At 41.4% G+C, this 144,179-nt stretch overlaps 1 protein-coding gene across 1 annotated transcript in view; it reads left to right on the top strand.

Annotated features, from left to right (window-relative positions):
• The first annotated feature begins 142,930 nt into the window (after positions 1-142,930).
• LOC144717873 (protein THEMIS-like) overlaps positions 142,931-144,179 on the top strand; it is a 25,262-nt gene continuing 24,013 nt past the window's right edge. Inside the window, exon 1 of the mRNA XM_078593618.1 lies at positions 142,931-143,094. Within this exon, the coding sequence (XP_078449744.1) occupies positions 142,983-143,094 (112 nt within the window). The 5' untranslated portion in view covers positions 142,931-142,982. The remainder of the gene's footprint in view (positions 143,095-144,179) is intronic.

Below are 144,179 nucleotides of genomic sequence, written 5' to 3' on the forward strand. Positions count from 1 at the left end.
TTGATTGTTGCATCCCGGGATCACGGGAGATGGTAGTGGCTTGGGGAGGTCTTCATCGAGCAAATAAAAACAACTAAATTATTTTATTTTTCGATTTAAAGCTTTCGTGACTGCAGGGATTCATCTTCTTGGTTCTTTCGGTAAAGTCACGTAGATGGGAAGTAATAAAATAATAAAAACAAAACATAATAAAATAATTCTCACGACGTTTCGGCCACAACGCAAGCAGCCGTCTTCTTCACCTGAGGACGGCTGCTTGCGTTGTGGCCGAAACGTCGTGAGAATTATTTTATTATGTTTTGTTTTTATTATTTTATTATTTCCCTTCTACGTGACTTTACCGAAAGAACCAAGAAGATAAATTATTTTAATTTTGCCAGATAAGGCCCACTGAGCTATATAGCTATTTTTCAGCAGCAAGTTGGCCACAAATGATAGCTCAAATGATCCAGCAGCCGATTGACCATGGCCAATAATCATGATTAACATTCATAAATAAAATGTTACCAATGAGGTTGAAACTATTACTTAAATATATTTAAATAAAATTAGAATGTCGTGACTATTATTGGCAACAACACATCGGAAGGGTTGGTGATGTACGGCCAAGAATAGTGAGTGCCAGCCAATGAACTAAAGCCATATGAGAGGCAGTCTGCCGCATAGATTGGAGGGATCAAATTAGTTTGTGTGCAGGTGCCGGGTGGATTATGACGCTGCAGCATGGTGAGAGATGGGTGGGGGCGTTGGGAGATCTTCATCCAGCAGTGGATGGACCATGACTGACTGATGATGAATATAATACAAACAGTCTGGAGCAAACATCAAAGCAGCATGACATGTAGGGGGTTTTTCTTTTGTTTGTGCATAGCATTAGCTCAGAGAGGCAAAGGTTCTGATCCCTGTCGGTTTTTTTGACTCAAGAATCACGCACAAAAATAGAAGCATGCGAATCAGGCAATAAGGAATTCCTTTTGTGCAAATAAAAAAAAACCCAGCAGGGCGGAAGGCAAAGCAACCGCCTCCATCGATTTCCAATCACAGTCTGTCAGTTCAAAGAGACCTTGTACGCAATGTCTCCGCTCGTGGTGGGGCTGTATGAAGTTGTGTTCCCTGCAGCACTGTTGCAAGGGCCATGCACTCGATGCTTCCGTCCATTTTTTTTTGTCAACCTGGTAATTTTCCCCAGACCTCCTTTGATCCGCACCTGTGGCAGACAAAGTCATCGGGCAGCGTTAGTGCCTTGAATTTGGAGCTGCACTTTAGAAGCTGTTTTGGGGGGAGCTATGCAAGTTGTGTTTAGATTAGCACGGTTGGCTACGTACGGTACAAAAAAAAATCAAAATTTGTAACCAAATTGTAATTGCAAAAATGTGATTGTCCGTTCAGATGGAATTATTTTTTCTCTCACAATATATTGATATTTGGCAGACTTGCAACTCGTAAGAATATGCTGTATCCTCATGCGTAGTTTGAGCGAATATTAAGAGGAGTCAGAGTTAAGACTCCACTTCAGAAGGGATTGAAACAAAATCAACTCTAAGTTTTCCAATTGCAGGAAAAAACGTGCAGCTGGTTAATAGATTAATTGAAATGCGGAAGCGATGTATGATGCATCAGTGGTCAGCTGTTGCCAGACTTTTTTTCTCCTGGGAAGCTGCATTGCATGCATGTCACGCATGCTGGCAAAGCCTAGACACGAGTTTTCTAGCCACGTCTTCCATAAGCCGGGGACAGACTCGGTTACAATAAAATCGAAGAGAGGTCCAAGTTGCACACCGTGTTCAGGATGTAATAATACTGGTAGGAACCTCCTGGTTACACCAGCCCACAGGGGATTATTGTGTCCGTCCGTCCGTCGTGCATCCAAAAATGGGAGGGGTGGGGCTGGGTGGAGAAGGGAGGGTGGGGAGGGGCTGGGTGGGGAGGGTGGGGCTGGATGGAGAGGGGCTGGTCACCCCGTGGTGCCCTTGTAAAACTCAACGTTTAACCTACTCACGCCGGCTTGTGCCCGCCCTCACAGTCGGGCATATTTGCGGAAAACACCATGCCGCCGTTGACCCTGGCCATTGACCGAGCAACCCAACGTTCCTACCAGCTCCCTCCGCAGGAATGTGTTACTGCATCAAGTCAATGAGTGATGATCATCATGAGCCATGTCAAATCCACTGCTGGAAGAAGGCCTCTGCCGAGTGATGAAATTATCCGCCAAGCACCTGGGCCCGAGTTTAGTTTTTTGTTCCATCCTTTCAGACGCGTTTCATCCCTCGCCTGCCCCTAAGCAACCGTCGTGCCTATGGATCATCGTTCCTCCGAGTGAGACATGCCCTGACAAAGCCCACTCACTTAAGACTTTTAATGATGTCATTAGCCTGTGATATGTTCTATAATACACGTGTTCATCTTCCTGTTTCTCAAAGTAACCTCATGCTTGCACTTCCCCAAGTATGTTTCTCTTTGCACACACCCGTTAGAGGTTTTTGTTAGAAAAATTTGTTTTTAACCATGTTTCTGAACAATGTCATCGAAATTAGGCAGCATTGAACATGCATTAAACCGTATAATGGGTTCACATAACCCCGACAGCCACTAGAAGCTGCTATATAATTCACCAAAATATAAAACAAAAAATAGTTACGCTGAAAACTGAAACGCAACCGTGAAATATGACAGTTCATACAATTACAAGGGACAGGGGCGATGGTGGGGGACGATTGGTGACAACCCCGACTGGATAATGAGAGAGTTTCTACCACTGCATAAGGATGTGCTCTATCGGGTTCGACCCCACGCTGGGCGGTGTGATGTCTGACGTTTCCAACAACGCAAGACATCCCAACGCGTGGGAGTGAAGCGTTGGACATCGTCCGAGAGCAATAGGAGAGTTTATCAAATTTGGTGATCGGCGGCGTTTGCACTTTGTCTCGCTGAACCATACAATAGCTCAAATCATTTGACCAACAGTCAGCATTGACAGTGCAATGGCAGATGCGCCATCTGAAACTGTTTTCTTGGTGGATGAAGGGAAGATGCAGCCAACGTGCCTCAGTGGACACATTCATTGGGGTAGCATTGGCAGAAGTGTACAGCGAATAGGATCAATGATTCATTTGCACTCAGTGTACGGCAGTACAACTGGGGATGATACCACGATTGGAAGATCGCAAGTGTGGTGGGGTAAAGCGTGGGCATTCCCACCTCTTCCAAGACGTCTCGCCAGCATAACAGAGGAGGCTTTCATACCTTCCCTCCAGAAGTGCTCTCAAGAAACCCCGACGGGTGGAGACCCATTCCGACAGCACAAGGCGTGAGTGAGCAATTTTCCATGGCTGCACCTTTGGCTTTAGAATCCGGCTCTATAAGTGGGCATCAAAATAGTTAAGTCCTGCGTCAGGGAATGTGGAAGAGGAGAAAAAGAAGTACGTTTTTTTTTATTGACAGCAATTTGCAATAAAACTTCTGTTCAGTTAAGAATGAGCTGTTTCAAGGCATATGATACAAATGAAATTACGCGCTACGTTAGAAACACACCGTAGCAAGCATCGCTCGTGACAGTTGGTGTTTACATGGCGCTGTAACTTTTATGTCTCGTCATGCTCCTGGGGAGCAGAGATCACTCAGGGATAGCAATGCCTATCAAAGACTCTGGGGTTTACTTGTGAGTCCAATCTAAGCATTTGCCGTATTGAATTGCGCTGTGTGTGTGTGTGTGGAAAGTCATGTTTTGGGAGCATGTCGAAATACTGGTCCACTTGTCACCTAAAAATAATAATGCATAAGTATGCGTTGGGACCTTACAGTATTAGGTTACAAAATGTATATTTTCAAAAGTATATTTTTTCTTCACTTTATTCCGTGAATGTTCTACTGAATGTGGGGTGGGGTGGTGGCACTATGGTGTTACGTGGTGACACCGCACAATGAACCCAGCGATGTTTATAAAAAAATATATATGTGTTGGCCAAAAGCCTCACCAAGCCTCACTGACCAGCGTAGGAAAGTATGTTTAAACAACATCCATGAATGAAAGGCATGGGGAGGCCTTCATCCAAGAGTAATGTGGCTTTGATATTTACAGTGTACATATATATTGTCTATATGTAAAGAGCAATAAGTATAGGTGCGGCACTGTAACAGCTTACTCATGCGACTGTTAGCGGAATAGCTTCGACTAGAGTTAGTTTTCCAGAGCCCCTGCAGAGGTTTTTTGGCGTAATCTTCCACACTGGTCAGATATCTTGAAATCGGTAGGATTACCCATAATTTACCCCACCAGACGCCATTCGACTCTCACGTACCAATTTATACTGATGGGTGGACAGGGGCGAGTGGAGGGATTGAAGAAACATTCCTATTGTGTCAATTGCTGTGACGGAAGATTGAACCAGACTCTGTGACCATTCGGATTTGGTTGCAATATCAGGATTGATCTATATTGTCGTTTGTAGTATCATCATTATTATTGTTTACCTTATCACAAATCGCAAATCAGTTTAAGCGCGGTCAAAAGACTCCCATAAATTGCATTTGCCGCCTTGGAAAGGATGTCATGCCGTGTAGGTGGCTGAATCGGAATTTCAAACAGCCCGATAATTGGAGGAGATGCTGTTGAATGTGTCACGTAGTTTCAAAAGCTCTGCACCCATTATTGTTCTTAGCATCAGTGAACATCACTACAAAATGTGGAGACATCAATTGATGTGAACACCACTGAGCTCATAATGGAAAAAAAGGCTCATTCGCTCATTACCCATTTGTCGCAAACTTTAGGGAGAATGTTTGTGTGTTGTGTGTGTGTGTGTCTTTTGTAATGCACGCATGCATAGGCACACACGAGTAAATTCAAACAATAATAACATTCACTTTATAAAGTACTTTTGAAAACATACTCGCCCTGTGATTGTTTGCCAGATGGCTCAGCAGTTCGTATGCTGGTTGGGGTTAGAACGTCATAATCCATCCAGGGTGGATAAAATAGTAAAAAAAAATGTAGAGGAAGTCAACGGTAATTGTTTTATAGAGAAACTCGCCCTCTGCCATAGAAATGTGGAATTTTCACCACTGGCTTTGGGCTCTAAACAGGTAATGAGCACCACATTGATGCTCAATTGAGCAATAAATAACTTTTTTCTGGCAATTATTATAATATATATGTGATTGTTTAGAGTCTAACTGCGTTACCAATTATTTTTTCCCAACTGCATTGAGAAGCCTTACTTAGAATTTTAATACTGTATGTAATATCTTGCGCCTAGCATGATCCTATTAAAATAAGCGTTTTAACATTCTCACATACATTGCATGAAATAAAAAAAAACTGATTTCTTTTCCTATTACCAACCTAATAATGTGTGGAGATTGGCAGTAATTATTTTATATGCTTGTAATAGGGTGTAAAGTATGCATACGTGCAGGTATACATGTGTGCCATATTAAGCAAATCACTGTAATTGTTCTCCTTCAATGAGCAAAGATGGTAATTGTTGATGAATAAAATATAAGCAACAAATAATGACACACGTTGAGGTGGTCAATGTTTGCACTTCATTGGTGACTTGTAAATTTTACAATTTATGAGCAATAATTCCCTGGGCAGCGGATGATGCAGTAATTGGAGCTAATGGTCATTTTGTGCATGTTTTAGTAAACCCTAAGGACTTTGGGCTTTTTGTCGGAAGAGTAAAAAACACTCTCAGGCACATTAGCCATGCAGAAAATGTCCCGAGAAACTTTCACTATTTTCAATTTTTTTTGCATTACTTTGTTATGTGCAACGATCTGCTGGTCTGGTGGGCACAGCATTAGATAATTTACTTGACATGAGTAAAGGAAAATGGTTTGCTCTGCTATGTACTCATTACTTCCATATGCAAATAAACGATTTATAATGTGACAATGAATGGGAAAACGATATAAACAGAAAGTGGAAAATCATCAGCATGATTTTTTTGAACAAACACGCCATGCATAATTTAAAGCCACTTTCTTTTGAGGTCTCCATTCAGCAATGTAAAAAAGGTGTCCCTTTAATGTTGAACCACCATCAGATACTGTGCATGTGTTTTTATTATCTGACAAAGGCACCAGTGTTTCAAACAGTGAGTTGAGACATTAGCCGCATTCACAGATCATGCTATGCAGTACTCTTTGGTTCTTTCGGTAAAGTGACGTAGAAAGATAATAAATTAAATAATAATATAATACGACGTTTCGATTGCAAACCTCAAGCAACCATCATCAGGTACGAATGAATGAGAAAACAAACATAGTAAATTTAGAAATATAATGCAATACAGCACAGAGAGTCGGTTAACACACAGTTAACGCATAGCCTAGTTGATCACGTTCTCGCAAAGATTGCTAAATTAGAATTTAAGTGTGAGTTGTGAGGAGATCCTCCTCGTAGAGGTGGGTCAAACTAGATGCGAAGCTTTCGTGACTGCAGGAATTACTTCCTAATTCTACTAAATTTGTTTTCTTAAACTTCCCATTTCTCTCCATACATTTTTCCGTGCTTGTCTGTTTCACACTTAACTTCTAATTTAGCAATCTATGGAAGAACATAATCAATCAGGCTATGCGTTAACTGTGTGCTACCCGACTCTCTGTGTTGTGTTGCATTGCATTACACTTCCTAATTTTACTAAATTTGTCCTCTCAAACTTCCTATTTCTCTCTCTAAATTTTTCCGTGCTTGTTTGTTTATAAGTCCATTGTCTCTCCTCCGGCCGCTATGGGCAAGAATTCCACACAACTCTCTCATTGTTCTCTACCCCAATCCCCCCACCCTCTCTCTCGGCCCCACCCCCATCTCTCTATGTAAGGCCTCGACACAGAGGCGTTGTCTTTCTGTTTGTCTAAGTGTGTCTCTCTCTCTGTGTCTCTGTGTGTGTCTCTCTCTGCTTGTGTGTCTGTCTGTGTATCTCCGTGTCTGTGTTTTGTCTCTCTCTCAAATTTAGCAATCTTTGGAAGAACGTAATCAACCAGGTAGGGTGTTGACTGTTGTGTTAGCCGACTCTCTGTGTTGGATTGCATTATATTTTCTAAGCTTACTATGTTTGTTTTCTCATTCATTCTTACCTGTTGATGGTTGCTTGTGTTGAAATCGAAACGCCGTATTATATTATTATTTAATTTATTGTGACTTTTCCGAAATAACCAAAGAGTAATTCCTGCATTCACGAAAGCTTCGAATCTAATGCTATGCAGGTTTAGTATTGCATTTCTATTTATAACCTTGCTAAGGAGGAGATGTTTTCAAGTACAATTCCGCAATTTTTGAGAAGTGTGAAAGGCCAAAAGTCTGTATAACAGGTCCAGTGATCACAGCACATCTCATGGCATCAGGAATTCAAATTACAATCCACTTGTCTTTCCAATGTTCAATAGATTTTTTTTCAAATTGGGTTTGGAGCTTAGGTGACTTTATAGGTCGGTGTTCTTAACAGACGTGGAAATCAGGAATGCTAAACACAACCCCTTTCGATTTAAAGCTTTCGTGACTGCAGGGATTCATATTCTTGGTTCTTTCGGTAAATTTGATTGCTTTATTTTTATTATTTCCCTTCTACGTGACTTTACCGACAGAACCAAGAATATACAACCCCTTTCCTTCATGCAAGAAATTCCCTCAAAATTACGACCAGTAACTAGAATAGAGGACATTCGGTAAAATTGAGGGAGTGAGAGATAACATCAATTCGAGTTGACAGTTAGCAGAGCCAATGACGTGTGAACACATTTTCAAGTAAATTAATGTAGAAAATTGACACTGAGGCGCCCAAATGGAGATCTTGGAAAATAAATGGCCTAAATTCTCACAAACATCAACATTCTGTCCCCAGAAAATATACTGTGATGCAAGCTTTACTTCAACATTGCAAAAGCCAATTACTATACAGGAAATAACATAATAACAAGTTAAAAAAAATGCTTCAGGAGGTTGGAAACCTTCGACACATTTTAAGCAACAGACCGTCTCTCGTGCTGCAAAATTATGAAATGGATGCCGCCACTAAAAAATAATTACTTTATTAAGATGTTAAGGGATAGTGCACCAAAATTAATGGGGAAGGTAAATAATTATCAGAGAACAATATGAAACCAGACAAAGCGTGACAAACCAAAGGAGAGTGATGAAAACAATTAAAATGCCAAACCAATGACTTAAAACTTTCGTGACTGGAGGAATTCATATTATTGGTTCTTTCGGTAAAGTCACGTACATAGAAAACAAAAATAAATAATAATAATAATAGCCTCTACCGTCAGCAGTGTCCATGTGTGTAGCGATGTGCAATGCCCCCCTCCCCCCCCATATCTAACCCCCCCTTCTCTCCCCCTATCTCTACCCACCCCCTCCGTCTCTCTCCCCCTATCTCTACCCCCTTCCTCTCCCCGTTGTCTACTCCTACATTAGCGCTGGCTGACTTACGCTGCACATCTCTCCTCCTCCCAACTCCCCCATTGTCTGCTCCTACATTAGCGCTGGCTGACCGGTTGCCCCGCGCGTGGTGCTTGTGCTGCACGAACCCTCCTCCTCCCATCTCGTGCCACGCCCACTCACTTTGGAAACCCTTATAAGCAGTTGCATTTGGAGGCTTGCCCCCCCCCCCTCTTTTCTCTCCGCCTGATTAAGACCGCTTGTGTTGCGGTCGAAACGTCGTGGGTTTTTTTGCGTTTATTATTTTAAATTTGTAATTTATTTTATTTATTATTATATTTTTTGTATCTACGTGACTTTACCGAAAGAACCAAGAATATGCCAAAGCAATGAGATAAAAGACGGAGGTCTATAAAGCCGTTGGGAAATATTACAATAGAAATCACAGAAAATAGCCCAAAGGTGATTGAAGATGTCATAATAAGCTGCAAAAAGAAAGTTGATGATTGGTAAAGCACAAATGGTAACGCTTAAAAAACAAAGCAAAACTATAACCAAAGATAATAGACAGAGGGTCATAAGTATAGGAGAGGAATTGTGAGCATGTCAGTTACATAACAAATATATTCAAAAGTAAACAAATCTTTTTGTTTTTTACAGATGAACAGGAGGTTCTATGTGTCACACTCGAAGAAGTAATCACAATCCTTCACAGCAAAGACAAGGGAAAGCTCCCAGACTAGCAGCTACAACTTGTAGACATTTTTTAAGTAGTGCGATTCAAGCTCGGATTTCAATTGTCAGACCTATTAACTAAATAATTACACAATAATAGATGTATGCCTCAATCATCCTTTACTGCAAAACAGGGAGACAACATTGATCTGAACAATCACAGACTCATTGGCCTGATTTATTTAGCTATTTATTTATTCATCGGAGAGGAGAGTTTTTGGGACATCTGTCAATGGCCCAAAACTACGGAGATTTTTTAAAATTAAAACTATGATCACAGTCAAACCGTCATTCCATGGGAGGTCGCTCCTTCTTCGCTTGTGCTCCTAATGTCTGGAATTATTTTCCTTGTGAACTGCATGCAGTTGAGACTCGGCTGTCCTTGTTAAAGTAAAGACTTTAAGCCACATTTGTTTCCATGTGCGTAGAGCTAAAAACGTTAGGATAAAACAGTTTCTCCGTCTGCAAACGCAGTTGCATTTATACGATATATGCATGTAAATAGTATTGAATTGTTTCTTTGTATTATCATTTTAATGTGAGCAATTCAAACAATAATGTCTATTAATTGCAACAATGTTAGATTGTTTTCATTTCATTCTACATTTTTCCCCCATCTATATCAATTTAATTAAAAATGTATGTATGTTCTTGAACTTACTTCGCACTGTGCATAGCCAACCGTGCTATTTGGAGGTGAGGCGGGTGGGACAAACTAAACGCACGCAAAAATACAAATAGTTTGCGGTATACCTTGGAGTGCATCCTGGCAGCGAGGTTGGGGTTTGTGTGTGGTGTGTCTTGTGCCTGTGTGTAAGAAGGCGAACGTCGGTTGCTGCTGTTGTAGTTAGGGGACGGATGAGGACAGAGTCGAACCTCACAAAAATAATATTCAGGGCCAACCTTGGCTCCTCCCACCCTCAACCAGTATATATACAAGGACTGTTTTCTTGGAATTTCTCTTACTTGATACAGCTATCGTGCTGTGACGGTTCCACCTAAAGACGGAAGCTTGTGTTGCCTCCGAAACGTCGTGATTTTTATTTTATTTTTATTTTACTTTTATTCATTTTAATTTTTTACCTACGTGACTTTACCGAAAAAACCTAAGAATATGAATCCTTGCAGTCACGAAAGCTTCAAATCTAGAATTAGAGGACAGAGTTCTCTGTGGTACGGTGTCCAAAGGTTAGAATTTACCTATTTCCGGCTCTGGTCTCTTGTCACACAAATGTCATCAGGATCATAAGGAACATTTTAAAAAATTCAAATTTTTATGATTAACTGTATACATAAATCATTTTCTGGCGGGAAAATAACAAACCGCTGAATGTCAAGTTACCTTTTCTGGTATTCGAAGACTGAAGAGGCATTTGATTCAGTGGCAGCTGATGCCATAATCCAAGCTATCATACACCGAGGCCTTCACAGGATATATAGAGGAATTATGAAAACCATGTGTAAATATGGAACAGATACCATGAGATTGTATGAAGAAAGTAACAACGTGCAAACCTGAAGTGGAGTCGGGAAAATAAATATTCCTTCCCAAGGCTATTCACAGCTGCATTTGAAGATATTTTCTGAAACTTGGTTTGGAGAAATAAAGGCAAAAACATCAATGGAGAAAGTATTAACCGTGTCATGTTTGCTGACTAAATAGCCTTTTAAATCACTAATTTTGTAACGTAGAGGAAATTATTACAGAAATTAACAAAGAATGTTGCAAAGTTGGGCTCCAGGTTAATATTGGCAAAATGAAAATCACGTACAACCGGTTGTTAGGGGTAGAAAATTTGAAAACAAGCATTGAAGAAAGATCTTGATCTGACAGGTCTTGAGCCGCTTCCAGTACTCAACGTAAACCAGGCAAGCGAGATCACAATGAAGCACTTCTGGATACTGCAGTTGAAAATGAAAAGCAATATACCGTATCGATATTCGTTCAAAATACATGTATTGGTGCACATCAACCTATATGACATATAGATCAGAAAAATGGACACCGACAAAAAAAATAGAGCAAAAGCTTAGAAGCAAATAAAGATGCGTGGGGAGATGCATGCTTGGAATTACAATGAAAGACAGAAATAAGAGCCTATGTATCAGGGGACAAATGCAAATGAGAGACATCATATTGGCTCTGAGGGAAAGTAAGTGGGTTCTGGCAGGACATATCACGAGAAGAAATGACAACTGATGGATGAGACTGGTGACAGAATGGCAGCCAAAGGAGGGTCAACACCTGACAACCAATATGTAGATGGAGTGATGAGATCATCAGCTCATGTGGAATAGTGACCAGACAGCAGAGGTCGCAATCGGGTACCCGATACCTGTACCCTACCCGATACCTGGCTACCCGTACCCGGCTGGGTACGGGTACCCGTTTGCGACCCTGGTGCGGCTGGGTACGGGTAGGCCGTGAGTCACTGGTGAGTAACCGTTTGTCACTCATTTCCCAACGTCTTGTCTCTTCTCACAATTCAAGTTCTTAGAATCAACCCACCCGCGCCTGCAACATGGCTTCATCCCAGAGGTCGCAATCGGGTACCCGATACCCGTACCCTATCCGATACCCGGCTACCCGTACCCGGCCGGGTATCTGGTAGGGTACGGGTATGGTATGGTTACACGTACCCGGCCGGGTACGGGTACCCGTTTGCGACCCTGGTGCGGCCGGGTACGGGTAAGGAATCAAAACCCGTTTGCGACCTCTGCCAGACAGGGAGGTGTTCATGCAGCAGCGGATTGACCATGGCTAATGACGGTGATATATAATTAAAATCGAGAAGTTGTTTTATAGTGGGACAGCACAGTATTCATAAGTTAGACTGTAAACAAACATTTGATAAAAAGAGAAATTGCATATGGAGTTTAATATACATTCAACAAATAACATGGAACAACAAGCTGACGCGTAAATACAGGAATCACTCAGTGTCCATAATAGAGGTTTTTTGGGTTAGATCGCGTAAATATAAATGTGTCGTTAAACCCGCCACCACCCGACACAGCCAATTAGTAAGGGTTGTCACGTAAACAGAACATGCCAATTCGTAGTACAGTACACCGGTGTGTTAGAGAGTAAACGCACAACATTTACAATTGCGAGTACGACGTTTCGCCAGTAATTACAACGAGCATCATCAGGCGACAGCCAGATTTGTGGAGAAATCCTCCTGTTTCGTTCCTTAAATAGAGGGGTCGATGTGATGTCATCACTTAGGTGTGAAGGCCAGGGGTGGTGGGGGCGGGGGTTAATGAATGAATATACATTACTACGGATATCCACCACCGGTAGAGTTATTCATAGTGTAATCAACTTACACTATGCATGCACATTATGCGTGCACATTGTGCTTGTACATCCTGCCGTTGTTTGTGGGCACTCAAATCGCAGTACCTGTTTTTGTCTGCTCATAGTTAATCACCATCGATGTATGGTCAATTGTATCGGCATGCAGTTAATCCCCCCCCCCCCCCACTTCGCACGTGAAGGGCTCACAAGTGACGTCATCACATCTATCCCTCTATTTAAAGAACGAAACAGGAGGATTTCTCCACGAATATGGCTGTTGCCTGATGAAGCCAGTTGTAATTACTGGCGAAACTTCGCACTCAGATTGTAAATGTTGTGGATTTGCTCTCCAACACACCGGCGTGCTGTACTAGTATACTACACTATACACTACACTACACACTAGTGCTGTACTAGTGACGAATTGGCCACGTTCTGTTCACGTGACAACCCTTTCTAGTTGGGTGTGTCGGGTGGTGACGGGTTTAACGACACATTTATATTTACACAATCTAATGCAAAAAAACCCTCTATTATGGTTAGTATTGGTCACGAAAGCCTACGTGTTAAAATCACTCATCGCTTTAGTGTTTCAAATCATTCCCACACACTGTCTACCGCAGCAATATCCTGATATTATGAGGAAAAGCTCATAAGTATTTCCAGTTTCAGATACAACTTTTCAACCTCGTATATCTCATGTTACTGGGACATGAACTTTCTGAACTCCCTCCCCTGCTATCCGCCCAGCAGTATAAATAGGCACATCACAGTCAGTCGCATGTGGTGGGGTAAAATGTGGGTACTCACACCTCGTCCTTGAAATCCAGCGATCATCGAAGAAACTCTCGAGAGCTCCCTCGAGTCGAGACTCTTCTGCCGGCAGCAGTATGAGCAGGAAATGTCAGGGATGCACCTTTGCATTGCCGCGTGTCATTGCACACCATCTTTCAGAGCCTTTAGCCATGCGCTTTTGGCTGAGCTGCGAAAGTGTATATTCCTATGAACTATCATTCAAACATCTTGCCATCACGTCTCGAAGTTGAAAGCACCTAATCAAATGTCAGTGTTGGAATTTGAGCAATAGTTTTGTCTTATAATAGACTAATGTTGACATGCAACCAGACAGATGCTATAAAAAAATCGTGGCACGTGAAGATCCTTCAACGGGCAAAAGCCATCCCTGTTTTGAAATCAATCTCAAGACCTCAAGAGCTGCAGAATGCACAGACTTTGATACGGGGTCTAAGCTGACTGAGCCAGCCACCCGGCCACCTTGAAGAAATGCCTTTCCAAAGCAGTTTGCTGCTAAAATAGGAATGTACACACAGTTGCCATGAAATTGATTTTGACAGATTCCTTCGAACATATATTCCAGAACTTTAAAGTTCAAAACAACTAATTTTTCTTCACTTTTACCCGCTGAAATTCACACTCGTATGACGACAAACGCCAGTGAATGTAACACATCTCTTCAATAATGAGAAGTACAATTGGTATAAAGCGAGATACTGGCAACATAAGCAAAATGAATAGTCAAATGGAAAAACGTATCAGCCAATTCAATAAACACAATTTTCACCAATATCCTTGCAATGTCATGATTGGGTTGAATGTAAGGCAGAAGTCTATTATATCATAATGTACAAATCAGTAACCGCAGTTTAATCTGTTTCCAATTATCATGTGCTTGAATAGAAAACATATTTCCTTAGCAGAACCATTAACATGCATTTCTTTGGGCTGCTTTCTGGCAAATTAAGCTCAAGTCATTAATTACAATAGTATACACCTACTCGTGAAGCATGCACGAATGCTGATAAAATAATTACGACATTCCATAGGAACACATGACTTACAATTAACTGAATTGAGGTTTTAGTTTTAAAATGGGCAGTTTTGAAGAACAAAATGAAGCCTTGGCAAAGTTATTAATTGGCACTGTAATGTGAGTCTGTGACACAAATTACTTTTGTTGTAATTAGTTATTTCATGCAGTCAGGCAGAAAATACGCACACAATGAAACCATTTATTTCCCTTGTTGTTGCATGATGCTTTAGATATAGGCTGTTATCATTATTATTCTGGGCATGTTTTAATGAAATCATTAATATATAAATAACATTCTAAACACAGCCATGCTTTACTCTGCAATTATTTTTCAATTACCAAGTTTTACCATAACACGCTTTAATTTCATACACATTTGTTTTTTTCTCCCATTGTCATGGCTTCTCCGAAAATTTGCCACGCTCTGTCTTTGTTTCTTTTAGTGTCGTTTCATAGGTCGAGGAGGAGTGAATTTCTTGAGCATAAAAGCAATGCCTTTTTTTTGCCACCCCCCCCCCCTCTGCCCAAGAGTGATTGTTATCAACGATCACACAGTGAGCCGCCGATGCGGACAGCATCTTGACGGAGCGATCCAAACGCAGTTGTGACGCTTCCCCGCGCAAAGAGACCGTCATTTGTTTTGTTGCTTCCAACCTACGGGGCACTCGCATTAGACATAAAGGATGGCACCATTGTCTGTCCAAGGCTCCCCCCCCCACCACCACCACCACCAGACCGTTAACGAAGGTCCCAAAACCCCTGTGCGACCTAACACCGCTTGCTGCCACACAGTCACACTTACCGCCGGTACTGCTCGTCCCTTAAGTGAGCCCATCGCTCTTGAACAATATGTGCGATACATCAACATTAAATGAGCACAATCGCCACCTTGACGCAAGAGAGAAACATTTTAAAATCCTTACTTTGAACGTCGTCAAAGCTTTATTACCTCAAACGATGCGGCCCTCCCCTTGTGGTGCCTGCTTAGAGTAAAGATCGTTCTCACTGACGATGCAGTTGTTGATAATGTCGAGAGTACGATTCCTATTGTACGTTTTTACGCATTTCCAATGACGCGGAGAAATGTCAATACACAGCATTGATTGTAAACCCAGGGAAAACATGGTAATGCCGCATTAACTGGTGGCATTGTAATTTAATTTATCGTTTACTTATTTTCTTAACAAAGGGCACTTCGGAAATGACCAATAAATAAACAAAGTGCTGCAGAGAACCCTGATGGATTCATACTGCATTGTTTGCATGACTAATGTGCATACAAATACCATACACAGCCTCTGAGGTTTTTTTTTTTTAGTGGGGGTACTGGCCTTTTCATAATTCATTTAGAGTATAAATTAGTTGCTCAGATGCATATGAGACTTTAGCGCACTTTGAATTGACAAAATGTATAATTTGAGTTATAGTTTCAATTTTCGAATTCAAAACTTCGTAGCCGCATTTGGAAACACTGCATTTTTTCAGTGAAATGTGAAACTACTCAAATTTCACACACAAGTTGACATTAGCTATATTTCTCCCAAAAAACTTCCGAGAAAATCTTATGCAATTTTCCTTCGATTTGACTCCAGAATTGATGGTTGAATCTATAAGTAAATTTACGATACCACCGCTATTTAATTGTTGCAGGTTTTAGAAAAACCACATATCATTTATGCACTGTATTTCATTTACATGTCATATTTTGTGTTAGTTTTACTCCGAAATCTGCTTTTAATGCGGATTTACACACATAGCATTTACATCGTAATGCACATTTAGGATCTTAAAAAATTAACTCGTGGATATCTACAATCGACTGCCATTTGCTAAAATCCATTCTAAAGCCAAGATTAATTGAGACTCACAAAAAGCAAATATCTCTTAGTCACAGTCAAACGTATATTGAAAATGAATTTATTTTAAGAAAATTCACAAACGCGTGCATGGCCATTTGTGAAATATATGTTTTATGTTGTCCTCCCCACTCCGCCCGCAATCTAACTCCTTGTGTTATCTATCAGATGTGCTGATGTGAATGAATGCTTTAATATCCTTGCCGAGCAGCTCAGTCCTGCAAGAGATTGTGCTGGGCCCTTTCTTAGAAGCTAATTAAAAGGTCACAGTTGAACGAGAATCATTGGCTTTAAAGTGGCACATTCACGTTTGTACTCTCCAGAGGATAAGCCGACGAAAAAGAAACACCAAGTCTGCTGCCAACTGCCATGAGCACAGAGTGATTAAATATTTGCTGGCTGTTTCATCCAATTTGTTCCAATATATTGGTGGTTGTTTGCCATAGGAATAAACCCAGAGTGTGCGATGACTCGGGAAGCGGCCAGTGAGATGCATGCGCGGGGTGATAAGATGCAGCCTCACGGCTGATAAAATAAGTGCCAATACCTCTGCACATGGCAGCTTTAAAAGAGCACAATCATAAGTCGAATAAACCCAATGGATAGAGTCAGTGAGAATAAATTGCTTGAGCATACGAGTGCCAGATAATGCACCGTAGCAGCTCTCAAGAATACAATAAACTTTATGGAGGAATCCATGATACAGGATTTTTTGGGTTAGATCGCGTAAATATATAAATGTGTTGTTAAACCCGCTACCACCCGACACAACCAATTAGTAAGGTTTGTCACGTAAACAGAACATGCCAATGCGTTACTAGTACAGCACACCGGTGTGTTGAAGAGCAAAGCCACACATTTACATATTTACACGATCTAACCCAACAAAACCTGTATTATGAATGATATTGGTCGTGAAAGCCTACGGGTTAAACTTTATGCAGGAATATTAAATAATTTAGCGGTGCTAGTAGCACACGGCATTGTTCATGCAAACATAACTTGGGTTTCCCACAATATATATTTTATTTAGCAGTCTATTTCTCACGAAGGTGGGGGTAAAAGCCACCACTCTACAACAGACAGTATAAAGTTCACCAGTTGATGAATTTACAGCAATAATGTTGACTCCTCGTAGACAATGTAGGTCATTGTGTCTATGTTATTGGCCTCTGCACAAGTCGTGTTACACTATTACCTTCGTTGTCTTATCAATAACTGCTGCACTACATGAATGCATACAATTTACAATATATATACTAATAACATTAACTGAATACATGGGTGAAATAGTCCCTTAATATGAAATAACATTTCCTGAAAAAGACACCATCTTTCACGATGGCTCTCACAGTTTTACAACCAGTCTAATAATTTTAGTACCTATTTTTTAATAAAAAGAGTGACATGTTATTTACATGAAAAATGGACAACCTATGAAGTGTACCGAAAAATATAGTCCTACAGCCCCTCACTTGTCTTAGCCAAGCCTTTGTCATTCTGGTAAGGTCATTCTATCAAAGAGCGTAAGAGTGCATAAATATTCTGCATGAGTTATTATTTTGCTATTAAACGGTCCACAGAAGAGTGTTTCAAAATTGCTAATTCTCCCAAAGATGCATTGCAAATGTCTACATGAGAACATGTGTTCACAAACAGCACAGAATGAATACATTTTCCATCCCCTGGCCGAGATAACTAAAGCTCTTCCAATGTCAGAAATTCAACTGAAACCAACCATTCACAAGTCACAGTATGAAATCATTGTGTCCCAGTTTTACCCAAGGCAATCAGTGACATGACATAATCTTTTTTTAATTGATTGAGTGCACATGGCAAAGGTCACACACCTAAATCTGCACCAGCAATACATTTCAATTATCTATGCGCAATGGATATACATTTATTAATATTATTACACGTGAACCCTATGGCGTTTAAGTGTCTGGTTGGGTGAATAAACGAGATCAAAAGAAGATGCATTTTTATGTAATCGTGCCTCCAATGTTTATACGCTATATATAATTATACATAAATTGGAGGCACCGCTGCTAAAATAGATTTAGAAATAGAATGGAGTAAAGAAAGGTGCACATTCCAGTGCAGTTTTATATATTATTAATTTAAGAAGAGGAGGTGAGATCTAAGTCACCTTAGTAAAGCAATCTGCTGTGCGCAAGGATTGATTCTCAAGTGTCAAAGGGAAAAGCACATTACTCGGCAGATCAGATGTCAGTCTGAAGGTGAGATAACATCCGCACCAATTACATGCTTCTGATTTAGCACGATATCTTGAAAAATGTTTTTTTTTTACGTTTTGCCGTCTTTTACGGTTTGACCTTTCGTTTGGGAAACACGTGCTCACGCACACGCCCACATACGCACATGCTCTCACGCAACAAAACACGATGTGTTTTTAGTACACGTGTTTTCTTCATTATAGGCTTGTTAGAAATTGTATACATAGTGTCAATAATATGGATGCAATGGTGCATCGATTCATAGATTGATGTTAATTATTGAGCTCACAACATATGCATACAATTATACGTGCAAGAATCAATGTAGTTCATGTATAAATACTATAGTTAATGGTTTAGATATCACCTAGCCTGGTATGCAGGAGGTCGTGAATTCGTTCCCAACCCTGCTGATGCCTGGATATATTCGTAGCTTGCATGTTTTGCTCGGAACCTTCAGTTTAGCCCTATGTATATAGAAAAAACGCATTTAGATTATGTGGAAATTACTCTAAATTTCCTAATTGTAAGCCACTTCGATGAGCTATATCATGTGTGACTAGGTCGCCTATGAAAAAGAGCTAATAGCTCAGTGAGCTTTACCGGGTAAATAAATTGTCGCATTTCTGCAGACATTAGAGACACTACCACCTAGCACTATGGACGGAATTTTTTTTTTATTCTTCATTATGCAAGTTCAAGTATAATTGTTTATCCAGTTGAGAGGTCAATATGCCACCAAAATGACCCACATAGTCACTTGGGTTGCCAAAATAACAAAAGGCAATCAAATAAAAAGGGGAGAAATAAAGCAAAAATAATCATCACAAAAAAACAATGGAGCATAAAAAACATGAAAATGCTGCACAAAACCTAAACCGACATCAAGGAAAATAGATGTCTGGTAATGAAATTCGGCATTGACAAAATATTTTTAAACCGTTCATTGTGCAATTAAGTTCGAAAGATTATATCAATTTAGGGTGATTATTTTACTAATATGTAAACAAATTAGGCTCCCCTGTGTCATATGACCTACAAGGAACTTTCAAAGCGGCGTTAATTCAACTTTAAAACCTAATTTGACTTAAAATTTGGCTTTGACAGAGAAAAAAAAAACCTGGGTCAAAGCAGACTAACCGTACGGGGGGGGGGGGTGGGGGTAATTTTGGTCATGTGCCTCGGGTTTTCAATAAAAAAAAACAGCTGCCGCATCTATTTTTATGCCTGCTCGTATCATCCCTGCTGTCACGTGACCAATAGCTCAGCGTGACCCGAGTGCCGGCTCGCCATGAACCCTTGAGACCCAAACACCGCGAGCCTATTATAATAATATAAAATATAAAATACTGAACAAAAAGATTTTTTTTTTAAACAAGGTTAGAACCACTCAATACAACCCACACAAATCAGCTTGATGAAGTATGGTTAAAAAAACCCTTAGCCACCCATATGTCATAGGGAGGTTCCTCATCCCGCAGTGGGTTATGCACGTACAGGTATCTGATACCCAGGCTACACTTTATACCAAAGGTTGTGAATTGATGTTACATTTATATAAGCAAACACATGAAACATACAAACACACAAAGCCATTAAACTGTGTACTTTTTTGGTCACTTCGGTATATATAAAAAATTGTACATTTCAAAGTGAAAAAAAAAGCCAAAATGTTCCAATTATTTTCTTTTACGCCACGTGACAATTCGTGGCACCTGGCGGTGTCGTGGTTCCAGGAGGAGGAGATGGGGGGGGGTGTCACATCGCTTCGCTTTCCCCGCTGTACACACAGCGGTGTGGAGTCGATGTCAGCCATCACAGCCGAGATAATCGTTAGATAACCGCGAGATAATCCACCTCCCAGAGGAGGGTTTGCGTGTCGCACTAAGTGGAGCGGGACACGTATTCACAAGGGAGTTTGGGGGGGGTAGGGGGATGCTGCAGCAAGCTGTCTTGCTACCCTATTAATACAACTTAACTTTCTAAACACTTCGGTTTGAGGTTTCCACAGCCTTGATTAAAACGTATACGGCTGTTACCGTGTGTGCAACCTTATTCTGCTGTGACTGTGTGTGTGACTTTATGTGACTGCGTGTGTGACTTTACGTGACTGGCGTGTGTGACTGGATTCGGCTATGACTGTGTGTGCATTGAAGTCGTCCACCTTCCGTTGAGCATCACTACACAGTGGGCCACCTGTTCGCAAGGGAAGCCAGTTTTCTTAGAGACAATGGAATGAAATGACCCACTGCCGTCGTGCAACGGGAATTGTGATATCCACCAGCAGACAGGATGACAGGCACAATGCCAGCCTGTGACGGCCGGCTCACTCTCTCTTCCTCTCTCTTTAAGTGTTGCAACAGAACTTCTCACCAGCAGTTGGTGAGTGAAAGAGCCGACGAAAGTTACATCTCTTGAACATTGCAGTCAGAAACGAACACAGTTCCTCTACCAGAGCCAGCCACGAGGCATATTATAACAGCCTATTTGCATTTCAATGCAAATTTAAATGCAAACGCATGTCTGAACGAGAACTTCTGCATCGACATTATATTTCTACCTGCCGCTATTCCCCGAGTGATACATGACATCGCTCTGCAGCTCACCATAGCCAAACCTAGAGAATGTTGCCATTAACTGTGGCGTTGTCATACAGCAAATGCATGTCAATATATTGATATTTTCACTTTAATGACGTTATCATCTATGACGTAAAAAGGTACGCCGATTAAATGCTAGCCTGATTCATATATAGTTTAAGCTTGATATTAAACTATTAAACTAAACTATTCAACTTTGTTTTATTTTACCAGGTAAGGCCCACTGAGATAGATATCACGTGGAAATGTATAGCAGCCAAATACTCCAAACACATGTTGATTCTAAATGTGGAAGGAAAAACCGAAGGACCCAGAGAAAAATCCACGCGACCACGAGAAAAGTGAAGATGCACATTCCAAATATGCAGAAGTCAGGGTCGAGATAGAACCCACGACCTCCTGTATACCAGGCGAGGTAGTTAACATCTCCTAGCCACCTTGATGATGATAATGATGAGAGAGAGAGAGACGCATACTCCAAATATACAGCAGGTATCATTATAAGGGTCGGGATCGAACCCACGACCTCCTGTATACCGGGCGAAGTAGTTAACATCTCCTAGCCACCTTGATGATGATAATGATGAGAGAGAGAGACACGCATACTCCAAATATACAGCAGGCATCATTATGAGGGTCGGGATCGAACCCACAACCTCCTGTATACCGGGCGAGGTAGTTAACGTCTCACCATCGTGGCGCCCTCATATAAATACATGCTGTGGGGATGTGGCCAGGGTGTGTCATATACAAAATTGTGATAATATCAAAGGTTGACCATTGCCTTTCCCCTCACCTTATACACGTATTTAACTTAACTTATTCAAGGTATGCGTGTTTTTTATAGGTGTAACCCACTGCGATTGTGGATATTTTTTGACCATCATTCCATCATTTTGTTGTGGCCGATTCCACATGACAGACATATTCCTTGACAACTCAGCGCAAAAAAAAGAGCAAAACGGCCCTAAGTGGGCGGGCTCTTTGTAAACTTGCTGCTAACATTCTGGAATGGCGTCAATCGCGATGTGGAGTGCAGGACACGTTGACTCATTCCACATAAAATTCACGTGAGCGTTTCGCACCTCCATACTGTCACATTCCCCCCTCCCTCACCACTTTGGTAGGGAAACTCCACAGCGATAGTTGTTGTTCATCTAGATACTGGAGTGACAATAGATGCAAGGCAAACATTTTAAAATTAAACATTATGAACTGATACATACACGCAACATTAGCAAAATTTAGATGTGAGATTTATATATATAATTTCCTAAATTACGTGCATTTTTGTTCAGGAATTTGAGTGGCCTGAACGCCACCTCTAAATGTCGAGACCTCATCTTCCCTTTTTGCTGTTTAATCTCCCAGCAAGATAACAGGTTAGATCACTTGTGCCAACGGCTCAGGAAATAATTAATTACGTTCACTCATCAAAGTGACAGTGATCACTCCCTGAACGAATGCGTAATCACTGCTAATTTTGACTATCCTAATAGGCGACCACAATGGTGCTAATCCATCTGAGTTTCTAAATTGGCCCTCTGAGCATAAGGTGCTGTTTTATGCCGCAACAGCTGTGCCGATGGAAAGATGTGAGATGGCTCCGCTCAGGGTGTGTGTGTGTATTTGCTTAACATCGTGACACCTGTTTTCCTCGCTGCTCGTTCGCGAATTAATTTGGGAACCTCAATGACGCCAAACGTTTCCGTGACTGCACGGCACCGATTAATATGTCCTATGCATTAAATTAATTCCTAACGCTTAATTCTGTCCTACATTGCTAATAATGAAATGAAGTAGCCAAGCTTGATATAAAAAAATTTGCAGCAAATAGAGATTAACTGTAAATGTTTAATTTGCTGTTGTAACAAGCTCATGCATCCGTCTCTTGGTCCAAGACATTTTTAGCAAGATCTGCCAACCAACAATAAAGTTAATTTACCATCTGGAGCATACCATTGCACACTATTGTTATGTAGACCAGGTTTAGTCACAAACCGTACCTCTCCATAACAAAGGCTCACCCTCTTAAGCCTCACCTTACCATATGAATAAAACGTGTGCCGTACTTGGCCCTTCCCCCCTCTCCAACCATTATATATACGGAGTGGTAGCTCTTGCAATCTCTCATTTACTTGATACAGCTGTCGTGGCTGTGACGGTTCCACCTGAAGACGGAAGCTTGTGTTGCCTCCGAAACGTCGTGATTTTTATTTTATTTTACTTTTATTCATTTTAATGTTTTACCTACGTGACTTTACCGAAAAAACCTAAGAATATGAATCCTTGCAGTCACGAAAACTTCAAATCTAGAATTCATACCATTACAGTTTCTTTCTTTTTTTTGACTTCTAACAATGTGACACAGGTTAAAAGGAATGCAAATAGCTCCTGTGTTTATTTCTTAGGTAAAAATCTAACCCATCTTGGAGGACTTACATAAAGCCTGCACAGAGCAATCCGCACAAACACAAGAAACGTATTGCGTAATTGCAAAATATTTTACATCACAGGCAATGACTAAGTTGGCCTACACAGCACAGACAGTTAATTTCCCCAACTGTCTCAGTGGCACAGAATCGTCTATTTAAAAGGGAATAGAACATTAATTGGATTTCTGTCACCTAATACGGCATTGTAGCTGCAGGCCACCTTTTGTGTTTTCTCTACGCAATTCCATTAAATCTTGGTGTACCTTCGCGAGTCTAATTGGCTGCATTTAGCCGCGATCACGTTATTGTAGGGGGGGGGGGGAGTTGGCATCGGGCATGGGGGCAGAAAGACAGTGGGCGGTACGGGTTGGGGTTTGTGCAGCGAGAGGAAATTCAAGAAAAGAGGGCGACGTGGTTTGAGTAATTCCACAGTGACACGCGGAGCAAGGTTACCTTTTCATGTCACCTCTCAATCTTAGGCAGACACGGCGAGAGAAGCTAATTCAAATTTCAACCCCATGCTTTGTGTACTTTTCTTCCCGCGGTAGGATTAGCTTCAGCAAAGTGCGACAAGGCAAATTAAAGCTGCAAATTCTCTATGCACGTTTTTTGTTTGTTAAGATTTGATTTAATTGATTTTATAACATGGCTTCTTCACGAATTGTTTGGCTTCATAGACACTTAAAAATAAAAGCGAATACAAAAAATCATAATAAAAATGTAAATGCCATCGCTGATATTTATATTATTATTATCAATGTATTATTATTATTCATTATTTAAAAGATGGAAAGACATTCCAGGGTGATACCTTTCTCATAAAACAGAAATACATTTACCATTACTTTAAATACACTATTACTTCAAATAAGTTACACACAATGTTATTTTACTATGGGAAGCGGCAGATAGTTTGGCCATAACACGAGTGCAGAGGCTACAAGCACTGTTATAAGAAATGCAATATTAGGTCTAACATCATCAACAAAATGCATCTGATTTGGTAACCACACAGTGGTAATAGATTAGCACTCAACAATTCACACCACCACCACCACTGCGCCATCATCACCTCCATCATCTGACTCAAAGCAACATCTCAAAGCAACATTTATGGTGAGGAGCAATTTTTTTTACAATTATGGTTAGAGCTATTGTTGAATTTGAAAAAAAAACACTTCCATTTTCAGAATATTTGGGATGTGGGATATGAAAATCTGGCCGAGTAGAGAAATGCAATCCAATATTGTTAAACAATTGTATTTTTTGTGATGCTGCTTTAGCAGTGGTACACAAGTAAAAATAACAAAAGCTCAAAACATTTATCAATAAGACTGCTATTCAAGTAACAAAAATAAAAAACAGGCGACATTTCGGGTAGTAGCCCTCCTTCATAGCACCGTTGTATATTTTTCTCTTTATTGACAAATGTATTGCGTTTTTGTCAAATTAGTTCGAGCAAGACAGATACATGTGGACGATGGCAAACATTGATAATTCTGCATACTTAAATATGAAACTAAATTATGTTCTGAAGATTAATTCAGCAGCTATGGCACCAGCTGGGAAGGTGAAGGAGTAGACGCGGGTGCTTGGTATAATGGTGTCTTCTGGATTCAATCATCGCTACATTAAACACACGGACGGTGTCTGGCAAATTAAATCACTTCGAGCTGCAGACGGAACTTGGAGAAATAAACTGTAAGACAGACTCAGTGAAGAGGAGGGGACAATAATATAATTCCATACATTTCATTTTCGGCCACCTTGACTATCGCAGCGAACAGTCCAAAGACGATGCATGTATCAGGGCATTTCTAGCTCAGGGTGAGCAGCTACAGTATATAATGGGAACCTTTTTTGACAGTATCATAGTATGAAAAATAAGAATAGGTTTTACCCTTTCTGGCAATAAAACAGGTGTTAAGATGTTCAAAACCAAATTGACACCTTTTGCAAGGAATCAACCTACTCTTATCTTTCATACTATGATACTCATAATAAAGGTTTTTGGGTTAGATCGCGTTATTTATAAATGTGTCGCAACCCTTCACCACCCGACACGGCCAATCAGCAAAAAAATGTGTCACGTTGACAAAAGACAAAAAGTTCACTACTTTATCCCACCGGTGCGTTGAAGAGTGAATCCACAACATTTCCAATTTTTTGAGCAGTACGACGTTTCGCTGGTAATTACATCCAGCGTCATCGGGCGATTTGCCAGAAGAGTGAAACCCTCCACCTGCTCCCGGTCTTAAATAGAGCAGCAGGGTGACGTCATCATTTAACCCAATCAGATGTAGAGATCAGAGACGGAGAGGGGGGAGGTATTGTAAGTATATAATAGATTAGTAATCAGTTAATTGTTATGATTAGTAATCAGTTGTAGATTAGTAATTAGTTGTAATTTGTATTATCCGCACCAGAGTGGGTATAGATTGGGTTCAGATATTAAATAATACACATTTATAAATAACGCGATGTAACCCAAAAACCTTTATTATGAATAATAAAAAAATTCCATGATATACTAATACTATTACAATAACATTTTCGCTAAAAACTTGAATACAATTTAAAGGTGTGTATTCTATGCATGGTTTTTTTTTCATGTAGCTCAACTTCAGATTATTTTCTCTTTAATTTCACCAAAAAAAATATCGTACAAAAGCTGCTGCAGCAGCCAAGAATAACCTTAGTGTCTTTTTAATGTGCACCAAACATTGAATGACACAGCCGCAATCGACAGGCTTGCTTTTAGGTTAATAAATGGTCGTTCCATCTGACCAGCGACAGTGAATAACGTTGCCAAAACCAATCACAGCATGCGTGAATGTCAATGTCCATACAGTTAACAAACAACAAAAAACACAATTAACCTATTTTGGGGGGGGGATTGGGAGTTGTTGGGGGTGGCAATACGTTTAATGGGCCCGATTCACTGAGCTTTTTTTGGCCATCATTCTGTCACCTTATGGCAGAATAATGACACATTCCTCATTTAACATGGGGAGAGACAGAGAGATACAGAAAAAAATCGGCAAGATTTCAATTCAGGTGTGGTCGATTCTGTATAAAAAATGTAACATTCTGGAACTGATACAATTTGAGGATTGGACAAAATGTGTGTGTGGGGGGGGGGGCTGAGGAGGGGACGGGGAGATTGAGGGTGGGGGGCTAGGTGACCAGCACATGTCGGGTCCCTGTCAATCATCATTTGGAGGCGTGGCTCATGCGCGGAGCACTGAGATGTTTTGGCAGCACACCCACAAATGTTCCAAAACATATTTAACGCTGCTAGCTTCCAGCTTCCATAATCCAACTTGTCTTCAGTACATTTCATGGAAGATGTATCTAGAGGGGAGCATTTGGGTGTTCTGACCTATCCACAAAGTGACAGTCATGAACACAATATGATGGTGAGATGATGATGATGACGATGGTGATATGATGATGATGACGATGATGGTGATATGTGAAAATGATCGTAATTATTTGTTTTCTTCTGCTGATGTAGACGTTGCTGACAATTATTGTGATGTTGCGTTTACCATGATCACTGCAGCTGATATTGCTTATCTTGATGATGATTCAGAAGAGGTTATATCCTAAGACTCATTTTGTATGCGGGAGGCAACGTAACTGTTCAGAAAATCTATGTTTAGAGGGGATAACAGATATATTCAGGAATCCATACAGGCTAGGTAAAAGCCAATAAGTTCTGAGTCTTTCTTCACCTCCACGCGATCCACAAACCTATGGATTGCAGGTGCTGTGAGCACGCCAGGCACTTATTGAAGGTGCTGAACTGGTTCTGAAACCACTGACCACACGCAGAAATGGCACTCCACATTCACACGCAAACAGATTTACACGTGCACACTTACAGACCGTTCGACCAAGTGCTGTTGGCGAGCACCTATGAAGGCCCATAAGGCACACGAGGGAGTTGGTGGCCAGGACCACGCCCGGCCGCCTTTGTCTCCCCAGCAACGATGTTTATACATCACACCAGGTACTCATTTGAGGCTGAGTAGACCTAGGGGTTCGTAGCGCAGCGTCGCGCTATCCGCTGCACTACTGCTCAGATGTGCTTGCACACCGACTCCTACTCGCACACCTTTACAGCCACATTCTCACACACACACACACAACGAACCCCGTGTAGCCTCATCGGCTATTGATGTGAGTCATGGGGGGTGGATGCGAGTGGGTGGCAGTGGGGAAGCACTTTGCAGGATCGTTATATTTTGTATGCGTTTGACCACACGTGAATTGTCAAGTGAAATGTTTCAGCTTTTTAGCGGAATCAGCTGCCATTCATTCGGAATGAACATTGCCGAGTATGCCACTTAAAGGGACTGCAATACATGGCACATTGCATTAATTAATAATAACAATCCACAGCCCTTTGTCAATCAAATGCTAGTTGACGGGGGGGGGGGGGGGGGGGTTACCATAGTTCACCATACTGAGCAGTGTGGGTTGCTTCAAGGGTGCCCAGAACTGGTTGATACGTCGCTCGCCACCAATGCTAGTTCTGTCCGTGAATCAAACTTAGATCACCAGGTTCATAGAACGTTGCACTAACCACTGTGCCACTGCGCCACTGCTGCAGCCCATTACATGAATTATACATTCGTAATTACGTCAAGGAAACGTCAATGCTTTTCTGTGTAAATGCTTGTTGATGTCACATTGCAAATGATTGGATGAATAAACATATCATTATCATTCTTTCATAATCAGAGGTGGTTTCTCAAGTCATGAGAGAGCATCTTATTTAAACGTCAAAACATGTTTAATAGTCAGTGACCTTGATGTTGGAATAAAAGTGCTCCTTCAGGCATCCTTCTAGTCTACGGCCCTTGAGACAAATGAAAGTTCCCTCACAGTATTCTACAATACACCTGCTAGGGTCGTAAACGACCACGCAAAGCTCTCACGCAATCATGTTGTGCTCGCTGAACAAGAGTAAATAGGACACTGCAAATATGTCGTATTATTATTATTATTGCACTTGTTTACCGAGGAAAGCCTGAGCCTCATAACTCGTTTCATTAAGAGCCCTGCAAGGTTTTCACAGTAGTGTGCGAACGGTTGCTATCTAGAATTCCGATTGGCTAATCATTGTGGGTGATTTTAAAAATTTGCCAAATTTGGATCATGACGCCAGCACACAATTGCCGACTTTGCGAATTGCCTCATGGAATATTTAGCGTGCATTGCAAAGCAGACGGCACGTAGTGTTTGTATGGTTAGTACACCCACAGTATTAATCAGGGCGGCCTCTGAATTCGAACTGTGAACCTCTGTAACTAATGGTGAAAGCACTGCCGCTTGGCCGTTTTAAATATGACGCTGAATAAAAAATATTGAAGCCAACTTTCCTGAGGCTCAAATAAACACTGTCCTTTCACGACATTTGCATACAAGTGCAACTGATGGTCTGACAATATCACATTATGGAAGTCGGGGCTCCTGCAGCCCTCAAATGATCCATGAAGGGGCAACATCTTTCAAATAAAAAAAAATGTTCTCATGCCCAGCTAACACTTTTCTTTGAATATATTGACAACATTCGTTAGACCATGAGAGCTGCCAATCATCATAAGAAAAAAAAAACCCCAGCATGTGCATACTTGCACATGCAAGATGAATTTCATGAACGGCCCTGCCTTGCGCACGCCACAATTCGGCTCCCTGGTGGGTAACGCCATTAGCCAACGCTGAAATAGCTCAGAAGCCACGGTGCACTTTTGTGCTGTTTGTAACATTAGTAAACTGGTCCATTAGGGATGCCAGCTCCTGCTAATTGATTCCATTAATCTCCCGGAGCCCGATGCACACCACTGTGATTTCATCAGATTGGGAGCACTTGGGTCGGGAGGAGAAAGACGTGGGGTGGTGATGGACGTGAGGGGAGGGTCGGGGTGGGATGGAGGCGCAAGGGATGAGTTCAGGGTTAGGGTTGGTGAGAGAGACAGTGGCAATGGGACGGTGGAAGTGAGTGGTGACAGAGAAAAAGAGAAGTGAGAATAATATAAATAACCCCGAGCAATGTGCATAAACACAATTGTATGTGCTCATTGGAGCATCAGCCATTTATGGGTTGGTTTTCATCATTTCTGTTGTTTACTTTTGCCCCCCAGGAGGAAACTCAATATCAGAATAACCTGAGATAATGTATTTGAGACTGTTTTATATATATATTGCTATAATTTAGGGTTTCGTATAAAAAACAATAACATTAAAACAAATTTTCACTGTGTTTTTTTAAACTTTGGAAAACACACACTTACGAGCATGGCTGCATGCATGGCTCTTTACACATGTACTCAAAGGACAAAGATCCCCCATATAGCCTTAAACATTATTGGGACAAGTGCTGTTAGCGAGAACCTATTAAGGCTGGACCATCACACGAGGGGCTGGCCGTCTTTGTCTCTCAAGTGTGAATGTTTACACACCGCATCAAGTACTCATTTAAGGCTGAGCTAAACTCGTGGAGGTCCAGAACAAGTTCAAAGTTGTCCCGCTGATGTGATCCATGAGCAGAAATCGAACTCAAGTTTCTGGGTTGCAATGCAGCTTGTTAATCACGACACTCGCCCTCCCCATTGCATGCACGTGTTCACAACTACCCTAAAATATGTACACTTCCTTATTGATGTGTCCCAGATTCAAGTCGAGTTAAAAAGTCAAAAGTGTCTGCCTGCTGCAAAAGAATAACCGATCAGGTGGTCGATCATCTCCAAAACATGCACAAAATGTTTCGTTATTCTAATTTGCATCGCTTAATTCAAGGGGCTCACATTGCAGCTTGAAACGTCCAAGTTAATTAAGATGTTGCATCGTGTTAACCCACAATTGTAGACGCCGCCTAGAGTTCAGTGGAACATCGAGGCTCATTTGACCCTTTGTAACATGTGTCAGAAATGTATGAGCAAACAATGTTACCTACAAAAAAGAGGTGATTTCCAGCGCTTGGCCAAGTAATTGTCACGATAGTCCCTCTGTGCCCTATTCAATCTGTGTCACCACAACCCATGCGTCTTGCCCACGGTCGGAGGAGATTTGGGCTCCCGGGGCAAATTGGGGGCAGCTACAGGCTCGCGTAAAATGCTCCCATTGGCATATTTCCTCACAAAGCCCTTCTTGACATTCAAGGATACGGAGCTGGTTTGAGAGATAGTACGCATTGGGTTAAATGATAAATGATACTTTCAACATACTGCATAACTCCCAACCGTGCAACAACAAAAACACACAAATGCTCAAGGTGTCTATTTGTGAAATGCCCATAGTGGTCGCATCTCATGACACAATGCTAACGCTTTGGAATGTAAACGGTGACCCCCAAAGTAGGATAAGAAACGGCAACGTAATTGTCAAATGGTGAGCCCACATGAATACAAGCATGGGCTATCTGACTTTTATTCACAAACAAATCTGTGCTGGACATGTTCATTGGCTCTCAAGCATGTGATTTCACGGTTTGAAATGAGTGGTTTACCAATGCAGCCAAGAGATAAAAATGCAAAACACCAAAACGTCGCAAATAAAATAAAACGTAAAGACACTTGCTCTAGTCATAACGATAATAATTTAACAAAAAGCATGCCATAATTAGCTGCAGTCCACTGCTGGATGAAGGCCTCCCAATACTGCACTGGTCATCAGAGGGTTGTTTAATGACACTTTACTGCACTAGTTGGTGCAGCCTGAAGAAGAATAGGGACCACGACCGATCTATTTCCCAATGACGTTGGCCATAGCCAGGAATCGAACTCCCTTTGCCAGATGCATCGAACGGTGCACTCGAAACGCTGCCTCTAGTTTTATAAAGTCGAAGTTGACAATCCTCATGTCGTTACCCTAAACACCTTTTAAAATATATATATCACACCAAAACGCGTGTTATGACATCCCCTAGCAGAAAAAAGCAATTCCCTTGTGAGATGTCTTGAAAATTAACTCTATCTGATGCCACTGTGATGCGAGGCAGAACAGCCTTATCTTCCCCTCGTAGTTTGCTGCAAATAGTTATTGATCTGCCTTAAAAGCATGTTCGGAGGATATTGTGGCACGACACCATCGTTGTATTTCAAACCTCTGTTTGGCACCATTTTCGCAGATGGGGATTCCACCTCCGAGGTCCAAAAACTGGGACACATCATGAGAAGAAGAATATTCCCCCAATGTCGAAAAAGGGGACAACTACATTTAAATGCATTCTCTAGGGCAGGGGTCGGCAACCTACGGCTCCGGAGCCGCATGCGGCTCTTTACGGGGTGCTTCTTGACGATATGTACGTATGTACAGTATGTACATAGATGCATTGCGGCTCTTGAAATACTGAATTTTGTACCGAATTGGAAAGAAATGGCTCTTCTTGTTATTTTGGTTGCCGACCCCTGCTCTAGGGCAATGTATAATTACACAGCCGACATTTGAAAAAATACTTTTAATGTCTCGGGAAGAAATAGTTTTTCCTATGACAGCAGCTACCTTAATTAGAAGATGATCCTGAGAAAACCCAGACAGTTGGAAATCCTATTCACAGGGACATATTTTGTGGGTGACTTTCCCTAAGAGTTTTCTGCACCTCATTGAGCAAATGAATGCAGCAACACTTACTGACCCAATCTCGTGGTAACTCTCTCTGCTCCATCAACAGAGTAATGTTCCTTCTGCAAATACAACTTAATCAACATGCCTACATCTGCGTGTGTGTTTTACTTAAGCTCGTCTGCCTTCGTTCAACCGAAGTAACATCCAATGGCCTATTTTCCAGTTTACACACAACCCCATCTTAAAGCCGCTGCAACCTTCATCGCTGGTTGCAGAAATTAAGCACGTTATTTTATCCCCCATAACATACGCAAAAATCCAACCTCCGTCCTGTGGGAGGTTGATCGTTCTCGTTTGTTGGCCCTGCTGTTTGGAATCTTCTAACCTCCAATTGTATACAGTGGTGAGTACTGTTTCCTCTGTAAGTCTGGATGTAAGATATCCCTTCTCCCCCCCCCCATCCCCCCACTGTTGAGGAGAGTAATTTGTGCACAAAGATATTTTGAATGGTTCCAACAACTGATCCACAGTAACACCGTCTAGTCCTCGAGTTATTCTCCGTCGCACCTCCGATTATCACGGTTGGCTACGTACGGTGAGAAAGAAGTTCAACATACATTCGTCGAAGGCAAAGTGTATTTTTTCAAGTGTGATGTCTGCACATTCCTCCTCGATCCGAAAAAAACCCGTTTATTCACAGGATATGATTTCTTAATGTTATTACGATCTTCATAAAATCTGGCACTAATCTTCAGATTGTATGTTCGTTGCATGTTATCAACATGCTTACTGAGGAAGAGGAGCATCATATGAAGAGAGAGAAAGGCTAAATAAAGTTTTCACACACAGAAGTCTGTAAAACGGTCTGGGCAATAATGAGAAAATATGTCAGAGAATTGAACACAGACATAATTTAAGGTTGATTTTAAGCTTTCGTGACTGCAGGAATCCATACTCTTTGGTTCTTTCAGTAAAGTCACGTAGTTATAAAAATAAAATAAATCATGACGTTTCGATCGCAACACAAGCGGTCGTCCTCAGGCGATTCCACTGCTGGATGATATTTTTTCCGCCTAATGACGACTGCTTGTGTTGCGATCGAAACGTCGTGATTTGTCTTATATTATACCCACGTGACTTTACCGAAAGAACCAAAGAGTACAATTGAAGGTGTCATAGCTAGGAATGAGAGCATGGAAGCAGTAAAAGGTTTACGAATGGAAATTGGTAAGGGGGAAAAGATACAAACCACTCCATATCACGAGAATGATGATTATGATGGCAATAATCTACAGCTCTTGGTCAATCAACTGCTGGATGAAGGACTCCCCATGTTACGTCAGTCGCGATGTTTGATTGGCTATACTTCACCACGCTGGTCTGTGAGGGTTTATTTTGCGTGTAGTCTATAACTTGTGTATGTACTGTATATACCTTAATCAACTTTAATTTCATGGAACGTTTGATGTTGAAAATATCTCCGATGCCCTCTTCAACATTGTATGCAGGATGTTCTGAAGACATATGCTCAATGAATGCGTTATAACAATGACACACCCACGCAACTATATGCACCCAAATCTGCAGTATCATTATGCCGTCACATATTGCACTATTATGACTAAAGTGTATAAAAGTAACACAAATCAACCTTTCAGAAAATGTCATCTTTTTTCTCTCTCTCCTTTTCAAAGCCATAACTTTACAGCATTTGTCACGATGACTTCCTGTGTAGCTTTGACAATGGCAGGAAAGCAGATGTACAAAGACATGTAGGGAGGCGTGACAGGTAGCAGAAAAAAGGCATCACAGAGACCCGTGGATTATGCAGAACCCCGGTGTAATCTCCAATGAGACAACATGCACATATGCTGCGATGCATTCACACCTTCCGCGTATGATGTCTGTCTTTGATAGGACGGCCTCCCTGTTGTGCCCACCAGCTTCCGCTGACAAGCGTCGGGCAGCACGAGGATTTTGGGTGGAAAAAAAATAGTTCTCGACATGAAGTTCATCAAAACATCACAATTACCTACAAAGTGTTTTTTGTTCAATGTATGCGCAACATGAATAGCTTGAACGTTTTAATGAGTATAGAGCACAAAGGTAAAAGGTGCAGCCCATAGGTGGAGTTTGCGAGGGGAGGGGGGCACGGGGGACAACACTGGACAACTTTATTCATTTATTCTCAGTACTTTACAATTAAGAAAAATAAATTAAGTATATGCACCTCACGAGGGACAAAGCGAGCCCCTGCACCCCACCCCTCCCAAAAATAGAATTAAAACTCCACCTATGGTGCAGCCCTGCAATTGCTTTGTTCGTGTCACTGCTGGTGGATGGGTCTCCACGAAGCTCTGGAGAGCTCCTCTCTACACCGTCGATTTAGGCCCCGCTCTTCCACAGTGGCCAGACGTCATTTGAAGAGGCGGGGAGTGCCTACATTTTAACTCCACCGCATGTGACCTGACGATCCGCCAACCGTGGTCTCACCACTTATAAACTGTCACTGGTTTGTTTTGCCAGGTAAGGACCCACTGAGCTATCTAGCTATTTTTCGGAAGCGACTTGGCTGTCACAAATGACAGCTCAACGAAGTGGCTTATCTTGTGGAAATTAATTGCAGCCAAATACTCTAAACGCATGTTTCTAAATGTGGAGGGGAAAAACCGGAGGGGAAAAACCGGAGGATCCCTGGGGAGAACATGTAAACTCCACATATGCAAGCGTCAGGGTTTGGATTGAACCCACAACCTCCTGTATACCAGGCTAGAGAGTTAACATTTCACCACGGTGGCACCCTTATATACTGCTGGGTAGACAGAGGCTGATGAAGACCGCTTGTGTTGCGATCGAAACGTCGTGGGTTTTTTACTTTCATTATTGTCAATTTATTTTTATTTTTTATTTTACACATTTTTTTATTTTATTTTACTATTTTCTTTATTGTCTTTTTTTTTGCTTTTATTATTTAAAAAAACTTGAAATTTATATTTTATTTTATTATTTTTATTTATTGTTTTCTATCTACGCGACTTTACCGAAAGAACCAAGAATATGAATTCTGCAGTCACGAAAGTTTTAAGTCTAAATTTATAGGCGGGGCGGGGGGGGTTAACAAAACTTGCTCTATGTTTCAACTGCTGCACCTGGAGATTGAATTATAATTGCAAGTCCAGTGTGTGGTGACCTCTGGATTTTAAATGCAGTGCGATAACCTGTTATGCAATGGGATAAACCCTTACTTAATAATATAATTGTTTAATTATTTTTTAACACCTCCGTCTGACTAATAAAGCATTTTTTTGGAAAACCGTTATAGGAATTGAGAGAGGGAGAAAAAGTGAACTGGCAAAGATTTTTTTCTCTTTCAATTGCAAAAAAGCAAAGCCATCAGCGAGGGCAATAAGCCATTTTTTACACAGTTGCCTCCCTGCTGCGTTTGCATGGGAAAACTCAGCAGCGATGGAGTGGTTTTTAACTGAGCCCGACACCCTGTACTGATTTCCTTTGACAACCTGTAATGGATCTCATGCTGCGTCCCATAAACCCCAGAGCATTTCATTTCTTTTAGATTTTTTTTAAATTGTATTTTCTCCTCCTCTTTTCAACATGCAACCAAGCTAATCAATGTTCCTGCTCGCACAGCACGGCGGATATGAGGCCCTGTAACTGTTAAGATGGTACTTGCTAAGGCTTTAACACAATTAGAGACATAATGGCATGAGGCGTCATTGTTTGTACGCATTTGTGTCTGTCCATCTGTCAGAGTGTGCAACCAGCTGTCTGCATGCATGATTTGTCTTTACTTCAGACAGTTTTTGCCATCAAAAGTCATTATGAAAGTGTTCTGAGCAGATGTCATGAAACTTTCTTGGAAATTAAGGAAACTAATTCTCGGCTAAGTTTTCAACACTATTTAAAAGAAAGTGATTGAATAACACTTGATTGGGATGGTGATTTCCCTGCAGTTACATGAAGATACTGAATATAAATCCCACACGACTGGCACTTCACGATAGACCCGGTGAATGAAGTTTGATTCCCAGCCATAGCTGCCAGGGTGGTAACATATCGTCAAGCAAACCCAATAGCCATTTAGCTTGGGATGGACTTCATCTGGTGGGCTTCGTGACTGCAGAAATTCATATTCTTTGAGTCTTTCGTTAAAGTCACGTAGATAGGTTCAAAGTAAATAACAAAAGAATAACAACAAAAAACTACGACATTTCGATCACAACACAAGCGATCGAAACTTAGTGTTTTGTTATTTTTTTTGTTATTTTCTTTGAACCTATCTACGTGACTTTACCGAAAGACCCAAAGAATATGGAAATGGGCTGTAAATATAAAAATTAATTCGCCGCAGATTCTACGTGTAAATGTGATTCCTTTTATCACCTGGTTGAAAGTACTGTGCAAGGCGATAGTACATTTAGCCGATTCATATTTGGTTCATATCGGGTTAAGTTGTGTTAAAATGTGCGTCATAAACCCTCCTCCAATTAATTAAAGCATCACGTAGATCAAATGTGCCAAATTGATCCCTGCTTTAGCGGCACCACCGGTGGTGTTTGAAGAGCAAGCTCACAACGTTAACAACCTGATGATGCAATCTCCAGCAAAACGCTCTCCCCCTTTTAAATGTTAAACTCTCCAACAACAACAACGGTGGCGCTGCTGAAGCAGTATTACCTTTGGTTACGATTGATTCGCGTGATACTTTTATAAATTGGCTGAATCGGGTGGTGGAGGGTTTGCAACACATGTTTACACGATGACCTAGCCCAAATTAACCCAATTATGACGCATTATATTGGTCATGAAGGCCTACGTATAAAATTAGTGTATTTAGCTATTGTGCTTATGGCAATATAAGGTATTGTTTAACACCATTGTGATCCTTATGCCTTAATGTGTCCAACTATCTACTCATCAGCAGTTGCATAGCCGCGAAAAAAAACTTCCAGATTAATTGCATATCTTACAACACATGAGAACCTTGGTCATCTTAGTCGATTAATGGTGCAGTTCCTAGCCCCTGCACACACCGTAAAACTCAGATAATCTCATTATAACGTAAAACTTTCGTGACTGCAGGAATTAATATTCTTGGTTTTTTTGGTAAAGTCACGTAGTTTAACACGTAGGCTTTCGCGACCAATATTGTTCATAATCAACGATTTTTGGGTTTAGATCGCGTTATTTATAAATGTGTCGTAACCCTCCACCACCCGACACGGCCAATCAGTAAAAAAAGTGTCACGTTGACAAAAGACAAATAGTGCACTGCTTTAGCCCACCGGTGTGTTGAAGCGTGAAACCACAACATTTACAATTTGAGTACGACGTTTCGCTGGTAATTGCATCCAGCATCATCGGGCAATTCGCCAGAATGGTGAGGCTCTGCTGTGTCTCCCGTTCTTATATAGAGCAGCAGCAGGGTGACGTCATCATTAACTCATTAACTCATCAGGTGCAAAGATTTGAGGGGGGGGTTATTGTAATTATATACTTGATTAGTAATAAGGCTATTGTTACGATGCGAGTTGTAGATTAGTAATCATTTGAATGTGTTCTATTGTGATTATGCTACATTAATAATCAGTTAGTGCTTGTTTCCCTTATAAGGAATTGTAATGCATCTTATTTAATAATATTATTATTAAATTTAATAATACTATTATTAAATAAGATGCATTACAATTCCTTATAAGGGAAACAAGCACTAACTGATTATTAATTATTAATTATTAAATTTAATAATATTATTATTAAATAAGATGCATTACAATTCCTTATAAGGGAAACAAGCACTAACTGATTATTAATGTAGCATAATCACAATAGAACACATTCAAATGATTACTAATCTACAACTCGCATCGTAACAATAGCCTTATTACTAATCAAGTATATAATTACAATAACCCCCCCCCCCTCAAATCTTTGCACCTGATGAGTTAATGAGTTAATGATGACGTCACCCTGCTGCTGCTCTATATAAGAACGGGAGACACAGCAGAGCCTCACCATTCTGGCGAATTGCCCGATGATGCTGGATGCAATTACCAGCGAAACGTCGTACTCAAATTGTAAATGTTGTGGTTTCACGCTTCAACACACCGGTGGGCTAAAGCAGTGCACTATTTGTCTTTTGTCAACGTGACACTTTTTTTACTGATTGGCCGTGTCGGGTGGTGGAGGGTTACGACACATTTATAAATAACGCGATCTAAACCCAAAAATCGTTGATTATGAAAGTCACGTAGATAGAAAATAAAAAATATGAAGACCGCTTGTGTTGCGATCAAAACGTCGTGGTTTTTTTGCTTTTATTTTTTATTATAATTGTTTTTATTGTATTTATCTACGTGACTTTACCGAAAGAACCAAGAATATATAATCTCATTATAGTAGCGACTTCATCTGGATTGGCAAGCAAAGCAAGTTCTGCACGGATTGTGTGGGTGCAAGCATCAACGGGCATTAAGTATAACCGGTCAACACCTTTGTTTTCCAAGCAATCTTTCTTTACTGCCTTGGCCCTGCATCACACACTTTGTTGCAACATTCAGAATGAGGTGGAGCACTACTTGAAAACAGGAGCCTTCAGGGTGGTGCCGCTTAAGTGCACCTAATGGACGGATAATTTGTCCATTACGCGAGGTCTCTTGCCGGTCTTTCTCTTGAAATGTAATGTCGTGCAATGAAGCCATTCGCGAGGATGGGGAACCTCTAGAACACTCCCGGTGGTCAAATGAAGGCATGAGATCAGAAGGAGTTGATCTCCGGTTACTTTAGTCATTTTACCCGAGCCGTTTCTGCAATGCTGAGCAAGCACAGTTGGATGTCCTTTTTGAGCAATTGTCTGTAATTGCATTACTCATTGTCGGCGCTAAATTTGCCTATTATATGGCACTCGGAGACCGAACGCTGTTGCAATGTGCTGCTGGATCTTCACGTTCTCTGCAAGAGTGGTTCGGACCCTTGCACGCCTCTTTGGAGGCCACTGCCATTGTTTCTGTGATAAAATCAAAGACAATACGAGAACAATGGTAACATTTACTCCACGAGTTGCTGCTTAAAGCTCTAATTGTGATTCAAAAGAAAGTTATGTTGGGTAGATCAACATCCTGCTTTGTTACCACAGTCTGCTCGAACACGCCAACAAATATGTAATTTTGCTCTCTGAGAGCAGGCTATTATGTGTAATAATATTTCTCTGTGGTAGGTAACACTCCATATATGCAATGTTTGTGAGAGAAAAAATTGTCAATGAAGCAACGTTTTACATACATACGTAAATGAGCAAATTATCATTAAATATAATTAACCGATCTAATTTGTATTTCAAAATTAGGGGTTTTATTGGTGTGGATTATTCAATTATTCAAGCACAGTACCATAGTTTAATAGAGGCAGCGCATTCTTTTATAATAACCATTTCAATGGTAATTTATTAATAATCATAACACAAATTATTTCACCGTAAATCTAAAGCGTTATTTCTTGATTTAGAGCTTTCGTGACTGCAGGAATTACTCTTTGGTTCTTTCGGTAAAGTCACGTAGAAAGAAAAATGAATTAAATAACAGCATACGACGTTTTGATTGCAACACTGGGTACGATGATGATTGCGTTATTGTTCAAATGTAACAGTGTTCTAAATGCTGCAGACCAAAATGTAGACCTCCTTATACCCTTACATTGCCAAACTTAAGAGATCGAAAGTTCAATCTACAATTATAATAATTTAACGGGGAAGCTATACGTATATACAACTCATACGCTGTATACAAACAGGTCAAAAATAGCAGTTATCTCTTTCAAACACGTTAAGGGCCGTCCATAAATGACGTCACGCGATTTTGGACGATTTTTGACTCCCCCTCCCTCGTCACACAGCGTCACAAAAAGTCAGACCCCCCCCCCCCTCAAATATGACGTCACAAAGCTCTGCCCCCCCCCCCCAAAAGCATATTTCCATTTTGAAAATAAAACATGCTTCAAATCGATTTAAACTATTGTCATTATAGTGCGTATTTAATGTGGCGCTGCACTCTGATGTTGTAGGAGTGTTGTTATAACAATTAGTTGTTATAACAATTCTATATTTATTTAAAGTTGCGCATTTTGATGTGACGTCACATTTCTCAAACCCCCCCCCCCCCCTCGTCACATCGTCACAAAAATCTGACCGCCCCCCCCCCCCCTAGGTGTGTGACGTCATTTATGGACGGCCCCTTAGGTGTTAAATCTTGACTTAAAGCTTTCGTGACTGCAGGAATTCATATTCTTGGGTCTTTCGGTAAAGTCACGTAGATAGGTTCAAAGAAAATAACAAAAACTACGACGTTTCGATCGCAACACAAGCGGTCGTCTTCAGGAGACGACCGCTTGTGTTGCGATCGAAACGTCGTAATTCGTCTCCTGAAGACGACCGCTTGTGTTGCGATCGAAACGTCGTAATATGTTTTTATTATTTTCTTTGAACCTACGTGACCTTACCAAAAGACCCAATAATATATTTCTCCTGCCCTCAGCAGTTCGCCTGCTGTATTTTTTCACCTGAAGACGATTGCTTGTGTTGCGATCGAAACGTCGTGATTTTTTTAATAGTATTTTTCTATCTACGTGACTTTACCGAAAGACCCAAGAATACGTGAGGTGTTCATTTTATAAATGGAAGCAGTGACATATATTTTCTTCAACGGAGTGTTTCCTATTAATTTCATTTCAATCAACGTTGATGAAGGGGTGGTGGTGGTGGGGGTGTTGAGCATCATCAAGCGTGACGATGATTACGATCTGCTTGCCCACTCAGGGGCGATAGGGGTGTCACTGTGATGACACTTAATGAAGATGAAGACCAAATTAATTCGCTCACGTTTATAGAGGCGGCAGTGGACTGAGGAAGACGAAACGTGGTAATCGGATACACATTTACATTTTTTTTAAACATTGTTTGTTCACCTGTTAATATAATATTGGAGGGGGGGGGGTTCACCTGCTAATATAATATTGGAGGGGGGGGGTGTTCACGTGTTAATGTAATATTGGGGGGCGGGGGCTTGCATTCACCTGTTAATATAATATTGGAGGGGGGGGGGGATTGCACGCCCCTCACACCAACATTTCCAACAACTAAGATTGGACTAAACATTTAGTCAACTCGCCCAAGCGGAATACTGAAAGAGAGAAACGCCGACTAAATGAACTCTGTCGGCTCGGTACGAAACCAAACCAAAAACAAAGCCTCCCTGGCACAACAAACGCCTCTCCGTGCGGTGTGATCGCGTCCAGGTGGCGTTTTTTTTAAACGCGACTGCGAACGCGTCTTTTCAGCCGAGGCAATGGACGTTCTGGCACACAAACATTACGAATCACCACCGCACTGTATGTGTTTGCAAACGTTAAAAAAAAAATTCCGATATCATTCTGCACACGTAGCCCATGCCACACTGCACTAGCAAACAGTCCCCACAATTACGGTCAGGGAAATATAAGGAAAGTGCGGTTGAAATGGCAACAACACTGTTCTTTCCAATAGCATTTCTCCTTTGAAATGTATCTGATTCGTGGAATTGCTGAATCAATGTTCTCGTATCGGGTAAAGCGTAGGCAATACAATGTTAATGTTAATACGGGAAGTTGCTGCAGGCATTGATGTTGTCTCTTTGTCTCTGCTCGCCAAGTTTATTATCTGGAACTCAATGTGAGAGCTTGTTTTTCATGCTGTGCAAAATTAGGTCATTTTTATAGCTACAACGTATGTGCTTACTTTACGACAGTATGTGCTTACTTTACGACAGTATGTGCTTACTTTACGACAGTATGTGCTTACTTTACGACAGTATGTGCTTACTTTACAGTATGTGCTTACTTTACGACAGTATGTGCTTACTTTACGACAGTATGTGCTTACTTTACTACAGTATGTGCTTACTTTACAGTATGTGCTTACTTTACGACAGTATGTGCTTACTTTACAGTATGTGCTTACTTTACGACAGTATGTGCTTACTTTACAGTATGTGCTTACTTTACGACAGTATGTGCTTACTTTACGACAGTATGTGCTTACTTTACAGTATGTGCTTACTTTACTACAGTATGTGCTTACTTTACAGTATGTGCTTACTTTACTACAGTATGTGCTTACTTTACAGTATGTGCTTACTTTACGACAGTATGTGCTTACTTTACAGTATGTGCGTACTTTACGACAGTATGTGCTTACTTTACAGTATGTGCTTACTTTACGACAGTATGTGCTTACTTTACAGTATGTGCGTACTTTACTACAGTATGTGCTTACTTTACAGTATGTGCTTACTTTACAGTATGTGCTTACTTTACGACAGTATGTGCTTACTTTACGACAGTATGTGCTTACTTTACGACAGTATGTGCTTACTTTACAGTATGTGCTTACTTTACGACAGTATGTGCTTACTTTACAGTATGTGCGTACTTTACTACAGTATGTGCTTACTTTACAGTATGTGCTTACTTTACGACAGTATGTGCTTACTTTACAGTATGTGCTTACTTTACGACAGTATGTGCTTACTTTACAGTATGTGCTTACTTTACAGTATGTGCGTACTTTACTACAGTATGTGCTTACTTTACAGTATGTGCTTACTTTACGACAGTATGTGCTTACTTTACGACAGTATGTGCTTACTTTACGACAGTATGTGCTTACTTTACAGTATGTGCTTACTTTACGACAGTATGTGCTTACTTTACAGTATGTGCGTACTTTACTACAGTATGTGCTTACTTTACAGTATGTGCGTACTTTACTACAGTATGTGCTTACTTTACAGTATGTGCTTACTTTACGACAGTATGTGCTTACTTTACGACAGTATGTGCTTACTTTACGACAGTATGTGCTTACTTTACAGTATGTGCTTACTTTACGACAGTATGTGCTTACTTTACAGTATGTGCGTACTTTACTACAGTATGTGCTTACTTTACAGTATGTGCTTACTTTACTACAGTATGTGCTTACTTTACAGTATGTGCTTACTTTACGACAGTATGTGCTTACTTTACAGTATGTGCTTACTTTACGACAGTATGTGCTTACTTTACGACAGTATGTGCTTACTTTACTACAGTATGTGCTTACTTTACAGTATGTGCGTACTTTACGACAGTATGTGCTTACTTTACAGTATGTGCTTACTTTACGACAGTATGTGCTTACTTTACAGTATGTGCTTACTTTACAGTATGTGCTTACTTTACTACAGTATGTGCTTACTTTACGACAGTATGTGCTTACTTTACAGTATGTGCTTACTTTACTACAGTATGTGCTTACTTTACAGTATGTGCTTACTTTACGACAGTATGTGCTTACTTTACAGTATGTGCTTACTTTACGACAGTATGTGCTTACTTTACAGTATGTGCGTACTTTACGACAGTATGTGCTTACTTTACAGTATGTGCTTACTTTACGACAGTATGTGCTTACTTTACAGTATGTGCGTACTTTACTACAGTATGTGCTTACTTTACAGTATGTGCGTACTTTACGACAGTATGTGCTTACTTTACAGTATGTGCTTACTTTACGACAGTATGTGCTTACTTTACAGTATGTGCGTACTTTACTACAGTATGTGCTTACTTTACAGTATGTGCTTACTTTACGACAGTATGTGCTTACTTTACAGTATGTGCTTACTTTACGACAGTATGTGCTTACTTTACAGTATGTGCGTACTTTACTACAGTATGTGCTTACTTTACAGTATGTGCGTACTTTACTACAGTATGTGCTTACTTTACAGTATGTGCGTACTTTACGACAGTATGTGCTTACTTTACAGTATGTGCTTACTTTACGACAGTATGTGCTTACTTTACAGTATGTGCGTACTTTACTACAGTATGTGCTTACTTTACAGTATGTGCTTACTTTACTACAGTATGTGCTTACTTTACAGTATGTGCGTACTTTACGACAGTATGTGCTTACTTTACAGTATGTGCTTACTTTACGACAGTATGTGCTTACTTTACAGTATGTGCGTACTTTACTACAGTATGTGCTTACTTTACAGTATGTGCTTACTTTACTACAGTATGTGCTTACTTTACAGTATGTGCTTACTTTACTACAGTATGTGCTTACTTTACAGTATGTGCTTACTTTACTACAGTATGTGCTTACTTTACAGTATGTGCTTACTTTACGACAGTATGTGCTTACTTTACAGTATGTGCTTACTTTACGACAGTATGTGCTTACTTTACAGTATGTGCTTACTTTACGACAGTATGTGCTTACTTTACAGTATGTGCTTACTTTACGACAGTATGTGCTTACTTTTTCTCCTGGCCACCAGGGCACATCCACGTTTACTTTGTTGTTTTCAGCCGCGTCAATTTCACAAGTTATCTCAGTGTAAACAAATATATATATCACACACTAGACAAAGACTCCCAATGCATTCTTTTGTTATTTATTTTGTTTACGTAATTAATTTGCTCTGATCTTCTTAATTCCAGTCCTGCATGTTTTGAATTGCAAATCGTATCCAATGTCTCTACAGATTTTAAAATCTCCTCGGGCCTGCACAGAGTATTTTGCATACTTCACAAGGCCGTAATCAATGTTATTCAATCAGTAAACTTCAGGGCATTTTTTTTTACTTTGTGTAATCAAGATATTCCTTGAATTCAGCACGTGCTATTCAGGGTCTAGGAGAGATTGCCCTACATTAACTTCACAACACAAGTGATTTTGATCATCTAACAGACTTCAGTAGTCTTCTAACTCTCTAAGCCTCTACACTAAGCCTCGGCAAGGTAAGGTAAAAGGTAAAAACAACGAGCCAACCTCTTTCCTACCTTTTACCTTACCACACTACAATCACTCTACCCTTACCTTCTACCCTTTAGCAAGGTAAGGTAAAAGTTCAAAAGCAACGAGCTTACGTTTACCCTACCTTTTACCCTTACCCCATACAAATTACCCGATTACAGGGTAATTACTGGGGTACTACACATGAAAAAGGTTTATAATAGGTAAATGCTAGGTAGAGCGCTTCATTCATAAAGAATACTGTCGATGGTTCCAATTTAAAATGGAGGCCACGGACTGCGCCACAGAGCTTTTAGCGAGCGGTAAGCAAGGTATTTACCGGGTAATACTTCGCGCTACCTTTACCCTACCGGGTAATTCTTCCGCGCTATCTTTACCCTACCCTTTACCTTACCCCTTGGCATGTCGACACCTTTACCCTTTTACCCGGTAAAAATGGTAAATTACCTTACCTTGCCGAGGCCTACTCTACACAGTGCATAGAATATCACCGTCACAATCTGACCTGCTGAGAGGGCCGTGTGCAGTGAATGGATGTTGCATGGGCGTTGATGAAGCTGGCATAAGAACATGCCCGCAGTAACTGTTGACTACGCCAGTGTGCATGCTGGCACTTCTATGCTCCACACAGATATGGCAGCAGAGTTAACTGATTGAATTGAATGTGAAAACGCTCCCACAAGGTTAAGGTATCCGCGCACAAGCATGTGTTACTCCCACATAACCTAATAGCGCATGTTTACAAAGTCACAGCACGTCTTCGGCCGAGATTCAAAAAAAGTTATTCCACACTGACAGCAAGTATCGTTATCCTGAGATTCAAGATAGTATAACATGCCAATATAAAGTTACAGTGCGTTGGCATGGAGAACCTCCTGACTGAATACAAAATGACATCGTAAAATGATACAAGACAAGCAGACGAGAAAATCTGTGATTGGATATAGCGTGCGCATACAACAAGTCATCCCTGACTGGCACGCAAGCCCTGGTAGTGGTTTTTAATCATGCTGGCAGATCGGGCTATTGGACAGAACCCCCGTGCTAACTACACACTACTAACACTGCAATGTAATGCACATGTCTATCGATACAATCGCGTGAGGTGAGCTGAGCTGATCACCCTTTGGTGGCCGATTTGCCTTTTACTGAAGGTAGAAGTCAGCATTTAGTCAAGCATGCACTTCTGAACAAAGCGTCCTTTTCGTTAAAATGGTGCAATCAACATCACCCTGTCAGCCCCAGTAAGAAAACGTCACGTAACTACTTCTGAAGCTCATTAAACAGCACCCTTAATCCATATAAAGGGATGCACCTTCATATGCAAAGAATGACAATGCAAACTACAATTTTTAATCTCACAACTGATATGAATTTTATGAAAACCCAAACTTAATATGATGGGATTATTGTACATTAATTGAAAATCAATATATGGCAGTATAATTGAGAAACCCGGTGTAATCACAGATGGCTGCCCAGATTTGAAGTTAAGATCTGTGATGCTTTCTCAATTGCTCTGGCAGAATATTAGCCCCCCCGCCCCCCCCCCCCCCCGAGTCACCTGGCCACGAAAGTGTCGCTTGTTGATTAATTTTAAAGTTGTCATGCTAGACAAAAACATTCTGCTTACAGATTTCCAGTGGAGGATGAATATTTATGAGACTATTTGTAAGTTAATAATTGGGGTTAATGTTGAATTTGATCGAACAATTTGTGCAAAGAAATTTCAATTCAGATTCCATAGCTGGCATAAATCTGGATGTCACATGAAGTGACAATTGCCAGTTATGTTCACAAACACAATAAAAAGTAAAAATTTAAATTAAAATTAATAAAAAAATAAAATATCACTTGATACAGCAAATCTGGCTGTGACGGTCCCACCTGATGACGGAGACTTGTGTTGCCTCCGAAACGTCGTGATTTTTATTATTTAATTTTTATTAATTTTTATTTCATTTTTTACCTACGTGACTTTACCGAAATAACTAAGAGTATGAATCCTTGCAGTCACGAAAGCTTCAAATCTAGAAACAATAAAAAGTCCTGAATTTACCGATGAAACACTGCCCCATTTTGAGAGTGCCAAGCAGCAGCAGACATAATACAGTTCTAGATTTGAAGCTTTCGTGACTGCAAGGAATCATCTTCTTAGGTTTTTTCGGTAAAGTCACGTAGAAAGTAAAATAAAATAAAAAACAAAAATCACGACGTTTCGGAGGCAACACAAGTCTCCGTCATCAGGTGGGACCGTCACAGCCAGATTAGCTGTATCAAGTGAGGCAATGATTCAAGATGTAATCCCTTAAAAGCGAGTTGAGGGGGGGAGGGAGAGGGAGGGGGGAGCTCATCAGACTATGGTAGCCAATGAAAGGAACGTATCGGGAGGGAGGGGGGGCGAGGCCAAAATGGTGGGCGATGGACGTGGAGCGAAATGGAGCGATTGTGCGCAGGCGGCCAGCCACTGCACCCGCCAACACAATGGGCAGAGAGGAGGAGGGGAGGTCTAATACACATGATAGACAAAAGAACGAAAATGATGATGGGTACAAACTTAGGGGGAGCTCATCAGACTATGGTAGCCAATGAATGGAACGTATCGGGAGGGAGGGGGGGGCGGGGGGGGGGCGAGGCCAAAAGGGTGGGTGACGGACGTGCGCATAAGCGCTTCCACGTCTGTCGCCCACCCTTTTGGCCTCGCCCCCCCCTCCCTCCCGATACGTTCCTTTCATTGGCTACCATAGTCTGATGAGCTCCCCCCTCCCTCTCCCTCCCCCCCTCAACTCGCTTTTAAGGGATTACATCTTGAATCATTGCCTCACTTGATACAGCTAATCTGGCTGTGACGGTCCCACCTGATGACGGAGACTTGTGTTGCCTCCGAAACGTCGTGATTTTTGTTTTTTATTTTATTTTACTTTCTACGTGACTTTACCGAAAAAACCTAAGAACATAATACAGTGTTTTTTCATCTTTGGGTACGATTGCGTAAATATAAATGTGTCGTGAAACCCGCCACCATCATTTCTATTTACGCGATCTAACCCAAAAAAAACCCACCTGTATTATGGATCATATTGGTCGCGAAAGCCTACGTGTTAACCCAGCAGCGGACGTTTGTGGTTCGAGCCCAGTTGCCTCCCTGATTAATGCTGCGGGTGCATTAATCGTAAAATATACCTCATCTGGGTCACAGTGGACGTTAAATACCTCGCGATCTTTTTTTAAGCGTAGGCTGTATGTGCAGGTGTCGTATTGAAAAAAATGCCAAATTTGAATATAAATCGCAAATTCGATGTTTTTGTTTTCATTGCAACTCAACACGAGCCCCATACAAAGCACTGGTCACAGTACAAACGAAGGAGAGATTCGGGCTAACCACAAATGAGTTGATTTGGTAAAACCACAGCAACATCGCCCCATACTAGCAGACTCCACTCACCTGTGAAGCATAGAGCTATGTGATAGCTATGTGATAGTCTTGCACTGTAAGAATTGCATGAATGTCAAATGTACTAATGATGTTATTTGATTTATACTATATACACTATATTGACATTATTGTGCTACGTATATTCCTGAGCTATATTTTCCGACTGGATATATATAGGCATGTATTGACCATAAAGCCTCTCTGACATCCATAAAGTTGTATGGAATAAATTTCCTCCTTCAGCCATCCCTAGTATTTTTTTCGGCTGCCAAGGATTTTATTCCCATTTCCTCTCATTCGCATTCAACACCTTGATTGCCCAGCTTGCCCAATGTTACGTAGCAACGTCTGCTGTTGTATAGCCTTGCCTCTGTGTGGTTTTTAACACTCTGCTTAATATTTTTTTTATACTATTTTTGCAGAACAGTACTTTTCTCAATCCTCACTTAAATTATAAGAACTGAACAACAATGGTGTTTTACTTTCCAAATGGTTTCCAATGCCATGCAATGCTAATGTGAGTAATACATGGGATGTTACGATGGTGAGATGTTAACTCCCTCGCATGGTATGCAGGAAGTCGTGGGTTCGATCCCGACCCTGACGCCTGTACGTTTGGAGTTTGCGTGTTTTCCTCGTGGTCGCGGGCATTTTTCACGAGGTCCTCCAGTTTTTCCCTCCACATTCAGAAACATGCGTTTAGAGTATTCGACTGTTATAGATTGCCACGTGAAAGGCCAGTTGGTTGAGGCATCATCTGTGGCCAGGTCGCTTCTGAAAAAGAGCAATATAGCTCAGTCGACCTTACCTGGTAAACAAAAAATAGTTAATAGCTTACATGTATAACCGTGAATGTGTCATTTTATTAGTATTTTATTATTATATTCAACATTAGAATGCCTGTCTGCACTCAGCAGTCCCACCCCTTGCCACTGGCTCAATCCTCCTTATCTTACTCATAAGCCAATCCCTATCTGCAAGAGCCACCACAGCCCTCCTCCCGCAAGCACTAATCAGGTGCCTGTAAAGCAGTGACAAGACAGCATAAAGCATGGGGGGGCTGTGATTGAATGTCCAGTCTCCGCTGCCTCCTAAAACACCCCCAAAATCAGCCGTTTCCATCCCCCTAAGCCTCTCCCCCCCCCCTTCGGCCGCTGCGTATCTGCCGCTCACTGTCCGGCAGCTGGTCATGTGTGTGCGCGTGTTTTTTCGGTCTTGCCACGAGGAGAACGGCGGAGTTGGAGGTGAGAGGATTGGTGGGTGGATGTTGGGGAGCAGCAGACACGGGTGGGGGGAGGGAGGTAAGAGCACAATTAAAGTGGATGTATCTGAGGCATAATCATAATACCCACCAATGTTATTTTTAATCTCGAAAGCCCGTAATGGCTTATAATTCCCAAGGTACAGCCAGCTCATTTCCTTTGACGTACTTTAGATTTTTTTTTTCCTCCCTGCAATAATAATAATAACCATTTCGCGGAAAAAGATTCTGATTGCTGCATAAAACTCACCTGCAGCAATGCATTGCTACAGGCGAGTGGGTTGAGAGGGAGCCCGATGACGTGGAGGGGTGCGGGGGGGAGATTCTCCCTCCGGTGCGGTTCGGGCGTCACTTCTGAACGCAGCAGCAGCCTCATGCCCTGCCAGGCGAGGCGTGCCACCTGCAAACGCGCACACAGGAGGGGCTCTTAGTGGCAACGAGCCACTCCGTACGCACCGATGCGCACGGAGGGTTGAAGACAACCGAGAGATGCGTTTAATTCCAGGGACCGGTCTCGGGGTGGACATTTGGTCAAGAATTCGATTTTTAAGGTGTGATGTGATTTTACATAGCCTTTCGGTAAAGTCACGTAGGTATAAAATAAAATAAATTAAATCACGACGTTTCGGGCGCAACGCAAGCGTCCATCATCAGGTGGGAAAGCGCTTTACCGAAAGAAGCAAAGAGTATGGATCCCTGCAGTCACGAAAACTTAAAATCTAGATTGCAGCTTAGCCTGTTATTACCTAAGACATACCTTCAAATGAATACAAAAGAAAACACGCGACGCAATGGCTTAACGTAACATTCAGAGCTCAACAATCATATCTATGGATGCACCATTTGCGAATGTTAATCGTGAATATTGCATAAATGTGTGAACTCACTTTGCGCTTAAACCCCGGTCACATGGGTTTGATTCCCAGTCACCGCTAACATCAGTGACGAGTGATAATTATCCAGACTGCTCTTGCCTCCGTAAACCAGCCGACAATGGCTAGCGCAGTGATGCATTGCAATACAACACCCATGACTGATGCGGGAAGACCCTCATCCAGCAGTGGATTGAAAGAAGGCCTTCGATTAGAATATTGTTGTTGCACACGTTTGTTATATGGATTGATATGACAGAGGCATCTCTATTGAAGGAGACCTTTTTTGACAGTGGACGACAAATGACCAAAGTATGACGAGCAGCATAATGTCTTATGGCAGGGAACTTGATTTTTATTTACATTTTTCTTAAAATGCTTTTTAGAAATGTTTTGTTTGTTATTTACCCTGCAATTGTATCGGCATTATGTATTGAAACAAAGTATACATTCGCATGTCTCACAAAGCAGTACAACCCTGCACCCCAACAAACATCTGCACCCCAACAAACACTGGCTCACAACATCGGCACTATTTTTTGTACAGAGTGTTGTTGCGATCTTTAACATCTGCAAGCAAGCAGAACGGGCAGCATGCTGGATGTCTCCTCTGAAAGATGGTGCACTTTTATAACGGTCCACAACACGGTGCCCCTTGGGCAAGGGTCAAAGGTTAAACAGATGAGCAATGCTTCCGCATACAAGGCGAGCCACCTTAGGGCCACTGAGAGACCCAAAGTAAAAAAAATGGAAAATCTTTTGACGGCTTCCGCTTTATACTTGTCCAACAAAATTACCACGCTTTTGTTTCACGTTAGCTTGCAGTTTTCCAACTTTAATATTTGTGTCCTGCTTTGTAATATCAGCTCAATGCTTGAACAGGCTGTCATATGGAGTAATATACTACAGACAAGTGGCGTTGTTATTCCACATCCGTATTATAATTTAAATAGGGGTTTTTACGGTTCAATTAATTAAAAGCGCACGAGTACAAATCAGGGAACTAAATAACAAAGTGTAATTTACGTTCAATCTTGTTTGAAAAGTAATGTACATAGAGCCAAACTGTGGTGGCTATGCACGCGGCCTGTAATCCAGACGTGTGGAGGTCAAGGTTGGTGGATCACTCAAATGTCGTGCAACTCCCTTCCCGCGGGTGTCGAGGTTGTCGTACCCTTGACTTGCCAGAAGATGGCAGTACAGCATGTGGACTCATCCCCATCTGTTTTCCTTTGCACAGGGATAGAGTGGTGCCCCCTCGCCTGCGTGGGTTGTCTCCCGGGTGCTCCAGTTTCCTCCCACATGTGTAATCAATCATCAATGGAGTTGCTCAAACATCCCAGTGTAGGACCACCACAGAGCTTGTCTGTGGTTTCCCGCACCTCTAAATCTAAGGACATCTGTGCGCATTCCACGTTTGCCACCTTAACTTTTACATGTACTAAAATGTCAGTTGAATGTAATTCACTGTATTTATAAATTTTGCTCATTTATGATTCTAGAGGTGTTTGCTCTTATTCGAAACACTTAAATCCCAGATGCAGTCATTGACTTGGGGTGAAAAAAGACTTCATATATAGTAAGCCTACGAAAATGCACATTGAACCAATTCATCATATAAATATTGAGGCTGGTGCTGCCTATAGCATTCTGCACATTCACGTCACCATCCCATCTCCTGCCAAACAGTCAGTCCTGGTTGTTTATTACAGTTTCAACCTGAATTCTATTACATCGCTCATGACCCGTGACCCAGCCTGTATCTCCTGTATGCTTACTGCAGGTTAGAACGTGGACCTAATATAGCAGGGATGGGCAAACTCTAGGCCTCGAGGACTGAACATTCCATGTTGCCATGTAAACCAATCTTTTCAATTCACATTTTAAATTGGATAGCAAAGACCGAACACCCTGAATGACGTGAAAAGGCAGGCTGTGTGCGGAACACGAGGTTTGGCATAGGCCATATACGATGCTTCGTGGAAACTTTCTGTGTCCATTTTTACTGTGGCATTTAAACAGCGTGTCGCTTAACATGCAGATGGGTTTCTGTGGAAAATACCCATGCACCTAAACCACACTGTTTGTGTTTCTCATGCTAAATCCATGATGGCATTAATGACAGCATTTTGCTATGGTGCTCGACGTAGCTTGATGCATAACTTTATTCAGAGGGCATACATAAACATACATTTTACTGCCTTTGCACGCTTACATTAGAATTGTGTTCTCATGTTTGTTGTATATATTTACAAACAGACATGGAGATAGAGATTACAGCCCTTTGTCAATTCGCAACTTGATGCCATTTTGTCATGGTCATTGGGGTTGTTAAACCATACTACACCATCATTGTCAGTGCAGGTTGGTCAGTGCAGGAGGGTTGCGATGCCACTTGCCATGTTAATCTAGAATATTTTGTCCAGTTGGATAATAGTCACATGCCTTGGGGTTCTCATGAGACATCTGTAGCAAAGATTTCAAGCTCAAATTTGACGATATTTACTCTGAGCCATTCCAGTTTTCATTACAATGTACCCAGCACATCACAACATGTCAGGAGGATCGCAGTACACGTGGAACCGTCAGATAATGCTGTTGCTCTAGCAAAAGGCCACAGACTTGGGAACATTTTAACACAGCCAAGCTATTTCAGAGACTACAAGATGGTTTATTTTTTTTTCAGTGTGAGTGTCCTTTGCAAGAGAGTCAAACAGACAGCTGAGTTATAGTGGCAGTTGGCTTGCTTGCCAGTCTGATAGTTTTAATGTCTGGATTTTTACATTCGCCTTAAACATGCTCCACTAATTCACACAGTGGATTGTAAAAAGAGAGTATTTATTACTTAGATTAAAAACGTGTTGTATTTTTAAGAGCTGGGCACAGCACGGTTAAAGAAAATGTGGCATTCGATTTATTACAAGTTTCTATTTGTGTTCAACCTTGTGTAGGTGTTAATATTTGCCTCACAAACACTTACCATTCTCAAAATTTAGAGTTAACTCAACACAGTGGGTCCATACATGGACACCGATTTACAGATGTATACCAACAGACAACGATATATGCAAATCTGGTTATTCAGAACAGCATAGAGCCTTAGAGTAAGCTTCTGTGATGTCGCCACTCAAGGTAAGAATTACCTGAGTATCTGCTGCTTCTGTGTCCTGTAAAGTGCCTTGAGATCCTTGATGAAAAGCGCTATTTAAATGGAATTATTATTATTAATAATAATTTGTATTAACAATCTGGTGGATCTAAAGGACCAAATGGAAATAACTGCATATAGATTTTTATTTACTCCGAAAAAATATGTTTTTTTTTTACCCTCACATGTACGATTTATTAAAAGCCAATCCTCAAGCTTGGTCACCAATTACTAAACAAAACAACCATCAACAGAATATGTCGTTCTGCACTTTTTTTTGGCTTAATTCCAGCTCTGAGAATTAAAACATCTATTTGACTGTCATGAGATAAACATTAGCCTCGAATGCAGAGTAGAAATAACTCCCGTCTACTTTGTGTGTGGACCAGAGGTCTCTTGAAGGCATCTCAAACGTTGCTTTGTTGTTATCTACTTCTGTGGGCCATTCTCAGACCCGGAAGGGTAGCACTGCTCTGCTAAAGATCCCGTTGCATACTTGATCTCGTGACATGACACGGATAGGACAATCCGGATTGCATTGGGATGGGGTGGGGTGGGAGGGAATGACAATGTAAATAATGCATGAATAAAAGCAAAACCATATATTTCTTTCACGTGATTTTAGAAGTCAAAGTAACCCCCCAAATGTGATGAACATTTTTTTTTTAATACATATCCAAAGCACTTTATAGATCATAGCAAGTTCACCACAGTGGACACACTGCACGAGAGAATTAATAAAGAAGTAATGTTTAATTTGGAAGGGAAGCAAAGACAGGTAATTCTCAAAATAATGGATTTTTGTGTTATGAATTTTTAGGAGAGCATATTGAGTTCTGTAAAAAGAGCCTTCTGGGCAAATCTTTGATAAATCCTTTTGTGGAAGCCTGGTAAAGTCTGTGCCAAAGAGAGAGAGAGCGCTTGTCTCTGAATATGCGTAGACGTGGCTGCTCTGAAGTTGTATGTCGAGTGACGTACCAGCTATGAAAAGATTTGGGGAGGACACACCTGGGCAGACTGATTAGAGCCATGACAAAAGTTTCTTAACATCACAGAGTTGTACAACATTGCAAATGCTAAATAAAAACAAACATAGGTTGTTGTAGCCAATGCAATGATCCATACTTGTTTTTGAGTTGGGGTAATTTGGGTTTGGGCAATTGTATGCCAATACATCCTCTACCACTGGGCAAAAATGTATGGATTAAATGTTGAGCAATAAAGCTCGCCAGGGACTTAATCATTTTAATGACTGGATTTAACACCAACGTATGACGTTTCATTTCAAATTGCTTTGAGCTTCTTGAGTTAGGGCACCGACAAATCGAGTGCTTTCCAGGCGTTCTACGTGATACAAAACGTCGCGTGTTGATGTTAAACACAGTCATGAGGAATCATAAGCCACCGGTGAGGAACTTTATTGATCAGAATTGGATTACTACATTGGCACGTTTAGATATATATATATATCTTTTTGTTAACGTGACACATTTTTTTTAGGGGGTGGATGGTTATTGACAATATTTTTTGCATAAAACTACTACAAGACCTAACCCAAAAACAAATATGAATCATCGCCAATGTTTATAAAAAAATATATATATATAGATACAGTATATACATTTTCAAACCATCATTTGTTGCAACCATCACCGCTTAGCTGAGTTTTGTGAGGTATGGAACACACCAATAGCCTCTTAAAGGGACATAAATAAATTATTTTGCTTATTAAGTTAGCTATTGTCCAAGGGAAGAACTTAAAAGATGCATTTTACATGAAAGAATATCGTATCTAAACAAGCACGGCCGGAATAAAAACATCAACTCATAATTCATTTCGAGCAAAATTTTGCGACGTTATTTTAATTGTTATTTAATCTTAACTTATCATCTTTTAATTACCCACACAAGCACAGTCACAGCGAAAGCAACGATTTAATGTCATGTTCTCTTGCAAGTGCGTAAAGCAGCAGGGTGCAACTCTTTGTCACGTCTTTTTTTGGTATTAACATCGCCAATGTTACGTAATATCCCTATTCTAATATTTGCCACAGTGCCAGTGTGTATCACTTCATTATACTACTCAATGGCGAGAGCATTCCATGTTTGGCTGTCAAGTCAACAGCGCAATCCCAGAGGGAGAAGCTATGGTGGTGCTGCTGCTGTACGGCACTGAAGCAAATGCGGGTCTGGGGCAGAGGTCGCAACCGGGTACCCGATACCCGTACCCTACCCGATACCCGGCTACCCGTACCCGGCCGGGTACGGGTAGCCGTTTGCGACCCTGGTGCGGCCGGGTACGGGCACGGGTAGGCCGTGAGTCACTGGTGAGTAACCGTTTGTCACTCATTTCGGGTAGGGTACGGGTACGGGTAGGGAACGGCTACCCGTTCCCGGCCGGGTACGGGTACGGGTAACCGTTTTCGACCCTGGTGCAGCCGGGTACGGGTAAGGAATCAAAACCCGTTTGCGACCTCTGGTCTGAGGGCATGGCTGCAACTTTGAGCACCACTGGCACGGATGTGTGACTAAAGCACTCATTACAAATCAGGCGATAATCCATGCAGGAGCCAATTCTTTTTCATGCCAGAGAACGGAATGCGATGCCAACTGCATTGGAGAAGTAAAACAATATGTATATGCATGCCACTGCCCCCATGAGGTTCCCCCACACAAAATAACGAATGACTTTGCACCATTGGAACCTCATTTGCCAGTTAAAATATGATAATTGGTTTTTTACTCTTTATCTGGCAACAAAACTGACACCTTTTTTACAAGGAGTCATGTTTGCATAGACCACAATACCTGCAGCCATAATGCAAACAAAAACATAACTCTGATAATATATGCACTGTCCTTGAAGTTGATTGGTCCACACCCGAGACAGCTTTCCTTAGAGCCTAGTCTTATATGGGTTGGACCAGATGACGCCAAAAGGCGCACAACTCAAAGACAATGTACCATCAGAGTATGAGAGCTCGGGGTAAGCATTTACACCATTGGAACCTCATTTGCCAGTAAAAAATATGATAATTGTTTTTTTACCCTTCTATCTGGCAACAAAACTGACACCTTTTTTACAAGGAGTCATGTTTACATAGACCACAATACCTGCAGCCATAATGCAAACAAAAAACATAACTCTGATAATGTGCACTGTCCTTGAAGTTGTTTGGTCCACACCCGAGACAGCTTTCCTTAGAGCCTAGTCTCACATGGGTTGGACCAGATGACGCCAAAAGGCGCACAACTCAAAGACAATGCACCATCAGAGTATGAGAGGACAGTGCATATATTATCAGAGTTATGTTTTTTGTTTGCATTATGGCTGCAGGTATTGTGGTCTATGCAAACATGACTCCTTGTAAAAAAGGTGTCAGTTTTGTTGCCAGATAGAAGGGTAAAAAAACAATTTTCATATTTTTTACTGGCAAATGAGGTTCCAATGGTGGAACGAATGACTTGTTATGCAAACACCCCAAGAAGGACCTTCCTGAAAATTTGTCTAAATCCTTAAACAGCTAGAAATAAAAACAAACGAAGGACGTCGTAAATCTATATATATTAAATGTTAATGAAAAAATGTATGCAGATGTATGGACATTCTCAAGGTTAGTTTAATCAATATTGCACAACATGAGGATGCTGCCCAAATTGTATAAAGTATGAGCACAAGCATAACAATTGCAGCAGACTCGTTATCAAACATATACATTCTATATCAGCAGTGAATAAGGAGTACTTAATATACCTGCAGAGTGCACAAATATTATAAAACATAAATAATGTATTAAGGGAGGTACATTAATGTCCACCAGGTCACTGCCCATGGCTGACACAATAATACCCATATTACGAATTATGTAAACAGTGAATCGGCCCCTTTCACAGAAGTCCCTACTGGTTGTCAATGCACACAGCAGGGAGTTGCAATGATACCATAATTAGCCGTTAGATATTCTACTTGAGATGCTGGGAGAGCGGGGGAGCCAACAAAAAAACGTGTGCGAAAAGCAAAATGTTCCTTGAGTATAATTGCTAACGTATAGCTACTGAGGCCATACCCTCTGCACCTCAGCACGATCAGTGATTTTAATAACCGAGGCTGACCTTCATATAAAACAGATTAACTATTTAATTAAATAACCCAACACTGAATCTGGGTTTGTTTTAACTATTTTGTCTGCTTTTATTAATGTAGTAAGACATTTTCAAACATATATCTTTGCTACCTTGAACATATATCACGAATGAGAATATTTCATCAAGAAAATTGAAAAGGCATAGTGCATACCAAAGGCAAATATTACAGGATTAGAATGTAACTCCTACGCTATCTTAAATACATTTTTTTCGTAATTATGTCTCTATAATCGGTTTTAGTTTAATTTCTCCTTTAGTAACATTTGCGTGCAGCATACGTCCATACGACTGAATATCAATTAATTTGGTTACTTTCATTATGCTAATCTTATTTCGTGAGTTAATCTAACATCGGTCCACTTGCGTTGTTGCTTCCGGAACAAAGTTTTTCATCGTATTACAGGACCATGACACATCACATTTTTTTCTTTAGCACTATTAAGGAATGAAACGTGTACGTAAAATAAAATTATTGAAAAAAAAACGTTTAACCAATATTTGAAATTCGTATCGCACGTGGGGATTTTTTTAACGAAAATAAACAAAAATTATTGCTGCAATCGGATTTTGCATACTCAAAACAAAGGTTTTTGGGTTAGATCGCGTAAGTATAAATGTGTCGTAACTCTCCACCACCCGACACAGCCAGTAAGGTTTGTCATTTAAAGCTTTCGTGACTGCAGGGATTCATCTTCTTGGTTCTTTCGGTAAAGTCACGTAGAATGGAAATAATAAAATAATAATAATAAAACATAATATGTTATTATGTTTTATTTTTAATAAAATGATAAAAATAAAACATAATATTTTATTATGTTTTATTTTTATTATTTTATTATTTACATGCTACGTGACTTTACCGAAAGAACCAAGAAGAAGGTTTGTCATGTAAACAACGCGCCAATTAGTTGGCAAATCGCCCAATGGTGTTGGATGCAATTACCAGTGAAACGTCGTACTACTCAAATTGTAAATGTTGTGGATTCACTCTCCAACACACCAGTGGGCTGAAGTAGTAACAACCCTTACTGGCTGCTGTGTTGGGTGATGGAGAGTTTCGACACATGTATACTTCATAATCAACGTTTTTGGGTTTAGATCGCGTTATTTATAAATGTGTCGTAACCCTCCACCACCCGACACGGCCAATATGCTTACGCGATCTTACCCAAAAACCTTTATTATTAATAATATTGGTCGCGAAAGCCTACGTTTTAAACTGATTTTACATACATTGTATTAATGCTCGACAGCGTTTAAAATACGTTTAAAGAGAATTAATTCAGCCTTTAAAATGAAACGAACTTGACAAAGCAACTTAAGATGTAATTGTCTCTAGAATAACCTTTGGAATGTATATGCACAGGAGATGTATTTTTACTCTTAACAATTCATACACAATAGCATAATATTCACACACAGCATGCACTGCATATTAACTCCACGCACTGCATAGTATTAACCCATAATGATAATATGCAATAGGCGACATCTACATACTTAGCATCCCCATTAGGCTGTATTATTGTCTGCTTTGCTTCGTGTTCAGACCTTTGCGTCATGCAAAGCAGCAAGCAGTGGATCTTTGACTCTGGGCCAATTATGTACGTTAATACATTTTCATAAAATTAGCTTTGAATTGTAAAATGCTATTATAAATCAGTGTTATGCGTCAGTTAAGCATTCAAGCACTCGGCAAAAGTATTATCGTCCACTCAATCTGCCTAAACCCATTTAAAAAACGCCTGCCTCTATGCAGTCCGATTACGATTTCACATTTCCCCCAGAACATATTATTCTGTGAATCGCACATATTTATTTATTTAAACTGTTGTTTATTTATCTCGTAGCTATTACGCTCGGATTTTTATTTCGCCAGACAGATCTACCGTCTTGCTGACACTCAAAATGACAATGTTGATTTGAAATCACCCGAGTGCAGGATCTGCAGTCTGAGGCCCACGGCTTACAACGACGGTGAAATATGGGGCCCATTTGCTGTAGTTCGCAGGCCTCTCTCTGCGTGTGATTCCGCGCACTGCTCGTGGTGTAAACAAGGTAGAGCAGCAAGTCGTGACCTTGGAATACTTCTGATCGGATTGCGAATTGCGTGCTATAAATCACGCTAAATTTTGCACCAACCAAGAGTGTAAACTTGACAAACATAACAGTTGTCTGGGCACAGAAATGCATTTGTCAACAACTAACGTTAACCCCTTGCCGACGGTGTAATATTGAACGTCTGCACAAAGACAAAGTGACATTCAATTATCTGTTGAGACTCGCATAGATATACAACATAGACCCTAATGATGGACTCACCAAAGGAGATAGAATAGGGCATAGTGCATATCAGAGAGAGAGAGAAAGACATCGTGTGTAAACAAAGCCATTGTTGTTTCAGTGCAGAGGTAAGTAAATGCCCCCCCCCACACACCACTTCAAAAATACAAGTACTTTCTCATCAAAAACATGCTCTCTTGTGTTGCAAGCCTGTACTTCAAGTAATTGAATATATTCAAACTGCATGTTAAGAATTGCTCACATCTGGGAAATGTAGTGCTGCATTCAAAATGACAGCTCGCATTAGTTTGTATTAAATGGAAATACACAATGAGTAGTGCAGTTATTTCCATTGTACTCCTATCGTACGATGGAAATAACTCCAATGAGTCGGTAACCTTCAACAAAGCTCACTTTGTGCGGTGCATATACCACTGAAACTGCCAAATTACATTTCGACATAATTAGTCAATCGAAATTGAAAGATTAAAAATGTAAGATTTGTTTTCAGTGGTGTCCCACTCATTTGAGCATTTGGCCCACACTCATCTTGTTTACAGTTCTAAGCCAGTGGTGTACATTCCACATTCCTATGGTGGGGATGAGTACACTTTTTTCATAGGGCAACCGCTGCTGACATCTTCACAAAGTGATACTCATTTTAATGACTCCTGGAAGGACGGAGGAATTTGAACTCGCACCTTTTTGATTGCAGACTCACAATACCACTGTGCCCTCCCCTCCAACCATATTGCTAAATAATGTCCACATATTTTATCGAGATTTGGTTTGCGAGTTGAAATTCTGGTTGGGGGTTGACGCAACCCATTGTTTTTCCGGGGTTGATAAAATAGGTACTATATTGTAGAGAAAAAAAAACTGTGGTTGTTCTATGGGTATATTTTCCCCCTACCTTAGGAATTTCACAATTTGCTCAGGGCAAGTGTTCCCATTATGTTGTAATGTGCACTGATGCCTACTTTATTGAGCGCGATATTGGCACATAAAATAAAGATTGATTGAGGGCTGTAAACAGAAGGTGAACAACACCTCAATGCTCATTTGATGAGGAACTCTTGACTTTGACTAAAACAACTGAAAACAACATTGCAGTTTTGCGCAGAGGTATGATATTCCCACGAACATAACATAAATACATCAAGCCTTGATGAGTACTCAGAATTATACAATCTGGTCATTCAGTAGTTGATTAGAATAGTCCATTCTTGATTTTAATCTTTCGTGACTGCAGGATTCCATACTCTTTGGTTCTTTCGGTAAAGTCACGTAGGTGATATATTATGTTTTGTTTTATTTTATTCTTCTACATACGTGACTTTACCGAAAGAACCAAAAAGTATACAATAGTCCATTCTTGAATACCTGCTGCCCATATTAGTCTAATCTTGTTAGCATTCTTGTACAATGTTTACATTGACTAAAATTATCAGGATATATGATTGCGTGCTTTCCATGGGGGGCCATTATAAGGGTGGAGGATTGATTTGACTCTAGAGGTGATCATGGTAACTGCTAGGCTACCCAGTATAAATATATGAAGTAAATATAATAATGAAACAACAGCATGAGTTTTAGATTGTGAAATTGATGTTGAAAATACGCTGCAGAGATATTGAACATTTAATATTCGATATATGGTTTACTGGAAGCATTGTCGCTGATAAAATGCGAGAGAAAGTGATTGCAATTGCAAAGGGTATTTTCCTCGTTATATATATTAAAAAAAGGATTTTAAAACAAATGGCCCAATTACTCGTTAAGTTTTATATCTGAATTGCAAATTATATTTGACTCTTCTAAATACAATGCTGCAAAACACAACCATTACAAACAAATACTTTTGCAAGATTGATTTAAAATCGAATCCAATCTTACATTGAATGAAGCCGACAATGTGCTATAGGTTTCTTCCCACTGAGTGCATGTGCAGTAGGAATTGATATAGAAGATCTGAACATGTGCACGTACACTTACAACATTTCATCCTTTCCAGCAAAGGAGTTTCTTTGCTGCCTCAAGGCTCCTCGTTACGGTTGCATATGATTTATAATAAATCCCATGTAAGGCTCCATCTAAAATAGTCTTGAATTTCTCACTAAAGGAAGAGAATCGAACCTAATGTAAATTAAATAATTGAGAACACTTACAAGTATGGATAATAACATCGCTACCCCCCCCCCCCCCCCCCAATTTCCAAAGCCACTTCTGCCAGGATTCCAGATTTGAAAAGCAGCAACAGAGACACAATAAGTGGAATGCAAAATGAAGTCATTAGCCAGACACGATTGGAGCGGCATAGAAGCCTGCGTGTGATTGGTGTCCTCTTAGATACATTGTGACGTGCTCATTTCAGCCGAGGCTCATTTGATTATGGGACGGTTGACAGATCCTTAAGGCTGGGTAAAAATGACTTGCTCGCACAAGTGTCTGGAAGTGCTGATGTATATTTTTTTCTTTCTTTAATAACTTTACGCTCCTTTTTTGAACATCACTCCAACTCACGTCGTCCAAATACACTTTCTATAAGATGTGTTAAATAATTTATATGTAAATAATTCATTTAAAAATGTAAATCACATTCACTGTGGTGGAAAATTGAGAGCACATTGTATTCACAGTCTGTAGCTGCAAAGTATAAAGGTTATTAGTTATGGCCTCTGTGCCCTCAGCAGCAAATTATGGAAAATACACCAACGTCATTGGCACATCACTTGCGTTTGAGGTTTTAATTCTGGACTATGGGCAATGGTTATCATAGAAGCTAAGGCTAACATTTCCGTGAGAGAAAGTGGAAGGATCTACCGCCCGCTTAATTTTTCACTGAACATTTTTTCTTGTCTTCTTGGTTCATTTGTTGTTGTCTTCTTGGTTCTTTCGGTAAAGTCACGTAGAATGGAAATAATAAAATAATAAAAATAAAACATACATATGTTTTATTTTTTTTTATTTTCTGTCAACCGTCCCATAATCAAAACATATGTTTTATTTTTATTATTTTATTATTTCCATTTTATGTGACTTTACCGAAAGAACTAAGAAGATGAATCCCTGCAGTCACGAAAGCTTTAAATCGAAAATTTTTCTTGTGTTACTGGGAGGCTGGTGTAGGTACATGACTAGACTGGAGTAGGCAAGCTATGGATATAGCAATAGTGTGATGTACACTTGACGTGGTGTGCCGGATGCATAAATATTTTCTGGATCCCTGACCCAGATAGATCTGGCTGTAACTAAGCCATGATAAAAGAAAGAAAATAAAATTAACCCGTAAAAACAAAGTTTTTCACTATAAATCCTTTATATGCGTGGCGGCTAGAGTCCTCTCGTCCTCTGGCTTGAGATGGCTGCCACCTATGGGTCAGATGATTGCCTGCCACCATTAAGCAATTGGTAATTAAAAATAATTTATTTTTTCCTAAAAAGTGTAAAATTTTGGAAACTTTTTTTTCACGAAAATACATTGTCACGCACAACGAGTCTGTGTGGAAAATGTCAGCTCGATTGGATCACGGGAAGTGGGTTAAAAAACGACCGAAAGATTTAAAAAACTCTTGTATATGCTTATCTATTAATGTGTTCTTACCATTTTTCTCGATAAATAAAAGCAACTCCTCTTTGCGCGTGTTAAAATCTCGCATGCAGACGCGAGGCTTGGATGGAGCGAGTGTATAATTGTGATGTGCCCCAGGGGCTCAATCCTTGTGGATCGTCTTCTTGAGGGTTAAAGTGTGCACAGCTCAGAAATTATTAGGCAAATTACAGAGAGGTTTAGCCCACTGGGAATTGCTGATTTCAACACTAATTGCAACATAAATTATAGTTAAGCTTTTTTTTTCTTATATGATTTGATATTTTAATTGATTTGTTCCAACCATCAAAATGTTATTCGATAGTATACGCTGAATAGTAATATTCCAAAAAGTGCAAAATGGAAATGTATTTATTGTGCTACTGTATTTTTCCGCGAAAACTTTTGTGCATTTACATTATCCTCACATGCGTGAAAACTGTTTCCTTTAAGACCTCAACTGGGAATGTGTTCATGACCGCAAAAGAGTTTTGATGTTTTAAGAAGTTCTTCACTGGTTGTGCAGAATGCATCGCATTCTTTTCTTTTTCAAGCAAAGCCAACCGCGTCAGGGAATTACACAGATTAAATGAGTGCAGCGAGTCTTGAATTCACGCTGATTGACAAAAGAGACATGTATTTAAGGGGGATACAGCCAGCCATTAAGTTTAGAACCGAGCCACGCACTATCACAGCACTAACGCACACCTCTGTGTTCTTGGTTTTTGGATTTTATATTGAAACTATTACATTTCAGCACATGCAAATAGTTCGCATTCACGGGTGATATAGCAGGTAAATTTATGATGTTAAATTACCTCCTTTTTGGAAGCGACTTGACCACAAACGATAGCTCAATGAAGTGGCTTATCGCGTGGAAGTTTATAGCAGCCAAATACTCTAAACGCATGGCTTGGAAGACCCGGAGAAAACCCCACGCAACCACGGGGAGAACATGCAAACTCCAAATATACAGGCGTCGGGATCGAACCCACGGTCTCCTGGATACCAGGCGAAGGTAGTTAACATATCACTACTGCGGCACCCTATTAACAACGCTCATCCGAATGCCGGATAGGTGGCTGAATGTTCTCCGAGATCCTTGTACGAATGTGAGTGCTTTAAAATTAAGTCTGCGTTCAATATCACAAACAAACCTCGGGGTCTCTCACTTCTGCCCCTAATCTCAGCTTAGTCACACACCCGCACACTCGTCTGCCCCTGCAAGAAAAACTCATTTATATGCAAAATAATTTTCTTCTGCCTCCGCTAATCCTGCCTCTCCTCATGTCTGCTTACATGCAAGTCATACTCTTCAACAGCTGAATACTTATTAAGCTCCACTTCATTATAAGAGAAAAACAAGGGGAATTGTAAAGTTGGATTCGATGTAACGGCGGTGTAAATTGGGGTCCATTTTGTTTCACTAATGGCCTATTAAATGTTGAGACATCTGATGGTAAATGTACGACTTGTTTGTCAGACAATCATATCTGTGCTCTTGCATGAAAATACTTGATTTCAAAGATATTTGCTTTTTTAGAGGTCGGACTTCAAAGCAAATTGGTAATATAATGATGATAGAAAAAAAATGGTGTACTTTGGCAAAGGCTGCTGCCAAGAGAGTGTGAAACTGGTGATAACCGTGCAATGTTTCTCGCGGAATAACTAAATACTTCTAAATTCCCAGACCTTGTTAATCTTTCTGGCAGTGTTGATTTAACAACAATGAAAGCCATACGATTTAACAACTAAGAATGCAACAGTGCATAAATTAATGCATTGAAATAGATTTTTACACTCATGATACAGGCATCGGATTGCGAACATGAGAATTGATTATAGTGATTTTGTGTGTAATGTAGACTGTAGAGTACACTGGACTTGCAATCCATAATTCGTTCACCCGATGCGGCAATTAAAACAAATGGGCAACTCTCTTAAATCATCCCATTCTTGTCCAGCCAGCTGTACGAATGTTAGTGGGGTAAAGTGTGGGTATTCCTATCTCTTCCACTGTGGCGAGATGTTAACTCCCTCGTCCTGGTATACAAGAGGTCGTGGGTTCGATCCCAACCCTGACACCTGCTGTATATTTGGAGTTTGCATATTTATCTCCCCGTGGTCGCGTGGATTTTTCTCCAGGTCCTTCGGGTTTTCCTTCCACATTTATAATCAACATGCGTTTAGAGTATGTGGCTGCTACTATACATTTCCACGTGATAAGCCACTCTGATTTGTGGCCAGGTTGCCCCTGAAAAGGAGCTGGATAGCTCAGCGAGCTTTTCCTGGTTAAAAAAAAATATGTCAGGCTAGTATGAAAGGGTAGGCTGGGGTGTGGTGGGTAGAGGGGAGGGGGAGTTGAAGTGATTGAATTATTGAATAGCTATCTGCAACACATCTTTGTAGAATATTATCACGTTTTCACATTTTAACCTTTCGTGTATGAATAGAATGCGGGAGTAGAATTTGCACTGCAATTGTTACTTCATGATTATTATTGCCAATCACTCTCTGCAGGCGAGCCAACGTCTCTGGACTGCAGCACAAAGGGGCTCCTAGTCTGCACGTCACATTGACATATTTCCAGGCACAAAAGTTATTACAGATATGCGTGTTATTGTGCGATGACAAGTCTGTAATGGTCATTCATTTTCTCCCCACCGCCACCACGTAACGTACAGCTTACAATTATCATCTTGCAAAACCACTTCCTGTAAAAATGTAATTAAATGAGGACATCACGTTTGTTTTCTAATATTTCAGGTTTGCATGCTCGGATCCACGGGGATGCACAGAATCAGGAAATTGAGTAACTTGTACCAATCTATTAGATATTTTAAAGACTTGTGAACACAAGTAGTCATTGGTCCTAATTAGATGTATTGTGCTCTGTTCAGAGAACTGTGGTTGTGCATTTTAAATCATTATCATCATCCAGGATATATCCATGGCTGGATGAAGGCATCCCCAAGTTATCTGGAACAAAACCCTGACCATACATGGGCTCGTCCAAGGGGATGCCCACGCTCAGGGGTGATGGATCATGACACGTGGAGGAACAATTGAAACGGGCCGTTCATGGCTTAGCGACTTCTATTACAAGTTAAGGTCGCACTCATTACACACACACAGTGCTTGTCACAAATTAACCACAATACCTTGCTGATCTCGTCCAGGAGCATAAACCACCATCACATGAACTCCGGTCATCCTCACAGCGGCTTTTGGCTTGACATCGAACAAAGACGGTCACCGCATCGCGAGCTTTCAGATGCGCTTCTGAGAACGTCTGGAACAACTCTTCCTTCCAACATTAGGAATCCACTGGAGCTATGCACTTTTAAATCTAGATTGAAAACTAATTTCTCTACAACTGCTTTTCGTGTTTAGTTGTCCTTCCCCCCGCACCTACGATTAGCACGGTTGGTTATGTACGGTGCAAAAGAAGTTCAATGTTCATGCATACATGCAAGCCGTCTCTACAGTCTTGTGATGTAATAATGCATTCGGCCCTAGGATACGTGAGATGATTTCCTCTGTCCATCTCTGATGTGGATGACTTCTGGACACATTCCCTTTCTAGTGTGCCACTCGATTGTTAGGAACAGGAAATGTCTGCCGTCTCCTTGTGCGCTTGACTTTCGTTTGGCTCACGTTTAACCCAGACTCCCACTTTGCAGCTTTAATTTACCAAGTTCTATCATTTCCCCTGGTGTGTCACCATCATCAACAAAGGCAGGACCATTTTATTTGGACAAATTCAGACTTATTACACAGAAGTGCAATACCTCAATCATGTTTCTCTTTTTGTTGAGGGTGATACAACTGACTTGAATACATTATTTTCAGACACGTTCGTCTCAATCTCATGCATATATATATTGTTTGGGAAAGTAATTGAGAACATAATAACTATTTAGAGGTCCACTAACAACATGAGTAGGCCGTGTTGAAGAAAGGTTTCTCTACCATCAACCACATAGGAAAATGAATATAATTTACCATTATTCCTCGCCTTTGCACACTTTGTACATATATAGTGGCATAGAATAGTAATGTAGCAGCATAGTGCCGGCTGCTGGCAGGGAAGGGGATCTTCGGCTTACGGCAGCCCTGACGTCAGCAGGCCACGTGACACACCAGAGGGGGATCTAGGGGAAAGGTCACAGAAGGAGCACACCAAGAACCCGCTGGTAGGTTCTAGAAAGGGGGCGTGGCCATGGGCGGAGCCAGGCCACGTGACAGTATAAGAAGGGCCCCTGTAGGGGACCTCGGGGATGTTGTATGGAGTGGAATCCCCGTCGTGCTGCTGAAGTCTTCGTCACCATCCTTCTCGTCGTCTTCACCATCCTTGTCGTCGTCGTCTCCATCTTCACTATCTCGGGGCGTCACCAGTCAGGCAGCCTCCCAACTGTCCTGATTGAGTAACGTCGCTGATCACACTGGTCAACACACTTTTTCTGGCATAAGGTATTCCAACGGTTTTAAGGTAATTTTGTGGTGCTGATTCCAAATCTGGCATCAGTTTTTTTCTATCACATCAGGTTTTTGAGACATCAAATATTGCATTTTCAATAAAAACTGCAGAAGAAAAATATTAAATAAATGTGGATATCTACATAAAATTATATTATAAACACACTATCCTAAAAATACAGCACCATATTTTAACACTAAAGCAGTCACTGACTCGCAACAACTTGCAATCATAAGTGACAGAGTTAATTTCGGGTAAAATCAATGAAAATGGGGTATGCCGATAGCATAAAAATGAGATGTGATAGAGCAAATCTGAGATCAGATTTGGAATCAGCACCCTGAAATTAGTCTTAAACAGCTGCAAAAGTCCAGGCCAGAAAAAAATGTTTTTTTTTGTTGACCAGTGTCAAAGACGGACTAATTATAAAAGTGTTAACGCTGATTGTGCTTGTTAATAAACAAGTGCATCCAACTCTTATCGTCTCCGAGATAATCACTACACCAGGGATCGGCAACCTACGGCTCCGGAGCCGCATGCGGCTCTTTACGCGCTGCTTCTTGACAATATGTACGTATGTACAGTATGTACTCAGATGCATTGCGGCTCTTGAAATACTGAATTTTGTACCGAATTGGAAAGAAATGGCTCTTCTTGTTATTTTGGTTGCCGACCCCTGCACTACACAAACATGGGACTCGAGGAAGTTCCAGGTCGCCATCCCAGCACTCTTGCAATGACTTGCCAAATTTCGGCCCTCTAGAAGTTGACGTTATAATATTTTCAATGTTATTTGAAGCAAAAAACTATTAAAATAATGGAACAGCTTCACTGATTTTGCGTGAAGAAAGTAACAACAATCGCAATAGGAGGTGGGTGGTACAAGGAGGCACTAAAGTTCATCAGAGTGATTCAAATGGTGATTTAAATAAACTTGTATTGGCGAAATGAAGGCATAAATATAAATGGAAACAACATTAACCCATCTCAGATTTGTTAATGGTACTTATAAAAATATAATATTTTAGAAACACTTATAATTTAACTACATTTTTTTTTATTGTGCAACAAAAATAAATATAGCAAAATAACACATCGTATAATTATTTGTAATCCTGTATTCTGTATGACACACACACACAGGGTCGGCTTAATAAGTGGAAATATAAACTTTGTTCAACGATAAAAATCGCTCCAATGGTAGCATCTTGAACCGACTCACTGCACGTTCTTGCAATTGCAGAAATATTCATTTGAACGGTTTCTGTAATACAACTGAAATGTCTTTGGAGACTTCTGAGAATTCTACACTGATTCATTAGGCCAGGGTATTAGCATTAGCTGGTCTCCTCTTTAGAAGAGTGGTTTGATATTCCTAATATCCTCGGTTAATCGGATGGCTTAATTTTGTTTCATGCCATCATCTAAAACGAGTAGAGCTGGCGTGGTAGCGTGAACCGACAAATCAGTGGCAACCTACCATATTTTTGACATTTTATTTTATGCGCTATGAAGAAAAGCCATTTTCTGAGACGTAAAATATATATTTGTCCTTTAAAGATAATAGGGTTATTGGCGGATGTGTTGAGTTTATCGTTATTTGTTCCCGTGCACCACTGCCAACGCAGTATCACCAAATAATTGGTCTTTTCCGCCAGACTGAGATTTCTCAGCTAGACTTTGTTAACGTACAACAATAACAGCCCACTGATTCAATACAATATGAAACACGGTGGCAAGGAACAAGTTAATACAATTTTACACGAAACAAGGAAACATTTTAGAACATTATGGTGCTCTTGGACTTCATTTCCCTGACATTTGGACGTGACGGTGCAAACGGTGAACGGATTCTCCGTAATGAATCGTGTTCCAGCGAGACTCAACGCCGTCTCGCCAAACCCCTCTGCAGCGATTGCTGGCACAGCCTAACAGCGTGTCGCCGGGGTCTGCGCATGCACTAATAGGTGTGAACACCAACATAGCACATTCAGAACAAGGAGAAATTGATCATAGACGCTGTTAACCAAGGTGGTTAAAAGCTCTCTCTCTCTCTATCTCTCGTCGGCACCACAATCTTGCCTGATTCCGCATATACTAATAGCACCTATCCGTTGCAACCAGGGGGCTTTATGCCACCGCAAATGTGTATACTGGATGTGGTGTGCCGGGTGCGAACAAATTCCGGGTAGCTAACCCAGGCAAGACCCGGATAAAATCAAGACCCTGATTGCAAACAAATTAACAAAGACAATGCACATCCGAAAGATTGGCACGGTTGGGTACGTACTGTGCAAAGGAAGTTCAACCGACATACATACAAGGGGTTCACAATACAGTTTTCGATTTAAAGCTTTCGTGACTGCAGGGATTCATCTTCTTGGTTCTTTCGGTAAAGTCACGTAGAAGGGAAGTAATAAAATAATACAAATTAAACACAATAAAATACAAGTCTCACGAGGTTTCGGCCACAACGCAAGCAGCCGTCCTCAGGTGAAGAACAGGTCTGTCGGAAAGACAGCGTCTGAATGAACACCACCATGCTTGGCAGCGTATATTTAAATTATTTAAATTATTTAAATATACGCTGCATATTTTATAAATATACGCTGCCAAGCTTGGTGGTGTTCATTCAGACGCTGTCTTTCCGACAGACCTGTTCTTCACCTGAGGACGGCTGCTTGCGTTGTGGCCGAAACGTCGTGAGAATTGTATTTTATTATGTTTTATTTTTATTATTTTATTATTTCCCTTCTACGTGACTTTACCGAAAGAACCAAGAAGATGAATACAGTTTTCTTTGGGTTAGATCGCGTAAATATGAATGTGTTGTTAAACCCGCCACGACCTGACAAAGCCAATTAGTAAGGTTTGTCACGTAAACAGAACGTGCCGATTAGTTACTAGTGCAGGACACATGTGTGTTGCAATTACAGTACTTACGAAACGTCGTACTCAGATTGTAAATGTTGTGGCTTTGCTCTCCAACACACCGGTGTGCTGTACTGGTAACGAATTGGCACGTTCTGTTTACGTGACAAACCTTACTAATTGGCTGTGTCGGGTGGTGGCGGGTTTAACGACACATTTATATTCAAATGAAGTAACCCCAAAAAACACCCTGTATTATGTATGATATTGGTCGCGAAAGACTACGTGTTAAGCATACGAGGGGTTAATGAGCATTTGAATGGAAAATATCCAGAGGTCGCCTGTTCGATTCGATCTCCCAGCGTTGCAGTTAAAACAACAGACACGTTTATTAAATTCGCCCCCCCCCCACCACTCCCAACTCATCACCACCTCTATCCACCCAGCAGTATAAACGCATAGGTCGTGTGTGGTGAGGTATAGTGTGGGCACTCCCACCTCTTCCAAAACATGTGGCCAGTGTGAAAGAGTAGGATAAATATCACGCTAAGGGGTGGGGTGGGGGGGTGTCTCTAGAACTCCTTCCAGTAGTGACCCTTCCACCGGGAGTGGCCACGAGTGGGCGATTGCCTGGATGCACCTTTACCTCTTACACCACCACCGTGCATTCTGTGCAGATGGACACGCGCAAGGAAGCATTTTCGATGCGCAGCGTCCCGAGGAGAAAGGGTCAAACCTCGCGAGAAACGCGCCATCCCTCTTGCGCTACGTTGTGCCATTGCGCCCCGCAAAAAAAAAAATTCGAGAAGGCCTGCCGATGTTTTGTGAGTCTCGTCTAATTGCGCCAATGGAAAGGCACGGTGCACTTAATTATTCACGAGCCAAGCTGTCGGAACACACCAGCTCTGGCCTCTCCGAGGTTGATAGCCTGATTTGTTTTGGCAGGAGTCTCTTTTATTCGCTACCCTTATTTTTCCATCTTTTTTGTTTTTGTCCCGTTTTCTTCTTTGCCCTTCGCACACCCCGACCTCGATCCGAACAGTAACCCCCTCGTGCTCAACTCCAATACAAAGCCCCCGCGCATGTGTTGAGACCAACACAACTCCGCGGCAACAAACTGTCTTGGTGCTGTGAGAGCATGCTTTGAGCTTTGTGAGTCCTGCCATGGAGCAAGCAATTTAAAATATGAAAGCCAAATCCTGAGCCATATTTCAAGGCATCACCACTGGTAAACTAGAGTTATTTAATTATTTTTCCCATTTATTCAATTGTGTATATAGAACATATGACAGGACATTACAAAATTAATTGTCATTCTTACTGATAGACTATGCATGGAACATATATTTACATACACTAAAACAGGCAATTATATTTTATAATAAAAATGCACAAACTCAAACGTATAAAATATAACTTTCTAAATGGATAAGGCGTTAAAAAATCTTTAAGCAAGGTGTCTAGTGTTATGTGCAGAACTCTGATTGTGTACAGCTGGTATGAGATCACAGATATAACATAACAGTGAAGCTGGGCACCGTAACTGCAATTTCAAAATTTACACCATCAGGCTGTTAGAGTGTAGGCTAGTCAGAGAGGCAACTTTCCTTCCATTTCATCTAAGTACATCGCAGGGGATTTTGAAGAAAGAAAAAAAGAACAAAAGCTGCCAACACCAGTTTCCATTTCGATTGGATCCCTCCCCAGAGAGGCAAAGTTGGTGGGGGCTTAATTAGTGAGCTCGGGTAATTGCCTATACATGCCAAGCAGTAGTAATATCACGAGCAGGCAAAAAGGTCCACAGAGACTGATTTGTTACATTTTGAAGAGAAAGTCAACTTTCAGGTTTACACCTCCAATGACTGCCTACGTCTTGATCGATATGGCGCTTCTACTAAATCTCACGCGTAACGCGCGGCACTGCACGTGATGCCGTCTACAAAATTCCAGACTGACGTGTAGAAACTTTGTCCAAATGCATGGAAATTGCCATGAAATCTGTCCAAGCCTTGTGACATTTCCAGCGTGGGCTGTTGGGCGGTGCCGCAATTTGACAACAGAGCTGACGGAACGCTGCCAAGGAAGATTATTGACAGCTTTAAATGGCACCGAATGATAGGCTTAAACTTCCAGGGAGACCTGATGGGTGAATGCGATGACCCCCACATTTTTTTTGTATGTAACCTTTTAACACCTACGTCTATTTGCTGCAGCAGTTAAAGCGATAACGCCAGGGAATGGGTGGGGGGGGGAGTGGGGGGGATCAACATGCTCAATCTCAGTGTAGCTGAATAAAGAATCTCCTAAAATATCTCCCAGGAGATAACAAAACCGACAAACTTGGACCTCGCGTTTGTTGTTTTATTTTGGGTTCTGTTTGGTTAGATTGCCCCCCCCCCACCCTTCATTTTCCCATTTTCCTCGCTCCCCCTTAAACTGCTCTGTTCCCGTTGGGTACTCCAACCATGGTAGGATGGCGAGCCCTCATTGGTTCCCTTATTTTGAGGGTGCGTTATGCCTGCCCTGTAGTATTTTGCAGGTTGTTTTGCCCTCCTTTTAATGTTTCTCCCTCTGTATTCTGAGTTCTGGGGGGAAAAAAGCTAAAATTGCTTTACAAAGAAAAAAATATCTCCCGAAATATGTGAATGTAAATGAATAACTAAACACCCATGCACCTACCGTATGTTGACCGTCTTTCGCACCGTACGTGGCCAACCGTGCTATAATCGTAGGGTGGTAACTAGAAACGGCACGCGTCAAAAGCGTAAGACGAGGGTTCGCTCGGGGAGTGCACACCACCCGCATCCCTTCCTGCCATTTTTCCCAAATAGCACAGCTGTCAACTCGTCCCCTCCTCACTGGCCCGAACTCCAGCACGCCGCCGTTGCTAGATAAGGTGCGATGGCTCTGCAAGGGGTGTATCAATTGAAAGGCAAAAAAAAACATCGGGCTAAAAGGTTTCTCTTGACAAGAAAGAACGAATGCAATTGAAAAAAAAGAGTACAATTTCCCCCTTTTCTCGGTACAACCTAGAGGTTGCTGCACCTTTGAGAGCTTGTATTGTGAAATACGTGTCGGCTGTACTTGTGCCACCAAAGCAAGCTAAAATCATTTCGGATAAGAACTGAGTGGACGACACTTTTGGGAATGTAGAACCTAATGGTAGGTTTTTACCCTTTTAACTGGTACAAAACTGACACCTTTATTCAAGGCATCATGTTTGCAATGACCACAACACAAGTAGTCAATAAAGCAAACAAAAAGAAGCAACTCTGATAAGGATAATAATATGCACTGTCCTTGAAGTTGATTGGCCCACACCCGAGACGGCTTTCTTTAGAGCCTAGTCCCCATTGGTGTAGGGCCAGATGACACCAGAAGGCGTACAACTCAAAAACAGTGCAATATCAGAGTATTGAGAGTTCGGGGTAAACATTTACACTATGAGATCTCTTTTACCAGTGGCAAAATATAATGGTAGGTTTTTACCCTTTTAACTGGTACAAAACTGACACCTTTATTCAAGGCATCATGTTTGCAATGACCACAACACAAGTAGTCAATAAAGCAAACAAAAAGAAGCAACTCTGATAAGGATAATAATATGCACTGTCCTTGAAGTTGATTGGCCCACACCCGAGACGGCTTTCTTTAGAGCCTAGTCCCCATTGGTGTAGGGCCAGATGACACCAGAAGGCGTACAACTCAAAAACAGTGCAATATCAGAGTATTGAGAGTTCGGGGTAAACATTTACACTATGAGATCTCTTTTACCAGTGGCAAAATATAATGGTAGGTTTTTACCCTTTTAACTGGTACAAAACTGACACCTTTATTCAAGGCATCATGTTTGCAATGACCACAACACAAGTAGTCAATAAAGCAAACAAAAAGAAGCAACTCTGATAAGGATAATAATATGCACTGTCCTTGAAGTTGATTGGCCCACACCCGAGACGGCTTTCTTTAGAGCCTAGTCCCCATTGGTGTAGGGCCAGATGACACCAGAAGGCGTACAACTCAAAAACAGTGCAATATCAGAGTATTGAGAGTTCGGGGTAAACATTTACACTATGAGATCTCTTTTACCAGTGGCAAAATATAATGGTAGGTTTTTACCCTTTTAACTGGTACAAAACTGACACCTTTATTCAAGGCATCATGTTTGCAATGACCACAACACAAGTAGTCAATAAAGCAAACAAAAAGAAGCAACTCTGATAAGGATAATAATATGCACTGTCCTTGAAGTTGATTGGCCCACACCCGAGACGGCTTTCTTTAGAGCCTAGTCCCCATTGGTGTAGGGCCAGATGACACCAGAAGGCGTACAACTCAAAAACAGTGCAATATCAGAGTATTGAGAGTTCGGGGTAAACATTTACACTATGAGATCTCTTTTACCAGTGGCAAAATATAATGGTAGGTTTTTACCCTTTTAACTGGTACAAAACTGACACCTTTATTCAAGGCATCATTTTTGTTTGCTTTATTGACTACTTGTGTTGTGGTCATTGCAAACATGATGCCTTGAATAAAGGTGTCAGTTTTGTACCAGTTAAAAGGGTAAAAACCTACCATTATATTTTGCCACTGGTAAAAGAGATCTCATAGTGTAAATGTTTACCCCGAACTCTCAATACTCTGATATTGCACTGTTTTTGAGTTGTACGCCTTCTGGTGTCATCTGGCCCTACACCAATGGGGACTAGGCTCTAAAGAAAGCCGTCTCGGGTGTGGGCCAATCAACTTCAAGGACAGTGCATATTATTATCCTTATCAGAGTTGCTTCTTTTTGTTTGCTTTATTGACTACTTGTGTTGTGGTCATTGCAAACATGATGCCTTGAATAAAGGTGTCAGTTTTGTACCAGTTAAAAGGGTAAAAACCTACCATTATATTTTGCCACTGGTAAAAGAGATCTCATAGTGTAAATGTTTACCCCGAACTCTCAATACTCTGATATTGCACTGTTTTTGAGTTGTACGCCTTCTGGTGTCATCTGGCCCTACACCAATGGGGACTAGGCTCTAAAGAAAGCCGTCTCGGGTGTGGGCCAATCAACTTCAAGGACAGTGCATATTATTATCCTTATCAGAGTTGCTTCTTTTTGTTTGCTTTATTGACTACTTGTGTTGTGGTCATTGCAAACATGATGCCTTGAATAAAGGTGTCAGTTTTGTACCAGTTAAAAGGGTAAAAACCTACCATTATATTTTGCCACTGGTAAAAGAGATCTCATAGTGTAAATGTTTACCCCGAACTCTCAATACTCTGATATTGCACTGTTTTTGAGTTGTACGCCTTCTGGTGTCATCTGGCCCTACACCAATGGGGACTAGGCTCTAAAGAAAGCCGTCTCGGGTGTGGGCCAATCAACTTCAAGGACAGTGCATATTATTATCCTTATCAGAGTTGCTTCTTTTTGTTTGCTTTATTGACTACTTGTGTTGTGGTCATTGCAAACATGATGCCTTGAATAAAGGTGTCAGTTTTGTACCAGTTAAAAGGGTAAAAACCTACCATTATATTTTGCCACTGGTAAAAGAGATCTCATAGTGTAAATGTAGAACCTAATGGTGTTTGGTGCCTGCAGGGGTAAAAAAAAATTAAAACAACTAATCTTGAGCAAATAAGAGTTGATGGGCCCTCCCTAAACTAGTTCTGGGGGCTCAAATCCACAAGGGAACAGAATGTGTATTTCTGAAAAGTTCTACTGACAGATACTTTAATGAAACATACCGCCATCCACTGCTACTTGATGTTCCTGTACAGCTCCGTGGATAGAGGCCACTACGTGCATGAACTTCTGACAACAGCAGCAGTCCTCCACTCTTGGCGATCATTGTCATCATCATCATCACCGTATTCCATTCCTCTCCTATCTAGTGCCTTTTCCACTTCATCGCTACGTAATTTTGTCTCGAGACATCCGCTGCCTCCACGTGAACGCCGCGGACAAAATGAGAAATAGCAAATTGCACACCACCCAGTGCCCTTGAACCTGCACCTTATCATGGACCACCTGCCAGACAGCACTGGATGTGCAGCCACAGTGGACTGCAGTGATCTGGCCTGCACTAACAACAGGCAGAATCCCGCAGGGAGCACAAGTGAGGAGCTTTTAATGTGCCCGCGGTTGCTTTATACACGTCCACCAGTCAAGCGTTGTTGCTTCTTGTTTGTAGTATCTACACAGAGGGCTGCCTGGCTATACAGGGACACTGGAGCAATTCCGCAAAGAGCAAATTGAGATGCTGGAAGGATTCCTCAAGGTGGCGAAGGTCCCTAATGCTTCTGTATGTATGTATGTTGAACTTCTTTCGCACCGTATATAGCCAACTGTGCTAATCGGTGGTGCAGGGGAAGGACAGTTGTGTCTGCAACTGCAGCCCCGAGTACTTTCACTTAGATTGATGGTTGCCACCTGCCCTGGTTTTCCCAGGATCATTCTCTCTTTGAGGTAGCTGTCCTTTGGAATCGAGTACGTAGATAACCACGAAAGACATCGCATTTTACATATGTATTCTTCCCGCTTCTTGCATTGTGAGACATCCTTCCAATGATATGTTATTTGTATTCTTGTACGTCAATGGGTGGCAACTCTACATACACCAATACCCATCTCTTCATAAATCATGGTCTTGCTGTCACTTGAAGGCATTGGAAAAGACTGCCTTCAGAGACCCAAGAGAACATGTATATATACTCATGAGTACAAAGCATGTGCTTTCAAATATACATTTCATTTCAGCCCCGTTTACATACTCACTGGCATAAGAACGTGGTAGAACAGCTGAGCAGCACAATCTGTTTTCAACAGGATGCCCTGTCATGCATGACGACCAATGATTTTCATAAAGGATGAAAGTTTGTCTCCAAACGTTGAAGTCTCATGGGATCTGTCACACGCACATGGTAGCTAATGGGATAGTAGTCTCAAAATTGGTGGGACCAGACTGTGGCTTAAAGCGGTAATACTCAGTCAAGTAGGTTAACGTGCTGCCGTAGGATAATAGAGCATTTTCAAGTTTCATCATCAGTCTTGTAAATCCATACCTCACTAAGCAGGCGTGTCATTGAAAGATTTTAAAGAAACACCCAGCATCAGTTTTTTTTTTTTAATATTGGAAGCAGACACACAGATTGACATAGGCTGAACATGAAAGTGAAATCAGCTCAAACAAGCTTGTTGTAGCTCGTGTTAAAGCGAGGTCACGATTAAAACGGTTGCAATTAATTATAACAGCAATGGATGTAATCAGTATGGTAATGAAACAGTGTTAACTGAAATGGGTGAGCATTGTGGATTTACATCGGCACGTGGCTCCGGACTGAATGGTTCACAGAGTGGCAGACGGGCAGCTTAAATCACAGAGATCACAAAGAGCATACTGAGCAAACAATGGTAGAATGCAATCAAGCGGTACCTGACAATGGTTAGACAGGCCTTCAAAAGCTGGAAGAATGGGGGGGGGGGACGCAAAGCCACTGCATCCAAAGCCGCTTCATAGCATTACAGGACACGATGAAAAAAAAAACTGCTTAACATAACCTTTGTTGTGTGCCAATGTGTAAAAATAAAAGTGGCACCAAAGGTACCGTATTATTATATTAGGCACATAAATAATTATCCAACACCATGCCACGTTGTAACATGAAACATACATTGTCTTACGGAACGTGTCCTCTTTGTTGGCACGGCTGTGTGGTTTTTTTTCGCTTCCAGTTTATTTTTAGCGAAGAACAAATTAAGTGATTCACTTTTTGCTTGTTACTATAGTGTGTCTTCACCAAAAGCAACAGCTTTGACCATCGCACAAGCACGATCCTGTCAGCGTGGCATCACAGCATCACGGCACCACATCATTTCACGATGTGTGGGTAAAGCACACCATGAGAATTGGACTTAAAAATCAAATGCTACAAAAATAACCAAAGCTGCTTTGTGTTATTTCATTAACATCCAAAACCTATTCGTGTAAACATCCCTTGCCTTTTAAAAATGTCTGACATATTACATTTACATTATTGGAAACAGATTATTCTAAGCTTTTGTAAAAACAACTGTTCATATTGGGATAAAGACCTCCTTTGAGGACATTAACCATATTTGTATTTTTCACAATTAACAATAATTTAGGTACACACGAGTAAATGTAAAAACGGTAAAAAAATACAGTTGAAACTACTCCTTCATATTTGTGATATTAAGTCTATTTTGCTGGAATTATGACTCATTTGATTGTATAAGACTTCATGGAATACATATACAGAGTAAAAATAAACATGTGGAATCAACAATTTGCCCCAGTCCAAATGTATGGCCCAAGTATACAACGTTTATGGGTGAAGCAATTTAGTTTTGAATTCAGAATGTTACTTTTATATCGCTAGCTCAAGATTTTAGCTCTACAAGCAAAGCCAATTTGAAGCTTTCAAATGAACCATAAAATCTGCCAGTTTCGTTTTGCTAAAGTGGCAAAAAATGGTTATTGCCATGTGTATAATGCTCCTTGTTCAGCAGCTCGTAACAGGCAGAAAGGTAGCGGGCACAAAGAATTAAAACAGCAAGACGTGCATTTATGTCCGCAGTGCGTATGTGTGAGGAGCGGTCGTGTAGCGGTTAGCGCGCACTGCTACGAACCCGGCGACCCGAGTTCGATTCCCGCTCACGGCCAAGAGCAGTGACGATTATCTGAATCGGTCCTGGGCCTCCCCTAGGTGGAGTCAGCCTCAAATTAGTGCCCGGTACGGTGTGTGTAAACATCGCCACTGGGGAGACAAAGGCGGTCGGGCGTGGGGCTGGCCACCCACCCCCTCGTGTACCGTTCCGGCCTTTATAGATGCTCACTAACAGCACTTGCCCCAACAGTCTGTTAAAGGCTATACGGGGGATCTTTATCTTTGTGCGTATGTGCACACACTCCAGTATGAACATCCTGCCATCAGCAATCAGATAAGAGGCTTAAAATGAGAATGGCTTCTCCTGTATATATCAATTTCCAGGCCATGCTATCATCACCACAATCAAATTAGATATATACACAGTGTTTATTTACCAAAATATACAATTGTATTTACATTGGCATTACAAAACTAAAATACAAAAGCAATGTATCAGGTGAACAGATTAAAAAGATTATATTTCTGAGCTCACATACATGTGCAGCCCCCTGTCAATCAACTGCTGGATAATGGCCTCCCCAGACTGTGCATAATGGAGGTCATTTAACTGTACTTCACCACAACGTTCGTTTAGTGGATTGGTGAAGGCAGGGAGCAAAGATATGGGGGGGGGGGCACAAAAGTACAATACAAACATTGATTTCGATTTAAAGTGTTCGTGACTGCAGGGATTCATCTTCTTGGTTCTTTCGTTAAAGTCACGTAGAAGGAAAATTATAAAATTATAAAAATAAAACATAATAAAATAATTATCACGACGTTTCGGCCACAACGGCTGCTTGCGTTGTGGCCGAAACGTCGTGAGAATTATTTTATTATGTTTTATTTTTATTATTTTATTATTTTCCTTCTACGTGACTTTAACGAAAGAACCAAGAAGATGAACATTGATGTTGCTGCACTTCCAACTATTGTGCAGCACATAGTCCCACAACCTATACTATCTGTTACACACGATGCTCACCCACGCAAGAACTAGCCAGGCTGAGGGCTGGTCATCTGATGACATTGGGCGCATTCCGAGCAATTTGGTCCGAGGCGCAGATGTACATCGCAACAGTGGAACCTGGGCGGAAGTTTCATCTTCTTGGTTCTTTAGGTAAAGTCACGTAGAATGGAAATAATAAAATAATAAAAATAAAACATAATAAAATAATTCTCACGACGTTTCGGCCACAACGCAAGCAGACGTCCTCAGGTGGAGAACAGGTCTGTCGAGAAGACAGAGTCTGAAATCGAAAAATTCTGGGCGGAAGTTGTGAAATATGAAAATTAGGACGAGTCATTCCATCACCAGCCGTTGTTTATCCAATGCCGAGGTGAAGGCTTCCCCCACCATCGCCATCCCTCACGGTCCTGCAACGCCACAATCCACGAGCCATCTCACTCGTGCACTTGGGCTGATGTCATCGCTTCACCTCCGCGGTGTGGTAACCTCTCCTCCGGTCTGTCCTCTCCCTTGGGGTGGACGGTTTCCATTAACCAGTCTCGACCACCGGTTGTCAATCCCTATGGTGATGTGCCCACCCCAAGCTCACTCAACTCTCCGGAACAGTCAACGTGACTTGCAATTTGTTCCCCTATCATCTCCGTGCCTCAATGAAATTCCAAGCGTATATCTCTCCATGCTCGTGTACTTTTCAGATTTGCTTTGCTCCATATCCTGTGTGAGTGATTCATATGCGATCTGTCAAATGAGATGCTGTTATCTATTGTCTGTCTAAACAAAGGCACACCCGGTTATTGTAGACCACTTTTACCATCGTAACATTCTACACTCTATCCACTGAGAGCGGAACAAGTAATGTTCGTCTTAAACTTCCACGACATACCTATCATATTGTGTGCATTTGCATGCGCATATTACTCATACAACCATATTTGTCATTGTGCACGGGGCTGTTCTGAAGCACAGTATCAACATTGTAAAATTAAATTATTCGACATTTAATATATCTTCACTTATCTCTTTCGTGGAAAAGTCTCTCTTTGAATAATAAAATGGGACATTGTTATAGATATGTACAGTATTTTCCATGTTTCAACTAGGGCTGCTGATAAAAATCAATACCGTGAGAAATGGAATGAATTCTTTCAGTGAAAGTGTTTCAATAGCACAGAATAAGACTCCCCCCATTGTGAATATGTATGTTTGTTAATATGAATATAATTTAAAGTAGCATTGTGTAAATTAAAATAACATATTCAAAATGAAAAATTAGTAGGATTTGCAGATATGTTGAGGTGTTGTCTTCCATTTGCAGATTTTTTTTTTAAATGATTGTGCTCTGCAAGCATAGGATACTGAATGGCAGGGCCAAAAGTGCACATTTGAGATAATTGCCCAGAATTACCATAAATTGCGGCACTGCCCAATCCTGAATGCTTGCTAAAAACGATGTACACATATCCAGGGTCTATCAACTGCAATATAATACCAAATTATGAGAAATTGGGAAAAAAACATCTCAAGTAGGACTCTTGTAATAAATAGTCTAATTTCAAGCTTTCCTAGCCTTTCTAGATAACATTTTTTTGAAATTCAAAACTTGCATTCCATAACCATTGTGTTGTTGCTGACATCAATATATATGAACATGTATGAACCAATGTATAATGCATTACCACAAACCCTAGCGAGCAAGGCCATACCTTTGGAAATGTAATAACCTTGGAAGAAAAAATGAAATAGTCCATCCTTAATGCATAATTGGTTTTCGTCTGGCTTTTCTCTTGTCAAGTACACGTCAGTTGGTTATGTCATGGTGTGGCATTGTCTGTATTGAGTTCACTCCACAAATAATAATAAAATATTTTTTTAAATAGTATTTTTTCTTATTTTTTCTATCTAGGTGACTTTACCAAAAGACCCAAAGAATACAACAATTATAATTTTCATTTTGGTGCTTGAGCCAGAAAATTGCATAAAGAGTAGTGGAGTGAACTCAATGCAGACAATGCCACAGTCACGAAAGCTTTAAGTCAAGATTTATAATTGTTGCTCAGCATCGACATTAGCCATATGGACAAGATTGAGTTAATTTTACTTTGGCCTATAATTGTAAGTTTCCACAGTCTTCACTGATTGGGGAGACTGATAAATTTGAAATAATTGATTTACTATTAGCGGACAGCACATCCTTTGGATGGGGTTAATTTTCCACATCATCCCTGACCTACCCATCATACCCACCTCCTTACCTAACATGTCCACCCCCCTATCCAACAAATCCATTTCCCTTCAATTAACATTGCCCTACCCAACATGTCTGCCCCCCTTCCCCAGAATAGCAAACTCCCTGCCATGTCTGGAAAGAATGGAAGCAAGCCAAATTCACCGCCATTCTAAACCCCGGAAAGCCACAAGACTTGCCCTCCAACTACAGACAAATATCTCTCTTGTCCTCCATCTCCAAGCTGATGGAACGTTCTATGCTTGCCAGACTTTCCCCCATTATCGACCCCCAAATGTTTCCCGAACAAGCCGGCTGTAGCTGCTGCGAACAGATCTTTGCCTTCACCACCCTCAATAAACGCTGCTTTCCAGCGTCAACAAAAAACTGGCACAGCTTAGATTTTCTGTTGCCAATGACACTGTTGGGCATCACGGCCAGCTGTTGAATATGGCAATACTCATCAGATGCCATCCTGCTGTACAGATATATGACACAGCGCTCAGTGACTGTATTTTCAGGGCTACACCTCGCTAGCAACACAGCCGCAATAAAATGAAGAACAATGGCAGCCTCCCTCAAGGCTCAGTATGAGCACCTTCACTATTTAACAAATACTAAATTGACCGGACATGTACATCATCTCACAAGTTCATATATCGCAGATGACATAACCCTTGCTGCAAAGGGAACAAACCTCGAGAACATTGCCTACACTCTTACAGCTCATCTAACTTTATTGGAGGCATATTTCTGTTGATGGAGACTCCAACCAAATCCTTCCAAAACCACCACAGGTGCCTTTCACTTGATCAATCAAGCAGCAGATGCCACCCTTGAGGGTGTCCTTCTGTGGTAGCCAAGTGCGCTATGATCCCACTCCAAGATAGCCAGGGGTTATCGTGGATAGAAGCCTGACATTCAAGCCCCACATAAAACAGATCGCTTAAAAGACCAAATGAAGAATCGCCTTGCTACAGAAATTTTTAGAAACGGCCCTGAGGCACCTCAGCTGATGTGCTATGAACTGCTGCCCTATCACTGATCTACTCGGTGGCAGAGCCTTGCATTCCAGCCTAGTTTCGGAGCTCATACGCAGAACTGCTAGGTGCACAATTAAATAAGGCAATGCACATCATAACCGGAACACTGAAACCGACACTAATCCCCTGGTTCCGTGTTCTGGTGAACATTCTGGAAGCAAATAGCCACAGAGACATGCAAACCGCAAGGGAGTTTATACACTTTTTTGCCAATGACAATCAACCTATCAACCAAAACTTCAACAATGTACCTCACCACCAACTCAGGTCCTCCTGGGATCATGCTGCAGTCACCATCCTAGAATCTCACCCAGGTCCAGAAGAGCACTTGCGAACAGAGAGGAACAACACGGACAACCTGAATAAGCATCTCATCCAAAACTCGATCATCATCATCATCACCACACCTCCCGGTTTTGACATTCCCCTCGAAGACACCGACGTAACCATCAAACACGTCAAAACATCACCAAGCCGTTGGGCACATCTCCTTTATAAATGAAACATTAAAGACAAGCCACCAGTGCGACTGTGGCCATGCGACCCAAACTATGGACTATATCGTAAACCACTGTAGTCTGCGCTCCTTCAATGGAGAGATATCAAAACCACACGAACTTTCTCCTAAAGCCCTCTCGTGGCTAACAGACCTCGACATTGACGATTAGGTCCTGAACATATTGCCACATGCAATAATAGAATCTCCCTATGCATTATGTCCGCCTCCCCACCCAACATGTCCACACCAATTTTTTATTTATTTTTAACTACTATACTTTTTTTACCAGGTCAGACCCACTGAGCTATATAGCTATTTTTCAGAAGCGACCTGTCCACAAATGATCTCTCAATGAAGTGGCTTATCACGTCGAAATGTATCGCAGACAAATACTCTAAATGCATGTTAATTCTAAATGTGGAGGTAATAACCGGAAGACCAGGAGAAAATCAATATAACAACGGGGAGAACATGCAAACTCCAATTTTACAGGCGTTAGGGTCGGGATCGAACCCACGACCTCCTGAATTCCAGCCGAGGTAGATAACATCTTGCCACCGTGGCACCCCTATACACACCATGCCTACCTCCCAATCACGTCCACCTATCCACCCAACAAGTCTGCCTCCCTCCCCATCTTTTACACCTCCCTAACCAATACATTCAGCTCCCTACACAATGTCTGCTATCCAACTAAATATATATATGCACCTCTCTATCCACCGTATCCAATTCACCACCAAACGTGTCTACTTCGACAAGAGCTGCAATAGTGTTCGAAGCTCCAATCGTAATTTAAATTGAATCGCATGAGTGACAAGTGCAATACCACAATCTCTCCACCAGGCAAAACAACAGTCGTCGTACGTTTTTTTTGCCCTAGGTCAAAGGTCAGTGGTCCTACATAGGCTATATTAAATGTCAAATGTCCCTAGATTCTTTGGTGAGAATGAGCTCTTACTTGATCCGGTTTGATGAAAATCATCCAGGATAGCACGTCGACTGACAGAATAGACAGACTAATGGACACACTACGTTTGTTTTACGTGAATAAACAAAACATCCGCGATGGAAGCCAAACTAACCACTTCCCTATAACCATGCAAAGTGTCTATTGTGCAGGATAAAGATAAGGAACATTAATTAATTAATATTGAATTCACTTTCAAATGCTTTGCACAACTCAAATGATTTGTGTAGCTCTTAATACTTTCAATGAACAAGAAGTAACAGTTGCAGAGTACAACACTACGAGCAGGGCAAAGAGAGAAGAACAACTTCATTTATGGCACCGTGCAGTGTTTCATCAACATACCTTGACACGCAATCCTGGACAGCAAATCAGGACTGAAGAGCCCCTCTACCGAATATTTTATCTCAAAGTCAAGCGCAAACGACTCAAGTTCAACCGTGAACATTTTAATTTTTTTTACAACTTGTGTGTAACCTGTATTTATTTTGTTTGGGGCTCGAGAACATCCAACTCACTGCCCATGAGGACACTTCCAAAACAAGAATACGGCCTTTTTTTCTTTCTGTCAGTCCTGGCTCTTACAGCTGGGAACTCAAGGGTTGATAGCTCCGTGCCCTGACATGGTGCATTACCCCCATGGGGCACCCAGCCATCTCTAAAAAGGCAATTCTCAATGAGAGGATGTGCTTGCTTGGCACGGGTCTCTGATGAGAAGGGCAACTTAAGAGGAGGCATGGGGACGGATTGGCCAAGGGTTATTGTCATAACCCCAGACTGACAAGAAAATAAATGTTGCCTTATTTTAGGTCTGTGTAACTCTCCAGCTGTCAATGTGTTCCATTTTTTTTTTACAAAAGAATAATGATGAAAGCATGCCTCAAAGCTTCCGTGCCATGCATTTGTTTTACCCTTTCCAATTGGTGTACTTGCTAAAATATTTTCTAAAATTCTTAGATAACTAAAGTCTGTATCATATGCGGATGGTTTGTGTTATATAGCTCATACAATACAGTATAGCACAGTTATTCGACAATATAATGAGAAATTCAGAGTTAAATGTTCTGCCAGTTGAAATGTCAGACATTAATCACAAGAAAATATTTCTACAGTATTTGTCAGCCCGTTGTGTTGGGGTGTAGATCATTGCAAGCCACATATCACTATGATCAGAATACACATTAGTACTTGTGTATACATTACTATTCTATGCCACTACACCTGCAATCACGACATATACTCAACTTATAACCTTGTTTTTTGTGCAGAGATGGCACAGTGTTTCACGAACTGCAATCCGCACCCGACTATTTGAGTTTGATTCCCGGCTATGGCCAACATCAGTGGCGAGTGAAATCTAAAGCAGTTCTGGGCTGCTTCTTCACTAAACCTGCACTGAAAAGCGCGGTTAAGGATGGTAAAACAACTCAGAGGAACAACATAGCATGCGGAGGCCATCATTCACTGTGGTCAATTGACAAGAGGCCGTACATTTAAATTCCAGAATCTGGTTTATTGTTTGAATAATTTAGGATCACTGCTATCACGTTGCGAATTTTAGGAAGTGTCTTGCTTCCAGTGATTGTTGAAAGGTTTTATTGTTGTGATGTAAAGAGACAGAGACGCCCTCGCTCAACGGGGCAGCGTTAACCGTGGAGAACAACACAGCAGGAAGGCCAAGAAGGCAGTAGGATTTACGTCACTTTGCAATTGATCAGTTCTAAATTAGCATTGAGTAATAAATAACACGGGTGGAGGGATGGAGTGGCAGAGTAACGGTCAGTGCGCTGCACTGTAAACCTGGCGGCCTGCACTCAATTCACAGCCACGGCTAACATCTGTGGTATCTGAACCGATATTCCCGCCCCCACTTTACCAAACCAGCATTCACCAGCTTGGTGAAGTATGATCATGGCCGACGTGTGGTGGAGAGGCCTTCGTCCACCAGTGGACCGAGATGCTGTCTTACTTATCCAGCTCGCAATCGGTAATGCATTGCTCGACTTGTATAAAATAAACATGCCACACGAGGAAATTGCAGGCATCACAGATTCTACATCGGCTATTGCGTTCGTAAGTGCTAAGCCATTATACAGCACATCAGGACAACATTTTCAGGAAACAATTCACATATATCAAATTCACCAAAAAAAGTTTTGCTCAGTTATCATTGCACCATGCTGGCAGCAATAGAATACTTTAAATAATGCAAGCAGTTAACATAAATACGGTGAGTATGTTAAAACAATAAAGATTTCAGCTTGACGAACTTGTCAACATGCAGTGGAGTGCCAAAGAACGATCGCAGTGAAATACTGTACATGTCAAGTAACATCATCGGCAATAAATTGATATTACATTTCTTTGAAAACACATTCGCGTTTGTACATCAACACACTCGCATTTGCCCGTTAACCACGCATTTACAAGGATGGCCGTATTATTAGGTAATGTTTTTTTAATTGAAATTACTATTTTCTTTATTTTCAGACATGTACACAAACATAATGTATGTGTATATGGGGTGAGCGGTATTACAGTGTTGGTTCCGGGCTACGGCTCACATCAATGGCGAGTGATATTTAAACTGGTTTTGCCTCCCCCCCCGCACCCCATATTTCAATAACCTGCACAGATCATTGTGGTGAAGTACGGTCAAACGACCACCATAACTGACGTGGATGGCACGCGTTGCAAAAGGGCTGCGAATCATGATTATTTCTACGATATATGTAGATGTGAATAAGCATACATATGATACCATATCGAGTGCTACGTATATAGAGGTGGCAAAAAAATTCCACGGAAATGTATTTGCAGAATGCTGCCTGTGTGCACATGCGTCACGAGTGAGGACGCGGTGTATGGTATTTAGCGTGGCTTTCGTGACGTGAGTTACCGCATGCTCGTTTTTGAGACGAGGCCGACCCCAGAGGTGACCCTCGTGGAGTGAGAAGCCTTAATCACACCACGTCCATTGGGATGGAAGAGCAATACTCTCTCCATTATGCCACCACAATCCATAATGATGATAATGATAGTATTTAAATTGAGGATCCAGAACGTTAAAAGGGTGGATAGAGGGTATTTCAATTTGTTATGGTCAGCTTATCGCTGCCACAGTTTAAAGCACTGAATTAGGCTCAACTTAAAACACGAACGTCTTAACGTATTTTACAAGTCTCTCCTCGTTAATCAGAACATGTTTTTACATGGTAAGGAACTTTTAATGCTTTCATAACTATTCTGCTAATGTCTATTGCTAAGTGTTATGCAGAAAATCCAATAAACATTTTTATTTCAAAACAATTTGTACACAATTGTCAACGCGATGGCAATTTCACCGCTTCGTTCAATCAATTCAATTTCAAATTGGCTGAAGAATGAAAAGCATTTCATCAACAAAAATTAGCATTTTCAATCTATTATACATATAAAAAAAAATTTGGAAGCATTCTAACTGTTAGTATCTATGAAAAACTCTTAGGGAGACAATAAAGTATAGAAATTCCCCACAAAAGTTGTGTCCATACGAATAATAGAACATACACATTTGAAAGAAAATAATGTACTGCCTAAATCTTGACTTAAAGCTTTCGTGACTGCAGGAATTCATATTCTTTGGGTCTTTCGGTATAAAGTCACGTAGCTACTTTAGATTGGGTTGGAAGAGCAATACTCTCGCCATTATGCCACCACAATCCTTTGGAGAGATATCTACGTGACGTTACCGAAAGACCCAAATAAAATGTACTGCCTTTTTGTCGGACTGGCCTTTGTTGTACTGTTGCTATGCTTCCATTTGTTCACCTACCGCTAGACAAATAGCTCCGCATGTTATCTGGCCATTAGGTTTGTTTAATCACACTGAACCATGCTGATCAGTACAAGTTGATAAAACAGGGGACCCAGGACCAATTCAGACATCACTCACCACCGATATTAGCTGTTACCAGGAATGGAACTTAGGATGTCGGGTTCATAGTGAAATGCACTCACAACTCTGCCAATGCACCAAACTTGTTGCGCATTACTGCATATACAATTTGACATCTATATTGGTGCCACTACCGCTTTATGTTAGATAAACTTGTTATTACGTCTCTTGCGCTAGCATGGAGTGGTTTCCACCTTGCAATGTATGACCAGGATGTGGAGAACAGATATGTGTGTGTGGAAATATTCAGCTGCATAGAATTTAGTTTCAAAGATGTGTTTTACTTATATCCGCTTCAAAAAGTAATGCTACTTCATTTGCATTCACGAAACACATTTTCAGTGCTTTTCAAAAGTGTCATGTGGAACTTTCGCTGCTGGTGGATGAACCGATTTGTCCACATTGTTAAACCCTGTACTGCATAAAACTGCAAATTTTAACAAAATGCACCATTGTTAAGTCGTGTTTTTTTCTCTCTATATAAAAATAATGTTGCTAGAAAATTACGACTAGCTACTGCGTAAAAACTGGCCAATCATAATCACGCGCATTACACTTGTTCCAGTCTCTTTCAAAAGTTTGTTGCAACAGAGCCCAGGTATGTTTTCTGTCAAAGAATGAAATACGACCCTATACCCTCCTGCATATTCAAACGGGACCCAACGTAATGACGTGTGAAATGCTCTGTATGTTATGATGTCTGGGCCATTAATAACCGGCAAAGCTTGCCAACAGCTTTGGAGAGATATGTGATGCAATTTATTCTCCGCAATTTTTATTGTGTGCAATGAAATTCATATGATCTCTAACCTGAGCTGCAAGACATGGCTTACAATAATCTGTATTGTTCGAAACTCTAGTCCATTATTTCAGTTATTCATTTATTTTAATAAATAGGATAGATTTGGCAATCTCTAATCAGAGTCAGAAGTACATATTTGAAAGGAAGTATCAAAACAAAACTAATTTAAAAAAAAACCTTCCCTTATCACTGTGCAGCACATTGGACAGATTGTGAAGTTCATTGTTTGCATTTTAATAAAATAAAGCCCTGATATGAAAGCGCATTCCTTACAATATTGATGTTCCTAAACCGACAATGACTCCACCACTAATTATAAAGCTTCAGTTTATTAATGAGTCCACATGAAAAATACATTATCCCAATCATTATTATGTTTTACTTTTCTGTTTGTATTTTGTGATCTATATAGTAGCATAAGCCACCTACCAACAATGCATCCAATTAAAAATATTGCAACAAATAAAGGATGCAAGAGGAAACATTAATTTAGTGCACAATGCATTATATCCTTACGGGAAACCCGATTAAAACCTTTCAGATAACCATAATCATATGCATTTTTTATTTCTGCAAAATGAGCAACCCGCAAACAGAAAACATTTTACGATAATGACCGGTATCCTGAAATAGACGTCCATACTCCTGACATGGTGCATTAGAAGAAGAAAAAAATAATAATATACGGATGATCTCTAATGTGCTTCAGTCGAGCTTTCACAATCAGAATCTTTACGTAGACTGGAAAGATACGATAAGCTATGAAGCTCTATTTCACAAACTATTTGTATTCTTTGTTCTTTCGGTAAAGTCACATAGATAGAAAACAAAAATCGAAATTAAAAGCAAAAAACCCACGACGTTTCGATCGCAACACAAGCGGTCTTCTTCAGGTGGAGAGAAAAGAGGAAACGTCGTGGGTTTTTTGCTTTTAATTTAGATTTTTGTTTCCTATCTACGTTACTTTACCGAAAAAAACAAGAATATGAATTCCTGCAGTCACGAAAGTGTTAAGTCAAAATTTAGACTATTTGTAGTTATGAGTCGAAGGGAGGTGGCAAAATGTCTTACAAATTTGCAGTCGGTGCAGGGTATCTCCAAAAGGCTGGCAGATTAAATATTAAAAAGTGACTTCATCACTCCTAGGAAAACATTCTGGTGATGCAGTGACCTCAGGTGCTAGGTACAGAGTAATAGGTGGCACAATAAAAACTGCAAGTGTTGCAAATGCTTAGGACATTTAACCTTCACGCCCTTGGCTGGTCCCAACAGTCCTTTCACAGCATTCTCCAAGATGAATTTACTTCCCTTTGAAAACTATACTTGTATTCTTAGGTTTTTTCGGTAAAGTCACGTAGGTAAAACATCAAAATTAATGAAAATAAAATAAAATAAAAACAAAAAATCACGACGTTTCGGAGGCGTGATTTTTTGTTTTTATTTTCATTAATTTTGATGTTTTACCTACGTGACTTTACCGAAAAAACCTAAGAATATGATTCCTTGCCGTCACGAAAGCTTCAAATCTAAAACTATACTTGCTTTGGGGCAAACACTAACCACAAGCCTTGGCACTTTGCATTTCTGGAAAATGAGAAACATGGCACTTCCTCATAGAAAGGCGAAATGTCATGGATGAAACCATTTCGGTGACACAGTGGTCTGGAGTTTAATCAGATGGGGACCATCCAAATGCCACTGATAGTGAGTGGATCTTCTGAACTAGCCATACCACTTGCAAGGCAATGCAGCAGGTTATTTATTTTTAATGCATCATTTTACATTATTTAAATATTGTGCAGTATACATGGCAGCGTGGCCTTTAACTACACAAGAAATGAGTAATTTGGACGCCCCATCTTGATAAGTACATTTTTCATGTATATTATTTGCACAATTACAATATAAATCTGATTTCAAGGCTACTTTATCAATGTGCCAGTCCGAGCCATTTATAGCCACAGGGTATTTATTCCTGAAAACACTGCCATTATGCTCAAAGTGCATTGACCTTTCAAAAGCTCATAAATACACAAGTGAAAGGTAATTATATTCTAATTTAAATTAAGCATAATTTTGAGAATTATAATTGCATATATGCAAATGGTAAGCATTTGGGGAACAGTATTTGATCTTGAACGGAGAGGAAAAAACGTTCAAAAAAATTATTTGTTTTATATATATATTAATTTTATATAGAATCATACTCCACATGCAAAGATATGTTGATATTATATGAAAGGAATTGATCAAACTGAGATAAAAAAAAAGTAAACAAATAGAAATGAGTTTCGACACTGATTAAATAAATTAAGATAATATTGCAGCTAACAGTGCAACATCCTGTGTCAGAGAATTAACTCAGAAGACGAAATCACAGAAATTGTTCTGAAGTCACTTCAATAGATCTCTTTAATCCCCACTCGGGGTACATCTTTCTTAACTAGGGGTACACCTTTGTAACTATCTCACCCATCCATACTGGACATCTGTGAAAAGAGCTTCATAGCTCATCGGATTCCTTCTGTAATCTACATTTTAAAAATTTGAGTCTGACATTCCCTGCAAAGTGTGTTTGTCAAGAAGCAACATAGTGGAGCTCTAATTTAGCCTAATTAAGTGACAACCCACACATAATGCGATTGTTTGCCATCATTGGTGACGGGGCTTTGACCATCAACTCGCAACAAGTGAGAGCCCAGTTTAGTCACAGCTGTCTGCCAGAATTGAATATCGTGATCTCAGCAGTGTCGGCTCTGTGCTTTGACCCTTAGCCACCCGGTGACCTCCAAACGGTGTCCTTCTTCCGAGACTGTGGCTTAACAACAACACAAAATTGGGCTTTATGTTTGAAATAAAAATGCTGTCTGTTTGCAAAATATGTGCGTAAACGTTATAACCGGTCTTTTCATGAGTCCCTACTCACCGAATGTTATGTCTGGGATGATATATTCAACAAAGGTAATGACAAAGTAATTGAATGCCATATTTTGAAATCCATGCCTTGGAGTCTAATCGCGTGTACAAAATAAACTGTCAGAATACATCTGTAGGACTCGTACAAGGGTTGTCTTTCTCTCTCTTTATTTTCCTCTTAAGAGTCCACCTTCGCCGCGCCACCGCTCCGCGTCTCGGCGCGGCCTCGCTCCGCTCCGCGTCTCTCTGCTGCGCCACCGCTCCGCGTCTCGGCGCGGCCTCGCTCCGCGTCTCTCTGCTGCGCCACCGCTCCGCGTCTCTCCGTGCCCTCACTCCGCTCCGCGTCTCTCTACCTCACTATCGCTACGCTTGTCGTCTCTACGGTTCCTCCTACTCTGCATCCTTCCGATGCATGGCTACCCTGTCTGCTCACTGCGTTCTCGCTACCACTGTCTCTCCACGCTTTACTCTACTATCACTTGCTCTGCGACTCCCCGGGCACCGTTGCTGCAGCTCCATCCACGACGCCAACTCGTACAGGACTCCCTTCTCTCTGTTGCGCTCTGGCTTATATCCCCACACCAATTAATCTCCCTAATTATCTCTACTCCCCCCGCTTATCGCTCGCCCCCTGGCCCCCCCCCCCCCCGTGTCACGTGGCCTTGTTTTCGCCGCCAGAGCGACGCCAGCTAATGCCCAATTACCTTGCCAGCCAATCACTGGCCTGTGTCCTCCCGGCTACCCTGACACCTGTTTTAACCCTTAACGACCCACTTCGCCTAAGTCACAACAACAACCATTACCTCACATCACCCCACTGTACTGTGCTTGCTCGCATAGCAACAGAGGCGGGGGATGCGTTGCGCGCTATACTCAAGCCCTACACATCTATCAATATTTAGTGTACTTATACAATTGTCCAGATTTGGATAAGTATACCATCCTGGATACAACATTGTTTGACTGCCCCCATAGGAATCCAAGTTTTAATATCTATTTTTTAATCTACCTATAAAATCGTATCAAATTCCCATTTGCATTCTGAAACAGTTTGCTGGCTGCCCATAAAGATGAAAAGATTTTCCTTGTTAATGGCTTTGGTGGGTATGCTAATTATAACATACAGCATAATGTTATTTATTTTCCTCCGAAATATTTAGATCACCATGCTCGCATTACAGAATACAAACTATGCTTTTATTTTTGTTGGGTGGGAGGGGCTGCCTATAATGAATAAATAACCACGTTTCTATATTTTTTTCCCCTTTGAAATTAATGTGGACGTTTCGACAAGCAAGACGACTGCGATGACTTCCAGGTACTGCAACAATATTGGTGGGGTTGTTCTTTTTTTACGGTTGTCATAAACGTACCTTCGCCACCAGAAGAAGCATCTAGTAGAAATCAAGAGCCCGAGGTGATCATATACTCGTCACTGTAAATCACACACTTGGCAGTTCTTCAGGGGGCCTTTTTGAAGCCAAAGATTTTTTTCTCTCTCTCTCTCTATGGTCTCCCTGTTTTGTCATTAATTAATTTCAGGCGGTGCTCGGAGCGGCGAGTATCTCTTGTGGGGCCTTATTACGATACTGCCCTGTGGCCCACGCTTAATTCATTTACTTTGCAAGCATAACTGAAGTAGGGTTTTTTTGTGTGTGTATTCGTGTGCATGAAAATTAAAAAAACAGGCTATGGAGATGTTTTTATTATTTCATTTATACGTGTTCCCCCAACTTGCCTTACAGCGTGACTCGGCATGTCAGCAAAATGCAGTATGCATGACATAAATATAATGTGGGTTTGCATTCACGTGATATATTACAGTACATGTTTGTCCATTGCTGCCTGCATAAGAGCTATCGGAGTGTAGTGTGAATGCCTCAACCCTTGCCCAATCTTTTCTTGACACACAACACAGACAAGATTTTTTTTCACGTCTATTAAAGAACACAATTAAACCATAAGCAGTCACAATTGTTGAACGAAGCGTGATTCATCTTGAAAACGCACAGTCTCTTAATGGCTTTTACAAAATCCAGATAAGATTCTGGAGATGGTTTGCCTTGTTTTTCACCATACAATAGGGCATGCTCATCTCCTCATTGTTATGGTTACGGTTATTCAAATCTCCACTTCATTGTCACAATCTATTCCAGTTTAATAAACAGGGGGTCCTAATTTACTTCATTCGATTTTTTTAATTTGGTATTTTATCACAAGGTTGTTCGTACTGTGGTTTAAGGTCTTCCCATATCTAGACGTGACCTGTGCAGAGTGCTATTCATGTTGGCTCTGGTTTTCAGACTAATGTGACCTTGGGCTCTTTGCTGTTTGCCATTCTGGTGACATAACCAGCCCAACAAAGTAATTCTTTTTGAATTATTATATTAAGTGACGTCTACTCGGATCTATAATGGGCCTCATCATCTGATGCATGGTCACGCCATTCAACGTACGCATCCTCTATGATTACAGGACTTTTGAAAGGCATTCAGCATTTTCTTCCTCTCACGGCCAATTATCAAGGTCTCCATTCTATGCCTTTAATATTAGTATCTCACAACCAATGCAATGAACGTGTTTGAGCACAGCATATTATTTCATTATCATTGTAGACGTGGTTAACTATAACCATATAATACATTTGGCTGCTTAAATACATTTTAAGAAGAAAACATCAAGAATTTAGTATAACAAACTCACAGCCTCTTATTAGTTTTCATTTGACAATTCTATACAGTGGAGTCGGCTCTTTTCAAAACATCCTGTGCATAAACACCAGACCTTTCAAATATATATTTGTACTAGCAGGAAGATTCTGGCATTGCCCGGGCGAAAAAGACATAAACACATCGACATACACACATACATCGACTCACACACACATACATAGACTCACACACACATCGACCTACACACACACATATGGACTTACACACACATATATCGACTAACACACACACATGGACTCACACATACATCGACGTACACACACACACATCGACTGACACACATTGACTCACACACACATCGACGCACACACGGACATCGACCCACACACACACATATTGACTTACACACACACATATCGACTAACACACACACACATGGACTCACACACACATCGACGCACACACGCACATCGACCCACACACACACATATGGACTTACACACACACATATCGACTAACACACACACACATGGACTCACACACACATCGACGCACACACGCACATCGACCCACACACACACATATGAACTTACACACACACATATCGACTAAAACACACACACATGGACTCACACACACATCGACATACACACACACATCGACTTACACACACACACATCGACTCACACACACACATCGACCCACACACACACAGACTTACACTAAGACATATCGACTTCCACACACCCAGTGACTCACACACACACATAGATTCACACACACACATCAACTTACACACACAGACACATCGACTTACACACACATCGACCCACACACACATTGACTCACACACACACATCGACTTACACGCACACACTTTTTTAAAATGTTTATTTACACACACACATCGACTTACATGTACGCACATATCAACTTACAAACCCACAGCGACTCACGCACCCATTGATTTACACACACACATACATCGACTCACACACACATCGACTTAGACGCAAACACAAATAATTTTTGATTTTCATTTACACACACACATCGACTCACACACACACATGGACACACACACACAGACAAAGAAATGGACTTACACACTCACATGGACCCACACACACACATTGACTTACACACACATCAACTCACAACAACACATATCGATTCACGCACACGCACATCGACTTACACACAGACACATCGACTTATACACACACACACGGACGTACACACACACACATCGACTCACACACACATCGACGCACACACGCACATAGACTCACATGCACACATGGACTTAGGCACACACATGATTATTTTTATATTTCCTAACTTAATTTTTTTATATTAGTTTTCTTTCTACGTGAGTTTAACGAAAGAAGAAAGAAAATAGTACTCACTTAACAGTGCTGTGGTGAGGCCTAGTCCCGTGCCTCGCCTAGATTGCCCAGCCGGCCGAGGTGGCACCTGTACAGTAGGATCTACCTATTCTACATCGACCTACTTAACATTATAAGAGTATGTTTTTTGTTTGCATTCTGACCACAAGCATTGTGGTTAATGCAGGCATGATTCCTTGTAAAAGGTTTCAGTTTGGTGTTTTAACATTTTAACACCTATTTTGTTTCCAGATATAATGGGAAAAACCTATTATCATATCTTGTCACCTGTTCTATACATTTCCTTTTTAAGACTCTATTATTGACAAATGTGTTGAGTTGTTGTTGTGTGTGTTATTTGTGCCTGTACACTACTGTGAGTTTAGTATGCCCAAAAAGTATTTGTGTCATCGGATGCAGTTCATTTTCAGTGTATGGGGCACAGCAGGAAGATAACACTTCCTAGCACAGGACAACTTCTCAGGAAAAAATTGGTATATGTTTTTTTTCAGTCTAAAATACTATCATGGACATGAAGTTAATGCCACCAAAAATAATAATACATTTACAGTATTTTGTCAAGGGTGACAGCTTCCCCAAGCCATGTTGGCCATGCTAGTCAGTGCAAGCATCCCAGGATCAGTTCCAGAATGTTCCGGGATCAGTGTGTTCCAGCAATCAGTTCAGATATCACTCGCCACTCATGTTAGCCATGGTTGGCAATCGAACTTGGGTCACAGGGTCCATAGCACTGTGCGCTAACCACTTTCCTAGCACTCAATTACAATAAAAATAGCACTTAAACACAGCGCAAAAGCTAGTGCACTGGCTGACATCAGTGATATCTGAACAATTCCTGGCCTCCCCTTCATTACTTTGCTAATTCGCACCGACCAGTACGGTAAGATGTAGTCAAAGACCCAATAAACTCTAACCATGTGGGTGGCCTTCATACAGCAGTAGACAAAAAAGGGCTACAAATAATTACTGGGATAAATTTACAGTAAATAAGTAATATTTAAAAAAGAGTTTTCAAAAACACGCTTTTATGAAATGTACTAGTAATGGAAGAACTCCACGACTCCGGGAAGTGGCCCCGAAGCTTGCCATAACGTAAGGGACCTTGGCCAATTACAGCCAACGTCAGTTGACTGTGGACAATTAGACCCAAGCCGAAACATAACATTAAAAAGATTGCTTAAAAATAAAAATTGTTATGATAAAATATAGTATTGTCATCAGTATGAGATAAGTATACCAAGTTTGCAGTCGATATCACATTGGGAAGTGGGTTAAAACTGAGTTACAAGATTTGAGGATACAACAACAATAACGACAACAACAACAGACAGAGTGAGTTAAATGAAAGCGTGTAAAAAATACGATGAGTTTTTGTTGTTTAGCTGTTATGCTGTTTGTTATGGTTTACTATATTTAAAATAAGAGGGTAAGGATAATCCATGGGGGGGGGGGGGGAAATATGAACGACGTAAATAACCTCTTGTTTTTGGTTCTTTCGGTAAAGTCACGTAGAAGGGAAATAATAAAATAATAAAAATAAAACATTTAATCATTTTCACGACGTTTCGGCCACAACGCAAGCAGCCGTCCTCAGGTGAAGAACAGGTCTGTCGCTGTCATTCCGACAGACCTGTTCTTCACCTGAGGACGGCTGCTTTCGTTGTGGCCGAAACGTCGTGAGAATTTTTTAATGATTAATTTGCATTATTTTATTATTTCCCTTCTACGTGACTTTACCGAAATAACCAAGAAGATGAATCCCTGCAGTCACGAAAGCTTTAAATCGAAATTTAACCTCTTGTTGTAACAGCTCTCTGGCTGGTTCAGCAGTTCCACTGCTGGATGATGACCGCTTGTGTTGCGATCGAAACGTCGTGATATATTATTTTTTGTTTTATTTTTATACCTACGTGACTTTACCGAATGAACCAAAGAGCATCAATGACAAACCTCAATACTCTGCATGGTGCTCGCTCTTTCTTGGGTCGGTGTTACTCACGGCAGCTCTACTGTCACACAAAAAAACAACACAAGTGAGGTGAAACATTGCCCTGCCAAACTTTCAAGCATTGCATTCTGTTTTCAGTTCAACATTGAAAGGGTTATTAAAGTACAGTCCTCAAATCGATGCAACTCTGTGATGTGAGGCCACTTTTTGGTATAAAATAACAAGAAAGCCTTTATCTTTCTGAAAAGTTAAACGTGTGTGTGCGAAAAAATACAATGACCATGATTTCCAAAATGCTATTACTGTATTTCCCCCACCCCCTGGTAAGTTACTTTTGTATCCACCACGACTGAATTGAAGTCCCGAGTGAACACCTTCCTGGGTTCTCTCGCTTGCCCACAAACTGTGGACCAGGGTCAACCTCATTCGGCACATCGTGTGGCAGATGCACTCATCTCCCCTCAGAAAGTGACCCCACCTTGCAACTGTGCGAGTGGAACAACTAGCGGAGCAAATGGTCAACTCCTAGAGTATTGACCAGTGGCACCAAACCAAATCCGCGACTCACATCCAATGCCATTGTCGAATGGCTAAACAACGCAGATGTCAATTTGCTAAATTTGTTGCTATTCAAAAAATAAATTGCCTATCTCAGCAATGCTCCATACAAACAAAGACAACTACTGAGGGACACTGATACGCTTTCTATTGATTAGCATTATATCCAAATTACCGCCATGAAAACTGAATGAAAAGAATGTGCAATTTTTTTAATGAACAAAAATATACATGGTACATATATATGGGTATATTTAGCTTTTTGGTTTACAGGAATTCTCAAACTTTGATATCAATAGAGATTCATGACATTATAAAATATATACAGTGTAAGGACGTTTCATATTTTATCATGCTAAAGTGCCATATATCACTGTAGACCTACACCACACAAGCTGCATTTATAATAAATCCATTACCACTAACACCATTTATTATTATGATCTAGTTAAACGATAAAGGTGCGGACCTGAAGTTGCTCATGCCACTATCAGTGGAAGGGCCTTTGGCTGATTTTTCAGCTCCAGATGGTATTTGGTCTACTCTTCCACGTTGACCAGACGTGTTGGAAGAGAGGTGGGCGTACCCACACTCTACCCCACCACACACAACCTGTTGATCAACTGTGGCAGACAGAGGCTGTAGTATTGTTCGAAGTTTTAACTGACTTGGTAGTGTAGATGTAATCCAACCGTTGATTTCTGGATTTCAATTCAAGTCTGTTAACCTTCACACCATGACAGCTCCCCATTGTGTAGGTTCTGTGTATGAAACAAACAACAGGGACAAATACAACCTACTCACAGACAAACTCCACAAATATCTCAACAGCTTCATATTATTGTGCTCACGGATAATGTTTATGTTACCTCTTTTATGGCATTATCGAAACGATGTATATGACGAATGATATTCGGATATGACACGTGTTTTAAGGCAACCGAACAACCTGATCGAGTGAGTCCAGAACGTACTGTATCACAATGCATACCTCCAGAACACCCACCGTAAAGGTCACTGCACTGGCCAACAATTGAAAATCTTAAAAAACATCACAGACCAATATAGGTCTGGTGTGGGGTGGGGAATTCTTCATTTCATAATTAAACCCCTATAGTGTTGGGTTTCAGAATGGTTGAGATACAGATAATGAAAGACGGGACATAGAAGAGTGATGGATAATGGGCAAATGAAACAATAAAAGGTGAACAAATGTTAAGAAGAAGATAGCACAAATTGGACACAAAAATCAATCACTGTCAACGGTATGAAATATCACATTTCTATTACGGAGAATAGGGGGAGCGTGGGGGCAACACTTTTTCTACATTAAGGACACTATTAAAAATTCAATACATCATCCCTGTACGTCTCACCTGCGGTATTATTGCAAGCAGTTTATGAGCCATTCAACTCTCCGATTAATTCAAGTAATTTCTTTTTTTGGTGACCCAACTCGAGCTATGTTGAGCTGCAGTTAATGAAAATGTCAGCGAAGTGCGACTCAATTGATAGGTGGCCACCCCCCCCCCCAAAAAAAAGTGTTGGTGGATATATGAAGATTAATTAGTTGCATCTCAAAAAATATCTGCGTTTTGTCCATAAATAATTATGAATGGGAGCTAAATTAAATACATAGTCCATGGGTGAAATGCCCGAATGAATCATGGTGTATTTCCGTTAAATGTTACGCAAAAAATATCTCTGGTATTGAGTTTCAGTCAATATTTTTTTCGTAATTGGGCTGCATGCTATAAAGAGAACATTGCATATTCATAACGAGGAAGTAATTATGTGTAGCAATTGCCTCGGCTCTATCAAAATCGGCAGGATTATTAATTGTTCCAAAATAGTTGTCAGTAACGATTATCCACTGCTTCACTCTCCATGTGTGAAATTGCCGTATGACAGTGCTGGGCTCTGGGATACGAAACGTTTTTTGTTGGGTCACAAGATGGAGCTGTAGAGGTTCCTACTCTGAGGTGCATTGACAAGGTCAATCGTGTTTGACTGCCATACTGCCTTTGCTTTACGGGTTTACAAATAATGCCTGCAGCTGCAACAAGGCATTAAAAAATAATGAACGTTCCGCTGTTTAACCAATACCAGCAGTGCATCATCTGAAAATACCAAAAAAATACGAAGCTTCCCATAATATATTTTATGGACAATCACGGGAACATTACTTACAGCTTTTTATTTTCACCCAATAATTACATTCACACTCTTAAATACACAATTCATAGTGATAGAGCTGCAAGATGGGCAATGCAATTTTCTTATGAAGCAGATCGCATAGTTATATCCAATAAATGATAAGCTGGATCATTGATGCCACCCCACGCAATGTCACACCGCATTAACTCTTACATCCACAACTCTCCAAATTAAATGGATGGAATGAAACGTTAACGAGCGACATATTTGCATCCTTTTCTACAACTTTTTTAATGGCCTGGCATTTAAAACAGTTTCGTGGTTGCGATTATGCACGGAATATATACACCTATTCCAGATGTCCCTCTTCCTACACAACAGTTCGCTTCGTGCATTCACTAGTTATAGACATGAATTATTCCGTGGGTCAAGGTGTTAAGCCACGGAAAGATATGTTTTCCAAAGCTATGGCTTTAAAGAGAACATTCCCAGTGGCATAACACAGCAGTGCTTCCATCAGTTGCACGGCTGACCTGTCACATCGACTCTTTGCTTGCCATTCGACCCACAACAACACAGGGAGTATTGAAAAATATCTGTACGGTGAGAATCATTGCAGTGGAATCAAATCACATTCAATGCACAATGGTTAGAGAGAGCTTCATAGGACAGACACACACACACGAAAGTGTCGCCGAACAAAATCAGTCAACTAGAAAAGAGAAGGAATAATTTTGCAACGGATAATGCTATTCAATACGTATTGTACTGGAAGGCACACGAATGCCCATGGGTATTTGTTCACTATCCCTCTATGAATTGCCTCTTCGAAGCCGTGGATATGAGCACTGCGCTATATCGGCTTGCAAGAAACGAGGGGAAAGACCTCATTACCTCCATGCGAAACTGCACGCCTTTTAAATTAAATCTTATTTTATTTATGTGTAATAGTGTTTGTGTAGTATATAAAAAGTGTAGGTGATATATCACATATATTATTTAGGCTGCGTATTATTTTCAGATTATATTGTGTGTGCACGCGTGGATGATTGTGGGCACATAGTTGGATATGGGAGTACAGTATCGCATTCTGGAGCAGGCAATATAGAATGTTCCTCTTGCTATATTTACAGAAATAACTTCATTTCTCCAAGTGTCGACACAAAACTCAAATATGTACCTGGCCACATAAGCCCAGTCCACTTGTTGGAAGATGGACATTTATTTAATAAAAGAAAACCCAATATTTTTTTTTAAAGAAAAAGCTTCTCAGACTAAAACGATCAAGGTTATCACCATACTCATACGTACATTTTTTTTCTGATAAACGGAAGCATAAATTGCATTCGGTTATGCTATAATAAGATATCAACATGTAAAACATATATTTCATGTGCTACCAATGTTACGACTCATTGAGTCAAATATTATCTACTGGTAGAAAAAATATGAGGCAATTTGCATGGAAACAGCAATGGGTAACTGGTTAATGAGATAGAGAGATCATTTTGGTATCAAAAACATTTTCAGGTGTAAACATTTTCTCATGTAAAATTAGGCCAATTTTTCGTTACAAATAGTAATGGTGCAACTTAGAAGGGGCTGTAGATTGAAAAATTCGACTATCGTCGTTGTATTTGACCCAACAACATTTTGCGCAGTCCGGTGGAAGTGATGGGTCATGTTTTACAAATATATATATTTTTGCCCCCCATTTCCACAACTAACGAATTAGCACAGCAGGTGCAATTCCTGGTGCAGCAATAAAAAAAACAAGATTAGGGGTTTGCTAATGATGATAAATTGTGGTGCAGTTTGCAACGGCACAACCAGCTAATCACCATTATCGTCATTGCATGGCCGTAACTAGAGCAGAAGAATAATCTGCCTCCTCAGCCTTTGTGCACAAATTTCAGCAGGGGGGCAAAGAGAGGAGGATTGTGAAGTGGTTGGTCAGTCATCCTGCAATTGTAACTTGTTACCTACGCAGCCCTCCAGCGGCATGCATGCATCTTAACAATTTATTCCCATTTTCTTCGAAGCCCTATTACCCAACCTTGCTTCTGATTTTTCAGTTTTTGCGCAGCATGTTTTACGTCTAAACAAATGCGCATCGTGTATTACGAGGAGTTTTTTTCCCTTTTGCTCTCCTTTCCACAATTAGGCAGGATAATCTCCAACTGAAGCTTGACGGCAATTATGTTCGCAGGACGCACGAGTTGAAAGTAGATTAAAAATTAGCAAATACTAATACGACGAAACAGTCTGCTGTTACTGGCCAAGAATACATGTTCTAAGAAGTAGGCAGGGCAATGATGCAGTGAAGCACAGCCCTGCAACTGAGTGCACATTCGGCATGAAGTGAAAAAAGTCAAACGAACATTGAGTCGGTGCTCATCTACAATTTAGAGCCTTGCGCCGCAGTGGTGTATATTCCATATTACTCTGCCGGGGGTGAGTCCATCCATAGAACAAGCATTGTTTACTTCCCCACAAAGGTGGCTGCTCGTGGTATTGACCCTTTTTTCTGATTGCTAGCCGCTCACTCTACCCACGAGCTACCCAGCCGAGGTAATTCACGTCCCAACAACCACGCCAAAAACAGGACGTCGTTACTGGACGAGATTTCTTTGCTTGCACCGTCGGCCTTATCCACTCACTCCTGGCCACAACCACCTGAAGGCAAGAGATCTCACAGCAGCAATCCAAATGTAAAAAAACAACAACATGCAACTCTGAATCTCTGATAATGCATGACAGTTGAGTCGTGCGTGTTTGTGTGTAAGCGACAGTGACTTCCAAACAATTGAGGGAAGTCAAGTTAAGTACTGTACTGACTTGAGCTCTGCCCATGGTGAGCCAAACTCGTACGTTTACACGAACACCTTCAAAAAAGCTGATTTGACAGTGGATTTTTTTTAAAGTAATGGGATTGTTATTTAATTTACGTTTTTTTTAAGGTAGCACTTACACGGACAATTATGTATAAATGTTTAATATTTTTTTTTAAATCACCCAGACAAGCAAAAGCAGCCTCACACCTAAGGATAAATATACAGAAACTCATTATGATTTATTTTACATACTGTGAACGTGTGTGTGCATGTGTATATGGACTGACGTATGCACATGCAAACATAGACACGTACCGTGCATACATACAGACAGACATTCGTATTCATGCACATCTCGCATCTATGTATTATGCAGCATCATAGAACCCATCACCACTTCATTAAATTACGTTTGCATTGTGTGCCTGAGCTGATGGATTTTTCATCTTTCACGTGCGTGGACCCTGCTGTACATCAACTTGAAGAGTCATGCCGACCGCCATGTATTTGCTATTTATCTCACGAGATGCACACCGCCATGGGCCCTCACTTCCCATGACCTTTCCCTGGCGGCATTTTAATTGAATTATAATTTAAGCTGCCAATTTTCACCCCGCTGGCTTGTCAGCGAGCGGCGGTGTGCGAGTAAGAGATTTACACTCGCCTCCACGCGCGGAAATGAAAGCAGGATTAGAGACTCCCTCAAAAGAAAAATATATATATGGTACATAAGACCAATGATCCTCTATACCCTGAAGCTTTAACCCACATCCCATGCTCACATATCTTGATGTGCTATTCACAGATAAAACAATACACTACTGACACGTCTTTACCGACGGCTTGATCTGTGATTCAATCCACAAATCAATACTATTGGAAGGCGTAATCACAAGTGATTGGCTGACAATGATGTTATATTGACTCGTAATCTAAATAGCATCTGTTCCACCTTGGGTCACTTGGAATGGCTTGTAACTAAATCCTGACCATTATTTACTTACATATACAAAAGTGTATTGTAAATTTACATCTAAGTATACTCCTGTGCATGATTTTATTTAATTATTATTATAACGAAAGAGGTAAAATCAATGTCATACGTATTTTTCCAAAGGTCAAGTCAAATCGATGTCCTGACCAAATGACTATTGAGGCAGTGCTCATCTCCTGTTTATAACCCTGAGCAACTGGTTACGATTCCACGTTCTAATGGTGGAGGTGAGTCTATGCATAGGACAGCATACTTTTGACTTAATCACAAGGCGAAGGGGGGGGGTACCTATTTTATTGACGTCGGAGGGATGATGGCTTGAGTCAACCCCCCCCACCCACCCCCAAAGCAGGATTTCAACTCGCAACCTTCCCATTACGAGCCACTCGCTCAACCACTGATCCAACTGGGCGGATATTACACTCACGCAGGTGTAGCACAATGTAAATGTGCTGAGAGCGGTGACAGAGAGAGATATCGAGATAAATACAGAGTCTGAAGACAGACAAAGAGGTTTACAAAAAGAGGCGATGGCACGCTTGTCAGTAAAGCCACAGTAAATCCTCGCCGTGGATGGGATTACATCCTAGCCAACCAGAAAATCCCAATGATCCAACGGAGAAAAGGTCAGAGTCGGAATAATGCCAGAAGCTCATGGGTTTTAAAGGGTGAGGGTTGCTAAAGGAATTGCTTTCCACAATTGAGAAGAGTTTACTGCGGCAAAATTAAATGTTTTCCTCTTGACCTAAAGCACAGACCTTTTCAAAGGTATCTCAAAACACCTGGCATTCGTTTAAAGATTTCGTAGTACTTGAGAAGTTGTCAATATTTTTCGTGACATTATCACCAAACTAGCTTGCATGTCAAATTACTCCTGGGTAATAAAAACAATATTTGTTTAATCTTCATCATCCTTGTGTAAGTTTATTTCTTCAGTTTATGGTGTATACATCAATGATCAAGTGACATTTTATGGCATTTAAGGTATTTGTTCTCACTCTGACTTTACTATATTATAGTTGTTTATTTTTTTTTTATGTCTTTGAAGTGCATTCCCCAAGTAAATAATGCGTGTTTTTACCCTTTTTTAATCCTTTAGAAAAACAACAAAAAACATAAAATGGCCGTGTCATATTTGCAGAGTGGTGCAGTGGTACAGCAGTTAGTGCACTTCTTGTTAGAGCACTGCGCTATCTACTGACCCGGTGACCCGAGTTCAATTCCTGGCCATGGATAACATTAGTGACAAGTGCTTTCATAGCTCTCCCTTTCTTCACTAACCCACACTGACCAGCGTGGTAAAGCATGCCAAAACAATGGTGGATGTGGAGGCCTTCACCCACCATTCGAGTGTCAAAAGGCTGTTCATTATACTTTCAGCTCCATTATTCTGAAATTAGTTATGGAAGTATGTGTATGTTTTAGTCCAACGTTTTTTTCATCACATGCTCTAGTTTCATAGAATTAGTTATAAAACACATCGGAATGGTTACATAACTTATAAAGTAAATGTCATTCATTATAATACTTTATGAGAACAAACTAAGCTATTTATGTATTTAAAAACACTGAAACGTTCGACGATGAACTAATATAAAAGTGTGGCCGAAAATTTTAAATGATTAGAAATCCGCTCGAAATTTAAAGTTAACTAAGTTGGTGAGATATATTTTATCTCCTCCGAATGCTGCCTTATTAGTTGTCCGCACAATACTCCGAAAGCAAAGAAGTGTCACATTGCCCGGGATAAGCTACCTACGAGTGAACATTTGGCAAGCAATTAAAAATATTCCTCCTCCAATTTGCGCTGACAAAACAGCCCCTGACTAATATTGAAACGTCCCAATTATGTCGCATCATACGCCATCTGTCAGTAGCTGGCTGAGCATGCTAATACAAGTCGGTGTGATAATATTCACGGTGTGCTGTCACAGCTACACGTCAGAAGTGAGAGAGAGAGAGAAAGACAACACCGGCAGTGAGCGATAGGGGGGGAGGAGGCGCGTTGGTGAAAAGGGTGACAAAAAGGGGCATAGAGAAGGAAACAAACAAAAAAGGAAACTCACAATGACAGAGCACACGGATTTCCCCACTCGCATTCCGCCAGTGGCCAAATAACACGCTCGGTTGCTGCTCCACTTGCAAGAGGGGGACATGTGTCTCGCTCTGCGTGAGAACTTCGTCGCTTGACGACTTGCCATCAAATATGCACATTCACGTGTGTTAGTATAATGCGGTGTAATGTCGAATATCCAAACGTCGGCGTATCCGCTATCACCAATTAACCGACCACACCCAGTGCAGCATAGTATTTGTCCAGTGGCATGACAGCTATTTTCTATAAATATTCACAACTCCAAGCTTATGGCATTTGGTAATGCATTCTTAATGGTGCGTACTTTCGCTGACGTATAAAGTAAAGCATTGACTCGTATTTAATAGCAGTTTGAGTTTTTTTTTTGGGTCCAGTAACATCTTTTGTGCAACGTCAAGCTGTAAATTTTGATGAACGTTCACGTATTTGACCCTTTCACATATCCACCTATACATTAGTCCCCCAGCGAGGCGGATATGTGACATTGAACTGGCATGCAGACATTATTGCATATGAAACTCAGGTCCCCACAGTGTAGAAAATGATCTCCAACTGGAAAGTCAATGTATCGATCTCTGTCTATCTACTCTGAAGGAGGGCCATCACACAAAACATCAGCCCACAATATGTCTATGCTGTACGGCAGTACAGTTCGGAAGAGTAAAAAAAGTTGAAAACTGCCCCATGGCGCAGTTATTTTCATTACGGGAAGAGAATAATCTAGAATGAGAAAAAATGACCGTCGCCAATAGATACACTTCAAACTGCATTTCTCTTCATTTTGTGCCGTGTCCCTTATTGAGCGTGATGTAACACATGCAGAGCATGCTGACAAAAAAACAATACATTTCATAACCATACAGTGGTTAAGTGACTGTCGAATTCTTGATATATGCGTTACCAAACAATTGCGATCTGAAACAAAGGTACCTCTCCTTTCATATAAAAGTGGTCATTATTACAATGGTTCTTTTGGCATCGCGTCATGGGATTGGGAATTCAGTTGAAAAATCTCACATTGCAGCACATATGATGCGCGTCGGCGGAGAGTGGCTCACAAAAGAGATGTTCGCAGGACTTCTCGCTGATAAATTCCTTCAAATATATCAGTCGAAGTGAATTATTTTTTTTGTTAATTCTCAGATTGGTAACCAGGGTGGCAGCATCAACTTCCTCCACTTGAGAAGCCAGTTTAATTGCGGCTGGCTGCTCAAACGCATACCCAGGATATCAGCGGGCCCTGCTCAGTACTCCGACCTCTGAGCCACTTGGCCACCTCGACGCAAGTGTTTGTAATTCACCTCTGTGAAAGTGGAAATTACAAAACACTTATTTACGGCAAGCCTTAAGACCGCTGCAGGCCTCCGTAGATACTGCTGTGATTAATATTCAATTCAACACGCAGGGGAGGATTATTAGGATTTTTAAGATTAGTGAAAATGACTAAGGCATTTGTCGGCAGAAAGGTCAAAAGTGTGCCACACAATATTCACGGGGACTATGAGGTGTAAGGTGTAAAGTTGTTCAAACAAAGTGTCTTACGCGCAATTCTACTGAATATCCTTTCAGTGTTAAGTGGAGGTATTTAGCAAGAGAAGGCTAACACTAATAAGTGCTGACAACGTTAATTGGGGTTACCAAAACTGATTAAAGAGTGTTTTTTTTTCTCCCAAGTGTTTCTATTGAGCGTTAAAGAATGAAGTAGGCACGCATGCAGGCTGCTCTGCCACGGTGGAAAGACCTTAACCCAATCGGTCACGTGATCCTTATGGCAGTACCCCGGGGGTTACCAAATAATACAGAATGGCCAAGGCAATTAAATATTTTATTTCTGGGACACTATTTTTTCCAGGGGTGTACTTAACTCCACGTCTGGGGTACCAATCGATCCGAAATCGGTGTTACTCCACGATGTCGAAACGCCAAACATCACCATACAAAATCCGTTCTCGAAAAATTCAGCTTTGAATAGTGCATCGTGTACAGCTCGTCGAGATGAGTCGATTTCCGCATCGCCGACCATCAACAGACTAAAAACGACTGCATCACGGACATTATGCGAGAGCCGGAGTACTATGGTACCCCGGGGTACCGCCATAAGGTTCATTTAACAGATTTTCTTTGGGACCGAAATAATTTTCTCACGCGAAATTCCATTCCTCGCACCATAAGGTGCAAATGACAACGGCACAAAATGTGTTCATTACATTTCGATTTAAAGCTTTCGTGACTGCAGGGATTCATCTTCTTGGTTATTTCGGTAAAGTCACGTAGAAGGGAAGTAATAAAATAATAAAAATAAAACATAATAAAATAATTCTCACGACGTTTCGGCCACAACGCAAGGAGCCGTCCTCAGGTGAAAACCAGGTCTGTCGTGGCGACAGCTGCTTGCGTTGTGGCCGAAACGTCGTGAGAATTATTTTATTATGTTTTATTTTTATTATTTTATTACTTCCCTTCTACGTGACTTTACCGAAAGAACCAAGAAGATGTGTTCATTACTTCAAGATACATATGACTAGCTGTGGATGAGTTTTTGTTGAGAGTTATTGTATATATTCTGCAATATATATGGCCTTCTAGATGTTCTAAACGAAACAATTGTTTGAACGCCTAATGTCCTGTGTTTTATTGAAAACAAATAAATATGCAGTAAAAACGTCCCGATTCTGGAATCCAGACACAACTGGACATTTTTTGAGCTGGAAATTAAAGCCAGGCAGACACGCATTAAATTTCCCCAAAATGCTTTTTGTAATGGACCTGCTGTTAACATTTGAAAATTGGCGCGTTACTAGAAGCACTGCCAATGACATGAATGTCAAAATAATGTACAACCGATATTCACTTTTATGATTCATGCGTGCATTTATTGATTTAATTATATATGATTTAGAACAATAAGCTGCCACTTTGTCGAGGTACAAGGCAATTCACATGATTGCAACAGCTGGTCCTTTCTGCGCTGCCTGCATTTAATTGTGGCCTTCAAACATATGAAAGTTTTTTTGTGGTATTGTTCTGAATAACTCTCCACACAAATACAAAACAACACCCACCGTAGTTAACGTGTCTAACAACACAACATGTGCCTCCGAAATTACCAACAGTCTAGGTTTCTTTTCAACATTTATAATTGTTTTATTTTTGTATAGTTAGATATACAACAAGTACAAAAAGACGATGCGATTTGATTTCCCTTCGGACAATTTACCCTAAATGCATACAATCTCATAAAATCATGGAAGCTAATCAGATTTTAGCCTAGTAAATGCTTGAATGGGTCATCACCAGGCCTTGCCAGCTGTTGTGGGCGTGGGGCTGAGGTACAAGACGACGGTGTGGACATAGATGTTGAACTTCTTTCGCGTAAATTTCGATTTAAAGCTTTCGTGACTGCAGGGATTCATCTTCTTGGTTCTTTCGGTAAAGTCTGTCGAGGAGACAGACCTGTTCTCCACCTGAGGACGGCTGCTTGCGTTGTGGCCGAAACGTCGTGAGAATTATTTTATTATGTTTTATTTTTATTATTTTATTATTTCCATTCTACGTGACTTTACCGAAAGAACCAAGAAGATTTTTTCGCGTAGCCAACCGCGCATGCCGGTGGTGCTGTGTATCACCTCCTCGTTGGTGTGGATTTTTTTCCCATGCACCCTAGTTTCCTTCAACATGCTCAAAAAATAATGCATTGGCCAAACATCCTAGTGCAAACCCTTCCAGAAAACATCGTATTTCAGACTCTGTGAGGCTTTCCGCTCATTATTAAGACAATTATAATAGCTTTCATGCACATTGGGATCTGAAATATATATGTATGTTGAACGTCGTTCGCACCATACGTACCCAGCCGTGCTAATGGAAGTTGCGGGGAATGGATATTGAACTGTAATTAAAAATTAATTGTAATGCAAAGCACATTTTCTGGGGTTTTGTATGTATTAAATATGCAGAGACAAACGTCTCTCTCCTGAATAAATACAACCCAGGAAGCAATCACAGGCTGCTCCAATGGAATTTCCACTTTTCCATCGCCAATGAGAGGGCAATGCTAATTACAGCCAAAAAACAAGATCGTTAATATCAAAAAACCTAGGCAACAGCGAATCCGATTTTAGACTAACTTAATCAAGAGATGAAAATACTGTACATAGATGACCAAAGTTACGAGGTGGATGTCACCACTTTCAATGTCAAAGCAATGTACAAGTGTTTTAAAAGTGGACAGAAAAATTAAACACAGCAACTAATCTGACACCACAAAAGACAAATTCACTCCCATATATATGAAGAAGACATTGTCTGATAATTGGTTTTTTACCCTTCTATCTGGCAACAAAACTGACACCTTTTTTACAAGGAGTCATGTTTGCATAGACCACGATACCCGCAGCCATAATGCAAACAAAAAACATAACTCTGATAATATATGCACTGTCCTTGAAGTTGATTGGTCCACACCCGAGACAGCTTTCCTTAGAGCCTAGTCTCACATGGGTTGGACCAGATGACGCCAATAGGCGCACAACTCAAAGACAATGCACCATCAGAGTATTGTCTTTGAGTTGTCTGTTTATCTGTGTTGTTATTTACATTGTCCACAACGCTGCTAATGACAATCTTCAGTTACTGTATATATATAAAACCTGTGGATTATATACATGGATGTTGACAAAGAAATTAACAAAAGCTAAAAAATGTGCAAAGGATAGAGAGGTACACGTGTGGAGAGACCGGAAGATGAACACGTGGGTTAAAGTGCATGCAAACGTTAAAGACAATATCTTGACCTTAAAGAAAAGCGGGGATTGGGCAGGACATGTCATAATAAGGGACAGTGTTCCAGTGGTCGACACTAATTATAGAGTAGTAGCCACGGGAGTGCATTTACGTGAGTGCTTGTCCACCATAACGATGGAGTGATGTGGTCAGCTTGTTAGCAGCACCTCCGATTAGCAAAGTTGGCCACAAACAACAGTTCGTTCTCCTGTGCGTATTTTCATACCGTGAATTGGGTATAACACGATGAATGTACAGTATGAGGGAACACATTTTCTTCCTAACGCGGATGCGAATTGGATATAACGCGATTGACCGAACAGAACTACGTCGTGCGATTAGCATCACACGGTTTGACGGCTGCCTTTTGCGTAGCATCACACGAGGCACTGGGATACTGCTGGATGTTTCTCGATGCTACCCACGCGCCTCAGTCTCTGTTCAGCCTGCGTACGCACCTCACGTGTTATCGCGGACTGTGCTTTACCCACTATATTATTTGTAATAATGTGATTTTTTCCAAAAGGCGGTGTTCCTCAGGACCACGACTACCGCTTTAAAGGGGAACAGACTCTAAGATACACGCACGAAACCATCGACAGTGACGAAGGCTTGGGTAGGCCTTCATTAAACCATGAATAGTTATTGGCGATGATAATTATTTCATTAGTAAAACTGTGACTTAAAGAGAGGCAGTCTTGTTGGGAAATGTGCTTGTTAAGAAAATTCAGACTCTGTCTTATCGACAGACCTGTTCTTCACCTGAGGACGGCTGCTTGCGTTGTGGCCGAAACGTCGTGAGAATTATTTTATTATGTTTTATTTTTATTATTTTATTATTTCCATTCTACGTGATATTTACCGAAAGAACCAAGAAGAAAAATGTAGCTTCTGTATTATATGTATATAAATGGCAAATTGCATGCTTGATGAACGACATCCAGCAGCTTGGAGAGCCGCACGCTAGTGGATGTTCGGATGAGCTGGTGAAGGTGGCACCATCACGACGGAACGGGTTAACGCTCTTCTTAAACTCTTCCTAGGCGTGCCTCGTCGGTGCACGGCTCCGCCGGACTGCGTCCCGTGCTCGCGGAGGTGAGGGCCTCATTTATCACCGTCAGTTTCCCAGGGAGGCAGGCGGCCGTGTGGAACACGTTGTGACGATCACGAAAGAGGGCAGAGAGGAGCGTGCGGTGGTGGGGTGGGGGGTGCTGAGGGGGCTGTCCAGGTGGGTTGGGGGGGGGGGTGATGGTGGAAGTGGGGGGGGGGCGGACTGCAGTAGGACCCAACCTGCTTGGCTGCACAAGATCAATCACGGAATCCAAACACAGATTGACAGGAGACAGCACTCAAGCCTTGCAATTTGTGATGGCAATAGCCACTTTACTAAACAAGCATCTTGCAATTGCAAGCCTCTATGCACTTGCTGGATATATAGATCCACTATTTCGTCCCAAAAAAACGCTCTCAGTTATTTGCAATTGTTGTTTGATTTTTTTTTGTGTGTGTGCGCAGTCATATTGCTTCAGGTTTGTATGTTTGCGACGCTTTTTGAAACTGCCGTCGAAATGAGCATGGTTGTTTTTTGTTTATTTGTAAGTTGCCAATCCCAATTCTGGAAGAAAATAGCATGGTCTACCGCCTTATCTGTAATCAGTAATTTTCTATTGTGCATGTTGATTTTTTTAAGTGAACATTTTTCCATCCTCAGTATACCATGCGATATGGCATTTACGGCACTATCTGCATTCATTGAGTTTCAAATGTAACAACAAATATATATATTTTTAAATGTTTACTGTAATGTTGGAATGTATTTACGTCCGTTTTCTTCTGAAATTTGAACATTACGTGTTTGTTCATAATAAACGTTTTTGTGTTCGATCGCATTATTTATAAATGTGTCGTAACCCTCCACCACCCGACACGGCCAATCAGCAAAAAAAGTGTCACGTTGACAAAAGACAAATAGTTCACTGCTTTAACCCACCGGTGTGTTGAAGAGTGGAACCACAACATTTGGTCGCGAAAGCCTACGTGTTAAATTACGTGTTCGTATTATGCTGCAACATTCAGCAGAGATCATGCACACACCTATACCAGCAGTATACAGGGAGGTTGAAGTGAATAGGTGAAAAGACTAAGAAAAAGGCAAATCACAGAGGACGGTAGTGGGTCGAAGGAATGGATTTCTATGACTTCAATGGTAGCGATTCTGACATATTTCATACGGCATAAACAAATGTGCGTTTAGCACCCAGGATTTCCATTTGTCAGTATCTGTTAACAACGTAACTTCAGCATATTTAAAACATTTATAGAAGCATATGGTGTGTCGTTTTTGCACAGCCGTTGTTTATTCTGTGCCCTTTTTAAATACACAATTGTTAAAACAAAAAACACGAAGCGATGTTATGCAAGAAGAAAATAATATAATGAAATATTAGATGCTGCCTCTTGTTTTCGATCAGTTCTAAGGACTACACCGCCGTAGCAAAAAAAACGATTTCAAGTAAATATATTCAAACTATATTAAGTGGTTATTGCTCTTCAGAATACTGTGCATTCTGGGCTGCGGGAAAATGAGGAAAATGTATTGACTTACAGTAGGGTTACTGATTAAAAGGAAACGGTGAGAGGAATACAACTGTAAAATACACACACATTGGTTGACAGATCCTGAAAAATGGAAAACGAAAGTGATCATGCCCATGTTGTATGCAACGGGAAAATGTATATCAAGATCACTCAGCGAAGGCATATTGGGATTTGTTTAAATATAAAAATGAAGATGCCAACCATAGCTGTATGGAATTCCTTTCAGAAAACTGAATTCGATCATATAAAGCAACGTACACATGTGCCCAAAGAAAGTTCGCACATTTACCCGCAATGCCGTATGGATCAGAAACATGGACAATTACAAAGACGATGGAACAAAAGCTGACAAGCATGCAAAAATCACGGAGCTATATATATATACTTGTCATTATACTGAAAAACATAAACACAAACACGCGGATTCGGGAACAAATCCAAATTGTAGACATCAATGATGTTAATGAAAGTAAATGGACTCGGGGAAGACTCATCACAAGAAGGGGATGATGGCTGACGGATGAGATTGGTGGTGGAATGGTAGCCAAGTGAGAGACCACACCCATGAGGACGTACGCTGTGGAGATGGAATGATGAGATTAGATCACGTGCATGAGTGAAATGAAATGAGGCATCACAAGACCGCGAGGGATGGTGATCGCATGTGGTGACCTTCATCCAGCAGTGGATAAATTCATGGCTGCTGGCAATAGAATACAAGATTACATTCAGCAATTTAGGGACAATGCATTTTTATCACGTTAATTGAGGAAAGGGAATTGTGTGTGTGCGTATATATAGTGCATAAAATACGAATGGGAGACCACCTAATGTGGAGTTTCGCTGCTACCAAAGCTGATTTCAGTACAACCGCTCATGATGGGGAACACAGACCAATCCTGCACAAAACTTTATAGTAAACTAAATTGGTATTTTTTCGTATCTTAATTACATCCCTAACAGTCTCTTTCCCTTGGGATTCTAAAGAAATGAAACCTTTCTACATAGCTCTTTCCTCCTATTTGTCACAAAATGAGGTGCCTATGCCAATAAGGATGCATTTTCGAATTCCCGGGGCCAACAAGGACTAAGAGGAGAGGCTTCTTATATGTTTAAGGTAATGACTGTTACAGCACTTACATTCAATGGTAATGGACCTCTCTATAAGCCTATTAAGAATTGTCTTGGCACCACAGTCAGTTTGCAATTATTCACTAAGCAGGCCTTACTGAGCCAAATTTCAGACTAAAGCGAATAAGTAACTGGTATTTTTTTGTACCTTAATTGCACTGGTGCCAGTCATTTCCCAGTGATATTCCAAATGTAATAGACTCTTCTACCAAACCTATTCCCCCGTAAATGTGGTAAAATAAAGTGCCCGTGCAAACAGAGAGGCAAGTCTTTATTCACTGAGTTAGTACTGACACTGAACCAAAATGTATTATGACTTACCACGAAATGAGCTTTACGGTGTGGATCAAACTTAATAGCAAGCTACACCTATAATGCACAATTGAGCAAATCTAAAGAGGAAGACATCAAATACTTAATTGGATGTGGGAATCGCATGCTACTCTGCACGTCATCAAGGCCAAAACCAATTTCTGGTTTGATGTCTGTTGGGGTCATGAAACAAAGCAAAAAACATGAGACGGCAGATAGTTTGACAGGAGTTTCAAATGAAATCTCAAGGTCACCCATCCTTCGATGTCAAATCACATTCTTCTAAGACGTGTCGTGCCAGAGAGCAGTAAGGTATGAAGGGAAGAATGCATTTATATGTGTATAGAAATAAAAGAGAGCTGTTGGGGGAAAAAAAAAAACCTTTCCTTTAAAGTGCAATTCACCGTGGAAGATATCAAATAACATTATCTTAAGGCTGCCTCGTGTGGCTACACAACTATAATTTGGTTGACTGTTCACCCTGGCTGTGAAACAAACACGTCTCGAACGCACCTATTGTGTATATTAGAATGCGTCCTCAGTCATTCAGGAAGGGAAAGTCAGGATTGCATTGTGTTGTATCCATGATGTGAGATGCTGCCATCGTGGAATGGGCCAGTTCGATCACCCAGAGTGACAATCGAAACAATGGACAGATTTACCTCATTCTTCCCTGCCTCTTTCCACCCAGCAGTATAAATGGGTAAACCCACAATTAGTCCATCAGAAGATCGTGCGTGGTGGGGTAAAGTGTGAGTACCCCCACCTCTTATAAGACATCTGACCAAATTTGACAGTCACTGCATCGCACACTTATAGATGGCCTCCCACGATATTCCGGAGCGCCCTTCCAATAATAAGCCACTGGATCTTAGCACTTTTAAATATTAATTGAAAACGAATTTCTTTCGAACCGCATTTTCGTGTTTAGTTTGTTGTCCTTCCCCCTCACCTCTGACTAGCACGGTTGGCTCCGTACGGTGCAAAAGAAGTTCAACATACATACAACGTACAGAAGAGTGGGCTGATCAAATCCCCTGGAGAGGCTTTCGAGAGCCTCCTCAAGTGGAGCCCTTTCTGCCAGCAGTGGCGTGAGCAAAGCAATTGCAAGGCAGCACCTCTACCGTAGACAAGTTATCGCGGTGACACAATGGTGGCCACGGAGCAGACCCCCTGGGTTAAATTCTTGGCCACGACTAACATCAGTGGCAAGCGAATTTTGAACCGGCCCTGTGTCTCTCCTTCAGCAAACCAGCACGGCTGGCTACGGGCGGTGCAAAATAAGTTCAACATACATACGCACGTACATTAAGCAGCGAACAACAGTGCATTGTCGAGACCTCCATCCAGCAATGGGTTGACAAATAGATGTAAAATATTAATGCAATTATATGGGGGCCTGATGACATGATTGTGTATTACTGGCATCGTCATTCCTTGTGAGACTCCACTAAGTTGCCAAACAACAAATGATTTTCTTGAAGTGTTGAGATTTTAATGGCCACAACAGGACAGATCATATTCCTAAAATCTTGTCTGAAAGGCAAAGTAGTAAGAATATCACATGGTGTGGCTGCACAGTGTCTGGCTTTTAAGCAATGCATCTTGGAATGAGAGCCAAGCTGGAAATATGTAAGCCTATCTTTCATCACCTAATTGTCAAAAAATGAATCCATTACACAACCTTCGTAGACTACTGTGCCTAATTATCATATCATGGTTGTCTATGCAGCCTCGAGTACTGTATGTTATAGCACTAAAACAGCATTCATATCTCGGTGAGATAGACACTGTTTTTGAGAGGCAACATTGGAAAAATATTTTCACGTGTGATTTATATAACTTTTTGTTGCTATTGTAGAAAGTAAATGTAATAAAGCACATTCGTGTATTTTTATATTACATTATGAAATGGATAAACAGACATCGACAGTCATACAGTCTGAGTGAAAATGAAAGCAAATGTAAATTAACAAAGTACACACTCAATCTTTTGTTCTCCAGATCTCAATTGGCTATACCTTATATAACGGAAATGCATGATAGGTCACTTTGAGTCTTTCATAGATCTCAGTGCGAGACATGTATGAGCTACTTGGGTACACTTGTTCCCTGACCCTGACACACGAGGAGGTCAGGATCCATAAAACGGTTGTTATTCCTTAACCCACACTGCTCAATGTGGATCACGATCGCACTGATGAAATAAATAAGGGCACCGCAGTCGGAAGGCACGCATTTAAAATCCATTTATACTCTGTCACAAAGAGCAACTTCCCACTATGCAAAAATTTAAATAGATTTCGATTATAAATTGGTCAATGGAATATCGTTAATCCAGTAATAAGACGTAATATATTCCCAAATTTTACATACAGTACATATTAAGTTGATCGGGGCACAAAATGGGAGGCGATGAATTTTAATCTACACAGAACTATCGATGTTGCTATCAGAATAGAGATTTCCATGAAAAACACTGGAGTTTTGTGTTGGCCATATATGCTTTACAAAGTCCTTGAAGGATGTGTTACAGCATCTCGGGGGAAATCACTGAAAAATAATAAAGAAAAGAACGCAGAATACAAACTACAATGGTCGCTGTGACATTACACTGGCAGAGTGTGAAACCTTGGGAGTTGCTACTGATCCCAAGCGCTTGTTTTTCCCCCATATATCTCAACTCTGCAGAGCTTCATCTTCCTCCATACATCTCCCGCATCCACGGTTCAGATACCTCACCCCAGCTGCAGCTGGGACCCCTCCTCCAGGCCTTTTTTCACAACCCGCGACTCTCCTAACCACACCTCCCTTACCTCTATGGACTCTGAAAACATCTTCATCTCTAAATGCCAGATGATTAAAAAAAATTTGCTGCCAGAAGCTGTCACCTGCACCCATAAATAAGACCGTATCACGCCAACACTCTAATGATTCCCATTTCAATTTTGGATCGGTTTTCCAATCCGTTATCTCCCCTCTCATCTGACTCCATTCCCCTCGATGTACTCTCTGCCCCAGCAACCAAGACTTTCTGGTGAAGTCCTCAATGTACCTTTGCTCATTGGGATGACACACTCTTTCCTCTACTGACCCACGTAATGGACACGTACCTTTTTAGTTTGATTGTTTAATCAATTTTCATTGTTTGTTTAAGGTTCTTGAACGTTTTGCTGAAGTTGAGACGAAGCACAATATGTTGCAAGGTTTTTCAAGTGTGCCTGTGAGAGCTCTAAAATGTCTGAGCATAAAATGTAAAGCTTAGGATCACTCTAAGCTCTTATTCCATTTAAAATCCCTCCCATCACAGCGGGGCTGACCCGAGAACACACGGCTTTGTGAAGGACTTTCAGTATCGCGGCCAGGAAAACCACATTGAGTACGTAGAAGAATCATGACTCCCCCCCCCCTCCCATACTCAATGGCTGAATTAATTCGGCCAAATTTCAGCATTGGAACATCTGAGGTATAAGCTCAGAGACACGGAAGAAGAAAACATACAAACATGGGGTCCATCCCTAAACTTTAGACTCGTCTTAAACACCTACATCTTTGATTAGTCTTTGTTATTTTTTGTTATTTTCTTTGAACACATCTACGTGACTTTACCGAAAGACCCAAAAAATAGTATTAAACCCCTGAACCTTCGACCAGTCTTAAACGCCTGAACCTTAGACCAGTCTTAAATACCTGAACCTCAGACCAGTCTTAAACCCCTGAACCTTCGACCAATCTTAAATACCTGAACCTTAGACCAGTCTTAAACACCGAGGCGTCGTGATTTGATTTATTTTGTATTTTGTACCTGCGTGACTTTGCCGAAAGAACCAAAGACAACAACACAACAATAGACGAGTTCGGAGGCGATGAGCGGATACTCTTACATCCCACTGGGATTGTTGCACGGAGCATTTATATGCGGTGCTTTTTCTGGAAGACTTTGCTGGTTCCTTCCTGGATTTTTCTGTTTGCGTGTTTTTGTTTGTTGCGGTTGCACCCGATTCAAGAGCCGAATGGCTCACAGGGCTATACCTAATAAATGAACTGAAACACCTGAACCTTAGACCAGTTCAAAACCCCTGAACCTTAGACCAGTCTTGAACACCTGAACCTTCGATTCATCTTAAACACCTGAACCTTAGACCAGTCTTAAACCCCTGAACCTTCGTTCCAGTCTTAAACCCCTGAACCTTAGACCAGTCTTAAACCCCTGAACCTTCGACCAGTCTTAAACACCTGAACCTTAGACCAGTCTTAAACACCTGAACCTTAGACCAGTCTTAAACACTTGAACCTTAGACCAGTCTTAAACCCCTGAACCTTAGACCAGTCTTAAACCCCCGAACCTTAGACCAGTCTTAAACCCCTGAACCTTAGACCAGTCTTAGACACCTGAACCTTAGACCAGTCTTGAAAACCTGAACCCAGAACGGCAATGACCGGGCAACTTACCCCCCTCCCCTCCCCCATGAATAACCCTCCCCCCCACCTGTTGTGATGAGTGCGGTGTGTCTGATGAGACCGTCGATGCCCCTGGAACTACCACTCAGAACGTCAGAATGTTGCAATGTATGATGTGAGGGAGTATGTGGTACATATATATAACCCCCCCCCCCCCAAACAAACACACAAATATCACATTTTAGGTATTGCAAGAAACGGTTGTTATTCCACAAATGTTCACAGACCTCTCGATTTGAGTGACAATGCGCAAGGCAAATAAATTATATTGAATGCCTTTGCAAGTGCTTTAAATTCAAATGCTAAATGGTCCCCATAAGGAAGATGTAAATGGGGAGTGGGAGCTGCTCATGATTGCTATCCCATTAGGCTGTAATTATAGCTGGAGGGGAGTGTTTCAGTAAATGAGCGTTGGTGAGTTTTACGTATTGCGTGTGTATGGAGGGGAGGGTCATTGCCGAATATGTTGCAAGCAATTATTAACTGGGGGAGACTTTTTTTTACGGAGGAAATGTCATTCGTGAAAATTGTGATTTATGATGAGATTTTTTTTTTACCGGAATATTTTAATCAATTTTGGACGCAGTACAAAACATGTCATGAAATATAAAATGAATGGCATCGCACATTTGTACGACTAATTACAGTGGTATACAGTTAATAGACAAAAACAATATGTAAATTATACAACACAAGCACGTACAAATATGCGTGCACCTTTACACACAGCATATGAGTCGTTTTAACGCTTCCTTGTAGAACTACAACATTTTACAAGAGTGATCTTGTTTGAATTTTTTTTTTTACTTCTGGATATAGTGGATGCACATATTTTGTGTTTATTAAAATATGAATTAAAAGGGGAAGTTAGGTCTGCTTAGTACAGTACCAGAAGGAACCCGAAGAACTTCCGCAGCAAACACATGGCGAATATTTACAGAGGGTGATGATTTCATGAAATGATTATTTCATAGAAAAATAAAAAAAATATATACGTGCCAAAATAAAAAATAAATACCCGATTGTACCTCAATTGCAATACACTATCGATACAAGCATAAACAATACTTTATTTTATTTTATTTAAAGCTTCCGTGACTGCAGGGATTCATATTCTTGGTTCTTTCGGTAAAGTCACGGAGAAGGGAAATAAGAAAATATTTTAATGTATTAATATTTTATTATTTCCCTTCTTTCGGTAAAGTCACGTAGAAGGGAAGTAATAAAATAATAACAAATTAAAACATTTTCTTATTTCCCTTCTCCGTGACTTTACCGAAAGAACCAAGAATAAGAACAAACAAAACAATATTCCCGATTGTCTGCAGTGAACATCGGGAAGAGAGCGTCGGAGAGAAGGACGCGCGAGTGGAACACTCGCACAGAAGAATGAAACAAAACGCAGAGGAGGCTACAACCCTCTCCCCACCGCGACTGCCATCGAGCTGAATGCACACGCGGACCTTTCTCTCTTGTGCGTGGCGGCCGGAAGAAAGAAAACGACGAGACGTTGTCACATCCCGTTTCTTTTCGGATTTCTACAGTGGACTAACGGCGCGACCTACGGGTTTTTTTCATTTGTCGGAGGGGTGGGGGGGGGAACCAAGAGACAGGACCAGTCCAAACTTATTTTAATGCCTTTCCTGTATGTCCCGGTGCGTTACAGGCAGACACACAAGCACGTGTATTGTTGTATAGATTTATTTTCTTCACAAGCGGGAAACGAATTTCATTATTGACGTGTGGTCTACCAAAGCCCACTTATGTTCTTCCCCTGGTCAACACGACGTCTGTAATTTGTATTTGTCCTCTTGATCCATGACAGATCTTTCTGAAATCTCAGTGTCATCCCCAGCGTGTATATCTCTCCATATTTCTGTGCATACCTTTCTACCTTTAAAAAAAAAAAATCTCAGTCAGAGTCTGTATGTTGAATCAAGACATTGTCAAGTCACGCGATAGGCATTCCCTTAAGCACGTTCGTATGCTGCTCACCATTGTGAAATTAAATGTTGACCAATGTGGGGATGGTGTGATGATTTCGGTTCAAGTGCAGGAGTGAATTTATGGTATTGCAGGACCTTGAAGAATGCCTTCCCCATACTGTGTGGGGCGTGGAGTCTGTTGCCCATACTTCTCCACGCAAGTCATTGCAGGTTGGTGACGTTGGGGAACATAGATGTGGGAGTGCATGAGTACTATACAACTCATGAACGGCAGCACCTTTTGTGCATTGTGGTCGCCCATTCAAGCACTATCCAGACACTCAACCTCACTTCAGCTTATGACGATGTAAAGAAACCAGTCCTGTTATCACACTCGCCAGCCATCCCAAATCCACTGATAGATGTACCTCCACACACAACCGCGACAGTGAATATTGATTCGCTTTCACCACTCCGTCTCCCTTCGGAGTGTTTCCACACGCGCGCGCACCGTTGCGACGCAAAGTAGACGATTTAAGAGAGAGAGATCGAATGGAGCCTGCAACATCTGGGACTGCAAATCCAGTCGCGTGCTGCTATATATAACCCGTGCAACGTTTTAAGGCGAACGCTGCTGCTGCTGCTGCCCCACGGGGCCTCTCCTCGATTCGCGAGAGTCCCCTTGAGGCCGTTGTGGCTGGGAGAGGGCGAGACCACGAGCCCCCTGCTGCTGCTGCTGGCTGCCTTTCGAGTAGCGCAACCCTCAACTCGACCAGACGGAGGAGAGCAAGGACCGCCGGCCACAAGAGGCGAGTTCGAACAAAAAGTGCAAAAGTCGCCGCCCCCACCACCATAGCGCAGTCGGCCGATTGTTCCATTACCCCTAAATGACGTCACGCACCTGGGGGTGGGGGGAGGTCAGACATTTGTGACAATGTGTGACAAGGGGTGGGGGGGGGGTTGAGAAATGTGACGTTACATCAAAATGCGCAACTTTAAATAAATATAGACAACACGTTCTACTTAATTAAATAGACTTTTTTTTTAAAAAAAAGTTTTCTCCTACAACATCAGAGTGCAGCGCCACATTAAATACGCACTACAATGACAATAGTTTAAAGCGATTTGAAGCTTTTTTTGTTTTTTGGGGGGGGGGATCTGACTTTTTGTGACGTCGTGTGACGAGGGGGGGTCAAAAATAGTCCAAAATCGCGTGACGTCATTTATGGACGGCCCCTTACCCCTGAGTCCAACTACGGGTGGTTAGCCGCGTCTACTGCTGGGTGGACAGAGATGGAGGCATCTTATACTCTTTGGGTTTTTCGGTAAAGTCACGTAGGTAAAAAATAAAATAAATGAAAACAACTCAATTAAATCACGACGTTTCGGGCGCAACACAAGCGTCCTTCTTCAGGTGGGGACGACGTAGCGAAAGCACAACCGCTTAAGTGTGTCTAAGAGATGGTTGTGACGAGGAATTATATAGTCACGGGGGGATGGAGGGAGGGGAGGGGGGGCCATGGTGAGTGTGTGGGCGGGCTGTGGACTGGGAGGCAACGATGTGAGGAACGGGGTGGGCGCTTGGAGGCAACGTACGGAGTTCAAACTGAAGCTTTGTGATGCAGGGGGCGGAAGTAGATAAGAAAGCTAAGATTAAGCAACCTTTTGTTATGCTGCCGGGGGGGTAAATTAGAAATGCGCAAGCTGAAAAACAACGTGTGGTAATGGTGATGGTAGTGTGTGAAGCTGGGGGTAACAGACTGGGAATATGGATATGAGGCATCTGTTTCTGCTGCGCGCCGGTCGAGGAATTCTCGCCGGCGAATTCAGCAGGGCGACAGTTCCAGCGTTGCCCACGACTATTAAACAACAACAACAAGAATACCACCACAGCAGCAGCTGCCCGAGCACGCCACAGGGTCATCAATCCCATTAGAAAGGCGACTCCGTTCTGTCTACAGATTTTAAATACAATTTATTTGTTCAAGTCCATCAGCCTCTTGGGCTCTCGAGATCAATACTATCAGGCGGAGTTTGTTTAGGGCCCCCCCCCCTTCCCCGCAAAGCTCTCGATCGGTTTGACCTTCTTGTGGGGGTCTCTTGTAATCACGGTGAGTGTTTTATGTAGCGTCATCGCGAGAAGGCGGCGGGCCAGCCGATGAGCCAGCACCAACAATTAGATTATCCGAGTTCTGCGGTCCTCCATTTAGTAAGACAATTCATGGGTGCTTATACATGATGGAGGAAACCATGTTGTTTAATTGAATACCGTATCGTGAATATATTATATCGCGACAACTCTAGTGATAACTTGATTTAGTTTTTTAAACATTACCGATGTAATAACACTTACAAATGACTACATACGGTAGATCAAGATGTGTATGATTCTCTTGACTGTCTTCAATAATCGGCTTCATCCATCGGCTGCAATTTCTTCGAACAAGAGGGGAAAGAAGTGGAGGAAGAGGCCAGGAGGCATCTACGTGGAGGACAGAACTCTGTACAAAGCGATCCATTTACTGATACACCACCAACATCGAAGGGATAAATTACATCTATAGAGAAGCAACATTTTAATTCAAAACCTCTGCACGTCTTATAAACATTTTAATACTCTCCTGGTACGCTTCCTGCAGCGTAGTTTCCACAATGGTCATCCGCAAGTTTATTAGAAAATCAAGAGGGTCCCCATAAATCGGTGGGGTATCAATAAACGGATCGCCATACATATCGGACTTCCCAAAGTCTCAATTGGCCTCTATTTAGTCTACTGCTTAAGTTAAGGATATCACCACGGACTGCTACCTAAATTTCCCAACAGCTCATATCATCCCAGCAGTGGGCACAGCGGCAAGGGTAACCTCGTTGCGTGGCTGCAGTGTGAAGGCGGTTCAACCGCACCGCGGAACCACGGGTAGGAGGAAGAGCACGTGCCCAGTTCCATTAGACAGGCCCCCATTGCATGCCAGGACCGTTGTCAACCACGCTACGCCACTGGCGTGACCTCTCTCATACAATGTAAGAAGCGGACACCTCGTAACTGTTCCCTTGACCCCCCCCCCCCCCCCCATTGCTCTCCCATTGCACCGAGACCCCATCGCTGAGTTTGAACACGGGACGAGAGCTCGCAAACTCTCTCGGGCAGCCAAGGTGGCGGCGGCCCACGGCTTGCAGTTGTGCCTCCACGAGAGGGCCTCTTATTCTTTGGGTCTTTCGGTAAAAGTCACCTGATCTATGTGACTTTACCGAAAGATTTCTATTTAAAGTTTTCGTGACTGCAGGGATTCATCTTCTTGGTTCTTTCGGTAAAGTCACGTAGAAGGGAAATAATAAAATAATAAAAATAAAACATTATAAAATAATTCTCACGACGTTTCGGCCACAACGCAAGCAGCAGTCCTCAGGTGAAGAACAGGTCTGTCGGAAAGACAGCGTCTGAAATGACGCTGTCTTTCCAACAGACCTGTTCTTCTGAAATGACGCTGTCTTTCCGACAGACCTGTTCTTCACCCGAGGACGGCTGCTTGCGTTGTGGCCGAAACGTCGTGAGAATTATTTTATTATGTTTTATTTTTATTATTTTATTATTTCCCTTCTACGTGACTCTACCGAAAGAACCAAGACGAATTACCGAAAGACCCAGAGATTATGAATTCCTGCAGTCACGAAAGCTCTCAGTCGAGAGGGCTGTGTGTAGAGAGCTCCTCCGAGGGTATGTTTGCCTATTCTGACACGACGGTCAGGCGGCCGAGGTGGGAAGTGCCCACACTTTACCCCACCGCGCACAGCCTGTTGCCAATCGATCAATTGTGGTTGTACCCATTCCGTAACTGACGTCTGAACATCGGTCGAGAGGTCAGCTGGGTGCGTGTATGCATGTGCTTGCATTGTAGAGTATTTAAAGCCAGATGCACGGCAGATATGATGTGCCATCAAATCCCTCGTTAATCCACGGATATTTCCCCAGTCCCCCTCGCCTCCCCATCTCCTGGAGAAGACAGAAACGCATTTGGGCAGATCGAGTTATGAGGTAATTTTCACATATAAGTTCAAATTAAAGATATCGAGTTTTTGGATCACTGACACCAAGTTTTTTGCGCACTCTTTACCAGCGTAATGTCAGCTTTTAGGCGGTGCATGACTCAAGTTTGAATCTTCACTCGGTGTGAGCGCTTTGCGATAAGTATTAATTGTTTTTGGGGACAATTTTCTTGAAGAGTTTATACCCAAACTGAGTTGAGACCACATCAAGTCAGGGTGTGAAAAACTACAGTGAGTTGTGGGTTCATACCTAATAGAGCCAAAGGCAACGTAGGGCTGGATGTCATCAGCATAAATACGATGCTCTACATTAAAACTGGAGGTGATTTTTTTCCTACTTAGAAAAATAGGCATTTTGAGTACGAGGCCAAGGATGGATCACCGCAGCCCAAGGGTTCTCTGAAAGGGAGATGATCATCGACAAAGAAACGTAGAACCTGCGGCTTTTTAGCGGTAAAGTGTGCTTCTATATACTCTGTTATAAAAACTAGGTTTTTTTTCTGGTTAGCCGCCTTCCTGGCTGGATTCCTGGTTGGCTGGGTGGCGCACAAGGGTGGCAAGCGTGGTAGTGACGTCACCACGCGCGTCTGCATGATGACATCACCTGCATTTCCGCAGCGTTGCGCTGGGTTCGTGCGTGCTCATGTCCACCCCTCCTCCATAACCACCCTCCGCACCAGCCGTGTAGCCCCTCGCAAATGCACGGGCAGATGACTTACGGTTATAAGATGAAAAAGAAAATGTTTATACTCTTAGGTTTTTTCGGTAAAAGTCACGTAGGTAAAAATAAATAATAATAGAAATAATAATAGAAATAAAATAATAAATCACGACGTTTCGGAGGCAACACAAGTCTCCGTCATCAGGTGGGACCATCACAGCTAAATTTATACAGTGAAATTGAGGTGTGCCAGAAACGCCTCCACAGCTAGAGAGACGCCCAAGGAGAGAGGGAATGGTGTATGGCGGTAAAACGCAGCGGCAAAGTCGAAGCAAACGAAGAATAAGAGTGATCCGAGGAGAGACGAGTGTCATTTATCGTACAGCACAGCAGTTTCAATAGAATGGCCTTGACACAACTAAATTGTACTGAGCCATGGAGAATAGGAAAGGAGAGGTGTTTGGAGAGGTGAAAGGAGTTCTGCAGCACGAGGGACGATTCAATATGGGTTGTAATTTTTCTTTATATATATAAAAATTATTTAAGAATATCGCCTTACCTGACTCCTCTCTTTATATTTAAATATCTTACTTTCTTTATGCATTCTCGGTCTAGCTGTTCAACTTGTATATACGATTATGGTAATTTTTTTTATTTATTATACTAAGTCCTTGGTGTGAGAGGCTTTGGTTTTGGTGAGCTATCAGGACTGCATCAATTTCCACTGAATCAAATGCCCTTTCTTTTTTCACCAAAGCTTGTCATAATTGTATTTGATATTAATTTGTCTTTCTTATAATCTGATTGACGTATGTATGTACACACAATTCATCCCCACTTCCTTTTAACCCTGACCTCCACATGCTCTGCACACTCCACTGCTCTTACCAAAGACAAAGATCCTCCGGATAGGCTGAGCAGACTGTTGGGGCAAGTGCTGTCAGCGAGCACCTGTGAAGGCCCGCACGACGCACGAGGGGGTGGGTAGCCAGCACCACGCCCGGCCACCTTTGTCTCCCCAGTGGTGATATTTACACACCGCAGCAGATACTCATTTGAAGCTGAGTAAACCCATGGGAGGTCCAGGACCGGTTCAGATAATCGCCACTGGTGTTGGCCGTGAGCAGCACTCGAACTCACGTCACTAGGTTTGTTGCGCAGCGCGCTAACCACTACACTATTGCTCCCCACTGCATCTCCAATAAGCACGGTTGGCTACATACAGTGTGAAAAAAGTTACACATTCTTACCACAGACACACTCAATCATTTGTTTATTTGTTTGAATGCTAACCTTTTGCAACACGGCGTGACATGAAGCAGACTAACATAGATTAATGGTATTGATGCATTCGTGTACGTTGTGCTCAATATATTTTAAAGTTCTTGTTGATTTTACCACCACAAACGGTTTCGATGAAATGTAAATATTTCCAAGGATAACATGACCACGACGGAATTTATTGTCGTTCAGTCCTCTGAGAAGCTCGCTGTTCTGAGTCTATGCTGACAATTATGTAATTGAGCAACATGTTAAACATCTATTACCAGCGTGGAATAGGAGGCCAAATTCTCTTTGTAGGTGGTCTCTAAAGCCAGTGAAGGCCACAGTAGTGAGATGTTAACTACCTCGCCTGGTATGCAGGAGGTCGTGGGTTCGATCCTGATCCTGATCCTGACCCTGACACCTATATATTGTATTTGGAGTTTGAATGTTCTCCCCGTGGTCGCGTGGATTTTTATCCAGGTCCTTAGGGTTTTACCTCCACATTTAGAAACACGCGTTTTGAATATTTGGCTGCTATACATTTCCACATAAGCTACATCGGTGAGATATCATTTGTAGCCAGGACGCTTCTGAAGCTTAGTGGGCCTTGCCTAGTAAAATAAAAAATAGTTTAGTAAGCGAGCAACTGCAGGGCTGCAATGTTAAATGTTTTTGTGAGGTGTGGTTTTCCTGCCAATATTGTGTCCTATGGCATTGGGTGATGTCACTGTTTTTAGCCCGGAGTCATTTGACATTATTATTTTATGTAAAAGGTCAAATATTTGTTTTCTTCTAAATTGTCCAAAAAAATCGAAAACATATCTGATGTTTACAAATCTTAACATCATCGTCAATGTAAAGTATATGCACAGCAGAATGGTAAAAAAAATGGTGCTAAATTCACTAACACCCCATATTTTACCTCTAACTTATCTAGAATACAGAGCTCACCATTACATTTGCACTGGTCGCTGGACTGCCAGTGCTTGAAGCACTCTCTACCCAACTGGTTAACCTTCTGCAGTGGCTTGGTAATATGGTTGAACATTCTCAACACTCTGCTTGTAAAGTGGACTCTAAAAACCTTGTACCATCATTCACAAATATAGGTCCTTGTTATAGCTATTTCATGATCAAATTCCCAGCAATGAAAACTGTTTACAACTAAATTACAAACAAAATTCATGAGGATATTTTATTGCTATGTTTCCCCATTTGTCCCGAGAAAACTATATTGTAGATCAATAAGTTATAAACCACTATGATATTTTTGATACATAGTGTGCACACATACCTAGTTCTCCAAATACATGGAGATGTGAATTCACATTTCTCAAAACTACCATGGTCAGTAGAAATTGCGAAATTACGTGGTATATTAATTTTGCACAATTTACAATGGGGAAATATAAATAAACTGTCGACTGAAAATGCAGAACGCATTTTAAGGAATTGCAATCGGAGCGGTAGTACAAGTGGTTAAAGCACTGTGCTATGCGCCCAGTGAGCTGAGTTAATACTGGTAGGAACCTCCTGGTTACACCAGCCCACAGGGGATTATTGTGTCCGTCCGTCGTGGAGGGAGGGGCTGGGTGGGGAGGGAGGGGCTGGGTAGAGAGGGGTGGGTGGGGAGGGGCTGGTTGGGGAGGGTGGGGCTGGGTGGGGAGGGGAGGGTGGGGCTGGGTGGGGGGTGGGAGGGGTGGGACTGGATGTGGAGGGGCTGGTCACCCCGTCGTGGTGCCCTTATAAAACTCAACGTTTAACCTACTCACGCCGGCTTGTGTCCGCCCTCACAGTCGGGCATATTTGCGGAATACACCACGCCGCCGTTGACCCTAGCCATTGACTGAGCAACCCAACGTTCCTACTAGCTCCCTCCACAGGAATGTGTTCTGAAATAATCTTGGGTCCCCCCATGACTGATATGGTAATGGCTAGGCCGTCATCCCAGTAGTGGATTAAGAGAGGGTTGAGTTTATAAAGGGATTGCGTCATGTGACATTAACACACAATTGTTTTATTAAATTATCTGTGCCCCAAGAAACATTAGCATAAGAAATATAAAATAAAACGTTTATGCAACGCAACTTTCATATAATTATTATACCTGTTCATCAGAATTCCATTCCTGCATTTCCTGTATTGTATTATTAATTTACTTAAAAAAGTAAGATTATATGTATTTTTAGAAAGTGTTTTTTGGTTATGGTGAATGTACATCCATGGAAATAACTTATTTTTTTCATAAACATTTTCAAAATGTCATATTTTGAAATGTATTTCTCGTCTTCTTAATATATATATTTTTATTCTGGATGAACTTAAAAAATAAATGACACTGCTTTTTTTAAAAGCTTAAATGTTTTTTTTTTCATTGACATCTGCTCGTGTTGACACCATTTTACAAACTCTCGAGTTTTTTCGTTGAGACAAATTCACTTAAAAGTTCGTGCTTAAATATCACTTTCGATGTCACATCTTATGAAATTTCCATATTTCTTACGCAAAATTAAATCATCAACATGCAATGTCACCGCCTTGTCGAACATTTTCAGTTTTTTTTCTTATGTTACAATATTCATCAAATCAAAATTAACATACCCTTTGATTGCTTCTATATACTCTATTATAAAAACTAGGTTTTTTTTCTAGTTAGCCGCCTTCCTGGCTGGATTCCTGGTTGGCTGGATGGCGCACAAGGGTGGGAAGCGTGGTAGTGACGTCACCACGCGCGTCTGCATGATGACATCACCTGCATTTCCGCAGCGTTGCGCTGGGTTCGTGCATGCTCACGTCACCCCTCCTCCATACCCACCCTCCGCACCAGCCGTGTAGCCCTCGCAAATGCACGGGCAGATGACTTACGGTTATAAGATGAAAAAAAAGTGTTCATACTCTTAGGTTTTTTCGGTAAAAGTCACGTAGGTAAAAATAAATAATAATAGAAATAAAATAATAAATCACGACGTTTCGGAGGCAACACAAGTCTCCGTCATCAGGTGGGACCATCACAGCTAAATTTATACAGTAAAATTGATACAGTAAATTTAGCTGTGACGGTCCCACCTGATGACGGAGACTTGTGTTGCCTCCGAAACGTCGTGATTTATTATTTTATTTCTATTACTATTTCTATTATTTGTATTATTTATTTTTCCCTACGTGACTTTACCGAAAAAACCTAAGAGTATGAATCCTTACAGTCACGAAAGCTTCAAATCTAGAAAAAAGAAAGTGTTGCCCGCTGGCTGGCTGGCTGGCTGCCTGGAGGGAAGGAGGGGTGGAAGGACACGTCCAAAAAACGTGCGGGCTGATAATATTCGGAAAAATATTTTTCTGGCAAGCCGGCTGGCAGGGACGGATTGCAACATTCAATGGATATGCAGGCTGCTAATCATGATTAAAAGTATTTTCCGTCACGTAAAACTTATTTTATCTGATGTACATGAAACTATGCAATCCTGATTTTTCAATAACCACCAATATTTTAGCATAATAAATAAAAAAAATGTACGTGCAATAATACACCCATTGAGGCTTGGGTGAGTGTAGTTTTCATTTAATGTTGCTCATACAATTCAAAACATAAAGAGATAACTCATTATATGCTAAGCATATAATCAGACTTGATTCCTTGCAAAATGCATCTATTTGGTGTTTAAACATCTTAACGCCTGTTTTATTGCCAGACAGAGTCAAACCTATTCTTATTTTTCATGAGATAAAACATTTCCAGTTTCTCCATAATTGTCCTTTTCTTATTTAACAAAGAACATTTAATTTCGCCATTCTATAGGCTTTCAGAAAATTCAATTACAATTTGTCCTTTACAGATTGTACTGAGGCCAGATGAGGAAATGATAAAAAAAAATCTATAAAGCTATGATTTTTCCCCTTCGCTTTACTTTTAAGAGACAGATCACAGACCTGTTCATGCACAGATGAATAAACTGAAATCTAAATGAAGCTCTCCGTGCTGAAATTTCATCACAATCTTGCCCTTTATCAAGGCATCGCTCTGCTCAGCATCAGTAAAATCTACCGCTGCTTCAGTGAGACCACACATGTACCCCTCAAAGATGGACAATACATGTTTCTCTTGATCATCTTCTCCATCCACAGGCGAATCACTCGCTTAGATCCATCTACCTATCGATAACATCGATGAGAGATACAAGACGACATAAAACAAATCATATGTATATGGGACTTAAGTGCGATATTATTCTCACAAGAATTCACAGACATCACAACATCACAACTTCCACAACTTAGGACTTACTCATTACATCACAGATAAACGTTCAGAATTGTGGAACGGGCAGACTTAGCACATCTGTCACAAAGCTGAATAACCCAGAGTAGCATTGCCTTACCAGTAGTGACAGCAAAAGACACATACAGCAGATATGTTTGCCAGCAATGAACAACTGGTAAGTGTGTAAACCTGCAGGGAGAGTTATTTTTCCATGTTGGTGTCATTGTAGTGATTACACTAATAAGCTTAGCGGACTTACGCTTATCTTAACAATTTCAGCGGTGATCTTTCCTGTCCAAAACCATCACAGCAAAATTTGTAGTGTCCTTTATGGTTGAATACGCTGATGGCAACATGTAAAAAAAGCAGACGAATATTGTAAAAAAATTGTACAAAAGAACTTCATCACCACATGACCTTGAGAAAACGGGAAACATACGAGACAATCAAAGTACTTTACGGTGAAGTACATTGCTCAAAAAATTAACCCGTAAAAACAAAGTTTTTCACTATAAATCCTTTATATGCGTGGCGGCTAGAGTCCTCTCGTCCTCTGGCTTGAGATGGCTGCCACCTATGGGTCAGATGATTGCCTGCCACCATTAAGCAATTGGTAATTAAATATATTTTTTTTTCATAAAAAGTGTAAAGTTATGGAAATGTTTTTTCACGAAAATAAATTGTCACGCACAACGAGTCTGTGTGCAAAATGTCAGCTCGATTGGATCACGGGAAGTGGGTCAAAAAACGACCGAAAGATTTGCACGGTCGTAAGCGCGCAAGCAAGCAAGCAAGTGAACTTAATATAAAAGATTTAAAAATAAGGGGCGTTGGTCTGTCTGGCTTATTTGGAAGGTTAAACTTCCAACGCTAAATGCGACTCAACGCCGTCGGACCGCGGGTGACGTCAACCACCGCGCACTTTTCAGCCAGCCAGCCAGCAAGCAAAACTTTTTTTCTTGGTTCTTTCGATAAAGTCACGTAGAATGGAATGACTCTGTCTTCTCGACAGAGTCTAAATGACTCTGTCTTCTCGACAGACCTGTTCTTCACCTGAGAGTCTGAATGACTCTGTCTTCTCGACAGACCTGTTCTTCACCTGAGGACGGCTGCTTGCGTTGTGGCCGAAACGTCGTGAGAATTATTTTATTATGTTTTATTTTTATTATTTTATTATTTCCATTCTACGTGACTTTACCGAAATAACCAAGAAGATGAATCCCTGCAGTCACGAAAGCTTTAAATCGAAAACTTTTTTTTTCCAAAATAATAAACAGTGGTATGATATTAATATAAAATGTACGTACAGATACATTTAAGGTAATATTTGTAAAAAAAAAAAAAAGGGTTGTACAGACGTATTATTGTTCGATCCACTCTGAGGGGCTGTTTCGAGAGCCACTCTTGAAGCAATGCTTCTCAGACTCCTTCGCTCCACGGCACTCACCTCTCAGGCTTGCTCGATCTTCGCGGCACGCCGAGCCACAAACTCACTGCGGGCCCGGGTGGGTATGGGGTTGGGGATGCGTCGTAGCATGAGAGAGAATCGCAATCCCTCGCTTGCACTTGTCTTTTGGAGGACAATTACATCAAGTGGCCCCGCCAAAAGAAATCCGTGATGCGAATTTGCTCAACTGCATTAAGTGCATTCGCATCCATGTGTCTGTGTGTGTCTCTCTGTTGTGGGGGAGCGGTGGTGTAGCGGTTAGCGCTACGCTGCGCTGCCAACCCAGGTGACCCGAGTTCGATTCCAGCTCACGGCCACCACCAGTGACGATTATCTGAACCGGTCCTGGGTTTTCCCTAGGTGGACTCAGCCTCAAATTAGTACCTGGTGCGGTGTGTAAACATCGCCACTGGGGAGACAAAGGCGGTCGGGCGTGGTACTGGCCACCCGCCCCCTCGTGTACCGTTCCGGCCTTCATAGGTGCTCGCTAACAGTACTTGCCCCTACAGTCTGTTAAGGCTATACGGGGGATCTTTGTCTGTGTCTACCCAGCGACCCGAGTTCGATTCACGGCCACCACCAGTGACGATTATCTGAACCGGTCCTGGGCCTCCCCTAGGTCGACTCAACCTCAAATTAGTACCTGGTGCCGTTTTATAAACATCGCAACGAGAAAGACAAAGGCGGCCGGGCGTGGCGCCGGCCACCCGCCCCCCTTCGTGTTTCCCTGCCGGCCTTCATGGGCTCTGCTCGCTAACAGCCACTTGCCCCAACAGACCGTTCAGGCTATACGGGGGATCTTTGTCATTGCACCACCCAGAGATGTTGAGAGGGCCCAGAGATTGGGGGGCGCTGCACGCGCGCGACTAATGGTGGATGCGGGTGGGGGCTTCAGGTCACATCCCAAATTACCTAAGATTCCACTGCGCTGCTCTCTTGGGTATTTGGCCTACTCTTCCACGCTGGCCAAGCATCTTGCAAGAGGTGGGGGCTGCCTCAGACTTTACCCCACCACACGCAAGCTGCACGATCGACTGTGGGTTATCCAATTGTACTTCTCGTGGGGTGGGCTCGGGCAGGGCCGATGTAAGAAATTCAGCCAGATCGCCTGATGAAGCTGGTTGGAATCAGCAGCGAAACGTCGTACTCAAATTGTACAAGCGACATATTTACATTACGTGATCTAACCCATATAAAACTGTATTATTTACTACTATAATGAGCAAAGGATGTCTGTGTGTCCCGCGCGTGACGTCACTCCACGCCGGCCAGCCCTCCTCATTAATAATCATGACCAGGTGACGTCTTCCAAATGGACCCCCCCCCCCCCACCATTCATAATAATTAGCGGGTGACGTCACTCCACATGGGGGGGGGGCGAGGCGCCTCCTCCCCCCTCCTCGGCGTCAACTTACAACCCTCACTACAAAGGCAGAACCCTCACGTCACGCGATCTCCGCTATTGAGACATCGAAGTAAAGAGGACGTCATAATGAACAAGGGATTATAACCTTAAAATTAAATCGGTCTGTATCACCGCGCCCTTACAAATTGCACACGAATTGATGCAATGAATATCACGTCGCGGTCTGCTTTTCGCTTGCAAGTTTCAGATTTACTGAAATATACCCGTATCTTGGACGGGCAAAAGGCTAGTGGATAATATTGGTTGTGAAAACCTACATGTTAAACTCAGAAATGTGCCCCATTCTTTCATCTGCTGCGCCAGGAGATCGAACCGGTACCCTCTGCATCGCAAGTGCAGTGTGTCTTTACCATCACACCATGGAAGCGCCGAAGTATAAGTGCACTATGCATCGTTATTTCTCACGATATTTTCTGTTCCCTATACACATAGTTTGCGTAAATATAATATTAAATATACATTTTTAAAACACCCCAAGCACATTATTGTAGCACATGGCATATTGCAGTATTGAATTCCAAGTTTTATATTTTTCCCCACTGCATGCTGACATTTTGAAAATTGATCACAAAGCAGACTGAAGAAATCTAATTAGTGCTTTGGGATTTAATCAATTAACCAGGTTTAATTTCTGAACCTGTTTTAGATGCAATGTAAATTGCCAACCCACAAGCAATTTGTTTTCTTCAGGAATCCTTCACAGCTTAGCACAAAAACCAAACGAAACAACGCAACGCATCTGTATTTTCTGCTTGGCAAACAAATAATTATCTAAAGCTAACCTTTGGGTAAGTATGATGAAAAAATATATATATGCGCATTTTCAGCCATGCTATTAATTCAATTCTAGATGAGGACCTCCCTATGTTGTGCAGGTCCCGGTGGGGTTTTAACAATAATTCGCCAGGCCGGTCAGTGCGAGTTGAAGGCAGGGGGGGGGTAGATGTAGGAGCACAGAAGTACAGTACAATAATGGATTTGAATGGCACTGCCCTCATCTGCCCAACCGCGTAGCCCCGCAGCAACACTGCATGGCAGTCAGCACGATCCAGGCTCAAAGCAGATGAGCTTCCAATACCTGATTTAATGCTTTCGTGACTACAGGAATTACTCTTTGGTTATTTCGGTAAAGTCACGTAAAAATAAAATAAATTAGATAATATAATACGATGTATAGATTGCCACACAAGCAATCATCATCAGGTAAGAATGAATGAGAAAAAAAAACTAGTAAACTTAGAAATATAATGCAATACAACACAGAGAGTCGGCTAACACAACAGTCAATACCCTACCTGGTTGATTACGTTCTTCCAAAGATTACTAAATTTGAGAGAGAGACGAAACACAGACACGGAGACAGACACACAATACCTGATTGTTTCTGGTGCGTTTGGGGTGATATGGGAAAAGGCGAGAACGTATATAATAACTAAACATTACTCAAGTATCCAAATTAATGTATACCAATAACTTTAAGTAATATTTTAAATAACGTAATACATAAATTTGATTTAAAGCTTTCGTGACTGCAGGGATTCATATTCTTGGTTCTTGCTTTTATTATTTCCTTTCTCCGTAACATAATACATATCGGTATAATAATTTGTACTTGGTGTGGTTCAATTGTATAGTTTGGGATAAAAAATATATATATATCCGAAAACTGTTATGCACAAATGTATTCTTCTTCATGCGTGTCAAAGCTATGCAATGTGCAGCACGTTTAATTATTTGACTGCACGTAACAGGCACGAGCCTGTGACAGATAATTCATCTGCAAACCATTTTTGGTGTAATTATTTTCCAATTTTATACCAATTGTGCAATCATTGTCACGTCATGAAATGAAGCATCAATTTATAACCATGACAGAGCAGTGCATCCCCACGTGTTAAGAGAATAGCTACCAAAGGTGATGTCACGACTGCAGTACTCATTAGATCCCTTGAGGTGACTTATCCACACCAACTGCGCTGCTCTCTCCCATTTGCCCTGAAATGTTTTACAGGTAGCAATGCTCTTTTTATCCACGTTGATAATGTACTCACTCCATTCAGACTCTGTCTACTCAACAGACCTGCTCTCCACCTGAGGACGGCTGCTTGCGTTGTGGCCGAAACGTCGTGAGAATTATTTTATTATGTTTTATTTTTATTATTTTATTATTTCCATTCTACGTGACTTTACCGAAATAACCAAGAAGAGAAAATGTACTCACTCATTGGTGAGAGGGTTGAGACCATAATCCTGCTACACTATACTGTACTAAAATTCAGGGTCTCAGCAAGCCCTGGCTCAGTGGCCCCTGAGCCATCTGGCCACCTCGCAAACTATTTTGTCATTTGTGTGCCCAACAATACACCACGATAATAGCTTGAGTCGCGTTTCTTACTTCACAGCGATGTGCATGTTTTATAAATATTCATCACTTTCATATTAGCATTTATATATGGTAATTGTCCAAGTTTGAAATGTTGTAGTGACACATACTACAGCTTACTTATCTTCAGAATATTTATTTTGTCTGATGGAAATCACATTTCAAATCTAAGGTAAGATGCACAGGTAATTGTGGAATTATGCCGACATGCCCAGCACATGGTGTATGCTGCTGTCTTGTGGCCAGGGAAAAGCACTGCAAGGCTTCATCATCATCATCTGTTCTGACCTTCAACTAGTTAGCAACAATGGGGGCCCAAACGAATTTTCACCATGGTTCTCTTTCTTTAACCAGGGTTACTCCAAGCGCTCAATCTCTATCATTGCTGTTCTATATATATGTTACGACTGCCTCTATTCACATGATTTTATATCATCCCCTACTCTTGTTTCCTTCTCCTTTAGTGCTACATCGCCAAGCTAGGAATCATGCCTTGGCTTATTCTTGTCACATGTCCGAACCACTGTCGCCTTCTTGCCCAAACCTTGTCTCATGGGGTTGTTTTCCTACAAAGCATTTTCTGATACGATCACTTCTCAGTCTCCACAAATTTGATAGTCCGAGAATCCTTCTCAACCAGATAACCTCGGTCACTACATTAATGCATCTAGTTTCCTGCAAGGCATCGCTTCTAAACTGGCTAAAGATTATTTTTTTTAAAAAACATGTTAACTAAATATCACGCCAGGATTATAAATGTTTGTTCATATCATGAATCGCTTAACGCTACGGGCGGGGATTGTTACACGAGGGGCGCCTGCAATAGGCAACGTCGCCGATTCTGTATTTTTTTCCTACAAGGTCATTTTTAAAAAAAACGGGCCTGGGCAGGATATGTCACGAAAAGGGATGGCCGGTCGTAGAGAATAATGATGGAGTGATAGCAAGGAGAGGACATGCATTCGATAGCAGACATCTGTAATGACGACCAACACACGTTCTTGCTTTACTGTGAGCCTTTATTGTAGACACGAACACTTTCTTTGGCCCAAACGTTGTCTTCTCTCCGACCGTCCCTTCCCCTTGAGCTATCCCCCTTTCATATCCCTCCTGCTCCCTTTCTCGAGGGTCCGCTCACCCCATTTCCCTCTGCCAATCCTCATCCTTCTTCCCTAGCGGTTGTCAACCGTTCCCCCCAACAGTCAACCCTCGTTTCAATCTCTCTACCAATCAGTTTAATTATCTGACCGTAACCAGACCACTGTTAGGCCTCCCGGCACCAATCAGAAGCCTTTAACACATTCCCTGACTGTCCGTCTGCACGCGCACCATGTCAGGAAAGTGGTTTATTGCGTCGGCTATTACACATCTACCGTGATCAGTTCACGTGTAAATTGTTACATCATAGGAACGTGAGAGATGGTGCCTTCAGGAAATAATTCAACCCCGATGAGATGAATCTTGGAAGAGCTGAACGGAGTTCAAAATAACTCACGAACAAACACCACCTCGTGAAAGACCCAACGTAGAAGATTCCTGGGTTTGATCATCCACGGAGCTCATGGTCCACCCTAAACCGCATCCGCACAAACCATGGCAGATGCGGATACCTGATGCACAAATTGAAACTTAAAAACTCTCCAGCAGTAGCGTGCGACTGTGGCCATCCAAAACAGAGCATACGACCTGTCACGACACAATGCCCCGATCCACAAATACGAAGGAGACATCACAGCGAGACACTCCGCTGCTCCTGACGCGATCATCTGGCTTCACCACCTGAATGTGAAATTGCAGTTGTTGCTCCGCATCTACATCAGCCGTACGACAAGAAGAAGAATAACATCACAATTTGCCCCATTGTTGGTAATGATCACGTCATTGTTTTCATGGCAAAGAGAGCATTCACTAGAATGTGATTTGAGGCCATACCATGCATCATACACAATGTATCATCAGCAGCAACAGCATAGATACCGCATGCAATTTACAAGCAATGCTTAGTTTATATTATATCTCATGTATATAATACATATATTTCTAGAATTAGCTGGGTAAGAGTAATTTTCTCCTCACTAAAGATCACCCGACTGTGATTACACTTGAGCCAGAAAAGGAAGAAAGTTTCCTAATCATATGCAGAGAACATTGCAGTACTCTATTGCAATAAATTCTATAAGTGATGGAGCAACGTTTTTTAACCTTTAGACCAAGATAGAACCTTTAATAGGACAATGTCCTTGTACAAGTGGGAACATTGCTTATTCACGGCAAAAAGTGTCTGCTACTGACCAATCCATGATACTCTGCAGTGCCCATTTGTAAACCGGAACAATGGGTAAAACGCGCCGTGTATAGTATACATGTCCACAGACAGCCCTTTGTTAATCTACTGCTGGCTGAGGGCCTCACTCAACACACCGTGCTATCAATGGGGGCTATTTGATCGTAGAGTGCCAATACTCCCATATTGGCTGGGAGTCTATCAGAATTGGCATCGACCTCCCGGTCACTATTGAAAGCAATATGTGGATATTTGAAGGGGATGTTTTAGAAAATAAATTAGAAATTAATACAATATCCTGGAATAGCTTCGGTCAGAATTGGCAAATCCCCCTGTGCGGTGGGGTGAAGGTGGGAAGCACAGATAAAGGAGCATAGAATTACAGTCCAACGATTAATGTTGCTGTACTGCTCTCTGCATAGCAATATAGCAAATATAGCCACCATGTAGTACAGTAAGTCCTCGATTAATGCGGTAGATGCGTTCCTGAAAAGTGCCGCGTTGAGCAAAAACAATTTCCCCATGAACAATGCAGTAATGATAAAGTTTGGCGAGATACGATGTACGCACCATGGAATTGGAAAAGGATCGCAAGCTACCATTCCTGGATGCTTTGATCGAGAAGAGACCTGATGGCTCGTTGGGACGCTCTGTCTACAGGAAAGCCACCCACACGGATGCCTATCTAAAGCCTGACTCCCACCACCATCCAGCCCAGAAGAATTCCCTCATCAAAACACTACACCATAGGGCCCGTTGCATCTCTGACCGGCATCACCTAGCCAGTGAGCTAGGGCACATACACCAAGCCCTCAGGATGAACGGATATTCTGACGGTACAATCCGCAAAGCTGTATCCCCAGCCATGGGGAGACAACCATCTGAGGATCCAACCAACACCATCACTTTGCCATACATAGCAGGGGTTACCAAAAATATTTCAACATTTTTAAACAAACACAAGATCCAGGTTCGTTTCAACACAGTACACAAAATCCGTGATTTGATCCCATCTGTAGAGGATGTGATTCTTGATATGCAATACCCGGGTGTCTACAAATTGAGTTGTGGCTGCGGCAACAGTTACATTGGGGAAACGAAACGACATGTCTCGGACCGCGTTCGCAAACACAAGGCAGTATCTGAAACACGGTAGGAACAATACCTCTGCCGTTGCTGATTATTGTTTTAACGCTGTGGGCTCACACGCAATTGACTTTTCCAAGACGAAGGTACTCTGTAAACCCACCGGCTATTATCAGAGATTTGTTCATGAAGCCATCCAGATATATAAACACAGACACAACTTGAACCGAGAAGATGGGTACAAACTGAGCAATCATTGAAAGGACGTTATTAACCAGGTAAATTCTTAACTGACTGTGATGTTTCCATCCTACCTGCCTATGTCAGCTGTTATTTCCGACTCTGTGTATATCTCTCTCTGTGCATCTCTCTCCAATGTCTACTCCAGTACTCCAGTGACCCAGATGCTGCCGCGGGGTCCACTTTCTGCCCCGCCTCCTCCCCCCCCCACTTCTCCCCCCCCCCCCTACTGCTGAGGCCTATATAACCTCGTGCCACCGCAGATCTCTCGCCTACTTCAGCAGTTTTTTCTTGCTGTGGTTGTCCCATCAGATGACGATTGCTTGTGCTGCGATCGAAACTTCGTGATCTATTAATTTTCTACCTACGTGACTTTACCGAAATAACCAAAGAGTATGGATTCCTGCAGTCACGAAAGCTTCAAAGCAAGATTGTACATAGTTAACTTCGGAGCGTTGCGCAGTTATCTGTTATGTTAGCTGGTCCGAGTTGTGTTCGTAAATAAACGTGTTGCCTTCAAGACTCGGTGTGCGCCTGTTTAGAACCCACTACATACCAGGCGAGGTAGTTAACATCTCTCCACCTTGGCGCGTTCCGCGTTATAACGAAAACGCGTTGCGTGAACACGCATTGAGCACGGCATTACCATATTTGAAGAAATCACCCGGAATGCACCCGATTACGTCAGTTCTGGGAAATAGAGCAACATTGAATTTGAATAGCAATTGGATGGGCGCGCACCGTGGATGTCACGTTTCATAGATTCTGGAGCAATTCATACATTTCATATTGTTGCATGCGATTTGTAAATGTATTATTCCACGAATTTCTCCCCCAACAAGTAAAACAAATACGAAGTTTTACTTTATTGCGTCAGCATTCCATGTATTAGTCGACGTATATGGGCAGCAACAGCACAAATGCATTGAGATTTGGCCTACAGTTATGTATTAACTTCTGCTTTCGTTGCTTATCATTTACGAGCACCCACTTCTGGCTCGGCCGCACTTTGAACCCTGGTCGTCAATAACAGAGGCACGACCACACCAGTGGAACCGTGGAATTCGAAACAGAATAGACTCGACCATGGCCATGGACAGTCAGGACTCAAGCATTTCTCTGGAGAATTACATCAATCATTTGAACCCAGCTCATCTTCCCCGAATTATTGAGGTCACGGAAGGAGTTTATGATGAAGGTAAATACGTGTCGTTTAATCTTACACGCGTTCGCTTTGTTACTAATCGACTGTGGTACAGATGTCGGGACGTGCACGTTTATGAAACACCAACTTGACAGCTAAATGTTGTGCCTGTTTGGTGAGTCGTACAAATTCACCTACAATGTATTCTGCCAACTTCAATACAATGCTTTCACAAACGCTACGTCGATTCCGTATGAAGGTTTTTGTGCCTTTTTTTGTATTTACCAGCCTGCAAGCCACTTCTTGCATTCGCTCCGTAACATGGGAGAAGTTAAACTTATCATGACACGAATAGAATGGAGCGTGGTCACTAGACGTTTATTTCAAAATAAAACCTGACATGTTCCCGTGATCACAGCTCTTTCTTGAGAGACACGGAATATGGAATTAAACCTGTAGGGATGTGACATGCTGTATTGTGCTGGTCTTACAAAAACAGCCCACGATGTTAAGTACACTAGATAAGTCAAAGTCCACCAGTAAATGTGTGGAATGCTACCACAGGCAGGTGCGTGTGTGTATAACGTGCTTTTTACCACCCTTGCATCTAGCTGTAATGTTAATAAAGTTATAACCTGATTATCCGGTCGAAAATGTTGGCAATACCTAAATGTGACATTGTAAGAGTATATTTTCATTACAGGGCTAGTCTTGTAATATCGAAATGTCACATTGAAAAGTTTATTTGTTAAAACAAGAACCTAAGGTCAATTAACTGTTCCCCTATAACGCGGCAGTTGCGTTCCTGAACAACACCGCGTTATGGAAAACATTTTCGTTATAAAAAAAAGTATAATATCGGGTAAAGCACAGTCCGCGATAACACGTGACATGCGTACGCAGGCTTAACACAGACTGATGCGCATGGGTAGCATCTAGAAACATCCAGCAGCATCCCACCGTCTTCAATGCTACGCCGAGGCAGCCGTACAACCGCTTATTCCGACTCGTGCGACGTCGTTCTGTTCGCTCAATCGCGTTATATCCTATTCGAATCCACGTTTTAAAAAATGTGTTCCTTTACACATTCATCGCAGGATGTCCAATTTGCGTTATAGGAGAACGGACTGTATTTTTAT

The sequence above is a fragment of the Lampetra planeri genome, chromosome 4 (genome assembly GCF_965212315.1).
Source record: "Lampetra planeri chromosome 4, kcLamPlan1.2.h2, whole genome shotgun sequence".
NCBI classification, from domain to species: domain Eukaryota; kingdom Metazoa; phylum Chordata; class Hyperoartia; order Petromyzontiformes; family Petromyzontidae; genus Lampetra; species Lampetra planeri.